We start from the raw sequence: 144,179 nt of genomic DNA, 5'->3' as shown, positions 1-144,179 counted from the left end.
TGTTTGTCTGCAAAGGACCTCTACATCACTACTCTTAAGAGGTAGGGATACTGCAGCTAGAAGAACGACAGAAATCGGCTCTCGGCATATACGAGGTGTGGCTAGAAAAAAACCAGACTAGTACTGGTGAAACAATAAAACGAATGCAATAAGGCTGAAAGTCGCGTGGCCTGTCACGTGACTCTCGCTCCGCCTACTGCTCGAGTTTCATCTGCCTCCTGCACTCAGTCTGCCCTTGGCGTCTGTTTTAAGTAGTTGACGTTTTGTCTGTGCGTCGGAAAATGTTGAGTGCACAGAAAGAACAGTGTGTTAACATCCAATTTTGTTTCAAACTAGGAAAATCTGCAAGTGAAACGTTTGTAATGTTACAACAAGTGTACAGCGATGATTGTTTATCGCAAACACAAGTGTTTGAGTGGTTTAAACGATTTAAAGATGGCCGCGAAGACACCAGTGATGACACTCGCACTGGCAGACCATTGTCAGCAAAAACTGATGCAAACATTGAAAAAATCGGTAAACTTGTTCGACAAGATCGCCGTTTAACAATCAGAGCAGTGTCTAACAGGAGTTGACAAGGAAAGTGTTAGGCAGATTCTTCATGAAAGTTTCAACATGAACAAAGTGTGTTCAAAAATGGTTCCAAAGTGTCTCACCATTGAACAGAAGGAACACCGAAGAATGATTTGTTCTGACATCCTGGAAAACATTGAAAGTGATCCCACCTTCTTACAAAATGTTATTACTTGCGATGAATCGTGGTTTTTTACTTACGATCCCGAAACTAAACGCCAATCGATGCATTGGAAAACTCCTGGTTCTCCACGACAAAAAAAAAGCGCGAATGTCAAAATCGAAATTGATGGCAATGATGATTGTTTTTTTTTACATCAAAGGGATTGTGCACATTGATTGGGTACCAGAGGGGCAAACAGTGAATCAGCATTACTACATTAGCGTCCTGGCTACCCTACGTGAGCGAGTACGGAGAAAACAGAACGATTTGTTGAGAAAAAAGTCATGGATCCTTCACCAAGACAATGCCCCAGCTCACAGTGGGTTGTCAGTGAAGACGTTTTTGGCAAAACACAACATTCCCATCTTAGATCATCCACCCTACTCACCTGATTTGGCCCCCTGTGACTTTTTTCTTTTCCCTAAAGTCAAGTCAGCTTTGAAAGGAACTAGATTTGAGACTGTTGAAGCAGTAAAAGAAAAAGCGACGGAAGTAATGTATGGACTTACCGAAAATGATTTGCAGCATTGCAATGAACAGTGGAAAATTCGTATGGAGCGGTGTAGAGACCGAGGAGGAGAGTACATTGAAGGAGATAACATGAAATTGTAAATAATTGTAAATAAATGTTTTTTCCAGCATCAGTCCGGTTTTTTTTCTAGCCGCACCTCGTATGCTGTCCAGGGAGCAGTCCGATCCGTGAAGGTGTCAGGGCTTGGTTGCACCATCACTTTCTCTCACTGGGGCAGGGAGCCAACTCCAGAGACTCACCGGAACGTCAAACAACAGTGGCCAGCACCAGTGTACCACATTGGTTCAGAACTGTGGTGTCAGTTAATGGGGAATACAGTGTTTGCAGTTTTTCACTGGATTTGCTGTCTCATTTCACTGATGCACCAAATATTCTCAACTCCAAACCTGAACACTTTGTCATTGAAACTTGCCTGCAGCACCAGTGAGGTGCAGGCAGGACCCGGCCTGACGTCACCGCACTGACAGCTGCACCCACCAGCCTACAAAATGCAAGTGGCCGCTCACGCCACGTTAAACCCTGGCCACGTCCTGCCACTGGGACGATCCAGTTTCCGATAAGGCTGTAATTACTCTCATCAGTTTTACACTCGACAATAATAGTAGTGTAAAATCCAGTAGTAGCTGTGGGTAGCTTTCACTATTAGTGTGTAAGCTGAGCTTCACTCCTGTGCAGTCAGTATTGTTATTCCGTGGTGCTATTTTGCCAGTTGCCCACAGTGACACTGTACACAGCGTGAAGAGGCTGTTTCCCGTGTAAGAAGTTAATGTATCTGAAGTTCGCACATTTATGGAGCTATGCAGGCGGGAGTGGCACACGGTCAAGCTGTGTTTCCATGAAAGGCAGCTGACAATCGCTATATATCCGACAAACGTGTCAATGTATGAAAACAAACCGTCGTTAAAATATAGTGAACTAGGAGAAAAAACCAAATCAGTCAAGGCAGCCTGGTAGGGTTCTGGGCGGTGCAACACCGAGACGTTATCACAGATGGTTCCGTTGGACAGAACGATGCAACCCTCGCTTCACTAATAGAATAACGAAACTGGATTGTAACAGTAGGAGGCCGGTGGTTCGATCACAAGTAGGTCCACACGCTGTACATGTCTACAGCTGACCACGATATGTAACCGAGCCACGAAATCCGTGAGTCTCCGTATAGGGGGAGCAATGTGTTTTCTAAACTCAGTGCATATATTTAAGTTACAGCATTTATTTTGCACCTACTTTCCCACTTGAAACTTAGGACACTCCTCTATTCTATTGCGTCTTGCTCCATTCTGCTCTGATCAGTTTCAAATGGCATGCTGAATAGTCGCAATGTTGCTAGTCCTAGTCCTGTGCAGATGTTATTCTGGTACATCAAGCACCTTCTTCAAGTTCAAAAACAGCTATGTCAGTGGAGCCTCAGTGAAGCCATGTTGTAAACCTTTCAGTTGGCTGTAGGGCATACTTTTTTATAAAGCTGACTATGTATGTCCACTGACATCGGTCGCTGATTTCGAACAAGCGAGATGAATATTAGGAAGTTGTTAAGGAAAAAACTGCTCTGCGCTGACTGGAGATGCTGTGCTCGAGAAGCGTGGCAGACCCCACCAGCTGCAGGGCGTGGTTTAAAGTGGGCGGGGTGTGCAGTGCTGCACACGCCTCCACCCTGCCACGCCCACAGCAGAGCTGACCTTGTTTGCCGCCTTTCGTCGACGGGCACCGCAGCCGCCACCCCACCTGAGCCTGCCTTCACCCCTGACTCCAACTTTCATTGTGGCTGATGTTTTCTGTGTTTCTTCATTTCTAAACGTTACTACCAGAGCTTTAATTTGCATTAAGATCATCAATGGCTGCTACGTACGAAAGTTGTTGATGCAGCTCTCCATGCTACTCTATCCTGTGTAAGGTTCTTCGTCTCCCAGTCCCTACTGCAACCTACATCCTCCTCAATCTGCGTAGTGTACTCATCTCTTGGTCTCCCTCTTCGATATTTACCCTCTGCGGTGCCCTCCAGTACTGAACTGGTGATCACTTGAGGCCTCAGAATATGCCCTACAATACGAAAGTATCCATACTGCAAAGTCATCTCAAACAAATTCGAATAATATTTGAGGACAAGCACGAAACAAGCCATATCAACACCCTCTGCTGTTAACAGCCGGTTTTGAGCCCTCTTACTTCTAATTCTGCTTACTCTTACTTTATCACTGTATTTTTTTTCTTTTGGGACTGTGCATACACCTGTATACGCAACGATTCATTAATGCATCCTGTAGGTTACGTGAATGCCGATACACTGAAACCCTGGCTTCACACCCATTTCCTTCACAATTAATTTGTAACACGCATAAAGACCATCGAAAGTGGCAACTACACTCAACACACCGTTAAGCAAGGAAATAATTTTTCCTGGTAACTATAACCTGGGCGCCATCTAACATTACAAAAACTATATGAAATTCGAATTCTTCGTTAGTATAACGTTTGGTTGACACGGCAGTAAGTGTTGGCGTGAGGGTACAAGTCGCGGACTTGCAGCGGCGCCACTCACCGCAGGCGGGAGACGGCGGCGCTGTCGGGCGGCGGGGGAGATCGGCGGGCGGCGGGGGCGGCGGAGTCGGCGGGGGCGGCGGGGTCGACGGGGGCGGCGCGGTCGGCGGTGGTGGTCCGGCTGCTGCCGCTGGGCGGCCGGGCGGCGGGGGCGGCGTGGTCGGCGGGGGCGGCGGGGACGGCGGCAGGGGGCCGGCTGCTGCCGCTGGGCGGCCGGGCGGCGGAGTCGGCGGGGGCGGTGGGGGCGGCGGCGGTGGTCTGGCTGATGCTGCTGGGCGGCCGGGCAGCGGGGGCGGCTGGCGCGCTGGAAAACAAGAGGCGAGGCTGGAGGTGGACACCAAACTGGACACGAGAGCCCGGCCGCAGGGGCCAGCAGCTCTGCCTCACTCACACAACACCTGTCGGGCACAACCTGAGAAGCAGTTCAAGTCGGCTGGTTTGTGAGGTTGGTTGAAACCTAATCTATGGATCTCAATGATTTCACTGAAGACAGAGAGAGAGAGAGAAGGGGGGGGGGGGGAGGAGATAGAAAAGATATAATCTGGTAAGTCGGGGTACCAACTTACATACAAGAGTTGTTTGATATGCTGATATTTTGATGAACAGTGGATAACTACCATGCAATACGTTTGAGGCCTGAGGGAATGAAGAAGGCGATGGCCAGGAACTACAACAGCTATACTGCAAACGTTACAATGAGTAGTTTCAAAATTTGCTTTTCAGTAAAGCAGACAAAATCATACAGGCATGTGATGTCTCTATAATTCGATTTCTTGAAAAGACAGCAAGGGTTATGTGTTTCTGACTCAAACATTATCTTCCGTTTTAAACTGGACAACAGAGACTGAGATTGAGAAGATTACACTACAGGCTGCTGTTACAAGAAAAAGTGGGTCAGGCAGTAGAGGCAACATTGCCTCACAGGCAAAGTTTACAACTTGTCAAGTAATCTGTAGAGTATTGCATACACATTCCAAAAGATTTGAAAAATAAAGGAGACAGCCCTGTATGAAGCATACGTATCTGAGAGACAGAGAGTAACAAATAGGAGTCGGATCTAAGCGTCACATCAGCACTGACATTGTAGAAGATGCTTCAGACTCAAATAGATCCATAGGCGACGTAATCTGGCGTATCCCAGTAGGAGCAAACTGGTGCGTTCCACTGGACGGCCTCCGGCAGCGCCAGAGACGATTACAGACGTGACAGTAGGGCAGAGAATTGTCGCCTGCTCCTCCAGCATCCAGTACTGAGGTAACCAGTACCTGTGTGTTTCCTAGGAGGAAAGGCATGGCACATATTGCGGGTGATGGCTGAACAGAGACGAGAACACAATGTGACTGTAAGGCCCACCACTGTGTGTGACCATGCTGTCGTGCTGACTGGATTGTTCTCTTGTCGTTCACTCACAATGTGCATGAGGAGCCCCTGTGCTCACACCACCTTCTGTACTGGACGGCTGTAAAAAAATTTGTAAATTTTAGGAAAGATGTTACGGGATCCAACTGCTGAGGTCATCCGTCCCTACGCTTACGCACTACTTTAACTTAAACTGACTTACACTAAGGACAACACACACACACCTATGCCGAAGGGAGGACTCGAACCTCCAACAGGAAGGGGGTGAGGGGGGAGCCCCGCAGACCGTGACAATGTGCCTCAGACCGCACTGCTACCCTGCGTGGCGCCTGGACGTATGACTGAGAATCATTACCCTGCTGTTTGGAGCCCGTCGTCTAGAGGTATCGTCGTCCTCGATCCTGGGCTCGAATCCCGCCATCCACATTGTGAATAAAAATAATCAGCATTGGCAGCCGAAGGCTCCCGGCATAAAAGGTCACCCTCATTCAGCCAACAGCCTTGTCAAAGTGGGCGGAGGGGATCAAGGAGGCTCAGGGCTCTGCCTTGCCGTTTAGGTTAGTGGAAGATTCAGCAATCATGAGTGGCATGAGAAGGAAATGGAAACCACTTCATTAAAGGTACGCAAAGAGTACCAACAGAACATGTGGCCTGTAACTGAACACGTATCATGATGATCCTGCCAAGAGCTTCCAGACTAGTGCCCATTCGGATACCTGGGAAGAGACTGCCAAGAGTGACATGACCTGACAAAAAGATTGAATAACCAACCAAGGGATGACATTACACGAGTCCAGACGTGGAACGTGAGGAGTTAGAATGTGGTTGGAAAGCTAGAAAATAATACACTACTCCCCATTAAAATTGCTACACCAAGAAGAAATGCAAATGATAAACGTGTATGCATTGGACAAATATATTATATTAGAAATGAGATGTGATTACATTTTCAAGCAGTTTGAGTGCATAGCTCATGAGAAATCAGTACCCAGAACAAACACCTCTGGCCGTAGTAACAGCCTTGATATGCCTATGCATTGAGTCAAACAGAGCTTGGATGGCGTGTACAGCTTCAACACAATACCACAGTTCATCAGGAGTAGTGACTGGCGTATTGTGACGAGCCAGTTGCTCCGCCACCATTGACCAGACGTTTTCAATTGGTGAGAGATGTGCTGGCCAGGGCAGCAGTCGAACATTTTCTGTATCCAGAAAGGCCCGTACAGGACCTGCAACATGCGGTCGTGCATTATCCTGCTGAAATGTAGGGTTTCGCAAGGATCGAATGAAGGGTAGAGCCACAGGTAGTAACACATCTTAAATGTAACGTCCACTGTTCAAAGCGCCGTCAACGCGAACAAGAGGTGACCGAGATGTGTAACCAATGGCACCCCATACCATAGCGCTGGGTGATACGCCAGTATGGCGATAACGAATACACGCTTCCAATGTGAGTTCACCGTGATGTCGCCATTGACATTTTGCCATTCGTGCAGCCAGTTTTGTCATTCAGTACACCATCGCAGGCGCTCCTGTCTGTGATGCAGCGTCAAGGGTAACCATAGCCACGGTCTTCGAGCTGATAGTCCATGCTGCTGCAAACGTCGTCGAACTGTTCGTACAGATGGTTGTTGTCTTGCAAACGTCCCCATCTGTTGACTCAGGGATCGAGACATGGCTGCACGATCCGTTACAGCCATGTGTATAACATGCCTGTCATCTCGTCTGCTAGTGATACGAGGCCATTGGGATCCAGCACGGCGTTCCGTATTACCCTCCTGAACCCACCGATTCCATATTCTGCTAACAGTCATTGGATCTCGACCAACGCGAGCAGCAATGTCGCGATACGATAAACCGCAATCGCGATAGGCTACAATCCGACCTTTATCAAAGTCGGAACCGTGATGGTACGCATTTCTCCTTCTTACACGAGGCATCACAACAATATTTCACTAGGCAATGCTGGTCAACTGCTGTTTGTGTATGAGAAATCGATTGGAAACTTTCCTCACGTCAGCACATTATAGTTGTCGCCACCGGCGCCAACCTTGTGTGATTACTCTGAAAAACTAATGATTTACATACCACAGCATCTTCTTCCTGTCGGTTAAATTTCGCGTCTGTAGCACGTCATCTTCGTGGTGTAGCAATTTTAATGGCCAGTAGCGGAAAAGGAAAATGTTAACGCTCAATCTGCATACGGTGGTGGTCATTCAGGTGAAATGGAAAGAAGGCAAGGACTTCTGGTCAGATGAGAATAGGGTACTATCAACAGCAGCAGAAAATGGCGCAATAGGGGTCGGATTCATTATGAGTAGTTGGGTAGGGCAGACAGTGAGCTACTGTGAACATTTCAGTGATAGGGTTCTTGCCAACAGAATCGACAGCGAACCAACACCAGCACCGACAATGATAGTTCAGGTATACATGCCGACATCGCAAGTTGAAGATGAAGATATAGAAAAACTATGTGAGGATACTAAACAGGTAATTCAGTATGTAAAGGAAGATGAAAATCTAATAGTCAGCAAGGGAAACAGAAGAAGAAAGAATTACAGGAGAATATAGACTTGGTATCAGGAAAGAGAGAGGAGAAACACTAGTTGAATTGTACAATACTTTGAGCTAGCAATAGCGAATACTTTGTTTCGGAATCACAAGAAGAGGAGGAACATTTGGGAAAGGATGTGAGATGTGGGGAGATTTCAGTTACATAGCATCATCGTCACGTAGAGATACTGGAATTAGATACTGAACTGTAAGGCATACCCAGAAGCAGATACAGATGCAGATCACAATTTAGTAGTGATGAAGAGTAGCCTGAATTTTAAGAGACTAGCAAGGAAGAATTAGTGTGCAAAGAAGTGGGATATAGTAGTACTAAGGAACGAAGAGTGCTTTAAGTTCTCTGAGACTATAGATACTGTGATAATGAACAGGTCAGCAGGTACATGGTTGAACACAACAATCACAGAAGCTAGAACGAAAAACATAGCTACAAAGAAGCTAACTGTAAAGAAGCCATGGGTAACCGAAGAAATGCTTCAGTTGATGAAAGTAGGAAGTACATAAATGTTCAGGGAAATTCAGGAATACAGATGTACTACTCACTTAAGAATGAAATAAATAGGAAGTGTGTAGAAGTTAAGGCCATATAGCTCCAGGAAAAGGTGAAGAAATCAGAAAAGAAATGATTGTTGGAAGTACTGGCTCAGCATAACAGGAAAGTCAGAACAAACTTTGGTGAAATTAAAAGCAAAGGGGGTAACATTAAGAGTGGAACCGGAATTCCACTGTTAAATGCAGAGGAGATAGCAGACAGATGGAAAGAATACACTGAATGCTTGTATGACGTGAAAGACTTGGCTGATGACGTAATAGAAGAAGAAACAGTAGTCGACATGGAAGAGATAGGTGATTCAGTATTAGAATCAGAATTTAAAAGAGCTATGGAAAATTCAGTATCAAATAAGGCAGAAGGGATGAACAACATTGCATCGGAATTTCTAATATCATTGGAGAAGTGGGAACAAAATAACTATTCACGTTCGAATGTGGAATGTACGAGTCTGGTGATACACCATCTGACTATCAGAAAAAGATCAAGACAAGTATCAGAATTATTGCAACATCAGCTTAACAGCACATGCATCCAAGTTACTGACAAGAATAATATACCGGGTGATCAAAAAGTCAATATAAATTTAAAAAACTGAATAAATCACGGAATAATGAAGATAGAGATGTACAAATTGACACACAGGCTTGGAATGACATGGTGTTTTTTAGAACCAAAAATATACAAAAGTTCAGAAAATGTCCGACAGATGACGCTTCATCTGGTCAGAATAGCAATAATTAGCATAAAGTAAGACAAAGCAAAGATGATGTTCTTTACAGGAAATGCCCAATATGTCCACCATCATTCCTCAGCAATACCTCTAGTCAAGGAATAATGTTGTGAACAGCAGTGTAAAGCATTTCCGGAGCTATGGTGAGGCATTGTCGTCGGATGTGGTCTTTCAGTATCCCTAGGGATGTCGGTAGATCATTATACACTTATGACTTCAAGTAACCCCAAAGCCAATAATCGCACGGTCTGAGGTCTGGGGACCTGGAAGGCCAAGCATGACGAAAGTGGTGGTTGAGCACATGATCGTCACCAAACGACATGCGCAAGTGATCTTTCAAGCGTCTTTGTTTTTTTGTTCTAATAAAACACGATGTCATTCCAAGCATGTGTGTCAATTTTTACCTCTCTATCTACATTATTCCGTGGTTTATTAAGTTTTCAAATTTATACTGACTGTTTGACCAGCTGGTACATAAGACTGGAACACGATATTGAAGTTCTGTTAGATGTCGGTTCAGGAAAGTTAAAGGCATCAGAGGGACAATTTTGATATGCTGTTGATAATGGAAGCACGACTGAAGAAAAATCAAGCCACGTTCATAGGATTTGCCGACCTGGAAAAAGCATTCGACAGTGTCAAATTGAGCAAGATGTACGAAACTCTGAGAAAATTAGGGGTAAGCTTTGGGAAAGACAGGAGAGATACAATATTTACAACAACGAAGAGGGAACAATAAGACTGGGAAACGAATAACGAAGTGCTTGGATTAAAATGTGTGTAAAAGAGGGATGTAGTCTTTCTCTCGTACTGTTGAGTCTACACGTCGAGGAAGCAATCAGGATGAAACGGCATTAATGATAAGAACTGCTGATGAGATTGCTTTCCTCAATGACAGTGGGGAAGAATTACAGGGAATGGAATGAAGAAGCGAATGAATACGGAATATGGTTTGAGATGAAATTGAATAAAAACGAAAGTAATGGGAAGTAGCAGAAATGAGAACAGCGAGAAACCTAACATCAGGGTTGATGGTCACAAAGTAATTGAAGTTAAGGAGCTCTGCTAACTAGGCAGCAAAATAACAGATGGAGGAAGGAGAACATCAAAAGCGGAGTAGCACAGGTAAAAATGGGATTTCTGGTTGAGAGAAGTCTACTAGTATCAAAGATGGGCGTTAAAGTGAGGAAGAAATTTGCGAGAATGTACGTTTGAGCACAGCACTGTATAGGAGTGAACATGGGCTGTGGGGAAACTGGAGCAGGAGAGAATGGAAGTATCTGAGATGTTACACTGGGCGTCTCTGATTTCTTTACTTGACGTAACAGCTGACAAAAAAAGTTCAACGTGGAGCTTTAATAAACCAGTCGTGACAAGACAATTATGCCATCGTGAGCTGTCAGCGAATGGTATTCGGTGCACGGGTACTGTACAGCACTGATACATCCGAGGTGAGACGCTGACAAATATTTTAGTCTCAGAAATACTCACACACACACACACACACACACACACACACGTATGTTACTGGTAGACATAGAACAACATCCTGCCCCGTGCTCACCTGGGTTCTGCTGGTGGCTCACCAAGCAGCCGACTGACTTCAATCAGATGCTCAGGGCAGCTACGCATTGCATCTGCCCAGCCCTGCGTCGCCATTACTTTGTGTGTTTGAGACCTTATGAAGTTGATGGCGGCCGCAGTTAGGCTGGGGCACGAGTGCCTCACCGCCAGCACAGCTGCAGCCGCCGCCGTCTCCACCTCCAGCTGCGCCAGCACCTGCTGTTCGCAGGCGGCCTTCAGGGCGGACAGGCCGTATCTGTCGGCAGCCGCCAACAGCTCCGGGGCCGTGCCGGTCAGCTGGGGGGCCTGCAGGGTGTACACGTAAGAAAGGAGTTCCCTCAGCACCGGGCCCTCCACGTCCGCGATTCTGACCTCGCCGCAGCTGGCCTCCAGCGTGTCGTGCTGGAACATGCCTCGGAACACGGGGCTCCTGGCGGCCAGGACCGCGCGGTGCGCCGCCAGCCGCGTCTCTCCCGCCACCAGCGTGACGACCGCGCCCTCGCCCGCGTCCAGCAGGGCGCCCAGGTCCACGGCCGCCGTCCTCTGAACCTCAGCAGCGGCCGACATGGCGGAAGGTCCTGAAACACGGCGCCACCGAGCCCACCTTACACGGCGCCCTCCACACTCGTACGGCGCACGAGCCTACTCGCGCCACGCGTGACGAGCTGCACATCTCCGACAACACGGCTTTCCAGACTTACCGTCTCGCCGCAGCACCCTGATTTTGGACGCGTCCTCAGGAGCGGTGCAGACCTCATTTGCCTAACTTCTTTCTGCAGAAATTGAGACAGTAACCGTCCCAATCTCTCCAGTTATTTACGAAAAGAGTTATATTTGACTCCAGAAATCTGTATTCTTCCGCAGCTAGCAGCTAGTTGCGCACGTCTCTTAGGAGCTCCCTCGCACAGTGCACTGAACTTCTGCTACTAAAGTCGGGGGTGACTTAACGGCGAACACTGCCACGGGGTAACTGTCGGACTCGGACTGCGAATCCTTCCCGACCTTTCGGACGCATTCCGACAAGACGACACCTAACCGAGAATTGGTCAGCTGTGCAGCGACTCACAGAGAATGTGTCTGTCAGTTAGCTGAGACATGAGCTATCGTTTTGTAACTGACGTCACATACTCACAATGTAAATGATGGTATTCGTAACAGCATCGTTTTCATTTATCTTATTTCTCAGTTACACTTTCTGATTCTAGGAGACCAAATATTTAATTGCATTTCAAATTCGGTGTTTATAACCTCTACTTTAGATACTGACACAATTCACCTAAACCAGGGGACAAATAGCTGCCCATTATTTATTGCAGTTACCTTAACACCACGAGTTCTTCCTCTTCCCCCACTCAAATTCGATCGAGTCACAATGTCGACCCATACTCTCATACAGTAAACTAAGCAGCTCATGTCTCACTATTCCCCTTACTAACATCACAGATCAAATCTCGGTAACTTATACGTTGTCACTGATGTATTTAACACTGACTGTCTGCGACTTAAGAGCCTCACTGTCTTATATTGTTAGCCACACATCTTGTGGTTACGCTTTTCCCCTCATGCTATGTCAGTACTAGCGATCATTATTTCTCAACACCTCCTCCTCCTCCTCTTCTTCTTTTTCTTCTTCTTCTTCTTACAGTTACCTAATAGAGGAGAGACACTTGTGGATCCTGTCTATTGACTGTGTACACTTTGTTCTGTGTGTGTGTGTTCGCACTCTCGCTGCTTCTGTACCGTATTTTGTGCAGTGGAAATCGTGAACCGACCCAGCATTAGCGTAAACGAGTGTGGGAAACCGCCTGAAAACCTCACTCAGGCGGGCGGCTGCACCACCCACGGTCTGTAATCCGTTGTGCGGAATTTCCACTTCACCTCCCTGCCGCCAAGCGAGCGCGCTATACGTCACACTACAGGGGTGGGCGATCCTACTTCCTCCACATATGTTCTCATAATCCTTCACAGCCTGTACGGTGTCCTCTGCAGACTCTCTCCCACTTGACAAGTCACACTCCCTACATCACTCACTGCTGTCTGTTCTGAGCATTCACCAGTGACTGGTGTGAAGTAGTGCGCATTCACTTATTCGAAACGGCTGTCGCAGAGTTCAAGACGAAAATAGGTCACTGCACAGTGTCATACTGCTAGAATGACCAGTGCATTACAACTGTACTTGCTCAAGAGCCATAAACATATTTCCTGTTTTATATTCGTGTCTATTTCTGTTATGACTTTACACATACACACACACACACACACACACACACACACACACACACACACACACACTCTGTGAGTACCTTTTTTTTCCTTTTCCGCAGTAATGACCAAATCTCGGCACTCAACACAGACTGCCATAATTCGCTCGAGAATATAATCTCATACCTCTATGACATAACGAAGTGAAAAACAATAATGAAGCTGTAGCAATGTAATACAGCCTCGGAACTACCACATGTTCCTCCCCCGTTCATTTGCCACGAAATGAGTGAAGCTACCAGTCCAGAAAACTCGCTACCGGGGTTGCCTGACACACACGCCTCAGGAATCCCTTAGAAACTGCTTTCATCTTCTAAAAATTTTATCATTCCAAGTCCAAAGATTATTCATTTGTGTCGTGGTAAAAATTGGTAAACCAACAAACTCCTTTTACTTGTAACGTGACATCATTTATATTTAAATCCAGACTGGTGGCACCTTTAACTGAGGGTGATTTTATTCCTCCTTATCGCAAAAGTTCCTTTGATCTGTGAAGCCTGATCAGAAGCAATATACATGTAAAGCAGAAATCAGTTCCATCACTGGATGTCTCAGAGTACACATGACTGAACTGTAAAGGAAGACGCCTCTCCCATTGCACGAAACCTTCACGTTTAATCGACTACTCTACAGAGTTCCAGATATTTTCGTCACAAAAACTTCGCTACATCCACGTCTACATGGATACTCTGCAAATCACATTCAAGTGCCTGGCAGAGGGTTCATCGACCACCTTCAGAATTCTCTATTATTCCAATCTCGTATAGCGTATGAGCTCTGATTTCCCTTATTCTTTCGTGGTAATCGCTTCTCCCTATGTAGGTCGATGTCAACAAAATATTTCCGCATTCGTAGGAGAAAGCTGGTGATTGGAATTTCGTGACAACATTCCGTCGCAACGACAAACGCCTTTCTTTTAATGATGTCCAGCCCAAATCCTGTATCATTTCTGTGACACTCTCTCCCGTATATCGCGATAATACAAAATGTGCTGCCCTTCTTTGAACATTTTCGATGTACTCCGACAGTCCTATCTGATAAAGACCCCACACCGTGCAGCAGTATTATAAGAGAGGACAGACAAGCGTAGTGTAGGCAGTCTCCTTGGTAGATCTGTTACATTTTCTGAGTGTCCTGCCAATAAAACACAGTCTTTGGTAAGCCTTCCCCACAACGTATTCTGTGTGTTCCTTCGAATTTAAGTGCTTCTACATCTGAAGGACTGGTAGGTTAGCATCGGCAAAAACTGAGAAACTGAGTTTTGTTACCAGTTAGCTGCTACTTTCTTCACAGATGTGTCGTGTGAGTTGTCCTACGAAGCGGTTTCAACTGTCTACACAAAACACAGTAAAAAACATCACAGCAATAGTCTGATCTCTGTGTAATATTGAGAGGCTTTTTGGCAACTTGGTCTGACCTTACCTCCCTGGAGACAAAGGCTGTGAATTGATCTGCAACTGAAGGGAACAATGTGTTTGAATTGAAAAGTATACGAATCACATTTCATTTGGAGGAACTGTTCACGTCGATAACTCTACACTGCACAATGTCGTCTCGACATTTGCGACAGTTTATTACAGCGGTGTCTTTCAGCTCCGGCAAAACCATTCTTTTCCCGGTTAGAACACGAAAGACGTGTAACGCTACGGGTGCAGAACACGAAGGCCCAGGGCATCGGGGAGACACGGCCTGACGGTGGCGGCCGCGTGGCCCCTGACTACGGCCCCGCCCTGTGTCCCTTTGCAAATTACAGAGCTGCCGCGCACAGACTCGGCAGGACCTAAAGTGCGGGGAGGGGCTACCGGCTGTCCGAGCAGTGCGGCGCCTGCCGGCAGCGTGGAGCAACTGTGCCAGCCTCTACTCACCTCAGACTCGGGGAGAAGTGACGTCACAAAGTCAGCGCAGCACGCAGAACGCTCCGTCGGTCGCCGGTGCAGCGGTGTCGGCGCGGACAGCCCGCTCCCCGCTTATATGGCTGGCGGCGGGGGCAGAGTCCGCGTGACGTCACTCTGTCCACCTGTTGCCGCGTGCGCGATCGTCAGGTGGCGGCCCCTATCAGGTTATCTCCGATCTAGAGCGCGCCGACCGACCGGGGTTACGTAACCTGTCTGTCGTTGCCGGCTGACACGTCTCACATTCAGAAATTTTAAAATTTCGACACTAGTTCTGTGTCTGACCGAAATGTGGTACTTCTCAAGTGTACACAATCTGTATTCGAATGGGCACAAACAGTTTGTTATCCATTGCCTGCGGAACAGGTGGAGTTGTACTGCTGATGGTCGGAAGTCAGTTCTCTTTCATTCGAGCGAATAGTCTGACGTGAAACAGACAAAGCAGGGCACATTCTCCACAAATAGTATGTATAATTTTTTTTGGACCTTCAGAATATTGGCCACTACAATCGATAGTTCAGAAACTGCTCTGTCGCAGCCCGGCACCGAACCGGAGTGAGCTCGGTCGGCCGCCGCGTGCAGACCCCACCGGTGGTAGCGGCCGGCGAGCAGTGTCTGCGACAGGCTGTCGGCGGCCCGTCACCGGAAGTGTCCGGCGGCTGAGAGACTCGGAGAGTGCGCCAGCCGGGGGAGTAGCCCAGTGCCTTCCGTACTGAGGCAGGCCGGGTGTCGCGTTATCTTGTCGGAGAACTACTCTCGTGGACACCTCGAGGATGGGGTACGACACTGGCCTTAAAACATCAGAAACGTAACACTCGTTCTCGAAATTACCTTATTGACGTTTATTCTGTGCCGTGGTCACAAAACTGAAATTTAAACTTGCAGCAGTTGTAAATCTATTGCTGCATCACTACATCTGCTGAATGAGTTTCGAAGAAAGGTAATCTGTTGTCGATTCAGGGCTAAGAAAGACAGTTTGCTCCTCGAAATTATCACTAACCAGTAAAAAAGAGAATGTCAAATACGAGTCCACTCGCTCCCTGTAGTGGTAATTTTATAGAAATTCGTGATATTTTATAGCAATTCGTGATATTAATGGCTCGAGATGTTTACCCCAAACGTAACTGCCGACTTCCTTCTCTTATTTGTAGTTGCTATTATTGTGTTGATAAGAGTAACTCTGACGGGACCTACCGTATTTTCTTAGCAGTTTCGCTAACGGGAATCACTGTTTGAAAAACTTAACTCTCCCCAGAGCACACAGCGCGGTACATCTGTCAGCCGACTTCACAATTGTTAAATTGCGATAAGGGTCACTTGGTAACCAGCTTATCTCTCCGAGCGCTCACTCCAAAGTGCGATAACGTCAACACAGCCGACGTCTGCAGATAAATCGAGCTTAACTTGAAAGGAGAGTCTGTAAGTGTCTGACACGCTATCGCACCCTTAAGCAAAAGAAAGTACATTTCTTCTTTCATTAAGTTTGATGTTACAAAATTTCTTTTGTTGTCCTCTCTGTATCTACACAGCTACAGAAGATCAGGGACACCTTCCGTTTTCTGGAATGAGAAACACCGTTTGTGTGTGTGTGTGTGTGTATACAGGGTGTATTAAAAAAGGATGGAGAAAACCTACCGAGCTGAAAGTGCACGATAATAGAAGCAAAAGTGTCAAGTAAACATGGGTTCTTAAACGCATACCTTAAGAGCTATGAGGTATTCTTGGTTTTCAATATTGTGAAATAAATCTCTTCTACTGCAAGCTCTTTGCTTCCCATATTTTGGCAAGTGGTAGTATGGATCAAAACAAGAAAAATATGTCCAGTAAACATGTGCTCTAAAATGCATACCTTAACAGCTTATGAACTGCTACCCCTGAAGAAACGTTATTACCGGCCAGTGTTCAACAGAAGATCCCAAAGAGGATGGCAATAGATAATCACTTTAGAGTACAACATCAGTTCTGAGGAAAACAGCACACCACTTCTGAGCTGTGGTTGCCTGACTGACGTATCTGAAGATTCCAGTGAAGATATCAAGAGAAGATACTGACAGGGTATAACACCATAAATTGACGACACCACCCGACTAGCGTATCAAACAGATTTTCAAGGAATATTGTCAATAGGCAATCACAACATAATACAATCTACCTTCTTAGTTGTGGAATCAGTAGAAACGATTAGCGGTGTTGAAATATATTGATGTACAGTTGTTATCTCTCACGAACAATGTCGTAAATCAATCCACAATATGTAAGAAAACTTCTGATTACACTACAGAGAATCTTTAGAGATGGATTTTCTAAACTAATGTATGTTCGTTGGGCCTATACTTTGGTAACAACAACTTCCTTCAGTAATATAACACCACAATGTTGTAATCCCAAGTCGGCAAATCACAAATTCACAAATTACTGCCCTACTTATAACCTCCCCTCAAATAAATGCCAATAGAGATACTAGTGGGACTCTCAGTGCAGAGACGCACAAAATATTACGTACCCGAGTATTGCAATCTGTAAGTCATGTTTGCTTACAATAAAAGAATCCTATGCCTGTGCCCTGTATTTGAAGAGGATTAATATAAAAAGGTATTTCTTTAGATTATAAAAGAAATCGTTATTTCCATCAGATTGATAAAACAACGTTAAAGAAAATTAACGACACAAAAAAGATTATTTGCGTTCAGCTGATCTGATAGACAAATGACTGCTGTTTGCGTATTGTTTGGATGTGATAAAATATATCTTTTCTACCAGAGGCAGGTAACCTCTCTGACAGTTTAAACTTTATATCGTAACTGTCAAAATTCAATCTTATGCTTTTTACTTTAGAGAAAAACGTTACTAAATATTTCTCTTCAGAAGTATTTGTATTATTATTTCTGCATTTAAAATGATCAGAGATACTGACGCAAGAATATAAGTAGTGTTAACTAACTACACAATGAGTTCGGACACCAGTGGAACTTTGATTTTAATTTAACGATGAACGTTAATTTATTGTCCTTGAGGAACGTTACACAATACTTCAGTCTTTTATGTTTCAAAAATTTCAGTTGTTATATAATCTTTTGCTGGAAAAGATTTTAAAAAAAGGCCCGACTTTCAGTATTGAATAGTAAATCGAAAATAAAGAAAATCAAATCAGTAAGCTCCACCGCCACTTTTGTCCCTGTATGAAATAATGTACAAGACTTAACCTCTTCAGGCGCTGGACATTTGCGGTTACTAACCCTTTTTAAAATATCTTTTTCCAGCAATGTAGAATAAGGACTTTTTCTTTAGTATGTCCGGAAATTGTTCATTTTACTTACTATCAGCGTAAGTGCTCGCAGTAATTAAACTCGCAATTGCTTATTTCAGTATGAAATGGGAAGAACAACTATTACAATAGCATAAATTCCTTAGGTGAAATGACCAGGATTTAATCACACAATCGTTTACACTCTCCACAGGGGATAGTAGTCACAACCACAACAAATAGGTACATTTGTGATTTGTGATTTGCCGACTTGGAATTATAACGTTGTGAGTTTTTATTTGTATGCTGAATTGAGGTGGTGATGGACATCTTCGGAAAAGAAAAAAAAAGTATTGATCCAATGAGTCGGTGTCAGATTAATTTTGTTGCATATAACGTACGCGTACAGGTTGCCTACACTTTTCGACACTAACGGCCTAAATAAAACTGTGGTGTTATAATATGAACGAAGTTGTTGTTACCAAAGTATAGGCCCAACGAACATACATTAGTTTAGAGAATCCATCTCTAAAGATTCTCTGTAGTGTACTCAGAAGTTTTCTTATATATTGTGGATTGATTTACGATATTGATCGTGAGAGATAACAACTGTACATCAATATATTTTAACACCGCTAATCGTTTCCACTGACTCCACAACTAAGAAGGTAGATTGTATTATGTTGTGATTGCCTATTGACAATATTCCTTGAAAATCTGTTTGATACAGTAGTCGGGTGATGTCAATTTATGGTGTTATACCCTGTCAGTATCTTCTCTTGATATCTTCACCAGAATCTTCAGATACGTCAGTCAGGCAACCACAGCTCAGAGGTGGTGTGCTGTTTTCCTCAGAACTGATGTTGTACTTTAAAGTGATTATCTATTGCCATCCTCTGTTGAACACTGGCCGGTAATAACGTTTCTTCAGGGGTAGCAGTTCAGAAGCTGTTAAGGTATGCATTTTAGAGCACATGTTTACTGGACGTGTTTTTCTTGTTTTGGTCCACACTACCATTACCACTACATATACCGACACCTATCATCAAAATAAATCAATATACAACAGAGACTTCACTTTCTCATCAATTGATAGGTTCGCGTATTTTACAATGTTGTTGTTGTTGTGGTCTTCAGTCCTGCGACTGGTTTGATGCAGCTCTCTATGCTACTCTATCCTGTGCAAGCTTCTTCATCTCCCAGCACGTACTGCAACCTACATCCTTCTGAATCTGCTTAGTGTATTCATCTCTTGGTCCCCTCTACGATTTTTACCCTCCACGCTGCCCTCCAATGCTAAATTTGAGATCCCTTGATGCCTCAGAACATGTCCTACCAACCGGTCCCTTCTTCTTGTCAAGTTGTGCCACAAACTCCTCTTCTCCCCAATTCTGTTCAATACCTCCTCATTAGTTATGTGATCTACCCATCTAATCTTCAGCATTCTTCTGTAGCACCACATTTCGAAAGCTTCTATCCCTTCTTGTCCAAACTATTTGTCGTCCATGTTTCACTTACGTGCATGGCTACACTCCATACAAGTACTTTCAGAAACGACTTTATGACACTTAAATCTATACTCGATGTTAACAAATTTCTCTTCTTCAGAAACGCTTTCCTTGCCATTGCCAGTCCACATTTTATATCCTCTCTACTTCGACCATCATCAGTTACTTTGCTCCCCAAATAGCAAAACTCCTTTGCTACTTTAAGCGTCTCATTTCCTAATCTAATTCCCTCAGCATCGCCCGACTTAATTCGACTACATTCCATTATAATCGTTTTGCTTTTGTTGATGTTCCTCTTACATCCTCCTTTCAAGACACTGTCCATTCCGTTCAACTGCTCTTCCAAGTCCTTTGCTGTCTCTAACAGAATTGCAATGTCATCGGCGAACCTCAAAGTTTTTATTTCTCCGCCATGGATTTTAATACCTACTCCGAATTTTTCTTTTGTTTTCTTTACTGCTTGCTCAATTTTGTTTCTGTACAAATTGTAAATAGCCTTTCGCTCCCTGTATTTTGCCCCTACCACTTTAAGAAATTGAAAGAGAGTATTCCAGTCAACATTCTCAAAAGCTTTCTCTAAGTCTACAAATGCTAGAAACGTAGGTTTTCCTTTCCTTAATCTTGCTTCTAAGATAAGTCGTAAGGTCAGTGTTGCCTCATGTGTTTTCACTTAAAGTGAGTCAACAACCATATAAAATTCGTTGTATAAAAGCGAATAATTCTCGGTCGGAGATTGTTCTTATGTTGATTGAAATGGGATGTTTTAAAGCTAGATGCTTCCAAATGGTTTACAAAATAAGGACTGAGCTGTTCTAGAAAGTTGAACAGAGGTTCAATGTAGTATCTGAAGTTAATTACAGAATAAATTTTGTTTCGGTTGAAAAGTGACGTAGCTGACTTTGGTTGAACTTTCGTTTTCTTCGGAGTAGTAGTTCTATATTATAAAATGCCCACTACAGTAGTACAAGTTTATATGCCTACTGGCTCTGCAGATGATGAAGAAATTGATGAAATGTATGATGAGATAAAAGAAATTATTCAGGAAGTGAAGGGAGGTGAAAACTTAATAAAAAAATGGCTCTGAACACTATGGGACTTAACATCTAAGGTCATCAGTCCCCTAGACTTAGAACTACTTAAACCTAACTAACCTAAGGACATCACACACAGACATGCCCGAGGCACGATTCGAACCTGCGACCGTAGCAGCAGCGCAGTTCCGGACTGAAGCGAATAGATCCGCTCGGCCACAACGACCGGCGAAAATTTAATAGTCATGGGTGACTGGAATTCAAGAGTAGGAAAAGGGAGAGAAGGAAACAGAGTAGGTGATTATGGATTGGGGGTAAGAAATGAAAGAGGAAGCCATCTGGTAGAATTTTGCACAGAGCGTAACTTAATCATAGCTAACACTTGGTTCAAGAATCATAAAAGAAGTTTGTAGACATGAAAGAATCCTGGAGATACTGACAGGTTTCAGATAGATTACATAATGGTAAGACAGAGAGATTTAGGATCCAGGTTTTAAATTGTAAGACATTTCCAGGGGCAGATGTGGACTCTGACCACAATCTATTGGTTATTAACTGTGGATTAAAACTGAAGAAACTGCAAAAAGGTGGAAATTTAAGGAGATGGGACCTGGATAAACTGACTAAACCAGAGGATGTACAGACTTTCCGGGAGAGCATAAGGGAACAATTGACAGGAATGGGGGAAAGAAATACAATAGAAGAAGAATAGGTAGCTCTGAGGGATGAAGTAGTGAAGGCAGCAGAGACTCAAGTAGGTAAAAAGACGGGGGCTAGTAGAAATCCTTGGGTAACAGAAGAGATACTGAATTTAATTGATGAAAGGAGAAAATATAAAAATGCAGTAAATGAAACAGACAAAAAGGAATACAAACGTCTCAAAAATGAGATGGACAAGAAGTGCAAAATGGCTAAGCAGGGATGGCTAGAGAACAAATGTAGGGCTGTAGAGGCTTATCTCACTAGTGGTAAGATAGATACTGCCTACAGGAAAATTAAAGAGACCTTTGGAGAAAAGAGAGCCACTTGTATGAATATCAAGAGCTCAGATGGAAACCCAGTTCTAAGCAAAGAAGGGAAAGCAGAAAGATGGACAGACATCAGAATTGGAACAAAAAAAGAAAAAATAGAAGTGGACTGTTTAGCTTTTGCAGACGATCTGGCAATAATTACAGAAAACGAAGAAATAGCTCAGAACTACTTGGAGAAACTACAAGAAGTTTCGGCCAGAGCTGGACTGCAGATTTCATTTGAAAAAACCGTGTATATGTCTAATCATAGAAATAACAAGAAAAATCTTATTACTAAATACGGCAATATTAAGAGAGTAGAAAAATTTAAGTATTTAGGTGAAATAATTCAAGTGAATGGTTTAGACAAGAGTGCAAACCAGGCGAGTGCAAGGAAAATGGAATTTGCTTTTCAAGAAACCAAAGACATATATAACAAAAAAAACATTTCGATTCAAGCTAAATTAAGACATTATAAAACTGTCATTAGACCAGAATGCCTGTATGCATCAGAGTGCCTAACTCTTAACAAAAAGGGGGAAATAGAAAACATGGAAAAGAAAGAAAGGAAAATTTTGAGAAAAATATTAGGACCGAGAAAGATTGGAGAAGAGTACAAGCTAAAGAGTAATAAGGAAATATACAAAACTATTGAGGAAGTGAGTGAGGCAATGCGTAAACGCAGACTAACGTTTTATGGTCACCTGTCGAGGATGGATGGAAACAGACTAACAAGAAAAGTGTTTGAACATAGTAACAGGAACGAAAAAACCAACAATAAATGGATACAGATGGTGAAAAAGGATTTGGCCTATTTTAATGTCACCCGTGATTCAATCAGGGACAGGGAAAAGTTTAGACAAATAGTGAACGAAATTAAGTGTTTTCCAGAAGAAACGAAACTAAAGAATAATAACAGGAAATGGTCGGAAGAGCGGAGGAGGAACCACTCGAAAATGATGAGGAAATATTGGGAAGAGAGAAAAAAAGATCAAAAAGCCGGGCAAGTGAATTGTTGAACGTGGTCCAAAGATGGCCGAAATCGAAAGAAGAAGAAGAAGGAGTATATAGAGGGTCTATACAAGGGCGATGTACTTGGGGACAATGTTATGGAAATGGAAGAGGATGTAGATGAAGATGAAATGGGAGATACGATACTGCGTGAAGAGTTTGACAGAGCACTGAAAGACCTGAGTCGAAACAAGGCCCTGGGAGTATACAACATTCCATTAGAACTACTGACGGCCTTGGGAGAGCCAGTCCTGACAAAACTCTACCATCTGGTGAGCAAGATGTATAAGACAGGCGAAATTCCCTCAGACTTCAAGAAGAATATAATAATTCCAATCCCAAAGAAAGCAGGTGTTGACAGATGTGAAAATTACCGAACTATCAGTTTAATAAGTCACAGCTGCAAAATACTAACGGGAATTCTTTACAGACGAATGGACAAGTGCTCCTAACTTTTGAGGTGTGCGTCTCGGGGCCCATGTCTACTCGACATTTGCGCTTCTACTGTCGTGTACTTTCAGCCGTGTAACTCTGCGCCGTCCTTTTTGATACGCCCCGTACACTCGCGTACAAAACAGCCCGTCTGACCACGAGAGGCATTTGGACGACCACCTGTTGGAGGGGTGAGGGAGGAAGATTTCCAGTGTCCGTACAACAGCACCGAAAGCACAGCGAGGGAAACCAAAACACTGCGTAAGCTCTGCGTGAGAAGGGTCGTCGATTTTGTAAGAACGCAGAGTGGAAAACGACGCGTAAAGCTACACGATCGTAGGTTCATCGTCAGACTTCACTCTGTGCCATACGGTAGACTTTTTGCATCGAAATGCAAGCTTAAGTTACAACACGTTTACCAAAAGGCAGGTCACGAACTCACGTATAAATAACGTCTGAAAATGTAATTAGTGTGGTGACCGATACTGGACTCCCGGCGTGCAGAAGGGATGCCGAATGTCGAACAAGTGGCATATTGTGGTTTCAGCACTTCGCTGAAATCCCAACTCCAGTACACCAAAGTTTCAATGGCTGTGCAACACTTTCTTTTGAGCAGAAAAAGTTCGCTGTAATTATTTTAAGTAGAGCGGAGTGTAGCGACAAGCACGGCGATGATACATGCGTGCTTCTGGCGCTAGTGGGTCGATATTTTGTTTCTTCGCGTTCCCAAAGTTCTTCTCTTAGACCTCCGAAAGGTGATCATTCGAATGTGTCTCGTGCCAAGACGTGCTGTTTGGCATGCGAGTGCTTCGTAGCGTAGTTTCTGGGATGAGCGACTTATATTCTAAGCTCATTTTCGTCGAGTTCGAAGCGTTCGAGTTCTCGCACTTACCTTTAAAGACCGCGGGACACTTTCTGAAACATCCTGTAGAATCCCCGAGACAGAGGTGGGTGTTCGGCGGAGGGAGGTGTGGGGCTTGTAGCGATGTTGTCCGCATACCGTCTTATTCTGGCCGTGTGGCATTCGAGGGCCGATGTCTGCCTGCATACCTCGGTCTGCGCCCTGTACTGGCATTTAAGTACTGGCGCCGTAAGGGGGTGAGAATAATGTCGACTACTTCGAGGTGTGTGGCTGGCGGATACTTTTACCAGCAGCACCTAACGCGTCTAACTTGGCACCTCCACAGTCTCTGGCTTCGATTACCACTGTAAGTCTAAACAGGTTGACATACCAACACTCGTTTGAACAGACTGATATTTACCTGTTGTTTCCTGAAGAAGAAGATGCAGGGCCCATCTCTGTGGTAAAGAATGCAGTATAAAACGGTCATAAACAGCGTCGGCGTTTTATCCAGTGACTGCAAGCCACCGTGTATCCTGAAATGAGAGATGAGAGAGTCTGCCTCCCTTTCCAGAAGATGTATTCTGGAGCTTTTAGACAAACACACACACACATTCATATTGTCTGACAACAAGCGATACATCCATCCAGACTCGTGGATTTATAAGCATTCCAGTGTGTACGAGTTACAGTGAACTTATTTTCAATGTTCACATAATTTCCAATGGTTGTCACGTTTCCTTCTTCACTGCAATTTCCGTACAGAGGTCACACAGGTCAGAAATGATTTTAAGCTGGCATCAGTTTGATTCTTTACAGTAGTCTCATCAGTCTTAATTGCTCAATTCTCTCGTATTTTCCCACCGAAATTCGATATTAATGGATCAGACTTGTGGTCAGAGGACACTGTACCAGGCTTTTCTGTAATGAGTAAACATTTGGTGGAAGTTTTGATAGTAATATGTTTATCGCCTGGTTCCATCCTTCAGAGGCGTTGTTAGTGTGATGGGGCCTTCCACCATAACTCCACATACATCTTGGCACATCCTCGTTATCAACCAGCTGGTCCAAAAATAGTCGAATAAGTTATGAAACTCTGAATAGACAGCCAACCATCATGCAGTATTTATAAGGTAACATAGGCTAGAGCTCCACACTCTATTACGTAACTGTGTATTTCTTCGTTTTGCTTAAGACAGGTAAGAAAATCTGCGAAACTGAACTTGTTTCCACAAACGCTGATTAAAACGAAAATTGCAAACTGTAATCTATGGCTCAGGGAAGAAATTTCCAGCTGATTCGACAATAGCAATTTCCAAAGCCATCATGAGAGAACCAGGATTCCATCCAAACACGTTACATCAGATAAACAAAAAACCATATGTTTCACGCTTTATATTGCGTAGAGAAACATACACCAATGAAATTGTGCTTGTTTCCTCCCAAGAACTCGTAAGACTGGTATGTATTATAAAACAACTGTCCAAACTACTTGTTCGAATTTTTCAATGTTCCATCCATAAAGAATGATTCACAGCTTGATGAACACGACTTTTCTTTTCCGCCAACAGACACCAGTGCTGTCATTCAGTCCTCCAAGATCGTCTGTAGATAAAAGTTTGCTTCCATCATTCGGCAGTAAATTATTTTGTTGAAAGAATATTCGTGCAGAATCGGTCGGATGCAGTTTTTCCTAACGCAACACAGTTACTGTTTTGCACTTGTACGTGACGGTAACGTTGTGAGAAAAGTCTTAGCCTCGATTGAAGCACTACTTCTTCAACGTAAACGTTTTTTTTTATTGAAAAATATTTTCACACATCATTTGCTGCTTCATCTGGAATACAAGCGTGGGCGCCATCTCCCAAAACTGCATTATTTTTAATGGTTGGTCTTCAGTTGTTTATTTATAATGTTTACACAATGGCAGTGAGTTACATCCCTTTTTGATGATATAGTCCACCATATACTGATGCCCATTCTTAATCATCCTTGGAATACGAAACACTACTTGCCAGTCAGATATCGACTGCAGTACTGAATCCTGGGACAGAAGCCACACATCACTGCCGCCTGTCAACAGTCTGGAATGTGTACAGGGTTCTCAGTGCAGCGAGTGGCCCTCCCCCACAGTGCGTCACATGCAGCGGGGTTAGGCTGCATCTGAGCACCCCGTTCCAAAGTCAAGTTCCGTACGGATGTCGACACATTCCGTCTCCAAATACGTGACACAAACTGCTGGAGCGCGCAGTGGCGGCTGAACCTGCTGCCAGCTCTGACCCCTCAACTACGCAGTCGCTCGGGCTGTTCGGAGTGACCTTCGGCTGTCTCGAAACGTGCGCGCCGGCACGTCGCCGGTCTGGTGTTCACGAGTGTGGGGAATTCCGATAAGGCGGTCTCGCCTTTCAGCTTATCACGTGTTGTCAGCTCACTGACATTTCCAGATAAATGTATTTTAACCCGGCAGCAGTGACTGATATCAATCCAAGACAATAGGTCAACTTTTTCCCTAAGCAATTTATAATTTTTCCCCTGCCAAGTCCTGTGATGTACAAGTTTACATATGTGTTAGTGCAGCAGTGACAAAGATCACAGCTGACAAACGGCCAAAGTTCGCTTCAGTCTAGCGCACCGTACCTTCTGCGGAGGCTGTAACCTCCCCCTTACTAATCGGCCTATCCTGCTTGCGATATAAGAAATCACCGTGGATCGCGTGTATGCCTAATGGATTTTTACTAACTGGATAAGGCTATCTTTCCCGAAGGAGTAATACCGGCAAGTAGGAGGAAAGTGTACAACTGACTCTTCTGATGGAGAAGTCTACTACAAATAAAACGTAGTTAAACCGCACAGGGGTATAATTTGGAAAAATGAAAGTTACTTTGTGCATTCTCTCAGGAACGACACTGGTCAGAAACGGGGTACCACTGATCATGACTCCAAAAGTTACAATAATGAACGAAAAGGAAATAATTAACGGTCGCCAGCACACTAGGGTAATTTACATCCAAAATCCTCTACAAGATGATGGGAGAGGAAAACATGTATTATTTATTAAACACTGACATGGTAACTGTAGGTTGCCACGTTTTTTGACACAAATCTTAAGTGAGTATGTAATGATAAAGAAAACTGAGAAGTCACTCTTACATTGTTTTTGGCATTAAAGTTTGAGTAAGGCAATCGAGTAATGATTTAAAAATATACAATTAAACTGTATGTTAGTACTGAACTTCGTTATGTGAACAATGACCTTCAGTGACGTCAAAATAACGTCATCAAAGAAATTTAGAGAAAAGGCAAGCACTTTTTACTTTGAAGTTAGTTATTTTGCAAACTGGATTTCATATTATTGTCTGAACAATTGTGCCTTTTTCTTAATGAATTGAACAGAATTAAATACTAGAATACGTACCACACTAAACAGCCACGTGCTCCAAGCTATACGTAAAATAAATAAAACTTCTGTACTCTTAATCTGTGCATTTTCTTTAGATCTGGATTTTTTCCAGCGATAGATTCTCAAACTTGAAAATTGAAACTGCTTTACTTTACTCAATACTGTTGTACTGTTGTACAAGCTCTCCTGCAGACCTTGCAGAACTAGCACTCCTGAAAGAAAGGATATTGCTTCTGTAAAGTTGGGAAGGTGGGAAACGAGGTACTGGCAGAAGTAAGGCTGTGAGGACGGGGCGTGAGTCGTGCTTGGGTAGCTCAGGTGGTAAAGCAAAGGTTCCGAGTTCGAGTCTCGGTCGGGCACACAGTTTTAATCTGCCAGGAAGTTTCAAATCTGTTATAAACCGCTCTGGCTGTTGCCTTTCTTATCGGATAAAACTTGACACACTTAGAAAATGTTTCTAGCACCACTAATATGTACGCGAAATTCACTGGTCTTGAGCAGTAGACCGTAGAGGTCCGTACAAACCAAATCCAGCACATCGTTACGTCTTATGCTCTGCCTAGGGCCACGGTTCGTGCAGTTCCTTACCTTCACCCTCCGGCACTTATCACATGTCCTTATTCTTTGAGCAACTCTTTTCTGCATATTACTAATATTTACAACTCCCGCCAGCTTCTCAGTGCACTTGTATAGTCCGCAGCGACCATACGCTAAGTGATAGTAGTTTATTGACTGTAAATGATAGTAGTCAATCATCTCCGTGACGTACTTGCCTGGCCAACACACTCGCTGTTTATAGCTTTCTTCACCTTTACGTATGTACAAGATATGGTTATATATTTTATAATACTTTCTCAGTTTCTCCCCTTCTCTACTCTTTTCGTCACACTTGTTCTTAACAATTATTAGACAGTCATCCGAGTTTTGCTGACGACGCATGCTTTTACAGATGGTCTCTACTCTTTTACGACCTTCTACATCTTGAAAGCAGTACAATTTCAGTGCGGCTTCAGACTCGTCCCCCACAAGCCGATGGCCGGTTTCAGGCAGACGTGGCTGCGCGTCCGCTATACAGTTGTCCGATCCTCTCACGTGACAAACGTCACAGTAAAACTGCTGCAAGGAAAGAGACCACCGTGTCAGTCTTTCACGCGGGAAACGACGATCCTTTGGATAAGTGAGCGCCTTGTGGCCAGTGTGAATCATCACCTTTCGGTCCCACAAATAACCTTTAAATTTTCTGAAACCCCATACGGTAGCGAGACATTCTTTCTCAGAAATCGTATACTTTCGCTCACATTTCGTCAACGTTCGGCTTGCGAACGCGACTGCTCCGTGTTCTTTATTTCCTCCTTCTCCTACTTCTTGAAACAATTCCACTCCTAAGCCATAATTAGACGAGTCCGTTCCCATATGAAATGGCAACGCAAGATCAGAATGGTACAATATGTTATTCTGCAGTAATTCATTTTTCAGTCTTTCAGATACGGCCTGACACTCGGCAGTCCACACAAAGGGCGTATCTTTTCGCAACAAGTTGTTCAGGTTTGGGTCGTTTAACGCATGCCCCTGCGCCAACTTGCGATAGAATCCTGAGAGCCCTAGGAAGCTCTTTAACTGCTTCCTACTCTTCGGCGAAGGACAGTTACTTATTGCCTCCACTTTCTGAGGCTCTTTAGTGATACCCTCTGTTGACACAACGTGACGAAGAAAATTCAGTTCTTTCTTCACAAACTCACAGTTCCTCAGTTTCAGCGTCATTCCGCCTTTGCATAACGCACTGAAAACTTCATCCAACAATTCCCAATGTTGTTGCCACGACGAATTCACCTTATCCAGGGCCCTGACAAAGACAGAAACAGATGTATTCAGGCCGAACGGCACTACCCTGTACTGGTAACATCGGCCTGCACATAAAAACGTCGTATATTTCCACACTCTTCTTCTAAGGCTATTGGGCAGTACCCAGCTGTGAGGTCAAGGCTAGTCATAGACTGTACACAGTGAAATATTTCCAGTATCTCTTCCATACTCTCTGGTCTATCCGTCTCACGTTGAACGACCTTGCTCAACCTGCGTGTGTCTATCACAATCCTGACACTTCCATCTCTCTTTCCTACAATTATTAAGGGATTGTTATAGGTGCTGGTACTTCTCTTTATAACATTCCATTCTAACATCCGATCTATTATTGGACAGCCTCCTTCTTGGATAGCGGTACCGCACTTGGTCTTACAAAGAATGCTTTATGGGGTATTACATTTAACTTGCTATGATAGCGAGTAACAAGCCCCAGTTTATTTGAAAACACGTTCTTGTTTCTCATAATTACGTCATACAGATCTCGTTTTTGTTCAGGCAGGGCGTTTGGTAGTGTGCCTACAATGTTTTCTATTTCGCCTTCCAAACAATTGTCGAGGTTCATATTGCGGATACCGTAGTATTCCATTTTCCTGCCTAAACCAATCTCATTAGGACAAGTAACAAGATGAACAGGTTTGTATTCACTACTCACATCGTCACTCGTTTCATCAGAACTCACATTTACTTCGGTCTTGTCTTTGCACAATTATTAACTGCAATAATAAGACACTGAATTGCATTTCCAATCTCTTAACAACCAATCTAAACCCACAGTAACATTGGTGGCACAACGACGAATTCCTGTTCGAATGATCCTCCTTGAATCTCAAAACATCCAAATATTTGGTTTGTTGTCGGTTTGCTATTGCTTCCAGTAGCACCGATTATTTTGACTCCCACTACTGGCATTACTACCACTTCTGGTTTATCTTTCAGTAACTCAAAACTTTTTCCCAACATAGCACTTAGGTCTGCACCTGTATCAATTAAAATTTGCATTTGTAGGCCATACATATTAACGGGCACTACAATCTGTCTACACCTTTCATTGTCAATGGTTTGTTCTTCGCACAAGAAATCCTCGTCTATCTGCAGGTCGTCCCAGAAAACTCTGTCCGGTTCCGATGCCGACAGCGGTTTATCCGACGGTTTTCTAATTCTTTGTGTTTCAACGTTTTTGATCTCTATTTCTCTGTCCTGTGGTAGTTGAACTTGTTTTGATCTCGACATCGCAATATTACTATCAATTTCATCGCTTAATGAACTTTGTTTAACCAATAGTTCGCTGATTGTCACTTCAGGTAGGTATTCTTCGCAAAGATGGCTGTCGTCTTCCGAGATTCTTGGAGAAAAGTGCTCTGTTTTGTGTTCTGTGTCACCTGCCGAGCTCACGCAACCGTCGTCCGTCTCCACTGCTTGTGTAACGCCAGGTTTGGCCTCGTAGATACTGCAGTCTACGTGGCTTTCAATTGGTTGTACCTGGTCATTGTCGCCAAATTCATCTTGCCCCTCCTCGTAACATCCGCCTCTGTTTCCAACAGGACTAGCGTCGCTGGGGTTGGCTACTTCAGAAACTTCATTTGGACAAGCCTGCCGTTCAGCTACAGTACTTTTCGTTTCAGAAACGTTAATTTCTTGAGGGCTGAGAAGCGTCAGTTTCTGTCCGCCCTCCCCATTAGCACACCTCCCATACAATCCTCTCTAACTTTTCAGTTCGTCGTACATCCGACCGAACTGACCGACCACGCCTCCTCGCATTCCACATTTCCCTGCTCGATTCCAGAAACTTTATTCGAGGTCGGTTCTATTTCTTCCGCCGGCGACTCGTACTCTGCTGAAACCTGCGTAACCGTTGTTGGGGCCGCCTCCTGCTCCCCTACCGGTGCACTAATATCATCATTACTTTTACGAGCAGTGGCAGCTGCGCCGGCTGCCGCTTACAGCTCAGTTATCACTACTCTAGGTGCGCCGCCCTCTTTACTCTCTCGCACATTCCCCCATCGCTGAGTTACCCTTCCGGATTTGTCACGGCGGCATTGTCTAGGTTCTCGTTTGGGCCGCCGAGGTCTCCCCCCTAACGGGCGCGGCTGGTTGCTTCCCTCACCGATTCCCACAGACCTGTGGCTACCAGACCGCCGTGATGTATCATTCCGCTCCTCTCTACTATCATTCCTCCAAGGACCACGTACCGTACTTACTTGATACCGGCCTCTATCATTTCTGCAGTTGTTGTTATTGTTACTATAACCATTATTGTTATACTGCTGTGGATTGTTATTACCATGGTGGTTGATACCATTATTGCCACGGTGACTATGGTGGTAATTGTTACCATTGCCACGAATTGTAACATTTTCGCGGTTATTCCGCTATTTGTATTCGTCTTCTACTTTCTCTACAAACGCAGCAATCGTTCTCGAACTACTGCCCAAGTATATGTTGGAGTCATCTGGAAGCTTCTGCCACAGCTCCCACATAATCTCCGATTCAGTTTTCCGATCGCGCAAATATTCCAATTTGCGGATCCAGTTTCCACAAAATGCTATCATGGAGCCTCGCGTGTTTACATCGTAGGGCCTCGACATTACGAAATAGTGCCATACACACTCTTGTATCAGCTCTGACCACTACTCTTTCAAGAATACATTTTTGAACTCTTGAAACGTCATGTTTGTTACATCGAGGTTTACACCCCATCGCTTAGCCTCGGCAGCTAACACGTCGATTACTGTACAGGGCTATTAAAAATGATTGAAGCGATTTTGTAGATTCACTGTAGCTCCATTCATTGACGTATGGTCACGACACACTACAGATACGTAGAAAAACTCAAAGTTTTGTTCGGCTGAAACCGCACTTCAGGTTTCTGCCGCCAGAGCGCTCGAGAGCGCAGTGAGACAAAATGGCGACAGGAGCCGAGAAAGCGCATGTCGTGCTTGAAATGCACTCACATCAGTCAGTCATAACAGCGCAACGACACTTCAGGACGAAGTTCAACAAAGATCCGCCAACTGCTAACTCCATTCGGCGATGCTATGCGCAGTTTAAAGCTTCTGGATGCCTCTGTAAGGGGAAATCAACGGGTCGGCCTGCAGTGAGCGAAGAAACGGTTGAACGCGTGCCGGCAAGTTTCACGCGTAGCCCGCGGAAAATTGGCTCATGCCAGAACTAGAGACCGACAGCGCCGACTTGATCTTTCAACAGGATGGTGCTCCACCGCACTTCCATCATGATGTTCGGCATTTCTTAAACAGGAGATTGGAAAACCGATGGATCGGTCGTGGTGGAGATCATGATCAGCAATTCATGTCATGGCCTCCACGCTCTCCCGACTTGATGCGATTTCTTTCTGTGGGGTTATGTGAAAGATTCAGTGTTTAAACCTCCTCTACCAAGAAACGTGCCAGAACTGCGAGCTCGCATCAACGAAGCTTTCGAACTCATTGATGGGGACATGCTGCGCCGAGTGTGGGAGGAACTTGATTATCGGCTTGATGTCTGCCGAATCACTAAAGGGGCACATAAGGGGCACGTATCGAACGTTTGTGAATGCCTAAAAAAACTTTTTGAGTTTCTGTATGTGTGTGCAAAGTATTGTGAAAATATCTCAAATAATAAAGTTATTGTAGAGCTGTGAAATCGCTTCAATCATTTGTAATAACCCTGTATTTATTTTTCCCTTGTCTGGCCATGATTCCGGCAATCCCCTTTCACAATTTTTAATAAAGTCGGTAGCGTGCAGTCCACCCTGCCTTTTGAGGGGATCTAAACGCTCCTCCTTCGCTAATATTTCAGCGCTATGTGCGTGGTATGACACACAGTGCTGATTTTCCCTAATCGTCTCTCTAACTCATTTATCCTTGCAACTCCTTGGCAAGTGGTAACTGATAACGCTTCCACCTCCTGCTTCTTTTCATCACACACAACCAATTGTCTATTCACTATAGCACCTACGTCGGGTACTAAAGTCTGTAAACTCATTATTTTTCCTACACCTTCTTCTCGAGCTACTTTCAATTTTTCAGCTCTCTATTGTGGGACCAACAGCTTCTGTTTGATCTTCCCTACTTCAGTTTCGAAACGACTATTTATGTCTCCCATCTTTATTTGGGATTCCTCCACATCACTCTCCAGATTACCGATTTTTGTTCTCAATTCCACTACCTCTGCTCCAATTTTATGTATCTTTGGCTTAATAATCCCAACATTACCGTTAACAGGTCCAACTGTTTTATTCTGGTCATCTGTTGTTGGTGATTGGGCATCCATTTTACTGATTAACAAACTGAACAAATCTTTTATATTTCCGGAAATCAATGGTTGCACCGTCGGTTACGTCTTAATAAATACCTCGTATGCGTCACCAGTAGGTTCCGTTTTACTTTTTATTCTGTATTCCGTAGCATTTGCGAGTTCGTGGAATTCCGTTTCCGCCATTGTTCGGTTTTCTGCAGCAGCGTCTGTGATGCTAGCCGCCGAACTCTGAACAATGTCTCCCGGTTCCTCATCGTGCATTGTTCGACCGATTGTTCCGCATTTGGTACAATCAAATTACTTGTTTCGCCTAATTTATTCATGTTGCCCAGTTTGCTGATTACTGTGGAATTTAAATGTGCTGCTTATTTCTGCCACTTGCTGTTATTGTATGTTAGCGACTTTGTTTGTAGCAACAAGTTATCATTCGCTGCAAAACTGCACGTTGCAAATTCGTGCCCAGAACAATACCAAACTGATATTGCCGTGTCCCCTGCGACGTGTAACCTCCCTCCTACTAACCTGCCTATCCTGCCTGCGATATGAAATATGACCGTGGATCGCGTGTGTGCCTGCTGGATTTTTACTGGTTGGATAAGGCTATCTTTCCCGAAGAAGTAATACTGACAAGTAGGAGGAAAGTGTACAACCGACGCTTCTGATGGAAAAGTCTACTACAAGTAAAAAGTAATTAAACCGAACAGGGCTATAATTTGGAAAAAATGAATCTTATTTTGTACATTCACTCACGAACAACACTGGGCAGAAAAGGGGTACCACCGATCATGAATCCAAAAATTACAATAATGAACAAAAAGGAAATAATTAACGGCCGCCAGCCCACTAGGGCAGTTTACATCCAAAATCCTCTACAAGATGATGGGAGAGGAAAACACATATTATTAAGCACTGACGTGGCAAGTCAAGGTTGGGACGTTTTTTGACACTAATTGTGAGTATCTAATGATAAACAAACCTGAGAAGTAGCTCTTACGTTATGTTTGGCATTAAATTTTGAAAAAGGCAATCGAGTAATGATTTGAAAATATACAATTAAACTATATGTTGGTACTGAACTTTGTTACGCGAACAATGACTTTCAGTGACGTCAACATAACGTTATCAAAAAAATTTAGAAAAAAGGCAAGCACTTTTTACTTTGAAGTTACTTATTTTGCTAACTGGATTTCGTATTATTGTCTGAACAACTGTGCCTTTTTTTTTCTTACTGACTTGAATAGAATTAAATACTACAATACGTACCAAACCAAACAGCCATGTGTTTCAAGCTATATGTAAAATTCGTAAAACTTCTGCACTCTTAATTTGTGCATTCTCTTTAGATTTGATTTTTTTTCCAGTGATAGATTCTCAAACTTGAAAACTGGAATTGCTTTACTTTACTCAAATACTGAAGACCCTGTTGTACAACACTTAATTGAAAGTAGACTGAGGCTAAAATTCTTAAAAGTGAAATTATTCATTAATAAACTGGCTGTAACTATTCAATTTGTTTCTTTTGTCACTCGGTTAGCATATACGGGGGGGGGGGGGGAAGTAACAAGGATCCTGGTTGGTAACGATGTCTGGGGACAAAGAGGACACAGTCACCCTGAATTTAACTGATTAATATTGAAATAAATTTTATCAATCAGATCACATTCAGCTGCGGTGCTGGGTTAGCCGTTAGTAGAGATGGGGGATCCGCTCTTGAACTAATTCATAGAGTTCAATCTTTCAAAGGAGTGAACAATCAGTGATTCAGAAAAAAAGAACGGTAGCTCCAAACGTTTCCCACGGCAGAGAGAGAGAGAGAGAGAGAGAGAGAGAGAGAGAGAGAGAGAGAGAGATGGAGCATATCAGCAGCGCCTCTGCTGGTCAGAGCACACTGCATGCCACACAACACAGCCAGCGCCAGCCTCTGCCCTGCTTCTACCTTGGCTGCCTGCATTGTGCAGTGCCCCATTGGATTTTGTATTTCACATATGCCGTGGCGTCTCTGTGCGTCGTCTGCCGCGCAGTGTCTGGCGCAGCGTAACTTCGCATCGCACTCTGTCGGCGATCGTTTCAGTCGCACGTCCTGCCCTCTGGGCAGTTGATGCGAGCAACAGGACAAAGAGCCACCTAGCGGATAACATAGGAACTACTTGCAAAAACCCGCTCGCAAGGGAACGAACTATTTGTCTCGGAGCGGATGAGTTCACCGCTACCCCCTCCCTCGGAACTCGCCCGCTCAACGCTCGCCCCACCGTCTCGACTCTAGCCAGAGCGTCGAGCAAAGCGACTCAGGTGTCACTGCGGTCTCTGCGGTCTCAGCTCACGCAGTAATACAGCTCGCGGCTCGACCTGCTCGACTCAGCGCCTCTGCATCGGAGTTCGTCCCCACTGGATATTGTTCTTCGTAGTAATGCCGCTATGTATATTACATTATTATGTTATGTATACATCAATTGTTTTTATTTTATTTTTATTTGTTTAAACTGATTAGATTAGGTTCCTGATGACTCCTCTTACTATAGGATTTTTATTATAGACACTCGAATTTACGCTTTAATTACGAGCGAACCGATAAACGTATCGCAAAATGTGATACACCAATATTTTCCTTGTTTTATTCTGCGTTAGGCTATATGCAGCACTTTCGTTTTACAGTCAAATTTATATTTTTTTTTCTTATTCTGGTACGGATTTTGCAATTTTGGGCGTCTTCGAAAGGAAACGTTCACTTTAAAAATATATGGCTTGCGATGTATTTGTATGAGGTTAATGCAATTTTAATACGTTATAGCCAAATATATTGTTAATGTAAATCTCAAGTTACAACATTTTCCGATCACCCAAAAAACCACGATAGTGCAAAATAAATCAATAATCAAAAACTTTGTCATATCGTGGAAATTTCAATAAACAATACAAAATTCTTACTCATTATCTGTGTTACTTCAAAATAGGCTCAAATAAGATCAAAATACAGGTATAGTACTGGAATAAACCAAGTTTAAAGGGCAACGTGCCTTCCATTTATTTTATATTGTAAATGAGTGGTGAGTCATGAAAAAGAGCTAATTCATTTCAGGGAGTGAACAGTTCTGATCCAATCTCTGAAAAGAACAGTTTTGCCCATCTCTAGCCGTTAGTACTTGAGTGCTGTGCGTGCGACGAAACACGGAGCCGGCGACGAATCTGGTTTGCCGGAACTGCTGTTGTTGTTGTTGTTGAGGGCGGCAGGATGTCGTGGAGGCACGGCTAATTACAGGGGCGGGCAGTCGTAGTCAACACAGGCTGTTCGGCCCGTCCACTGCCCTCCCTGCTGCTGCTGGACGCGTGGCCGGCGCGCGGACACGATGCCGCCGAAACTGGTGCTCTCTGCTGCGAGAGCGTCGACGCCGCACTGCCGCACCCTGCAAGCGCCGGAGCCTCTCTCCCGCTCTACGCCCACTCCGCGCAACAGCTGCCTACCCAAAGGTTCTACAACGCACAAGCACTGCTACTATCGTTGCTCGTCGACGCAAACAATAATTCCTTTGGCTTTTGGCCAGAGCTTATAAGTATCACTCTAAGACACAGGTAAATACAGTGAAATGTCAACAGACTTGTACCTAAATGCAGTGAAGCAAAGTCCTTACTTGTTAAAAGAAAGCATTCAAATGACAAATATTGAGACACCGTTCAGAAGGAAATCAGCAACCGGCAGCGGTCGCCACGCCCCCGCATTTCCGGCTGGCGCCGCCGTGGCACGCTCGTCTCGCCGCCAGGGGGGCGGCCCGGCTCCGCCCCCCGCCGCCCACTGCGGTGCGCCCAACACGCTGCGCACCGAGGCAGACTGTGCCGGGGCGTGGCCGGCACGCAGGCCGCCCTGCCAAAACCCTCGCAACACTGCCGAGTCGCAACAGCCGCGGAAATAGCGGTAGAATAGCCGGTCAGCTGCGAGAAGCTGGTATAAACCTTTGGCACATCAAATACTGATGTCTGGGAATTTGTAAATGCCTGATAAAATTTCTTACTTTGGATCTCTCTGTCCTTTTTTTCTTTTTGTGGTGAGTCGTCTGGCTGGTTCCATGTGGGTCCCCACGAAACTCCCTCCTGTGTCAAGTTCTTCATCTCGGAGTAGCACTTGCGACCAACATCCTCAGGTATTTTTGTCGGATGTATTCCAATCTCTGCCTTTCCCAAAAAGTTTTTTCCCTCTACAGCTCCATCAACTATCGCGGACGTTATTCCTCCACGTCTTAATACGCGCCCCATCACCCTTTCTCTTCTTGCTGTCAATGTTTTCCACTCGTTGCAGTCATCGCCGTTCCTGCGGAGAACCTCGCCGTCTCTTGTGAGTCCCCTCAGTTTTCGGAATCCTTTGACGGCACAAAATCAGAAACGCTCAGACTCTCTTCCTTTCCAGTTGTCTCCACAGTCCGTGAATCACTTCCCCACACATTTATTTCTACAAATGAAGGTCTATGTTTGGCTTCCCGCGTAGCAAAATTCCTTCACTTTGCCTGCTCTGTTGCCGCTCCCCACAATTCTGATATTAAATTTATCACCGCTACACGTTATTTCTTTTGTACGTCTTCAGTTTTCTTCCAACCCACAACGTGTGCTCAGCACCCCCTTCATCCCATTCAACACAGCGTTATTTCATTTCCGTCATTTCCGAATCTTGTCGTCGGCACCCTTCCACCCTGAATTTTAATCCAACTCCTGAATCTCTCTTTCATTTCCGTCATTACTTCAGTCATGCATACCTTGAACAATAGGACTAGGCAATACATCCGTGTCTTGTAACCTTTCTAATCTGACCACTTCATACCTGGTCCCATTCTCTCCCCCTTAGTCCTTATACATACCGTACGTCACGCACCTCTTCCCACAGTTCAGACCCAGTATTCAGTGGTTTTGGCAGACTCCCTGTAGACGGCCGTCGCTCATTTGCTGTTGGTCGTCTTTGTCTCTGGCCTCACTCCCTCTTACTGTGCTGCCATCATCTCAGACACAGCACCTGCAAGTGTCTTGTACGTCAGCCATTACCCACGTATCATTTTGAGGTGGTGCTGGCATCAGGAAAGAGCTAATCGTACCGTGGAGTGCGACCAGTTTGAGCTGTCAAATTGTACTCTACTGTTCCACACGGGAAATGACAGACACGGTGCTCGCTGTGGTGTTAATCGAGAGGCACAGATCGGGTATGCTGAGCGACATCTTTAACACTGCACAGCATCAATCAGGTCGTTCTGGCGACTTCCAGACATGGGGTACCTGCAGCAAGGACAAGAGATGACATACTGGGGAGGGGGCAGGAGGGGGCAGAGGGGGGAGAGGGGGCGAGGGGGGTACAGAGGGGGGGGGGAGTGTTGCCACGATGGTCCTGTAAAAAGTGTGTGGATAACTGTAGTTGTTGAGGCATTACGCACGCCCTCGGGTGGTCAGTTCTGTACAGACACTGACTTTGTCCACACCACTTAGAGCCTGTGCGAGCTCTCAACCCATGGGAGATTACAGTTCTACCAGTGGATACTAAGACGAGGCACAGAAGATAAAAAGTTCGCAACTTGCCTTTTATTCCCAGGTGAGGAGATATTTACGTAGAGATAGACAATGAATTACCACAATAACCAAGTTTGGGCAGATGTAAATCGTCGAGTGCATGTGGAAGCAAAACACCAAGTCTACTTTAGTACATCTGCGGGGTGACAAACCCTTCAGACGGTACACTTTCATACGATCAAATCTGAGAGCAGCCATGTTTTAGCCCTCCCACTAAGGCTTCATTAATTTCGACAATGATTATGGGTATATAATAATACAGTAAGGTATCAGTTCCAAATTATTGGGAACAAAACGATACGAGAAAGTGTACAACTAATCACCAACATGGCCATTTACTGTACTGTCTCAGTCAACACTTAATTAAAATAACTGCAATCAATAAAGTTCATTTTTGATTGCTTACCTGGGAGAATGTTTAACTGCTATTCATAAGCTAAAAGTACGGTTGATTGTAATTTATATTACAAATGGAAAATCAGGTAAAAATACAATACAGTTGGCACTCCTAGGGCACATAATTTGCTTCTGAATCAGTTAATTATAATGAGAATAATTTACACATAAGAATGGGTTCTACTCGCTCTGAAGACCTCATTCAGTAGTTGTGCTGTAATATATTTGTCTTTATGCAAGAGCAAAATTAAATTAGGATCAAATATTGTACCATTAAGTTCGTTTTATTTTATACAGAGATTGATAGACTGATAATCGAATGAATAATGGATGTACACAACATGATGATAATGAATGGTGTGACCTCACTCCTGCGTTAACTGCCAAAAACTCCAATTGACAGTTCTTCTCAACTACCTCAATATCATTAATAACATTCGTTTAATGTTATAATAAAGCGCTTAAATAAACAACAAAGCACTTTTTCAATGCTAGAATCCAGTAGCCAAGAGAACTACACAAAACACCACAAAAATATTCATTTATATTCCTAAATAAAAGAATAAGTTAATGAATTTAACTAGATTATATTCCTTTAAATAGTTCTTGCAAACATTAATCTTAAATTTCAATTATTTGTGCTTTTAATCATCTTTGAAAAAAATAGTTTAATTACTTAGAAATAATCTCAGCTTTAAACCTTACTAAGGTTTAGACTTATTTTTGGACGGTATTAACGTCTTTTGTCAACGATTAAATGTATCATTGGACTCCTAACGCAGGACTATATGCCTTGGACCGGGATGCAGGTAATAATGAGTTGGGAAAATGCGAAGTCCCTGCATCCGCCTTTCCCACAAAATTTGTGTGGCTGAGACGGCTGTGTGGGCGCGGGCAGTCGCTGCTTGCCAGCCGCCACCGCCTGACGGCGCCGACCAGCCGCCTCGGGGACACACAGAGCCGGCTGCCAGCCAGCGGCGGCCGGCCTTCCAGCTGCACCGGGCTTCCCTCACTGCTCTCGCCAGCCCTCGCGACTCTTCCTCAACTCCTCTGCTGCGACATACTGGAGCAACTGCGGTTACCGTGCTGCAGCGAACAGTGACCTCGAATAGACTCTTGTGTTCTCTCAGGGGACGACGAAGTGTGCAGGGTGAGTGTACTTTGCTTCCGTTCCTCCGCCATCAGCGACACACCAGGATCCGACTGGACAGTGCCCCATTCGTAGCTTCCTGTGTAGCTGTTCTCACTCTTCGACGTGTTCCTCAGGTCCGTTACTCAAATATACGTCACCCGTGAATACTGATCAAAAATGACTTTCCGAATTTTTGGAGTGAATACTGAAGTAAACCATATAAATACAGCCAAGTCCTCTTCAGTTACTACAGCCGCATATAATGAAGCGTTTACAAAGTTACTGTTCTCCAACCGTCACGTATGTTCCTCAGCTCCCTTGCTGTCACAAACAATACAAACTGTAGGTGCCAGGCAGGAGGGGACAGTAACCTAGAGTAACCTCCGCTCTTTGTTAACGAATCATTGGAGTGTGTTGCGTTACAACGCAAACCCTCCTTTTGTTTCTGCGACAGTATTTGGACATGATATTCCAGGACGACAACGCATCATTTCCTGCTTACGCTATTATTCAGCTCAACCATCCCATGTGACTATTACCTGCCTTGCAGTTACACACAGGACCATCTCCGGGTTTTGTTGATGACACATTGAAGTAGGCAAAAGGAAAGATGTGCTACAGAACGGCTGGGGTGTGGTCTTCCAGCTGCACAACACCCCCTTCTCTGCGACTTTTCACGCTCACCCTTTCGTCATGTTTCTCAGCTTCCTTGCAGCAACAAACAGGACCTTCTTTGGACATCATTTTACGAGGTACCATTATGTGAAGCTATCTACAGTTTCTGAACCTTCCTGAAAAATTATCAGATCAGGTCTCGTATCCAGACACTCTGCCTCCCGTGCGCCGTCGTTCCACCAGCTTAGCTGTCCACTGTATACCTGTATACCTGGCTTCTTTCAGCCAGCAACTCTTTACCGCTGTCCAGACTTCGGAGAGTTTTTGCTCCAATTCTTAAAGAAAAACTGACGTTAACTGCATGAATAAGCCTCAGGCAGCACCTGTTTCTGTAGCTGTCGTGTCACGTGATTCAGCAGCTCGACAATATTGCATCTCTTACTTGTCCAAATTTCCAGCTCAAACATTTCACATCTTCCTCAGGTTCGCTGGTATCTTCTTATGAGGAACGTGGTCTAAAATGACCTCTTGGTGTGTTGTGGCAATACTGAAGTGGGTACCATCAGTAATTCCCAGTCACCTTCCGTTACCAAAACATCAGTGTGAACTGATCTCCCAGTTGCCTTTAGGTATCAAGATGTGAGGATGTCTAAAATAATTTTTAGTCTTGTTGATCAAATGTGAACCCTTTCAGACCTCAATTTTTTCTCAAAGAAGGAAAATTTTTCTTTATATAGTAATGCTGATATGTGATTTACTAATGACTTTAGATGCAAGATTTGTACAAAAATATCTACCCATTTTCAAAACATATATTCTACACTTGCCTTAAGTTTATGTACTAAAATGACTAGCTACGAAATACTTTCCGTCATAACAAATAGTGAGACGATCATTCAATAAATAACACGCAAAATAACAATAACAGTATTTAATTATGCAGCGGAATACAGGGAACCAACGTGTATTCTGGCTGTCACGAGATGCTGTCCACTGCTGCACCGATCTGCTGATACTTCCATTGTGATGCCCAACAGTTGGCAGCACTTGCGAATGATGAGAAGGTTGAACGTTCACAAATGCGTAGCTGAAGTTCCGATTGGGAAAAATTATTTCCGTTGCAGCTGAGACACGGTAAAAGTTGGTGTGCACAATTGTAGCCAGAGCGTCTGAAAGGGTTAACGTGAGCAAGATGAATGAGGCCTGTTCAGATACAGAATCGTCTTGTCGTTCTCTTCCAACTGAACGAATCGCCGTTCCTTGCTTCTGCTGTTACTCAGCTCAGTCATTTCCTATCTCTCTCAGCTATCCCTGGCAGTCTGATCCGCGACCAGCCTCTGATACTACGTTGTGAGGAATGTGGCCTAATAAAAAAGAGCTCTGGTTGCGCCGAGGAGAAGCTGAACAATGCCAGTCCAGCTTGCGTTGCCAGAACGTCGACCGGAACTGGTCTGCCAGCTGGCCACTCTTCCTCAGTGCTGGGCAAGTTACGGGCGTTCCGAAGTGGGTGCGCGAGTGGCGCCCTTCCAGGCTGCGCTCCTGCATCGTTACCGAGGTGCGGCGCTCCAGTGGCTCAGCGCCACACCACTCGCTGGAGTCCAGACGGCTCGCTCCCTCCCTCCTTCTCCCGAGTTTTCCTCCCAACGGACGAAATTAATAACTGGCACAAAGGTCGTCAGTTACGAATGGGGAGTAAATAGGAAAATGGTGGACACGGTTTATTTGGAACTGTCAGCACACTGTGTGTTCTTCCGCACAGTTAGCGAGTGCAGCCAGACTCAGACGCGTTGGCTGCCGGCAGTGACGACACTGACAGAGACGGCGTCCCCCGCGCCCCTCGACTGACCGCTCTCCAGCACGCTGCCGCCAAGTTTTGTCTGTCTGGAAGGCCTGCAGCGGAATGTAAAGCGACTGAGTCAGCTACTGTTCCATTACACTGCTGGCGATACATCGACGGGGAGAATAAATAGCGTAAAATAGCCAGGAATAACCACCCAGGGAGGAGGGGGTGGTGTGATGACACAAAACATGCTGTAAGGAAAGCAGACGCCTGGCTGCGGTTCAGTGGATAAAATATCGAGGAAACTTAATTCAGCAACGAAACAAGTGGCTTACAAAACATTCGTTAGGCACAGATTTTCCGTTAACTGTTTTAAGTCTACAAGCTGCTTCTAACAACGAAAAAAAAACCGTATAAACTACTGCAATTGACACACATCAGCTGCGAATGCTGGTCAAAACAAGAAAGTTGTCCGCCATGTTTTTGGCAGACGGTGCGTGGGACTTACAATTAAGTGACTTTGCAAGGTGGAAAGCAGTCGCCTATTATGTGCAATGAAAAATGGATTTCACAAGTCCCGCTAAAGGAACACTTACATTGTGTTTTAATAGCGTAAAGCGAACGCCATACCTATATGGCTGCGTATTTAAATAATGTAGTATGAAGCAGTCTTCTCCAAAGCCATGTCTATGAACTACTATCGGCAGAACTAATGAAAGATAATTCACGTACTTCGAGATCCTGGGTGCAACGAAGCTAGGACAGGAAAAAAAGTGTCTTTTGTTTCATTTCAGAGAGACGAGAACGATTTTAGTGTTTCTCCATGCGTATTCACCATTGGAGTTAATCGCAACAAACGTTTTAATATTTTTTTGTTGTACTGGAGGACACCCCGTGGGTTGCGACCCACATGTAAAATAGATAGAAATGAGAGAGAAAAATTTGAAAAACAGTTCACCACGTGGCCATCTATGAATTTTCCCGCTATTTTCGAGCTCAAAACGATCAAAACTACTTCTTGTCATAGTTATTGAGCTCTTCGAGCTCTAGAACTGGACTTTATTATTTTTAAAGCCCAAGGAGGTCGAAATTCAACTAAAATGGCCGTTTTTATGATTTTGAAAGACAATATTTACCGAGAGATTAACTGAATTGTGGCACTCCAAGCTGTTTTTCAGTACAAGAAATAATGTCTCTTCAAAATTGTTGTTCCATCAAGATATCTGAAAGTTAGTTCAAAAAGGTTCTTTTCCGTAAACTTTTTGTAATATCTCCCAAATGAATTAAACGATTTTGACGGCATTCGACGTGCTGTTGTAAGTTCTTGAAATTCCCTCCTTACAAAAATGTCTGTTGGTTAGGAAATCGAAAAGTTATTCTGAAGAAAACATATTTTTGGAAATTTTTGAAAGAGATAACTTTTGGCCGAATCTACCGTTTTTTTTTATACGCGTTATTTGACGTTGCTTGTTGAGACAAAGTGTTGATTAGATTCTGCAGTCAGTCAGTCGAGCCGTTTAAAAGATATTAGAAATAAATTTTGAGAAAATACAAAAATGAAAGTTTAAAAAAAGTATTTCAAATTTTCAAGATATCTAAGGTTAGGTTATACGTGGTCTTGGGGCAGCGTCTTTGATTAGTAACTAAAACGTCCTCGGTTCGAAACCCGCCACCGCTTAGACTTTGATTAATAATCAGCATTGTCAGCCGAAGACTTCTGGCATAAGAAGCCACCCTCACTCTGCCAACGGCCTTGTCAAAGAGGGCGGAGGAGCGGACAGAGGTTCAGGACACTTTCCTGTACTTGGGTTGGGAACTGTCCCCAATGGAGCGTCGTGATCAACCGCATGAGGATGCAGAAGGCAATGGGAACCACTGCATTAAAGATACGTAAAGCGTATTCACAGGACATGTGGCCTGTAATTGAAAAACTGTCATGATGATCCCTGCATTAGCATAGATTCCGGAATAGTCCCCCATTCGGGTGTGGAGGAGAAGAAAAGCTTACGGGAGAATATGTTCCGTGATAAATTTCAGCTAGTAATAGCGAATACTCTGTTCAAGAATCGCAAAAGTAGGAGGTACACTTGGAAAAGACCGGATGATACAGGAAGATTTCCAATTAGATTACATCATAGTCAGACAGAGATTCCGAAATGAGATATCAGATTATAAGGCATACCCGGGAGCAGATACAGACTCAGATCTAAATGTAGTAGTGATGAAGAGTACGCAGAAGTTTAAGAGATTAGTCAGCAAGAATAAAAATGCAAAGAACTGGAATACGGAAGTACTAAGGAATGACGAGATACGCTTGAAGTTCTCTGAGTCTATAGATGCTGCAGTAAGGAATAGCTCAGTAGGCAGTACAGTTGAAGAGGAATGGATATCTCTAAAAAGGGCAAAGTTGGGAAGCAAAACATAGCTACAAAGTACGTAACAACAAAGAAACCATGTGTAACAGAAGAAATACCTCAGTTGATCGATGAAAGAAAAAAGTACAAAAATGTTCAGGGAATTTCCGGAATACAGAAATACGAGCCGCTGAGGAACGAAATAAGTAAGAAGCATAGGAAAGCTAAGACGAAATTGCTGCCTCAAAAATGTAAAGAAATCAAAAAAGACGTCGGAAGGACTGTCTCAGCACATAGAAAAGACAAAACATTCGGTGAATTTAAAAGCAAGGATGGTAACATTAAGAGTGCAATGGGAATTCCACGGTTAATGTAGATAGTGGATAGGTGGAAAGAGAAAACTGAAGGCCACTCTGACGGTGAAGACTTGTCCGATGGCGTGATAAAAGAAGAAACAGGGGATATGTGACCTAGTGCTAGAATCAGAATTTGAAACAGCTTTGGAAAATTTAAGATCAAGTACGGCAGATGGGGTTGGTAGTATTCCATCAGCGTTCCTAAAATCAATGGGCGAAGTGGCAACAAAACGTTGGTGTGTGGAACGTAAGAGTCTGGCGACGCACCACGTGGCTTTCGGAAAAACAAAATCCACACAAATCCGAAGGCTGCAAGAGCCGACAAGTGCGAGAATTACAGGACAATCAGCTTAAAAGCTCACGCATCCAAATTGCTTACAAAATAATATACAGAAGAATGGGAAGGGAAACTGAGGATGTGTTAGTTGACGTCAGGTAAAGGCACCGGAGAGGCAATTCTGACGTTGCGGTTAATAATGGAAGCAGGACTAAAGAAAAATCAAGACACATAGGATCTGTCGACCTGGAAAAACAGCTCGACATTGTTAAAATGGTGAAATATTTTAGAAATTCTGAGAAAAGTAGGGGTAAGGTATAGGGAGAGACAGATAACACACAACATGTACAAGAGCCAAGAGGGAATAATAAGAGTGGAAGACAAAGAAGGAAGTTCTCGGATTAAAAAGGGTGTAAGAAAGGGCCTTTCGCCCTTACTATTCAATCTGAATATCGAAGAAGCAAGGATGGAAATAAAAGAAAGGTTCAGAAGTGGAATTAAATTCAAGCTGAGAAGATATCAGTGATACGATTTGCTAACCTGAGTGAAAGTGAAGGAGAATAACATGATCTGGCGAAAGGAATGAACGGTCTAATGAGTACAGAGTATGGATTGAGAGTAAATCGAAGAAAGAGGAAAGTAATGAAAAGTAGCAGGAACGAGAACAGAGAGAAACGACATCAGGACTGATGGCCACGGAGTAGATGAAGTTAAGGAATTCTGCTGCCTAGGCAGGAAAATAACCCGTGACGGATGGAGTGGGGGGGACATCAAAAGCAGAGTAGCAATGGCTAAAAGGACATTCCTGGACAAGAAAAGTCTACCAGTACCGAACAGAGGCCTTCTTCATTTGAGGAATAAATTTCCGAGCCTGTACGTTTGGAGAACAGCATTCTGGGGTAGTGAAGCATGGACTGTGGGAGAACCGGAACAGAGGAGAATCGAAGCATTTGAGGTGTGTTGCTGAAGACGACTGTTGAATATTAGGTGGACTGATCAGTTTACGAATGACGAGGTACTACTCACAGTCGGAGAGAATAGGAATATGTAGAACCATACAACGTCGAGATCTACTGGAAACTAGATTTTCTAAACTCGGATTACATTCAATAATTATCCCACATTTAAAAATTTTCGTAGCAGTCTACATTAATTATAATTAAACTCTTACTGGGTTGCCATTTTTTTAATAAAAATAGATAATAGGAAATTGTCTATGACATTTATAAATTAACAGATATAGAACGTAACTAATTTATTGAGTTTTATAATAGTGGAGAAACGGAACGCAACTTCAAAGAGCCTTAGCAACGCACGTCGGGAAATTACCTCATTTTGAAGGCGTAGCCCGCTATCTCTCGCTCCCGGCATCGTATTTCATTGTTTATTCCCGCCCGCACCCAAGTTGGTGCAAGTTTATAACATTGCGGGTTTTTGTGATATATTGGTGTTGTTCAAAGTTGTGGAGTCGTGTAGTTGGTTTTAATTCTCGCTACATTTGTTAAGCACAGAGAATACCTACATCATGGACTTTGCGGCTGATCCCGGCGGAGGTTCGAGTCCTCCCTTGGGCATGGGTGTGTGTGTTTTTCCTTAGGATAGTGTAAGTGTAGTAGTATGTGAGCTTAGGGACTGATGACCTTAGCAGTTTAGTCCCACAAGATTTCACACACATTTGAACATTTGAATACCTACATCGTCCATTACAATGAAAAGATAGCTTACATTTTATTTAGTTGACTTCCGAAGAAAATGTTATTAATTCAAGTACACTACTGGCCATTAAAATTGCTACACCACGAATATGACGTGCTACAGACGCGAAATTTAAGCAACAGTAAGAAGCTGCTGTGATATGCAAATCATTCAGAGCATTCACACAAGGTTGGCGCCGGTGGCGACACCTACTACGTGCTGACAGATTTTTCATTCAACAAACAGCAGTTGACCGGCGTTGCCTGGTGAAACGCTGTTGTGATGCCTCGTGTAACGTGGAGAAATGCGTACCATCACGTTTCCGACTTTGATAAAGGTCGGATTGTAGCCTATGACGATTGTGATTTATCGTATCGCGACATTATTGCTCGTGTTGCTCGATATCCAATGACTGTTAGCAGAATACGGAATCGGTGGGTTCAGGAGGGTAATACGGAACGCCGTGCTGGATCCCAACGGCCTCGTATCACTAGCAGTCGAGATGACAGGCATATTATCCGAATGGCTGTAACGGATCGTGCAGATACGTCTCGATCCCTGAGTCAACAGATGGGGACGTTTGCAAGACAACAACCATCTGCACGAACAGTTCGACGAGGTTTGCAGCAGCATGGACAATCAGCTCGGAGACCGTGGCTGCGGTTACCCTTGACGCTGCATCACAGACAGGAGCGCCTGCGATGGTGTACTCGACGACGAACCTGGGTGCACGAATGGCAAAACGTCATTTTTTCGAATGAATCCAGGTTCCGTTTACATCATAATGATGGTCTCATCCGTGTTTGGCGACATCGCGGTGAAGGCAAATTGGAAGCGTGTATTCGTCATCGCCATACTGCCGTATCACCCGGCGTGATGGTATGGGGTGCCATTGGTTACACGCCTCTGTCACCTCTTGTTCGCATTGACGTCAATTTGAACAGTGGACGTTACATTTCAGATGTGTTACGACCCATGGCTCTACCCTTTATTCGATCCCTGCGAAACCCTACATTTCAGCAGGATAATGCACGACCGCTTGTTGCAGGTCCTGTACTGGCCTTTCTGGATACAGAAAAAGTTCGACTGCTGCCCTGACCAGCACATTCTCCAGATCTCTCACCAATTGAAAACGTCTGGTCAATGGTGGCCGAGCAACTGACCCGCCACAATACGCCAGTCACGACTCTTGATGAACTGTGGTATCGTGTTGAAGCTGCATGGGCAGCAGTACCTGTACATGCCATCCAAGATCTGTTTGACTCGATGCCCAGGCGTATCAAGGCCGTTATTACGGCCAGAGGTGGTTGTTCTGGGTATTTATTTCTCAGGATCTATGCACTCAAGCTGCGTGAAAATGTAATCACATGTCAGTTCTAGTATGATATATTTGTCCAATGAATACCCGTTTATCGTCTGCATTTCTTCTTGGTGTAGCAATTTTAATGTCCAGAAGAGTATTAATGTAAATTTAGTAAATATTAACTAGCTGTGTTACTACTAATGACACTTCCCTCTACAGATACGTTAACAACAGTGTAATTATTAGACACAAAGGTTTCAAATTAAGTTGTATTACACACATTCAGCCGCATATAAACACATACCTAGTTCCGAAAAAGGAAAAAATAAAAGGAAGTTCGAATTACAAAGAGCCATTTCGAACTCAAAGGAATTCAAGCTTTCTTTTACTCTAGATCTCAAGAGCATGAAGATTCTCAAAATCGGAACGAAAGGCAGCCAGGTTAATAAATTAGGTTTTTAATACAATTTTCTTTGTGTGATTTAATAATTCCAATTTATAGTTTGCTACCAAACGGTTTACCCTAGATTTCAGTTTTTTATTCCTTTTTATCTTCAAAATTAAAGCGACTGAAATCTGTTAAAATTACGTGTTAGACTAGATTTATGTCATGTTTTACAAATCAGTCATGACACACCACAGGAAGGAAATGCCTGCACTTCTGATCCTACAGAAACAGTTCTCTCGGTCTCTGGCGATACCCGAGCTGGCGCAGACTTACACTGACAGACAACGATTACAGTGGAATTCGGAAACTTTCAGATTTTCCTCTACCACGAAAAAAATGCCACCCATGCACTGAAATTGCATTTTTTGTCTGTCCACCGTATCCAGTGCTCGGCTGATAAAAAACGCTTGCCTTCTGATGCAAAATGAGTTTGCTACCGAAAGTGACTAACCAGAGAATATGTCTCTAATTCTCTGGAATTAAATGAGCTATTCTGGACTACCTGCATGTGTTTTGCGTGTGACGGTACAAGAAAAATGAAGGAGGGAAGAAGTACATTTATTGATGGTGTTGCAACGTAACCTTGCAGTACTGGTGGTGGTAAAAGTCCACCTAAGTAGGCAGATTACCGTCGCTTTGGCATGTCCTACCGCTCCTGCAAAGCTACCGTCTGTAGTAAATGGTTTCTTAAATACGTGTGGTCCACGAAATTACTGGCCCCTGCGAGTTATTGCTGGGTATTGATAATTTCTAGCGGAAGGTTTTAACGAACCGGTAGAAATTTGAACGCAACGGATAACGCATTTATTTTGAACCACTACAGAAGGCACCTATAAATGGCTTAATAGGCATTATTTAGCTTTTGTTTTGCTTTCGTGACCGAGGATTCGACTGTGGTACTGACTGCCACCTATTCTTTATGATGGAAGGAGTAAATAATCAGTCGGGGGTAGAGATTAATTGTCATTTATTCAGTACCGATGGTATTTCAACAACTAGTCGTGTTTCTCTAGCAATGTACATCATCAAAACCGGTCTCTAGTTAACATGGTTTAGTTTCGCCACGTAATTATGGAATGGGACAGAGGAGCGCAGACCTGGCTCCAGTGTAATTCTGTACAACCGCACAGTTATACCTAAACCCTCGGTTATTACGTTCAGTTGCTATACATTATACAGAACGAGTTCCGCAAAGACAATACAAGCAGAACAAGGTCAGGGTGCGAGAGTATTTCGCAAACCTTTATCGAATCAGTGGGCATTAAAATCCGATACTTTTCCTAGTGGCACGAGTATTTTACTTAACGCACAACATCGCCAGCAAATCGAATCGTTACAGGGGGTGCACAAGAAACATCACTTCAATGCTGTTCAACCCACATGGCGAAGTTTCAGTAGCCAACAGAAACCCAGAAAAATATGGACACACACGATTATTCCTTCCCTATTTTACACTCGCTCACTATCGTATGATTATTCATCGTGTACAATATATTTTAAGACCGAAACTACAATTTATCAATGCGGCGGTTGCTCCAACCGACCACGTGGCGCGAAAGCAAGTTCACAAAGAAAACATATGGAAAATAAATGAAAATCCTCAAAATATTACTGTAAATGGAAGAGCAGATAAAAATACATTGAATGAGTGAATTTCCGTTAAGCTCAGAGCAATAACGTGACCGTGAGCTTAAGGCACATGGTGCGTTGCCCGAACAAGGCACTAACGCAAGGTCTACTGACAGTCGAGTAAATTAAGAAAGACAATTCCCTTCATTTCGCGCGTGATTTCAACATCTGGACTTGATTACAGAGCAGATTTCAGACAATCTAATATCTATGTTAACATTACCAAAACGAGAGCTGCGTCTACACGTGTGTCCAGCGCCACGACCCAGCAACAAGAGCTCCTCTGACAGAATTCGCCTGACCGTCCCGCTCACAGACGTGGCGGGTTGCTGCGCGCCGACCTGACGGAGCCGATGCGCGCGCCTCCGTGTCGTCTTTGCCCTGACCTGCAAACTCGGTCTCTGCTAAACTTGTTCACGCTTGGGGGGTTGGTACTACCCTACCCCAGAACGACCATTCATGCAGTGTTACAATCTGTGCCTAAAGTTTTCTGCTAGTTCACACACTCACTCATTTATCCCGTCCAGGCCGCACAAAGAAAAGGAAAATGGGAAACGTGGTACACAACAGAAAAGAAATTCAACAACTTACACTGTTTAGTCCATTCTATCCTTTTGGACACCAGCTGAGGTATTACCTGCAAGAGAAGAAACTCTTGCTAATAATTTCTGCGTGCTAGCAATTTAATAAAACATTGGAACGGTACAACAAGTTCCGTTTCAGTGTCACTCCATTAAAAAAATATTTTTGAATAACTCGTCAAACACGAAGGAAGACACAGTCATCTGTTAGCCGTCGTCGCCTTGCAAACACCAAAAATACGAGGAAATGTTCAACTAAAGCGGAAAAATATGCAAGATATTTCCAATAACCGTCTTGTTCTGAAAATGAATCATCGATATGATAATATTTATATCTAAACAATGTGTGGCTTATCGTTTAAAAAGTGATGCCATGTACTCACTGCCATACATCGCCGACGGCTAAAACCAGAATCACGGAAACACTCTATGTACGCTGTATCTGCTCTTTCCGACATGTCCGAAAGACCAGACACCATTTTGATCCAGCAGCCACTATGAATTAAATCACAGGGGTATTACGTACATCGGCTGCGAGTCGGCACTGATGCAGAAAGTTGAAAACGTGCGCCAGACTGGGATTCGAACCCAGGTCCCGCGCTGAGCAGGCAGGTGCGCCACGCGGACACAGCGGCCGCCGCCCCTGCCCGGACCGCCCCGGCAGACCCTCAGCTCGCCCACACACTGCCGGCGGAGGGAACCTCGGCCGCCATCACCACTACTCGCGCCATTTCCAGTCGACCCCGCCTTGCGGCTTGTCTGGTCTTCCGTACTCGGCAGTATAAGTCTCGTGACTCACTCCTCGGGAACTCTGCGGCTCTCTCCGTAGCCGCAGTCTCGCAGTCTGCTGTCATCTCGATGCGTCGCCGTGGCGGAGAAGATTGTTTCACATTGTAACGACGATGCTATTTTATAAATATTCTTCCTCGGCTCATATTTAGACACTGAGAAGATACACAACCTGGCTCCAAGCAACACAGTTCCATATTATATATTGTTTGAATAGTTTTTAATACGTACTGTGTGGGATTCGTTACTAACGCACTGTTTATTCACTCGCTATACAACGAACTGCCGCGTTATTTAAGATGGCCTGCGTTAACATTCAGTTAAATAATTTTATTATATTAAACTCTCTAGTCTCTACTAATATGCAAGGCCCAGAAATATGATTTAATTATTCAGTAGAAATAGTTCCGGCCAGTTCACGTAAAATTTGACCAGAGATTTTATTATCTGCACCTTATTGAGGTTTAAAGCTGATATACGACTGTCACTGTTAATATCTTCGTGGTTCGTAGTAAACTCTTTACTCTAAAAATTCGGGTTAAAATCACTTTTTTAACTCTCGTCGCGTATTTAGTTAAAAGTCACTTCTTAATGAGTTCTCATTTAATAAACAGTTAATTAATATTTCTCTCTTTCTCTCCGTAGTTTCAAATTTGAAAAGTAACTCTTTCGAATGATGAAATTAGCGCCGAGTTGGCACAAGGTTATCTTTGGTTAAAGGACGTACACTGTTTAAAATAAACTTTGTTGCATTTTCAATACCTTCTTTGCACAGCACAAATAAAGAAACTTTCACTGCAGTGTCAATATACACGTCAGAAATCGTATCAAAAACCGTATATTAGCAACAAGAGCGACGAATAAGTGCAGCAAGCGACATACAGAAGAGAGCTAACAATGTCGTGCAGTAGCTTACATAGACCATAACAGTGTACGACGTAACATGCTTCTATTCCTTCACTTGGTACTCTTACACACCACTTTCACTACTGAACTGAAATATTTCATTTTATTACTAAGAAAATAGTAAAGGCAGATTGAAATACGTCACCGGCAGCTGACGAAAATGCGAGAGTGTCTCCACATGTCGCCGATTCCCGTAAGATTTGCAGCCTGTCGTGCATCCGCCCTGAAGAGGCCGCTGGCCGCCTCCGCCCTCATTATGTGGACGTGTGGCGTCTGCTCTTTCGGGCGATACGTCCCAGTAAGCAGCTACGGCACAAATTTTCGTCTTTCCCCATTGATTTAAATCAATGCCCACTCGCAGCCAATGTCCGTAATTCCTTTGTGACTCTCTAATTTTAGTCGCCCTGTTATCGAAGTATGATTCAGTTCTTAAAACTCACATATTATTGAAAGTAAAAAAAAAGAGTCAATAAAAGGTAAGGGTAGAGACAGTCTTATTACAAGGAATGGCAATATTAATGTGGTAATAGCAAACTGCAGGAGCGTCTATAGAAAGGTCCCAGAATTGCTCTAATCAATAAACGACCATGGAAAGTTGGCTGAAGCCAGATGTAAATAGTAATCAAATCCTAAACTCAGATTGGAATGTATACCGCAGAGACAAGCTGGACAGTGAAGGGGGAGGCGTGCTTATAGCGATAAGTAGTGCAATAGTATCGAAGGAAATTGACGGAAATCCGAAATGTGAAATAATTTGCGTGAAGGTTACGGTTAAAGCAGGCTCAGACATGGTAACTGGATGTCTCTATAGCCCCCTGGCTCAGGAGCTGTCGTGGCTGAGCACCTGAAGGAAAATTTGGAAAATATTTCGAGTAGATTTCTCGACCATGTTATAGTTCTGGGTGTAGATTTTAATTTACCAGATATAGACTGGGAGACTCAAACGTTTATAACGCGTGGCAGGGACAAAGAATCCAATGAAATTTTTTTAAGTGCATTAACTGAAAACTACCTTGAGCTGTTAAAAAGAGAACCCACTCGTGGCAATAACATACTAGACCTTCTGGTGACAAACAGACCCAAATTATTTGAAATAGTTAATGCAGAACAGGGAAACCGGTTACAGCATCGGCGATTTCAGCTGTAAATAGAAATATTAAAAAAGGTAGGAAGATTTTTCTGTTTAGCAAAAGTGACAAAAAGCAGATTTCAGAGTACTTGACGGCTCAACACCAAAGTTTTATCTCAAATACTGATAGTGTTGAGGATCAGTGGACAAAGTTCAAAACCATCGTACAATATGCATTAGGTGAGTATGTGCCAAGAAAGATCGTAAGAGATGAAAAAGAGCCACCTTGGTACAACAACCGTGTTAGAAAACTGCTGCGGAGGCAAAGGGAACCTCACAGCAAAGATAAACATAGCCAAAGCCTTGCAGAGAAACAAAAATTACACGAAACGAAATGCAGTGTGAGTAGAGCTATGCGAGACGCGTTCAAAGAATTAAAACTAAAGTTCTGTGTATTGACTTGTCAGAAAATCCTAAGAAATTCTGGTCTTATGCCAAAGCGGTAGGTGGATCAAAACAAAATGTCCAAACACTCTGTGACCAAAATGGTACTGAAACAGAGGATGACAAGCTAAAGGCCGAAATACGAGATGTCTTTTTCCAAAGCTGTTTCACAGAGGAAGACTGCACTGTAGTTCCTTCTCTAGATTGTCACACAGATGACAAAATCGTAGATATCAAAATAGGTGATAGATGGATAGAAAAACAATTAAAATCGATCAAAAGAGGAAAGGCCGTTGGACCTGATGGGATACCAGTTCGATTTTACACAGAGTACGCGAGGGAGCTTGCCCCCCTCTTGCAGTGGTGTACCGTAGGTCTCTAGAAGAGCACAGCGTTCCAAAGGATTGGAAAAGGGTGGAGGTCATCCCCGTTTTCAAGAAGGGATGTGCAGAACTATAGACTTATATTGCAGAACTTATATCTCTAACGTCGATCAGTTGTAGAATTTTGGAACACGTATTATGTTCGAGTATAATGACTTTTCTGGAGACCAGAAATCTACTCTGTAGGAATCAGCATGGGTTTCGAAAAAGACGATGGTGTGAAACCCAGCTCGCGCTATTCGTCCACGAAACTCAGAGAGCCATAGGCACGGGTTCCCAGGTAGATGCCGTGTTTCTTGACTTCCGCAAGGCGTTTGATACAGATCCTCACAGTCGTTTAATGAACAAAGAAAGAGCATATGGACTATCAGACCAATTGTGTGATTGGATTGAAGAGTTCCTAGATAACAGGACGCAGCATGTCATTCTCAATGGAGAGAAGTCTTCCGAAGTAAGAGAGATTTCAGGTGTGCCGCAGGGGAGTGTCGTAGGACCGTTGCTGTTCACAATATACATAAATGACCTGGTGGATGACATCGGAAGTTCACTGCGGCTTTTTGCAGATGATGCTGTGGTGTATCGAGAGGTTGTAACAATGGAAAATTGTACTGAAATGCAGGAGGATCTGCAGCGAATTGGCGCATAGTGCAGGGAATGGCAATTGACTCTCAATGTAGACAGGTGTTATGTGCTGCGAATACATAGAAAGAAAGATCCCTTATCATTTAGCTACAATATAGCGGGTCAGCAACTGGAAGCAGTTAATTCCATAAATTATCTGGGAGTAGGCATTAGGAGTAATTTAAAATGGAATGACCATATAAAATAAATCGTCGGTAAAGCAGATGCCAGACTGAGATTCATTGGAAGAATCCTAAGGAAATGCAGTCCGAAAACAAAGGAAGTAGGTTACAGTATACTTCTTCGCCCACTGCTCGAATACTGCTCAGATGTGTGGGATCCGTACCAGATAGGGTTGATAGAAGATATAGAGAAGATCCAACGGAGAGCAGCGCGCTTCGTTACAGGATCATTTATTAATCGCGAAAGCGTTACGGAAATGATAGATAAACTCCAGTGGAAGACTCTGCAGATGAGATGCTCAGTAGCTCGGTACGGGCTTTTGTCAAAGTTTCGAGAACATACCTTCACCGAGGAGTCGAGGAGTATATTGCTCCCTCCTACATAAAACTCGCGAAGAGACCATGAGGATAAAATCAGACCGATTAGAGCCCACACAGAGTCATACCGAGAATCTTTCTTTCCACGAACAATACGAGACTGGAATAGAAGGGAGAACCGATAGAGATACTCAAGGTACCCTCCACCACACACCGTCACGTGGCTTGCGGAGTATGGATGTAGATGTCCATGTAGATTACCTTTTTGTTAAAAACCATTATAAATAAGTTAATAAATGTATGTTCACGTCAAGTTAAACAAGAGATCGTCAAAGAAATGCAGGCTGCGAAATCCTTCAGCTTGTAACCTCCCCACAAAAAATATTCAATGAATGAAAATATTAAATGAATTAAATGTAATCTCTCCATAAAGTAATAATTAAATGAATTTTTAATTATTGTAACCTCTGAAGAAAATTGACTCCCATTTATAGTCTGTGCGCAGAAATGCATCCACATTTAATGTTCCCACAAAATTCTTTTCTCATTTAATGTCAAGTTCGAAACAGAAAAATTCCTAAACACCAAAATAATAAAAAAGTTTAGTAAGCTGATAAATTTTATAAGGACAGCAGCGCTGCCCTTTGGCCCTGTATTCTGAATAAAAAAGCAAAAATTCTTACCTCAAAAAAAAAAACTGCAATTGTATCTGCTCTTAAGTTGGAATTTTTCGACACAGCTTCGTGCAATGCTGGCGTATATTTTTTTTTGATTATTGGAAGGAAATATAAGGCATTGGAAATATTCTTTAAATTGAAATGAATGCTTTTCTTTAAAGGAGTTACTTTGTATTATAAAAATTATTATTGGGGCATTTTTTGGAACAAATTAAATTACAATTAACATACATTATTAAATATGCGCAAGGCTGCTTCTTTCCCTTCTACAACAACACTCATCCTCCAGAGTCCTGACCAGAGCAGACTGCCGACACGCGCAGGCACGCGCCGACTACTGCCGACTACTGCTGACTAGCACGGACTGACGGCTACTGCCGACTACTGCTTACTAGCACGGACTGACGGCTACTGTCGACTACTGCTTACTAGCACGGACTGACGGCTACTGTCGACTACTGCTTACTAGCACGGACTGACGGCTACTGTCGACTACTGCTTACTAGCACGGACTGACGGCTACTGTCGACTACTGCTTACTAGCACGGACTGACGGCTACTGTCGACTACTGCTTACTAGCACGGACTGACGGCTACTGTCGACTACTGCTTACTAGCACGGACTGACCGCTACTGTCGACTACTGCTTACTAGCACAGACTGACGGCTACTGTCGTCTACTGCTTACTAGCACGGACTGACGGCTACTGTCGTCTACTGCTTACTAGCACGGACTGACGGCTACTGCCGACTACTGCTTACTAGCACGGACTGACGACTACTGCCGACTACTGCTTACTAGCACGGACTGACGGCTACTGCCGACTACTGCTTACTAGCACGGACTGACGGCTACTGTCGACTACTGCTTACTAGCACGGACTGACGGCTACTGTCGACTACTGCTTACTAGCACGGACTGACGGCTACTGTCGACTACTGCTTACTAGCACGGACTGACCGCTACTGTCGACTACTGCTTACTAGCACAGACTGACGGCTACTGTCGTCTACTGCTTACTAGCACGGACTGACGGCTACTGTCGTCTACTGCTTACTAGCACGGACTGACGGCTACTGTCGACTACTGCTTACTAGCACGGACTGACGACTACTGTCGACTACTGCTTACTAGCACGGACTGACGGCTACTGTCGACTACTGCTTACTAGCACGGACTGACCGCTACTGTCGACTACTGCTTACTAGCACAGACTGACGGCTACTGTCGTCTACTGCTTACTAGCACGGACTGACGGCTACTGTCGTCTACTGCTTACTAGCACGGACTGACGGCTACTGCCGACTACTGCTTACTAGCACGGACTGACGACTACTGCCGACTACTGCTTACTAGCACGGACTGACGGCTACTGCCGACTACTGCTTACTAGCACGGACTGACGGCTACTGTCGACTACTGCTTACTAGCACGGACTGACGGCTACTGTCGACTACTGCTTACTAGCACGGACTGACGGCTACTGCCGACTACTGCTTACTAGCACGGACTGATGGCTACTGTCGACTACTGCTTACTAGCACGGACTGATGGCTACTGTCGACTACTGCTTACTAGCACGGACTGACGGCTACTGTCGACTACTGCTTACTAGCACGGACTGCCGACTACTGCCGACTACTGCTTACTAGCACGGACTGACGGCTACTGTCGACTCGCGCAGACAAGTGCAGACTAGCCACAAGCAACAACTAGCTACAAACTACTCTCTGGTCAGAGATTCTCTCATGCCTCGCCCATTGCCGGCAAAGCATACGTCTTACAAAACTCTCCACTGGGGGGGCAAAAGTTTGGCAACGATGGTGAGTCAATTGCACTTGCCATGAGCAACAAATTTTTCTTAATTAACTAACTTTACAATCACAGAATATATACATATATATAGCTGTAGAACATGAAATAAAATATAGTGCACATGCACTGAGTACAGAACATATCAGGCAATGACAAAATGTATACACAATGAGTACAAAACATATTAACAAATGACGAAAGTGCACACGCACTGTAGTACAGAACATATCTGGGAATCACAAAATGTATACATAATGAGTACAAATGGCATAAAGTGCACACGTACTGTAAATCTCTTTAGCATTTTTACAACAAATAAACATATCAAGGAGTGAAATAAAGTGCACACGCGCTGTATAAGTCTTTAGCATTTTTACATAACATATCATGGAGTGAAATAAAGTGCACTCGCACTGTATAAGTCTTTAGCATTTTTACATAACATATCATGGAGTAAAATAAAGTGCACACCCACTTTAGAAGTTTTTAGCATTCTTACATAACATATCATGGAGTAAAATAAAGTGCACACGCACTGTATAAGTCTTTAGCATATTTAGGACAACTGATCTTGTTAACAAATGAAATGAAATGCACATGCACTGTATATGTCTTTATCATTTTACAAGAATTTAAACGCATTGTATAAGTGTTTACCATTTTACAAGAACTAGGAAAGGAATGGGAAGGATTGCTTCATGGTTGCACGCAGCTGCACTGAAAGTCCATATCTTTCTATAGAAGTACAACACCAAGTGAGACAATCTGAAGTTCTTTTCCTTGAAGTATTAATCAGTGTAGCCAAGACACTGAAATGTCGTAATAATATTCCATGCTATCATTTTGGTAGTACACTAGGTACACCAAGTGGGACCATAATAACATCTCCATCGCTCAAGGTGGTGGACAGCATGTCGTGTCAACACCACGTTCTTGTAAAGTACACCAACGTAGAATTAGTGCAAAAACCAAATATAGTGCTCCATGATCATGAGGATAGACAGGACAAACGGATATTCCAGTAATTTCTGGTAATTAGGTCAGAAGGTGAAGACATTAAGTCACATACTAGTCTTCATTGAGGATTACACTAGTCTAACAACTGATTTGAGTAATTTGTGGCACTCATCGCCCAGTTACTGAACATTTCTGTACCATGTATGTAGTATTACAGAGTAATGTTCATAAATTACCTGTTTACAGAGAACATTGGCACTCATTGGCCAGTTACAAACAATCAGTAGTCATAATTCAAAATGAGTTAATTATTGGCATAGAATTTATACAAAATTCATCTAATTATAATAATCATTGGCATCATAGGTCATCTCATTACAGTAATCAGTAGCATTCATTGGCCAGTTACAAAGCATTTTTTTATGCATTATTCAGAAGTGATCATTCAAAACAAGAGTTAATTATTGGCATAGCATTTATACATAATTCACCTAATTATAGTAATCATTGGCATCATAGGTCATCTCATTACAGTAATCAGTGACATTCACTGGCCAGTTACAAAGCATTTTTTTATGCATTATTCAGAAGTCATCATTCAAAATGTGTTAATTATTGGCATGGCATTTATACATAATTCATCTGATTATAGTAATCATTGGCATCATAGGTCATCTCATTACAGTAATCAGTGACATTCATTGGCCAGTTACAAAACATTTCTTTATGCATTATTCAGAAGTGATCATTCAGAACAAGAGTTAATTATTGGCATAGCATTTATAGAGTATAACAAAATATTATTTACAGAAATTATGCGCATAGTATTTATGCATTATTACAAAGCATCATTCACTATTACTCAGAATTCAAAATTCAAGTGACATACTATTCAAAGTTGATCAGTATTACTCAGAACTCTCTTAAACTGGTATCATTATTTGGGACTGGTAATATATTTTTTTTGTGCTAGCAATGCATTGCGTTGGGATCGATAATTAATTACTGGGGCATAACAATATTTGCTTTTGAGTTATTGCTGTAAATGAAGATGTGTAACGTCATTCATCATGAGTCAGCTGTAGCAAGGTTATGAAACAAGTAGAGTATATGTGAGCACATTCATAAATGACATAGGTTTAATGAACAACTGCTTATAGCACATTAATTTCATGAATAATTTCTCCTGCAAAATATACAAAATGGATTATTAAACTGAAAGAAGAAACGCATATTATGCTGAAAAGTAGTGAACTTCGAATTAACAGGTAGTGAAATGTGTATAAAAAAAATATATGTTCTCTAGCTGTCCTTTCCAAAACCTTCAGTCATCATACCATGCGATATAAGACATACTGTCAAAACGAACTGCAACTTACAATACTTAAATAACTACATAGCATCTCTTAACTAACATTAAATAGATAAACTTCATCATTATCCTCATCTGCAAAGAAAAAACTTCATTATCCATATTATCATAACTCCATTATTATCATCACCTGTAAAGAAAAACTTCATTGACCATAGTAGCATATTCTTCATCACTATACATCATCATTCATTATCATCTGCAAAAATGTCACTCCATTATTCATTATACAACTATTCCTTATTTCTAGCATATTTCATCACTAAAACTAAGATGTGTAGTTCTGTCTGACAGCATGCATCAATCGCCTCGTATTCTGAAAGAAAAAATTAGTTAAGACTGCTATTCTACGATGTGTATAGTATATTCTTGTTAATGCTTGTTAATTCTGATCCATTTACTCTTCGTCACGAGGTATTGCATCTTCTTTCGTTCATTCCGAAGGTGAAATTCCCATTTCTGTTTAATTTATTTCTTTTACACGTTATTTCTTTCTGAAAATGATGAACAAAGATTAATGTCTTGCATTTAATTCATATACCCATTAAATAAAAACTGGTTTATAGTAACATAATTGAGCATACAGCATAGCATGACAGAAAACGTAATTCGTCAAAAAAAAACATAGACAGTGTGCAGGTGCGAAAAATGTACACAGAGTATCACAATGTAGCTGCAAAAAAAAAAAAAAAAAAAATGTAAAATAGTCACGATGTTGAGATATCATAAGGCAAAAATGTCAAAGTCAACTGGTGTTTGTTATATCTTAAATATTTAATAGAGCATACAAACAAAACAGGAAAACAATCATACATACATGAAAAATGGAAAAATATGCATGGTCTGATGTGTAACGACAAGAAAAGCGACCTGCTATCCTTACCTTGCTGGGCACTTGTCAAGAAAAAATACGATAATCATCAGTAAGTGTTCATGTGGATATAATTGCATAAATGGTCATAAAAATTAGGAAATGGCATTGCAGTGTGATAAATCATAAAGTATGTTCATTCAATAAAAGGTTTGATGTTGTAGATGTGGTGGTTCCCTTTGGTTTTTCTGGTTCTCAAAGTTTCGACGTGTACTACATTGGGGTGAGGAATGCTGCGAATCCGATATGGACCTGCGTATAGAAGCTCAAATTTACTGCATCTACACTTTCCTCTGTTGGATAAATAGTGTGTACGTCCAATGTGAAAGTCACGGCGTGTACAAACCTGTTTTTGCTGTCTTCTCCGGCGCTCTGCGACACGTTTGATGTTGTTCAGCGCAATGTCAATTATTTCATGGTGTCGTAGTCGACGAGATGTAGGAAAGGTTACTAATTCTTTAATTTTGTTAGGTGATTCAACATTTTTCAGTATAACAGACGGAGATAGCATAGTAGATTCATTTGGTATGGAATTAATTACATCCTGGAATGAGAGTATGTATGTGTCCCAATCAATATGTTTTTTATGGCAGTATATTCTACACAGTTTACCAATTTCTTTCATTAATTGTTCACAATGGTTCGAAGAAGCATGGTACCTGGATATATAGATCGGAGAAATGTTTCTAGCTCGTAACATACGTGTCCATATAGCAGATCGAAACTGTGGTCCATTGTCGGAAATTACTTTCAACACATCCCCTACTTGAAATAGAAAATGTTTTACAAATGCTTTCGAAACAGTTTTAGCAGTAGCTTTGCGTAACGGAGTTAAGGTAACAAATTTTGATGTGAATTCAACAGCGACAAAGATGTAGCAAAAACCTCTATTAGTTCTGGGAATCAGACCAAAAATGTCTACAGCGGCCATGTGTCTCAATTTAACAGGTACAATGGGATGTAATGGAGGAATATGTGAAGTCGTATCTGACTTGGCTTTCTGGCAGATTTTGCATGACGCTAAAACTCGTCGAATAGGTTTCTCCATGTTGGTAAAATAACAGTTCTGTCTCAGTATAAGAAAACATTTTCTAGCTGCGTAATGTGAGTAACTTAAATGAGTATACCAGATTAATTTGTTAACAAGTTCGTCAGGAATGCATAATAACCGATTGTTGCTGTCAGGGTGAGAGCGGTGAAACAGAATATTATTGCGTACAGTGTAATGGTTTCTAATGGTAACATTATTCCTATCTTGCCAAAGGTGTTTAATTTCTTTCCATACATGTCTTTACTCTGCTCTTGTGCTATGTCTTGTAATGACGACGAAATGAAATTTTCAAATGCAACTTGTTGAATGTACATGACGCTGAAATTTGCTTTGCAGAAGTTGGTTGCGATGTCTTGCTGCTTGTTGCTGAGAGAACGGGATAGTGCGTCTGCTACAATATTTTGTGTGCCGGGAATGTGAACAATTGTAAAATTAAATTCCTGTAAATAAAGTTTCCATCTGCTTAATCTGTCGTGAGTAAATTTAGCCGAATGTAAAAACTGTATCGCTCTATGGTCTGTATAAACGGTCGTATGTCTTCCATAAAGGAAACGCCGAAATCTCGTAAATGCCCATACAACACATAATGTCTCCAGTTCAGTAACAGAATAATTACGTTCAGCAGGTGCAGAATGCGACTCGCAAAGGCGATGTTTTTAATTAGTGTAGAACCATCTTCTTCAATTTCCTGAAAAATGTGTACGCCTAGAGCGGTGTTAGAACTGTCGGTGGCAATGGAAAAATTTCTAGTAAGATCTGGATGTGATAACAGTGGTGCATTCAACAAAGCATGTTTCAGGTTCATAAATTCAGAATGTGCTTGCTTATCCCAGGACCAAATAGTGTTTTTACTTGTCAATTGACATAATCTAGGGGTGTCTAAAGCAGAGTAATGAATAAACTTACGAAAAAAGTTAATTAAACCCAAAAAGCTGCGTACTTGTTTCTTCGTCGTAGGAACAGTAATGTCACGTAAAGCTTGAAGTATTTTCGGGTCAGGCGCAACGCCTTCTGCTGAAATTACATGTCCAAGAAATTTTATAGAAGTTTTGCCAAAGTGCGATTTACTGAGATTAACTGTGAGTCCTTGTGCATGGAAAGTTTGTGACAGTTGTTCAAGAATCAGATTGTGTTCAGACCAGTTAGCTTCTGCAATAAGAATGTCGTCTACGTACGTTGTGATTCTGTCTTTAAGTTCTGTCGGAAGTATTGTATTCAAACCGCGAATAAAAGCTGCTGAAGAAATTGTTAAACCGAACGGTAATTTACAAAATTGATAACAGTCACCAAAACAGAGAATTGCTGTGTACTTTCTGCAGTTCGGATGGAGCTGAATTTGCCAAAATCCCGATTTCAAATGTAACGTGGAATAAATAGCAGTACCATGAAATTTCTGTATAAGTTCTTCTAGTGTCTATGGGCGATCTGTTTCATTAATAATAATGTCGTTGATGTGACGCGAATCAAGTACTAGACGAAGTGAACCATCCTTTTTCTTAACAATATGGAGCGGGTTTATGTACGGACTAACTGCCGGTTCCTTGGTCAAGCATAGCTTGCAATTCTTTCTTAACTTGTTCTCTGTGAACATACGGAATGGGATAATGTTTGGCTTTAAATGTGTCGTGCTGTTTAACTTGAAATTCATAGATAAAACCGGACATTGTACCAGGAACGTTGTCAAAAACTGGAGCTTGTGTAAAAGAATTTTGTGTAGTTGCGTGCGTTCGTCGTCTGTATTTGCACTGCTCCGTTTAACTTTATCAGAAATCATCTGTATAATGTCATAGTCGGTTTCGTCTGGAGTATTACAATTGTGTACGTACGTTTCTGTGAACAATGTGGAATGACAGTCTAAGTTACGTGATGCGGAAATTACCTCTGTACGATTAAGTGTTTGTTCCTCCGCAGATAAAGTGTGCTGAAATTCTAAAGCCAGTTGTACATTTTCATCCTTTAACATTAAATAGGAATTTTGAAAATCAATAATTGCGTCGTGTTGTACCAGAAAATTCGTACCTAAAATAACGTCTGTTGTCAATAAGGGAACAATCCAAAAATTTGAGTGAAACGTATGACCTGTAATACAAAATGATAAATGCGTCTGTAATTTTACATCTACTCCTTTACTCGATACTGCTCCTTTTACTTTCGTTTTGCCTAATGGTAACGTAGGATAGGTATTCTTTTTGTTACACTCGTTGAAAGTTTCTTCATTTATAGCTGACAGGTGATCCAGAATCGATTACTGCTGAAAATTTCGATGATCCAATTTTAACTTCGATGACAGGGTGTGAAATGTTTTTTTGAACAACTGGTCTTTCCTGCAAAAGAGTGTCTCGGATGTCGTCAAAAGTAATAACATTTTCGTGAACAAGATTCTGTGTATCTGAAGTATTGCTTACGTTGCTGGAAGATGCCACCTGTACTGTATCTAGTCAAATTCTATCTGACGTGTTATTATTTTCAGGGGGATGCTGTGGCATTTCCACTATTTGTACTGTTCTGTTATTTCTTCCAGACGTATTACGCTCTGGATGATACCTACTGTCTGGTTCATTCATGGTAATATGTTGTTGCTGATGTTCTTGCTGCTGATAAGATCGACTGTTATTAAATGTACGCTGAAAATTGTGTTCATTACTTTTACGTCTGTCATGATAGTCATTTCTATACGGTGCACTGCGATAGGAATTGAAATAGTGTGTTTTCTGTACGTAGTTATTTCCTTGCTGCTGTGCGCTACTATTTGTTGGAGCTGGTGCTATACGTGCACGCGGCGAAACATTAAAGCTTGGTTGACCTTGTGCATTACATTGTTGGTTAGGTATGCTAACCGGTTGGTTTTGTTGCTGTTGTTGTGAAAAACGTCTATTGTTACCAAAATGTGGTTCCTCTTGCTGATAATTTTGTCGATACTGATAATTAAAATTTTGTCTGTTATTAAAGGTGGTTGTCGTTCCTAAAGCGTCTATTAGCTTTGCTATTGAAACTGCGTGGCTGATCGTAATTGCTGTATGTTTGTTGACCTTGGTTATTATATGAAAAATTTTTGTTTATAAAAGAATAATCCGATTGTTGCTCTTCCAAAAGCTGTAACAGATCTCTGAATGCCGAAATATTTTCTTTCTGCTGACCCGTTAAAAGTGACACTCTTAATGATCGTGGTAATTTAGAAATACATAATTGAATAAGTGCAGATTCACTGTTCATTTAAGTACTGGTTTTGTTGTACCATGTGTTCAAAAAATTGCGTGACACTGGGATAATTTAAGTTCTCATAATTCGGTAAACTAATTAGTTGGTCCTTGATTCCGCGCTGTGTCGTCTTCGACCAATACGCTGACAGAAAAGCATTCTGAAATTCTTCTACCGAGTAGCATTGTCTCGCGGTCGGTCTCATACGAGTTGCCGGTTCGCCTTCCAAAATACTACAAATAAATTCAAGTTTGTGCGTTACAGGCCAAGTCGGTGGAAAAGCAAAGCTAAATTGTTGTATCCAATTCAAGGGGTGAATCTGTGTTCTGTCATTTTTAAATACTTTAAATTTTCTCACTGATAGAAAATGTTTGTAATCAAAATTATCGTCTCTGTATGTCTGAACAGGTTCACGATTGTATGAGAATCTATTTGTCTGTGATTGTTCAGAATCTAACTCACGTATTCTTTGTAAATTACCTAAATTATACACGCTGTGTGAGTCTGACAAATGTTCGCAAAGTGGCGTCTGCTGTGATGTGTTAAACGCTGAAACATTTTTCATCTCTGTTACCTCTTGCTGTAAAGTTGACAATTTTCTACGTAATGTATTATTAGACGAATCTATCTCACTGATTGTCTGCTGTAGATTTTGGAATTCAGCTGTTTGATTAAACGAAATGGGTGAAGTATCGTCTGATTTGCTGTCATTATTACTTTCAATAACGTCAATACGACTGGCCAATTCATCATATTTCTCAGTCAGTATTTTTACCTGATCATCAGCTTTAGTGTCACAAGCATTAAATTGTTTTTGTATTTTACGTGTGGTTTCGCTCAATTTTTTAACGTCTGCTTTGATGACATCGGAATCCTGTATTAGTTCTAACTGTTCGAGTCTGTCGGTCACTGTCTGAAAGTCTACTGTGTGTGTGTCTGTTTTTGTTTTAAGATCGGAAATTTCATCACGCAATTCGGTGTTCAACTGTTTGATAGTATTAATTTCGTCTGATACTGTAGCAATATTGTTGTCTACGTATGTTTTTGCTTTCGTAAACAATTTACGTTTATCTTCCTGTCTCTGTGCAGTAATTGTTTCCATGACTTTACTTTATTCTGTTCCTGTATAAATTTACGATAACGCGTTTCACTGTTTTGCAGATGATGATTAAAACGTTCGTCAATTTGACTATTCTGTTGGTCGAATTTCGCGTCTACTTTCGCATCCAGTGTACAGTGTATGCGAAAGTTCTGCTATCATTAATTTAAACTCGTCGCGTAACTGTGTTGCGTTCTCAGAGCATTGTTTACCGACTGCACTAATTTCGTCTCTAAGTGATTCTGTTGTAGCTGTTTGCATATCCCTTAATTCTTGAGCAACAGATCTAATTTCTTCACTACTTTTCCTAGCACAAGCCTCAATTTCCTCACGTAATTGTTCTTTAGTATCATGACATTACGCGGCAACGGCTGTAATTTGTTCACTAAGCTGTCTGGAATTGTTGTCTAGTTTTTCATTAATTTCATTAATTTGTTGTTTGAGATTTTCATTATTTTCATTAAGTTGTTGTTTGTTCTGTTCACTAAGTTGTTTGAAATTTTCACTAAACTGTTGTTTGAGATTATCGTTTTGTTCCTTCTTAAACTGTAGCAATACTGCCATAATTTGAGCCAAGCCAAAAATAGCTGCTACATTCTCTGTGCTGTGTGATGGTGTATATGCATTTGTCACGTTTTCTGTAACCATTTGGTCATTCTGTAATTTTTGAAAAGGTTTGCCAATCGAATGTGCACTGTTGGTCACTACACTGGAACTAAATAAATCTGTCGTACTCTGATTGCACTGTACATTTTCATTAGAAAAATTTGTCTGTTCATTATGTAAATTTAGCAAACCAGGTGTGTCAAGCTGGGCAGCGTTCATTGTAACAGAACGTGCCGCGTCATCCATTGTCGTTAAATTAACAGAGGACACAATTGAATTTGTTGTTCATCATTAGCATTAAAATCATTACTAGTGATCAATACGCACTGATTGTCTACAATTAGGGGATTATCATCATTACATTGAGTGTCACAAATACTATCGGTCAAATTATTCGAGTCGGCTATTTCACTCATTGTACATCGCGATGTACTGTTAACAGTTTTTCGCGGCATTTTTCACAAATCAGAATTAAGCAAAAATGAAACAAAGACAATGCAAAATGCAACAAACACTATTACAACAAAGAGCAACAAATTGCCGATGGTCTGTGAAAAAAGAGTGACAAATTAGTAAAATGTGTTGCGCCAGATGCAAACTACATTTAAGTAAATAAGAGCAGATATATGACTACTTCTCAGAGATTCACAAAGAAATACGATCCTGGCCGGAACCTCATAACAAAAAATATTAATTAAATGAATTAAATGTAACCTCTCCATAAAATAATAATTAAATGAATTTTTAATTATTGTAACCTCTGAAGAAAATTGGCTCCCATTTATAGTCTGTGCGCAGAAATGCATCCACATTTAATGTTCCCACAAAATTCTTTTCTCATTTAATGTCAAGTTCGAAACAGAAAAATTCCTAAACACCAAAATATTAAAAAAGTTTAGTAAGCTAATAAATTTTATAAGGACAGCAGCGCTGCCCTTCGGCCCTGTATTCTGAATAAAAAAGCAAAAATTCTTACCTCAAAAAAAAACTGCAATTATATCTGCTCTTAAGTTGGAATTTTTCGACACAGCTTCGTGCAATGCTGGCGTATATTTTTTTTTTATTATTGGAAGGAAATATAAGGCATTGGAAATATTCTTTAAATTGAAATGAATGCTTTTCTTTAAAGGAGTTACTTTGTATTATAAAAATTATTATTGGGGCATTTTTTGGAACAAATTAAATTACAATTAACATACATTATTAACCCTTTAATGCATACTGTAGCTGATAAGCTACAGACCTCATTTCTTCGATTTATTCCATATGGAGAAACATTTTCGATCAAATTCGTTATGTAGCTAAGTGTATACACTCCGCTGCAGTTTCTAGTAGTTCTTCATAGCGATCATAGATGGCAGGACGAGCTGAAGCAGTTCGACAGTGAGCTGTGTGGACATACTGCCAAGTGTGTGTTTTGGCGGAAAGTTGAGGTGTGTTTTTGGTGTTTGTGCACTGATTTCTGGGTTTGAAAATTACTTTTTCATTTTGAAAACGTAAGTAGATATGGTGTAAACAGTTAATTCGAGTTTCTTTGCGATAGATTTGAAATGAGGCCTGTTTTTGTGTATGTAGCTTATCAGCTACATTTTTCATTTACTGCATTTCAGGCGCTGACGTAAAAATGTCTCGAAAGAGTCAAGAAGAAATGCTTATGGAATCGTTAGAGATTCCAGTAAGCAGTGATGACGATCTTGAGTGTTTCTCTGACGATTCCATTCAAGATGAGATATATGTTGCTCCAGAACCTGTTGTTGTGATAGTGACAGTAGTGACGAAGAAAGTCAAGTACCAGTAATTAGGACTGAAGATGTTTCTGGAACAAGACAATCTGATGTTATAATGAAGGAATCGACGTCACAGTTGTCTGATAATGCTCTGAAACTGCCATGCAGCAGCAAAAACGTTACCAAAAACAGCAGGAGTGTGGTTTGGAAAGATAAACAGTTGATTATTCCCGAACTGCAGTCAAAATTTCATGGCAATACTTCGTTACCAGAAGAAGTAATAAACTTAAATACTCCATACCAATTCTTCAAACATATATTTCCATCTAAATTGTTTGATCTAATTGTCGAAGAGTCTCATAGATACAGTGTGCAGTGTAATCCTGATAGACCAATAGATTTATCCTGTGATGACATAAAAAAATTTATAGGCATCTGTCTCGTAATGTCAATAGTTCATGTACCTAATACGAGGGATTACTGGGGAAAAGTTACTGGTACTCATCTGATCAAGACAACAATGACAGTGAATCAGTATGAGCAAATACGTAAGTTTCTTCACTTCAATGACAACAGTGCAATGATACCCAGGGGTGAAAAAGGTCATGATAGACTCTTCAAGATAAGACCCATAATAGAATTGATGAGATCTCGGTTTCAAACAATACCTGTTGAGGAGTGTGTTTCTGTTGATGAACAGATATGTTCAACAAAGGCTAGAAGTTATTTGAAACAATACATGCCAAACAAGCCTCATAAATATGGATACAAATTATTTGTTATTAGTGCCATATCTGGTTATGCCTATGATTTTGAGATTTTCACTGGAGATGAAAATGAACCAGAAAAAAGAGTGACTGGGGAGGATGACTTGGGAGCAAGTGCAAATGTTGTAGTTCGACTCAGTAGGATACTACCAAGAAATATGAACCACAAACTGTACTGTGACAATTATTACACAAGTCTGCCACTGCTTGTATGGTTACATAAACAAGGAATTAACTCACTTGGGACAGTCAGAAGAAACAGAGTGCCAGACTGCAAGCTCCCTTCAGAAGCTGAGCTGAAGAAAATGGCACGAGGTGCATCAGTAGAGCGCGTCGCAACAGTGGATGGTGTCGACATATCAAATGTAGTGTGGAAAGATAACAAGAGTGTGATGTTGCTTTCTACACTTGCTGGACAGCAGCCTATTCATGAAGCAGGGAGGTATGACAAAAAAACAAAGTCAAGAATAACAATACCTTGTCCACAAATAATTAAGCTCTACAATAAACATATGGGAGGTGTTGACCTTTTTGACAGCATAATGGGTCGACATAAAATTCTTGTGAAAAGTCGAAAATGGTATATAAGATTGTTTTACCATCTCCTGGACATGGGAGTAGTCAATTCCTGGCTGTTGTATAGGAGAGTAGCAGAAACCAAAGGGATTAGGAGAACTATGAAACTCTCCGAATTTCGAATGGAAATTGCTCACTGTTTGTGTCACTCAGGTCAAACTTCAGCAAAACGTGGAAGGCCAAGTAATGAACTCGAATACCAAATACAAGCTAAGAAGACAAAGGGGCCCACAGCACATGTACCTCCACAAGATGTAAGGCTGGATCAAGTAGGTCACCTGCCTTCATACTTGCAAGTGAGACAGAGGTGCAAAATGCCAGGATGCAAGGGATTTTCCTGGGTTCAGTGTAATAAATGTGCAGTTGCATTGTGTTTGCACAAACAAAAGAACTGTTTTCAAACTTTTCATGTAAAGTGATTATCACATGCTTGGGTACAAACCTGTTGGAACTAGATACCTTATTGTTCATATATAAAAGTGTATAAAATATACAATAAATGCTCAATATTTACAACATTAATGTCCTATTTATTATTTTAGGATTTTTCCCTTCCTATACAAAGTATTTAATCATAATCAACAATTAAATTACGAGAGATTTGGTCAAAATTGAGGGAGCAAAATAAGCACATTTATTGTGGCTCGTAAGGTGTTAACTCAAAATGTAGCTGATCAGCTAAAAAGCGATTTTCAACAATAGTGCTTTGTTAATTTAATTTAAAAAATTTTTCAATATTTTTTTCGAAATGGAGGCACTATAAACTAAACATGGTAATTTTTACAGCTTGAAATAAAAAATCATGCATTTAAGGGTTAAATATGCGCCAGGCTGCTTCTTTCCCTTCTACAACGACACTCATCCTCCAGAGTCCTGACCAGAGCAGACTGCCGACACGCGCAGGCACGCGCCGACTACTGCCGACTACTGCTTACTAGCACGGACTGACGACTACTGTCGACTCGCGCAGACAAGCGCAGGCTAGCCACAAGCAACAACTAACTACAAACTACTCTCTGGTCAGAGATTCTCTCATGCCTCGCCCATCGCCGGCAAAGCATACGTCTTACAAGCTTCAATCCGGATCCTTGACAAGGCTGCGTGGTTGATCAGGCTGTAATTTGCGTATGCTGTTTTAAGAATAAAACCCCACAAGAGTGGGCGAGCAGTACGTTTCCTTTACGGAAATCGACAGGAGAAGGTTATCGAGGTCTTGTAACTCATGAATTTGCCCAGTTAGGCTTAAATTTGAAACGTCTTATTGGCTTATCTTTTGATGGTTCAGGAAGTATGCCAGCAAGTATACTGGTCTTCAAGCGATACAGAAGGAAGAAGTAAAAAAAATTTATATTCACGCGTTGTTACGCTCATGTATTAAATTTAGTGCTAGCAGGCGCGTCGTAAAAGCAAGGAATTCGTTTGGGCTCTTGGAGTCTGCCAGTGTATTTATTCACGGATCATTTAAGCACACATCCTTATGGGTGGACAAAATATCGCTAATAACAGCTGGTCAAGACAAATTGCGATGATTTTATCACATCAGAAAAACGTGGTAATGGGCTAGACAGAGCCTCGACCACTATAATGGAGAAAAATTCAAGTGACATATCTTCGAGCATGGAGTTCGAGCCAAAGGTTTCGTTTCAAGCGAAGGTATTGATGGATTCCTGTTTGAAGTTCGGAACTATGCAAACAACCTTCGCATTCAAGAAAGATGTTTGACCTGTCAACCCTGGTAAGTCAATATCCCCAATGTCTTGCATCGGAGTACCTTAGGCCTTGGCGACTTGTCAAAAGTTTGGAAATACGTTTCGCGAAAGCAGTTAGATAATTTTGACAACGTTTTCAGAGCGGCAACTTTGTTTATATCCCAAGTTCAAGGATTAATGCAAGCCGGAACAACTGTTACGGACATTCGGCCCACGCTGACATTACGAAGAATGTCCAAAAACCCGAAGAAACTCTGTGACTTGTGGCAAGACGAGGCGGCACTTCTGTCTGCGGACCCAAAGAGAGTCTATTCTGTTTCCGTCTACAAAGCCATTATTGACGCAGCTTTAGTTAAAACAGATGCAAAATTCAGTCGCAACGAGCATTTAATGAAGCATATCGCTTGTTTGGACCCGAAAAATTAACAGAAATGGGATTCCTAGTGACACATTAAAGTCTCTCGCAGCAGATGCAAATATCGATCGAGAGTTACTGTCAAAACAATGAGAATTGTCCCAAAATATTTTAATGAGCTGCCCAACAATATTTAGGATGAAGACGTTCCAACCAGGCAACAAGGCTTGAATGGCTCATATTCTCAGAGTGAGGAAGAAGGCGTCGGACATAACTAAGATGTCAGATCAATGTGCAAAGGACGCCATTTGTATTTCCCGAAGCGGTTCAGACGACTGCCAAAGTCGCATACGGTGCGCATGTAAACTTCTGTCACAATGTGTCATGCAGTCAGTACGTTCTCCAACTTATACGTTGCTTAATGTGTAATCTTTAGTGACCTGTGAGAGACGATTTTCTGTGTGCTAAAGCGCGTTAAGACGAGGTTTTGGTTTTTACTAGGGCGATTATCTCAAACAGAGAATCGGATCTAATCAGGGATGGCGGGACCAGAAGCTTTCACGATCAAGTTATTGACAGCTTAGCTGAAACTTCTCCTGTTTTTAAAAATTTTTGGTTGAGTAGCTTAGGATGGTCCATTCATAGTCACGATCAGTGGACCACCCTCTCTCTCTCTCTCTCTCTCTCTCTCTCTCTCTCTCTCTATATATATATATATATATATATATATATATATATATATATACTAGACTGTCGTTAATCCGGCCCTCGGCCCTCAGTAGTCCGGCCTCTCAGTAATCCGGCGCACATCCGGAAACACGTGCGCAATGAATTATTGTGCGCAACAATGCTTAATTGAATAATGTTTTATATACTGTACGAGATGCATTCGAGTTCTAAGGCCTCCGATTTTTTTTCTCCGGACTGGAAAGAGATAGAAACATGCGCATTGTTTTAAAATGAGGCCCCGTTCATTGGCAATAAATCCCAGATATGGCAGCACCGTACGGCAGATGGAATTTTACCGCCAGTGGCGAGAATGAGAACTGTTTTAAATACTTAAAATGGCGACGTTTTCCTTACTTGAACAGCATGCAATAATTCGTTTTCTGAATTTGCGTGGTGTGAAACCAATTGAAATTCATCAACAGTTGAAGGAGACATGTGGTGATGGAGTTATGGATGTGTCGAAAGTGCGTTCATGGGTGCGACAGTTTAATGAAGGCAGAACATCGTATGACAACAAACTGAAACAACCTCGGGCTCGCACAAGCCGGTCTGACGACATGATCGAGAAAGTGGAGAGAATTGTTTTGGGGGATCGCCGAATGACTGTTGGACAGATCGCCCCAGAGTTGGCATTTCTGTGGGTTCTGTGCACACAATCCTGCATGACGACCTGATAATTCGAAAAGTGTCATCCATGTGGGTGCCACGAATGCTGACGGACAACCACACGGCTGCCCGTGTGGCATGTTGCCGAGCAATGTTGACGCGCAACGACAGCACGAATGGGACTTTCTTTTCGTCGGCTGTGACAATGGATGAGACGTGGATGCCATTTTTCAAAAAAATGGCTCTGAGCACTATGGGACTCAACATCTTAGGTCATAAGTCCCCTAGAACTTAGAACTACTTAAACCTAGCTAACCTAAGGACATCACACACACCCATGCCCGAAGCAGGATTCGAACCTGCGACCGTAGCAGTCCCGCGGTTCCGGACTGCAGCGCCAGAACCGCTAGACCACCGCGGCCGGCTGCCATTTTTCAATCCAGAAACAAAGCGCCAGTCAGCTCAATGGAAGCACACAGATTCACCGCCACCAAAAAAATTTTGGATAACCGCCAGTGCTGAAAAAATTATGGTGTCCATGTTCTGGAACAGCGAGGGTGTAATCCTTACCCATTGCGTTCCAAAGGGCACTACGGTAACAGGTGCATTCTACGAAAATGTTTTGAAGAACAAATTCCTTCCTGCACTGCAACAAAAACGTCCGGGAAGGGCTGCGCGTGTGCTGTTTCAACAAGACAACGCACCCGCACATTGAGCTGACATTACGCAACAGTTTCTTCGTGATAACAACTTTGAAGTGATTCCTCATGCTCCCTACTCACCTGACCTGGCTCCTAGTGACTTTTGGCTTTTTCCAACAATGAAAGACACTCTCTGTGGCCGCACATTCACCAGCCGTGCTGCTATTGCCTCAGCGATTTTCCAGTGGTCAAAACAGACTCCTAAAGAAGCCTTCGCCGCTGCCATGGAATCATGGCGTCAGCTTTGTGAAAAATGTGTACGTCTGCAGGGCGATTACGTCGGGAAGTAACGCCAGTTTCATCGATTTCGGGTGAGTAGTTAATTAGAAAAAAAATCGGAGGCCTTAGAACTTGAATGCACCTCGTATTTGAAATTGTAGCTTTTTTTTACAGTTCGGAATCATGTCTTCTAAAAAGGAAACACGTTACGCACGACCTCAAGTAGAAACTCGACATTTTAGATAAGCTAAATCGAAGTTCTTCGCAGAAAGCCATTGCTGCTGAGTTCAATGTTGGACGAGCAACTATCAAAAAGAAAGAAGATGTTACTCGACAGTAATCAAGACAAATGGATGGTGAGCTGGAAAAACGGAAGGTTATGCGAAAGAGTGAGAATGAAGAACTGGACGTAGCTGTTTATGGATGGTTCATGCAACAACGCAGTAAAGGAATTCCAGTCAGTGGCCCGATTATAAAGGAAAAAGCAACTGCATTTAATCAAACAACTTGGCGGTAGTAACTTGTTTGCAACGAGCGAAGGTTGGTTGTCAAACCGGAAAAAACGACATGGCATTCGGCAGCTGAAAGTCCCCGGAGAAAGTCACTCAGCTGATGAGTTTGTAAGCAAGATACGGAAGATATTAGAGGAGGAAGATTTAACTGCTGATGCCTTGTACAATGCTGATGAAACAGGACTCTCTTACAAGATGCTCGCTTCAAAAACATTAGCTGACAAGAACTAGAAGCAACAGAGACAGCGTGGAACATTAACGGCGTGTTGTAATGCATGTGGGAGTCATAAACTACCGCTTGTGGTGACTGGAAAATCCCAACATCCACGTTGTTTACAACACACTGACATAAATACCTGCACTCTACCAGTGCAGTATTGCGCTCAGAAGGAAGCGTGGATGGACAGACAAATATTCTCTCGGTGGTTCCATGAAACGTTTGTACCAGTGGTGAGAAAAGAGCCGAAGAAGAAAAAGCTTCCACTGAAAGCTGTCCTTATATATCTGACAGTGCTCCCAGTCATCCTTCAGATGTTTCTCTGAAGTCCGATGGTACACAAGCACTGTTTCTCCCACCCAATGTGACAGCCCTAATCCAACCCACGGACCAGGGAATTTTAGAATCAATTAAACGTCATTGTCGACATTCACTTCTCGTCTCCTCGCTGAACGAAAGTGAAGAAGACTTTATCGAGACTATGTTGAAGGCGTGGAAAGTGATTAACATACGTGATGATGTTTTCCAAGCAGCAGAAGCGTGGGATAAAGCGGAGAGCGCTACCACAATGAAGAGCTGCAGAAAACTGTGGCCATCCACTGATGCCGAGTTGGATCCAGTAGCGAGTGACAGCGTTGAGCCAGTGAATTCGGAATTATCAATTACCTTGTGCGCTGACATGTTCCACAACCCTCGAGGAGGAGAAGAAATTGGTGGAGATGTTACTAAGTGGCCGAATGAGGAAACCTGGGATACGGACCGAACTTTGGCAGATGAAGAAATAATCAAAGGTGTGAAAGAGAGTAATGATGAAAATAATGGAGAAGATGACACAGGGGGAGAGAGCATGAAGATTTGTCACACTGCTGCCGAGGTCTTCCTGGAGTACATTACGCAACAACCAGACACACGCAGTACCGATGTAACTTGAGAAGCGGTTGCGTGATGAAGCATGCCACCGTCGCGTATCGTCATTGCGACAGTTAAAAATTAGGGACATGTTTCACAGTGAGTGATACTGCTGTATGATTACGTACTGTATATAGCCAAGGACTAAGTTTTCAAATTGTATCCTTCGGTATAATAAAGTACAGTACACTATATCCCCTATATTCCCAAAATAAATACAGAACATAATAAGTAAATAAAATAGATTTCAGACACTCAGTAATCCGACACTCTTGCTAATCCGGCACCCATTTGTGCCAGGAATGGCCAGATTAGCGAGAGTCTAGTGTGTACATGTGAGAAGCTAGTCAGCTTTATACACACACACACACACACATCATTGTTGTTGAAAATTGCATGTGTTCACTGTGGTGTAGCGGTTATGAATGTGAGTTGTGGAGTCTAAAGGAGTAGGTTCACATCTGCAACATACGGTGGAACTTTTTCCCATTAGTGTAATCGAAGTACGTTTTGCAATATTCGATCTCACTTAGATATAAGACCGCTCTTTCTCAGGAATTACTTCTTAAAGATTTTGTGATCAGCCTGATTAAAAAACGGAAGATTAAAGCGGCGCGAGTGAAACGAGGGGCAGTGGCTCTCACTGCCTTACTTGCTGCAAATATTCGCCTCCTTATTTCTGAACCTGCCGTGACCTCCCAGGGCGTGGTTCACACCGACCAGCCGAAGCATTAGCACCACTGCCGACGACAGCCTCAGTGACGTCACTTACCTGAAAATCGCAGTCAAAGTAAGCAGCAATAGTGTACCGTCAAGGCAGGAAAATGTCGTGTGCTTATAGACGCTAATGAGATCACAAGGCGACGTGCCACTCTTCTGTTGGGACAGGAGTCTGGAGGACTTGTCTGTCGCGACTTTAGGTACGGCCTTGTGCGTGCAGGACTCGGCAGCCGCTCAAGCTCCAGTGACAGCTGGTGGCGCGAGGGCGATTGGGGGGGGGGGGGGGGGAGGAGCGTCCCGTTTCAGACCGAAAATCAGACAGCGGCCCGGCAGTTCTGTAGCTGGGCTGCAATTTCACCGCGACTCGATAACGCAGCGTCGTGTCAACAGCTGTTTGGCGCCGACGTACTCTCGCTATCTGGAGCCTCCAGCGATAAGAGCACCCTCCGTCTGGAGAGCCTTTGTAGAGCGACCAGATAGTTAGGTTTGCACACCGCTCTGCGTCCTGCCTAAACGATTACAGATAAAGAGACTTAACTGTAAAACAAATTACTGCGCTTTCACATACTTTTAATATTCTCGGCATTTCGCGGCCCTGTCAGCAACTGTATACATATTAATTTTAAATTAAGAACAGCCTCAGTTGCAATGTTTACCTAGATTTACCCAGGTGTCAGTTGGGATAACCCAACCTTATTCGCAATAAAAGAAACTACGATTTGTCCATAATGGACAAAGTCAAAAACTAAAAGGTATAATATAGTAACACATCGTCATATTGCAATAACGTATGTGGGAAACAGCCTCGGCCGCAGTACGGCAGCAACGGATGTTGTACCGGAACTGGCTACAGCCTCGAGAGCGCATGCGCGATGGTGCGTCACGCGTGCTTGTTAACAATGGTACCAACATGTACTCCTAAACTTACAATTTTGTAAATAACCAGGTGCGGCTAACGAAACTGACGTATACGTTATCCTGCAAGGAACAAACATACATCGGCTGCCTTAACATTTGTGACAATTTGTTGGACGTCAAAAGTGAAGGGAGCAATGCGTTTACTATTTTAAGCCAACCTAGCACATTCAGGCTAACCATCGAACTTCACCACATCAGGATAAATAAGGGTTTGAAATGCCAGATAATCCCAGCTATTCAGAAAACCGGAGTACTAAAAACATGTTGGCAAGGGTATAATAATTACTCCCTAAAATTATAGCGGATGGAATAACGGTTGAAAACCTTCAAAAAATTTTCGTTACGCAGCTGCAGCTGGTCGTTAAGAAGGTTACGATTGTCATATGCTCACAGGGTCCTATACAATATTAGGCAGGTGTACCAGTTTCTTTGGCTATTGTGTGTGTGTGTGTGTGTGTGTGTGTGTGTGTGTGTGTGTGTGTGTACAGGGTGGTCCATTGATCTTGACCGCGCCAAATATCTCACGAAATAAGCGTCAAACGAAGAAACTACAAAGAACGAAACTTGTATAGCTTGAAGGAGGAAACCAGGTGGCGTTATGGTTGGCACGCTAGATGGCGCTGCCATGGGTCAAACAGATATCAACTGGGTTTTTTAAATAGGAACCCCCATGTTTTATTACATATTCATGTAGTATGTAAAGAAATACGAATGTTTTAGTTGGACCACTTTTTTCGCTTTGTGGTAGATGGCACTGTAATAGTCACAAACATATGGTTCACAATTTTAGACGAACAGTAACAGTTGGTATCAGGTAGGTCTTTTAAATTAAAATACAGAACGTACATACGATGAAGATTTCATTTCGGTTGTTCCAATGTGATACATGTACACTTGACAGCAAAAAAAGTGGGTCACTGCCGAATACAACCAACATAACGTAGCTGTGTTGCAGGTCCTCTAAAGACCAAAACCCCGTGGGGTACAGTCGTTTGACTACACACAATGGGTACCGCAAGAGACTACTAAGAGACCAAAGGTCTGTATGGCAGTCAGTCCAAGAGTCAACTAATATCGTCATACAAAACATATTAGAAAACACGTTCTTAGCGATGAGCACCTCATAACACTCATAAACTAACCTTAATTACAACAAGTGACATTCCAAAAGTTCTGAGAAAATGGATTATTTTACATATATCGTAAAGTAATCCTTAGTCAAAATTAAATACTTGAGACAGTATATGGAGTTACAAAGCTGTACAGCAATTGGAAAAAAGTTTTATCTCTCTAAAAGGTTTTCCATCCACGTGCTGAAGGTCGCTCAACGGCGAGTGGCTCTGGAAACTGGATATTGGACGAACCAGTAGAAAAACGCGATTAACGGCAACAAGCACTCTAAGGAAATCTCAACATTAACAGCGAATCACCAATAATATCATTGCTCTCGTAACACGTCAACAGCTACGTGTACACAAATTTGAACTTTAAATGACGTGACCAACGTCGTCGTTCTGGACCTGTATTCAAACCCAGCACCTATAGCCATTGCTAACTAGGCTAAGCTTTGTTTGTGCCTTACTGAGACAGGATCGCTAGGCATAAAGAGACGTGGAGTATAGACGTTTGCACCAGTATCAGTTATCAATTCAGATCCTGAAGCTAAATGACGAAAATGTTTGTACTGAACTGGGAATCCTGTCATAACAGTTACCATCCTGGGAACTCCCCCCAACGACGTTTAATATGGTGTCGTTCACAAGGAACAAGGTATGCTCATGTATAAAACTGAAATGCCATCACATGAAGCTTGTGACAGGGATGTGAACCCAGCACCTAATCGGATTGTTAACGAAGTACAGTCATGCTCAAGCCTTATCACGTGCACACCGGCCTGCTACTGAAAATTAACGTGCATTTTTAATGTATGTTCATATTGCCAACAATTTCTGGACAAACACGCACACATCTTACTGTTGGTGAGTAAGCAATTGATACTTAAGCAATATTCGTCGACAATAAAGAAGAATTATAGGAGTGCGGTTCGATTGTCGCTCAGGCACAAAAATTTGTATCCTTATTTTAGATTCAGACACCTAGCAGCTGGTAAGAAGCACCGATACGTAACATTTGATTTTACTTAGTTAACAATCCGATTACGTCTTGGGTTCGTATCTCCGTTGCAGAACTTCACATCATGCGCTTCATCTTTAAATTGATACACACTTCGTTACTTGTGAATTGAGGTATATCAGACATCTTTCATGGTTAGTTAACAGGGATGAAAGGGTCTTGATAGGAGTCCCGGTTTATTACAAAAACTGTCGTCTTTTATTTTCAAGTTAAGATTTGGTTACTGATATAGGCGAAAATTTCGGTACTTCATGACTCTTCATGGATAGTCAGCAATATGATATGATTAGATTGGATTAGATTAATACTTGTTCCACAGATCATGAATACGACATTTCGTAATGATGTGGAACGAGTCATTTTAATGAAAGATTTCTTTACATACCAGTATTGAATTTCTTTACAACAGTTTTTTACCTTCTCTCTCTCTCTCTCTCTCTCTCTCTCTCTCTCCCTCCCTCCCTCTCTCTCTCTCTCTCTCCCTCTCTCTCTCTCTCTCTCTCTCTCTCTTTCTCTCTCTCTCTCACACACACACACACACACACACACACACACACACATTCTCTTTTTATTCTTATTTGCTTGTTGTGCTCGACTATCGGCGAGGCACGAAAACGTCCGTGAATGAGTTTCTTAGTTTTGAGTACAGTTACAAAAGAAATACAAAAACAACTATGACAGTACTGATTTATGATGCTTAGTAGCAGTCAGTTCTGGGTATTATTAGCAACTAAGCTCCAGTCCCTAAACCTAGTTACAGAAATGCGAATGAGACGCATTACGTATTCCAAGCCGTAGCAGCCGCGTCTTTGAGACGCCAGCCGTGGTCACTTCCCAGCCCGCTGTGGGATCACATCGGTTCCTCTTCTTCCTGCTGGTACTGTAACTGAGATTTGGCAACAACGCAAGGTATGTTTGGCAGCTCTGTGACCGACGAGTTACTTCCTGGTATACACGGAATTAAGCCTCAAAGTTCACTTGATTTCTCGTGTCATTTCCATTGAATAACCTGTTATCGCTTGAGGTGTAACAGGAGATTGTAAATTTACGGTTTTCAGCCCAGCAAAGTCATTGAACGTGCCAATCGGAACTAATCTCGTCCTGTAAATAGCGGTTTACGAGTTCTAGCCACTACTGGCCTCGTAAGAGCAAGGCGCAAACCGTATCTATCCGCCAGCTCTGTGGTGACGTGCTGACCTGTGGAGACGCCACTGTTATGGTTCGCCGTTCCAGCCTCGCTGAATGTAACGTTTTTATCCCTTCTCTGTAAGAGCTGCATGCAGTCAGATCAAACATCGATAAGCAAATCGTAAGAAAATACTTTCAGCTCATAGTGCAATGGTGAAAAACTTACAATGCTGCACAACAGGTAACGCCTCATTCCGCTGCTGACAAGCAAATTTGGGGTTTCTGGGAATATGTAACTTTATTTATGCAATGCCACGTTTGCATACCTGTTGAGTATGACACAGCATACCATTTCAACACAGACCCAATCAAAATCTAAGTGAGTAGTGTTTTACTAATTCGTGCAGATAGAGGCATGCTTGTGTACATATACTCAGTTTTGTTAAAACAGACTTTCGTCGTAAGGTTATCGTGGGTAGTTTTATTTCATTTCTTACAATACAGTGCACAGTTTTCGCAAGGTTTCTTTTAGTGTTGTTAAAACAATACTAAACATGAGAGTGAAATTAATCATCAACGATATATGCGAATTCTCTGATGTTATCTATAACAGTTTGACAATGAACATGCAGTTTATTGATTACATGCATGTAGAAAACTTGTTCTGAGTTAAAGCTGTCAAACAAGGTTTGAAGAAGAATAAAATGCCACTACCAGACGACAGCTAATGTAGAAAATACTTTTCTGACTATTTTGGCACGATGCACTCTCCCCATACATAATACAAAAGCTTCGAGACGTATCTGCTGCCTGGCCGTCTATTAAACCTGAAAGGGACAAAATGACGCAGAAGTTAGGCTTTTTTCCACATGCGACTATTTTGGGTTGAGAAGTGAAGAGAATTATGTTCAAAGTTCCATTAAATTGTTAACTTCAGCAGACAGCAGAATTGCGTTTTAAAAAAATATAGCAGCGAATGTAATAAAACACGCGACGTCTTTATCAACAGTGCGCGACGCTTACCGTTACGCTACTAGCTGTGACGTAGCTGCAGCACCTCTGGAAGTGAACAACAGTTCCTCCAGAACTTTGGCATTCCACAGTACTGTGAGATAATGCATCTAGACTTCTGAGAGACAGACAGTTACAGCATTTCTTTTGCACTGCACGATGGTTTCAACAAACAGATAGCGCAATGGAAATGGAAAGGAACACTTCCTATTTAAATTTCTGCATCCTACACTGTTGGCAGTTCTGTGTAGGTGGCAGTTACTTTATTTTATTTCGGTGATTACGAAATAGAGTCGAATGTATGCACTGGGTAGCCAAGGCAGCTAGTTCATGGCGATTCGGTCAACCAAGTAAATGAATGTACTGAACATCCTGCAAACCACTACAGGGAGCCTGTGTGTCAGAATTCTCATCTTGTGTGCCGCAACGGTGTTATGATAGAGAAATGAGTTATAGAAAAAGGGTTTGGTGGTCTGTTGGACTGATGATAATTTCATATGTTGTTGGTTACGGTTCGATTCCAACTTTTGCCGATGTTTTTTGATAGGGAGAGGCAGCTTCTATTCTCTTCTGGCTACGCCAAGTGAAGAAGGTATAATGGCATTGTGGTCTGAAAATCACATTAAACATATTCCTTCTCTACCAAGTAGACGTTAGGTTGAGCCACAATAAAGTAAGGAGTGGCGACATGTAGAATATCACCAGTAAACTTTCTTATACTAGTTATTTATTTCTAGTGACGAAACAAACTCTGTGTATGGTCACAGGACACTTATTCCATCTTTTATTTGGGCTTCTGTATGTCGATAAAATTGGTTCTGAATTGGGAATGCAACTCAGACCGCCCTTAACGTGGAATTTGATCACTTCGTAGCTGTACGGCTCGACTACAACTTGTTGTTTGTTGAAAACTGCAGATTCCTCAACATCTCCACATATTGCGCATGAATGGGCTGGAATCCTGGCCCAGCACTAAACTTTTCACTATGTACTATCAAGCTCTAGCATGAGAACACCTCTCTGCTCGTGGATAATAATTTTTATTTTTAATGCATTTTCATTCGTTGTCGACACTAATGGTATCTGACGTTTTTGACTCCCAGTGAGACACAGAACTATTTGCGGGATCACTGATTCAAGGATGTTATTCCGAGCTGCTGGTGGAGAAAAATTCGGTAAGTGTCGTCTCTTTGTGTGTAGTCACCAACGATATGCTTGGGGTTCGATTCTCAGTCAGCACTGAACACTTCGTCATATTATTTCTAGTTCAAACATGCTCACATGTCGCTGCTGGTGTAACAAACCCATACTTAACGTTCTTTTTTCTAGAATATAACAGCGATACGTGCCGGGTTGGAGTCCTGGGAAGGAAAAATTAATGTTCCGTCTCGCCACTTCATTTAATACATCTAGCTACTGCCGAGAAAATCCGATATGTCAAAGTTGATTGTGCATCGGTAACAATCCGATTACGTTCTGGGTTCGAATCCCTGTCCAACACAAAGCTTTACGTCACTGCATTTCAAGTAAGTTACTTTTGAAGAAGCAGTATTTAACATCTCTCGTAGTTCGTTAACAGGGAGAATAGATGCTGGGTAGGAATTCGCGACCGTTAAAAATGTTTACGTTATGTAATTTAAAGTTGATATTTGTTAATTGGTACTGTCTAAAATCGAGGTATATCACTCTCTTTATGCCTAGTCGGGAATGACTGTTAATTTCCGTCAGTCACGAAATCTTAGTTTGCATGACCTGGGTTTGAATCCATATGCAGAACGAGGCGGTTCGTCGTGTCACTTGAAGTTCATACATATTCTCAACTAGCTGCTCGTGAATAATGTAAATTTTAATGACATTTTGTGTTAAATAACAAGTATGGTATGTTACTTTGAAGAGGAAATCATGAATACGACGAACTTAATACGTGCATTACCTAAATGGTTCAAATGGCTCTGAGCACTATGGGACTTAACATCTGTGGTCATCAGTCCCCTAGAACTTAGAACTACTTAAACCTAACTAACCTAAGGACATCACACACATCCATGCCCGAGGCAGGATTCGAACCTGCGACCGTAGCAGTCACGCGGTTCCGGACTGAGCGCCTAGAACCGCGAGACCACCGCGGCCGGCTCGTGCATTACCTATCTGACGTAATAATGAGAGTGCTAACCTTTCAGGTATATCATTTATTGCAATAGATGTGAGCTTACAAGCCTTACGGACAGTCTTATCTGTCATGAGGTGTTCCCTGATATTTGTAGTATCGTGGTATTACTTTACATCTTGAGTTATTGCTATACAGAACAGTGTTTTCTAGTGGTGACTTGTTGGAACCATTTTCAATAGTCAAACGACTGTATCAAGGAGCGATTAGAGGACCTGCTAGACAGCTGCGTTATGTGGGTTGCATGGGAATCAGGAGAAATGCAATCCAGGTCGTTCGGATACTTTTGAGCACGATTGTACATAAAATCAGAAGTTAGATATCAAATGTTTTCACCAATAGCGAAATGGTGGAACCTTAATTGACGATAGAATTGTTTTTGCCTGACCGGGATTCGAACCCAGCATCTAGCACCGTCGTTTTCTAGCCAGGAAAAGACGATAAATAGCTATTGTTGGTTCACCAGTAGCGAGATGGGCGCATGTTTAGCTAGACATCAGGCGACGAAAAGTTCTGTGCTGAATGGAATTCAAACCCCGGACACGTGGTCATGAAGAAACTTTTTGAAGTGTTGGCAGAAGAGCCAACACCGTGTTGCTAGAGGAGGCCGAAATGCACGCGTTTAAGCTCACGCAGACTAGCGTGAGGTCTGGAACAGTTAAAGGAGTTGAGTCCAGTAAATAAAGTACGCAGTTGCTTGAATACTTAACTTTATTCCACAATTGGTGAACATCTCTCTTGACTGTACATGCTTCACAAGATAAGTAGCAAAGGATATGGCGCCTTGCTAGGTCGTAGCAATTGACGTAGCTGAAGGCTATGCTAACTACCGTCTCGGCAAATGAGAGCGTAATTTGTCAGTTCCATCTCTAGCAAAGTCGGCTGTACAACTGGGGCGAGTGCTAGGACGTCTCTCTAGGCCTGCCGTGTGGTGGCGCTCGGTCTGCAATCACTGACAGTGGCGACACGCGGGTCCGACGTATACTAACGTACCGCGGCCGATTTAAAGGCTACCACCTAGCAAGTGTGGTGTCTGGCGGTGACACCACACTTTTAACTATCAAATTCTTTTCCAATGATAGCTAGGAGTGTCACGTTTGTACTTTCAATGATGTGATGGAAAATACTCTGCTGGCTAGAAGTTGAATCCACAACATGTGGTCGTTGGTGATCACAACGAACACAACGTCAAGCCCAAATCCGTTTTCACCAGTAGGATGGAGAGGAATGTTTGAACTTGAAAAGATGTAAGGAAACGTTTGATCTTGTAATGTTATCTTTACTGCGGATGCTGAACTACGGAGCTTAATGGCGTTCTGCACTTGGCATTACTAGGGGTGAAGGAGAGCTACTTGTGTGTGTTAAAAATCTACGCCTGACGTGAGATGTGAACCTACAAGTTTTACACATCAGTACAAGATTAATCCACCAGACCACATAACCCCCTGCCAAGCACATAATTATGAATTGCAGAGTATTGATTTAGATGTAGATGCAGACGTCAAGGGACGCGTAACAGGAAGGAGGGCGGGATCTGGGAATGGATAGAAGTGCAGAAGTGCAAAATATAAGCGTGAAATGCTTGCAAAGTATTGCTTACTTAGATGTGTGCCACAGTTCGTTTTATCTTATGACCGAGAGATAAGGAAGGACTGTTCTCAGAACGAAGAATGGGTTATAGAGAAGGGGAGATCAAAGAATACAGTTTCATAGGTGATGAGAGGAATGATAGAGAGTAAAGACAGCTGCAATTAAAAGAGAAAATGTAGCGTCATTGGAAATCGCTAGATTTGTTTACAAAGTTTTGGGTGAGTGTAATCGAAGGGCACTTGCGGCGATAGTGTCAGAGAGAGAGAGAGTGTGTGAGAGAGAATAGAAGAGATATTAACAACGAGTAAACATAAATGTTGAAATGTGTGTGAAATCATATGGGACTTAACTGCTAAGGTCATCAGTCCCTAAGCTTACACGCCACTTAACCTAAATTATCCTAAGGACAAACATACACACCCATGCCCGAGAGAGGTGTCGAACCTCCGCCGGGACCAGCCGCACAGTCCATGACTGCACCGCCCTAGACCGCTCGGCTAATCCCGCGCGGCGAGTAAACGTAATATGAAATCGTTGGTGTATTGTGTGGAGGACGGAGGGTGTATTCATGGATGCAGGGGAAGATAGAGACGTATTTGAATACGATTAGTTTGTAAGTATGTAGACAGGGTATAAACTAAATCAAAATAGAATACTTAACAAACTGTATATTCTAAAGAAACCATTTGAATTAAAAGGGCAACTCAAAGGAAAGCTAACCTATCTTGTATCTTTTCTGTAGCCACGCGATCTTCCACTAGCTGCCAATGAGGAAAAATGACGAAAGAGAAGACATAACAAAACATTTTAAGGACTGTAATATTTTATCCAGAATCCTTCATTATTTTGTACTTCTATCATGCGTCTTGGCATAGAATGTATAAGGCGTCGGATGTAATAGCCTGAAGAAGCAACTTCCTCCCAGGCTTCCAGGATGCAGTCCCAAAGAGCGTCCGCAGTGGTTTCGTGGCCAGTTCACTGTTAACGTTCTGGCGGCCTCAGCCCACATGTTTTCCATGTAGGGTTCATGTCAGGCGCCCGTGGCGGCCAGTCCATGACGTTGACGCCAATCGTGGAGAGCCGCTGCTGAACAAATGCAGACTTGTGAATGGGAGAATGGCTCTCTTCCAATGTGATGTCCCCGTGTGTGTACAGCATTCGCACTGACGGACGCATCACATTTTCCAATATGTGAGCATACTGCGCGCTGTCCAGAGTTGCTGCTATCCTGTGAAGAATTCCCGCCCCTCTCGCAGAAATCCAACCCCAGCAGGTAACAGATAGCCGGCCACTTCTTCTCGTCGTGGTCACATATTCGCGTCGATGGCGAGTCCCTTGCGGCTTGTAAACGATTCGTGGACCGTCGTTATTGGTGGAAAACACCTTCTCGTCAGTGAAAATGACGTTGTCCCACGACGCCCTCAGATGGAGCTCCGCAAATGCTAGCCGGTATAAAACGTTGTCTTCGCTGAGCTCTTGTTTCACGGCGGATCGTCGTGCATGCAGTCCAGTGTCCCTCAGCCTTCGGCGAATCGTGTCACTGGAGCCGGGGAAGTTGGTCTCCCACCGCAACTGCTTCGCGTTCGGAAAGGGATTTTCTCTGCTCCTAGACAGTATGTCTCTGCCTTCCTGCTGTGAGATCACTCTCTTCCTGCCCGAGCCAGGAGCCCTGTTGGTGGTGCCTCTTTCGAGGCAGATCCTCCACCATCTCGTTGCAGTGGCATGTGGTACGCCATACCGTCTGCCAGCTTTTCTGATGGAACATCGTCCTTCCTCAATGAGAGCGACGACTCTACCTCGGCCGGCCGGAGTGGCCGAGCGGTTCCACCAATAACCTGCCTCGGGCATGGATGTGTGTGCTGTCCTTAGGTTAGTTAGGTTTAAGTAGTTCTAAGTTCTAGGGGACTGGTGACCTCAGATGTTAAGTCCCGTAGAGCTCAGAGCCATTTGAACCATTTTTTGACTCTACCTCGAATAGACCTCTCCCAGCGAGCCATTACGGCAGACAGCCTGACGTGTATTTCTGCTTGCCGCTCTCATACTGATGTCGGGAGAGGAGGTAGACATATTTACGTCAAACGGAGCGGCAGAGGCAGAGGCATGCGGCTCGTCCCGGGCTGTTGGCTCCCGAACGCCACCGCCAGCTCGCTCACTTGCGTCTCGCCTCGGCCAGCCTGGCTGGCCCGTAGCTGGCGAGCCGCGGCTGGTGCATACCCGGGCCGCAAGGCCACGATCACCGCTCGAAGGATCAAAAGTGACACCTAACCTACCCAAGTCTGTAGTACAAACTAACGCAGCTACAGCTATTATGCTGCTGGCACACCTACAGTTGACGATTCATTCAAATATTTGACGAACAATACTTTCAAAAATACATTCATTTTAAACATAGCTACCACAAAATATTTCACCTAGCTAGCAATAACATGACGCAGGAAACTATACTTCCTTGTAAGCGCTGTGCATTAGATGTAGCCTTAAGAAAACCTGTATTCAGCCACGACAACTAAGCGGAATGTAAAAGTAAACAGGTTTGGCGGCAGCTTCTCCAAATAATAGTATATTCTGAGTATATAATACACGTTTTGTGCACTTATAACATGAACTCATTGTCTCTGAAACAATACGTGCTGCACGACGGAAATTACTTTCTGCTGAGGAACTTCATTTACTTCTCAATGATACACGACTACTAGAGAACATTGCTCTTTACGGCAGTCAATCCACTTGTAAATTAACATAATGATATCGCAGATATTAGGCAACACGTTACTAGGGATGAGTTAGGCCTTCAGGTTTCCAACTAAACATACTACTCCTAGCTACTACTGAATATGAAGTTGATTATTAACGTGTCTTTATAACCATGTGTGCGGCGTTCGACTCTCAGTCAGCATAGACGTTTTCCTCACCTTATTTCTAGTTAAACGTGTGCACATCTCGCTGATGGTGTACCAACATTGGACATTTCTCGTCTGTTCCTGGTTAGACAACGACGGCTGTAGGCGCCTAGTTTGAATCCCGGTCAGGCAATACAACTTCAGTCGTCATTTAAGGTTCCAACCCCACTACTAGTGACAAACTGTGATATCTACATTCTGATTTTACGTACTTATTCAACAATCCGATTAGGTGCTGGGTTCGCATCCTTGTCCCCAGCATTACATGATGGCATTTCAATTTTAAACATGTGCATCCTTTATTCCTTGACAATGCAACACTATACAACGTCTTTCGAGGTTAATTAACAAGAGAGTATTTGTCACGTTAGGGTTCCTGCTTTCGTACAAACATTATCGTCATTTACGTTCAAGTTGAGAACTGATAACCGATACTGGTGCAAACGTCAATATTTGACGTCTCTTTCTGCCTAGTGATCGAGTCTCTATAAGGCACAAAGCTTTGCTTGATTAACAATGCCTTTACGTTCTGGGTTTACATCCGGATCCAGAACGAAGACGTTGGTCATGTCATTTAAAGTACAACTTTGTGTACAAGTAACTGTTGATGAGTAATGTGAACAATGATATTACTTGTGATTCGCTGTTAATGTTGGGATTTCCGTAGAGTGGTTGCCGCCGTTAATCACGTTTCCTTTTAACTGCTTAGTATTACATAAAGTTGATGCGAAACCACTCCCAGTTGAACGTTGAACGGCGTTCAGCATGTGTTGGGTAAACCTTTTAGACAGCAAAGAACTTGTTTCCAATTGCCATACAACTTTATAAATCCATATACTGTCTCAAATATTTAATTGTGCCTAAGGATTACTGAACGATTTATGTGACAAAACTAGTTGTCATTTGAAATGTCACTTATTGTAATTAAGTTTAGTTTACAAACGTTAAGGACTGTCTGATCTCTTCTGTACTATTGTGGTGTTACTTTACATCTGGACGGACTGTCATAAAGACCGGTGTTCTCTAGTAGTCTCTAGCGGTACCCATTGTGTATCTTACAACGACTGTACTGTGGAGGGTTGCGACTTTTATGTGGAACACAGATATGCTATGTTGGTTGCATACATTCAGGTGCAGCCTAGACGTTGGAATTCAGGGGTGACCCACTTTTATTGTTCGAGTGTACCTTTGTGAACTTATTATTTCTGAGAACGCATGCTGCTACAGCGTGATTACCTGTAAATACCACATTAATGCAATAAATGCTTAAAATAATGTCCGTCAACCTCAATGCATTTGGCAATACGTGTAATGATATTCCTCTCAACAGCGAGTAGTTCGCCTTCCGTAATGTTCGCACATGCATTGACAATGCGCTGACGCATGTTGTCAGGCGTTGTCGGTGGATCACGATGGCAAATATCCTTCATCTTTCCCCCAGAAAGAAATCCGGGGACGTCAGATCCGGTGAACGTGCGGGCCATGGTATGGTGCTTCGACGACCAATCCAACTGTCATGAAATATGCTATTCATTACCACTTCAACCACACGTGAGCTATGAGCCGGACATCAATCATGTTGGAAGTACGTCGCCATTCTCTCATGCAGTGAAACATCTTGTAGTGACATCGGTAGCACATTACGTAGCAAATCAGCATACATTGCACCATTTAGATTGCCATCCATAAAGTGGGGGCCAATTATCCTTCCTCCGTTGGGCATTTTGATCATAATAGCCATACATCAACACGATATCGACCTTTTCCGCAATTGGTGAACGCTCCATTTTAACAAGGATAACGTGTAACGAAGCAAGTACCGTCCGCATTGGAAGAATGTTACCACGCACTTATACACTTGTGACTATTACAGCGCCATCTATCACAAAGCGAAAAAAGTGGTCCAACTAAAACATTCATATTTCTTTACGTACTACACTAATATGTAATAAAAATGGGGATTCCTATTTAAAAAAACGCAGTTGATATCCGTTTGACCTATGGCAGCGCCATCTAGCGGGAAACCAGAGCGCCATCTGATTTCCCCCTTCAAGCTAGACGAGTTTCGTTCTTTGTAGTTTTTTTGTTTGATGCTTATTTCGTGAGATATTTGGCCCGGTCACTATCAATGGCCCATCCTGTACATGATTATTATTATTATTATTGGTGTTTTGTCCTTACAGAGCGCAGTTAGATTAAACTACATGGCCAATTACTTTCGCTGCCTTCCTTGATGCCCAAACTTCCCTCATTCGCTCGCTGTGTTTCTGTTTCCGGTCCTCTGTCCATGCTTCATGCCGGCTTCAAAAATGGCTCTGAGCACTATGCGACTTAACTTCTGAGGTCATCAGTCGCCTAGAACTTAGAACTAATTAAACCTAACTAACCTAAGGACATCACACACATCCATGCCCGAGGCAGGATTTGAAACTGCGACCGTAGCGGTCACGCGGTTCCAGACTGAAGCGCCTTTAACCGCACGGCCACATCGGCCGGCATGCCGGCTTCGTGTCTTCGGCTTCATATTGGTTGCCTTTCTGGTTGCCCATATTTCTTTCATCTTCCGGCTGTGATCTTGCTTGCGTTCTTCGGTCCATTTTACGCCTGTTCGTTTGTCATAGTGTGTCTCATGTAGTTTACTTTTCTTAATGATGTTTCTCAATCTTATTCTGTCGTTTATTGTGTCTGGTGTGATGTTGAGTTGGTTCAGCTCGTTTTTCAGCTCTGCCACCCATTTGTTGTTTCTAGTGATTAGCCAGTCAAAGATCTGTTTGGTCAGTCTGTGTGATGGCTTTCTGTGTAACTGTCCATAGAACTGTAGTCTCCGTTTTCTAATCTTTTCTGTGATTCAAATGTTTTTCATTCCAGTCTTTGATCACAATATGAATTCTTTAGACGATGACCGGTTTAAGTCCGTAATGACCATCCTCAGATCTTTTTCACACCATGACCTGTGATTGTCTCCGTATGTTTGTATAGTTCCGCTGAAGGTTTCTTGATCCATATTCCACTGTTGTTGGTTGTGCCAAGTATTTTCCTAAGCATCTTCCGTTCTACTTTCTCTAGTTGTCTGATACGTGTATGCCCTAGGATTAGTGTGGTCTCTGCTGCATACAGTGCCTCGGGGAGCACCACCGTGTCGTAGTGGCGTAATTTGGCTTTTTGTGAGACAGACTTCTTGTTGTAATGATTCCAGACTACTTTGTGTGCCTTGTCCAGTTTAGTTTTTCTTTCTTCGTTTCGGTCTCTGTTACGACTGCTCATTTGTAGCGTTTCACCGAGGTATTGCAAGTTTGCCGTTTTGTAAATCGTGCCGTACTTTGTGTTCAGAGATGGGAGTTTCTTTGTGCTCATAGACTGTGTCTTTTCGTAAGAGATCTATAGTCCAGTTTTGGAAGCGATATCGTGTAGTTTTTCAATAGCTTCTCTTGTTTCAGTGAGAGGCCATCGCCTTGTCGGACACCTGTGTGAATTTCAAAGGTCTCCGACGGTTGCCGACAAAACTCTGCTTTGGAGGTCGTGTTGGTCAAGGTTTGCTCTGCGATAGTCCGTGTTCTGATGTCTACTTTGTATTCAGCTAGAATTTTGAAGAGAGCTTTCCGGTCGATGTAGTCGTACGGCTTTTTGAAGTCGACAGAGGAAATGGTCAGGTTCTGTTTGTGTTGTAAAACCATTTTCAGGTTCCAAATCTTTTCTGCACAAGACCGCCCTTTACGGCTGCTTCGTATTCTCCAATCAAGTGGTCAGTCTGGTATTCTAGTCTGTTTAGTAAAGCTTGCCTTCGCATCCAACAAAAAGCGTTTCTTGCAGTTTAGTCCAACAGACTTGACAACGAAGATTGTACTCCAGTAGACTCTCATCCAGCACATGGTGGCGACGAAGACACTCTGTCGCTCTGTTGTCGAGGCAGTTCTTGCAGGAACCGAGGAGAAATGAACATTTACTGTAGGGCGGCCGTGTGAGCAGCAGTCTCGCTACCGCAGCGAGCCGCGACCCCTGTAGCTGAAGGCCCGACTGCGTTTCAGTCTTATCTCGTCTCTCCGCTACTAAAAGGTAACAGGCAAGGTCCAAGGTCAAAGTGTTAATCGATATGGATCTTCGTGCCGATCGATTTTATATCTTGTTTACATGTTTAATCTTGACAAGTGTAGCAGAAATATGACATACTATGTGATCAAAAGTATCGGGACACCGGGCTGAAAATTACTTACAAATTGGTGGCGCCCTCCATCGGTAATGCTGGAATTCAGTATGGTGCTGGCCCACCCTTAGCCTTGATGACAGCTTCCACTCTCGCAGGCATGCGTTCAGTCGAGTGCTGGAAGGTTTCTTGGGGAATGGCAGCCCATTCTTCACGGAATGCTGCACTGAGGCCTGACACAAATTCGGCGTTCCAAAACATCCCGAGAGGTGTTCTGCAGGATTCAGGTCAGCACTCTGGGCAGGTGAGTCCATTACAAAGACGTTACCGTCGTGCAGCCACCCCGCCACAGGCGGAGCAGCTGGTTCATCGCGTTGAAATCTCGTTTTGCCATCCCCGAATTGTTCTTCAACAGTGGGAAGCAGGAAGGTGCTTAAAACATCGATGTAGGCCTGTGCTGAGATAGTGCCACGAAAAACAACAAGGGGTGCAAGCCCCCTTACGGTCGCAGGTTCGAATCCTGACTCGGGCATGGATGTGTATGATGTCCTTAGATTAGGTTTAAGTAGTTCTAAGTTCTAGGGGACTAATGACCTCAGATGTTAAGTCCCATAGTGCTCAGAGCCATCTGAAACATCTGCAAGCCTCGTCCATGAAAAACACGACCACACCATAACACCGCCGCCTCCGAATTTTACTGTCTGCACTACACGCGTTGGCAGATGACGTTCACCGGTCATTCGCCATACCCACACCCTGCCATCGGATCACCACATTGTGTACCGTGATTCGTCACTCCACACAACGTTTTTCCACTGTTCAATCGTCCAATTTTTACGCTGATTACAGCAAGCGAGGTGCCGTTTGGCAATTGCCGGCTTGATTTGGGGCTTATGAGCGGCCGCTCGACCATGAAATCCAAGTTTTCGCACCTGCCGCCTAACTGTCATAATACTTGCAGTGGCTCCTGATGCAGTTTGGAACTCCTGTGTGACGGTCTGGACTGACGTCTGCCTATTACACACTACGACCCTCTTCAACTGTCGGCGGTCTCCGTCAGCCTGCCGCGCGGGGTAGCCGCCCGGTCTTAGGCGTGTTGTCACGGTTGCGCTGCTGCTCCCATTGGAGGTTCGAGTCCTCCTTCAGTGTGTGTGTGTGTGTGTGTGTGTGTGTGTGTGTGTGTGTGTGTGTGTGTGTGTGTGTGTGTGTGCGTGTCTGTGTGTTGCCCATAGTTAGTTTACGTTAGAATAAGTTGTGTGTAAGCTTAGGGACCAAAAGATCTTACCACAAATTTACAATTTTTTTTTCTCTGTCAGTCAACAGACGTGGTCGGCCTGTACACTTTTGCGTCCCTTCACGTTTCCACTTCACTACCACGTCGGAAATAGTGGACATAGGGATGTTTAGGAATGTGGAAATCTCACATACAGATGTGCGACACCGAATCACCTGAGCATGTTCAAAGTCCGTGAGTTCTGCGCAGCGCCCCATTCTGTTCTCTCACGATGTCTAATGACTACTGAGGTCGCTGATATGGAGCACCTGGCAATAGGTGGCAGTACAATGTATGTTCCCCATATGGAAAGCGTATGTTTTTGGGGGTGTCCGGATACTTTTGATCACATAGTGTATCTTGCCACAAAGCGTAGTGCAGAACGATGATGTGGATGCGAGGTGTGGCTCAAATTGTTCGAATGGTTCTGAGCACTATGGGACTTAACTTCTGAGGTCATCAGCCCCCTCGCAAGGTGTGGCCGCTTCCCAAGCGATCTGGCGGGGACAGACTTCTGAATCACGAAGACACTGTGTAGAAGACGTAACCCAACACCCCAGAGGGACTAGTACAGTAGAGGTGGTCCAGTGGTGAGCGAGGAAATGCTGCGTCCCTCTACGCTGCCAAATGTAGTACCGCTTATCGCTTTTACCGTCAATAGAGGTGGATAAGGTACTGAAGGTATCCCAGTAAAGAACGAATAATTGAGAAAGTGCCATGATGGTATCTGTGTTGACAAATGGTTCCGGATTAGTCCTACATTTGGACCTCTGAGAGGGGCTGCCAAGGGGCTGCTAACCATAAGAACGAGAGTGTACAGTTCCCTACCACATGATTATATCGGCACTGTAGATCGTTGAAGTTCATCTGGGATTTTGGAGCTATGCGACGCAGTAATGAGTTCAGGTGCATTGTTCTGCTGGAAGATCACGTCCCACTGAACTCCTTGGAAGTGCTGCACGAAGGTCTGTGTTTATTCTCCACACTTCCGCATCCGTTCATCAAGCACTGGACGTTTCCACAGCTTACGCTTCGCCAAAACATGGTGCCCGAAGCTGGCGATGCTCGCCACTGCCCTGGAGAACGGGGACGTACGTAGGAGCGTGGCGCCGTGTAGCCCAGCCAGTGAGTAAACGGGCGTTGTCCACACGCCGAGTGTTGGAGACCTCGAAAGAAGTGGATGTACTTTACACTTCCCCGAATGCAGTAACGCCAAGGCCTAATCTTTAACTGGCTGCTGCCACTGCTCTCCGAGCCGATCAACGGCTGGGCACTGCGTGCTGTTTAACGAGAAAGCTGAATAAAGGAGCTCCCTCCGTCCTGCTGGGAAACACGCACCCGACTCGTACAATTACAGTCGGTGCTGACTTCAGGTCACCCCCAATGTGTTGACGAATGTACGTGTTAAAATCGGGCGGTAAGCGTAAGACATCACCCGAAATTGTGCTAATCGCATTCTCTGAAAATTATTTCGAGGAACTAGTTCATGAGCCCACTCGAGTGGTAAACAGTTGTGAAACCACCTTTGACCTCTTAGCAACAAATAATCCCGAGCTAATGACGAGCATCGAATCGGATACAGGGATTAGTCAACATACCACTGTCGCAGCGAGACTGAATATAGCAACTCCCAAATCCTCCAAAAATGAACGAGAAATTTATCTGTTCGAAAAAGCAGATAAAAATTCGCTCGGATCCTTCCTGAGAGACAATCTGCACTCCTTCGAAATTAAGAATGTAAATAGACCAGATGTGGCTTCAACACAAAGAAATGGCGTCGACAGCAGTTGCGAGATTTATACCAAATAAATTAACAAAACACGGAGCAGGGATCCCCCAATGTACACAAAAAAGGTCAGAGCAGTGTTGCAGAAACAACGAGAAAAGTACGCCGAATTCAGACGCTCGGAAAATCCCCAAGTTTGTCAATCTTCTACGGAAGGTCGGACTTGAGTGAGAGATCTAAAGGCCGTAAATTCAAATAAATACCTAGGAATTACACTTAAGAACCTCTTAAACTGGAAATAACACATGAAACATGTTGTGGGGAAGGTGAATCAGAGACTGCGTTTTACTGGCAGAACACTTAGAAGATTCGGGAGTCCTACTAACTTGTCCGTTCTCTTTTGGAGTACTGCTGCGTGGTGGGGGATGCTTAGCAGTTAGGATAAACGGAGTATATAGAGAAAGTTCAAAGAAGAGCAGCACGTCTTGTATTATCGAGAAATAGGGGACAGAGAGTGATAGACGCGGTACGGGATTTGGAATGGGCATCATTAAAACAAAAGCATTTTTCGTTGCTGCGAGATCTTTTCACGAAATTTTAGTCACCAACTTTCCCCGCCAAATACGAAAATATTTTGTTGACGCCGAGGGGAGAAACGATCATCGTAACGTACTGAAAGATATGCAGGGTGTTACAAAAGGTACGGCCAAACTTTCTGGAAACATTCCTCACACACAAAGAAAGAAAATACGTTATGTGGACATGTGTCCGGAAACGCTTACTTTTCATGTTACAGCTCATTTTATTACTTCTCTTCAAATCACATTAATCATGGAATGGAAACACACAGCAACAGAACGTACCAGCGTGACTTCAGACACTTTGTAACAGGAAATGTTCAAAATGTCCTCCGTTAGCGAGGATACATGCATCCACCCTCCGTCGCACGGAATCCCTGATGCGCTGATGCAGCCCTGGAGAATGGCGTATTGTATCACAGCCGTCCGCAATACGAGCACGAAGAGTCTCTACATTTGGTACCGGGGTTGCGTAGACAAGAGCTTTCAAATGACTCCATAAATTAAAGAGGGTTGAGGTCAGGAGAGCGTGGAGGCCCCGGAATTGATCCGCCTCTACCAATCCATCGGTCACCGAATCTGTTGTCGAGAAGCGTACGAACACTTCGACTGAAATGTGCTGGTGCTCCATCGTGCATGAACCACATGTTGTGTCGTACTTGTAAAGGCACACGTTCTAGCAGCACAGGTACAGTATCATGTATGAAATCATGATAACGTGCTCCATTGAGAGTAGGTGGACGACGAAAGTAAAATGAGCTCTAACACGGAAACTAAGCGTTTCCTGACACATGTCCACATAACATCTTTTATTTCTTTGTGTGTGAGGAATGTTTCCTGAAAGTTTGGCCGTACCTTTTTGTAACACCCTGTAGGTGTCCGTTTATTCGGCGCGTTGTTGGAGAGCGGAACAATAGAGAATTACTGTGAACGTGGTTCGATATACTTGTGCCAGACAGTTTCCTGAAGGATTATCTAGCATGTTTGATTGCTCCATTTCGAAACTGCTGAGGTTATGCTGGGTTGGAGTTTGACACGACACGATACTCGAATATAACCCTGTGTGGCATGGCCAGCTGAGACGAGGTACTCAATGCAGTTTGGGGAGTGCGTGTTCTTGCTGGCGCGTAACAGAGACACTAGAAGACAGACAGGGTCGGTAGATCCACCACTCTTCAGTTTATCCTCAACAGACCCAAATTATCATTTAAAGTCGTAAACGTCCAAAACACGAGACACAAAATGGGTAACGTGTGCAGCTGACGACAAAGCCTGGTCACGCGTGGAGGGCTGGAGCTGCGTAACACTCGTGGTGAGTGACGGAACTCTGCCTCAGTGTGCAGTCGATCAGCCCTCATGCCGTACGTGTCGGGCGAACCCTGGTCACCGCTACCTTAACTCGGTTAACCCGAAGGATTTAATTACATTACGGTGAACCCGCGTCCGGCCCTCCAGATTTAGGTTTTCCGTGAATTCCCTAAACGCTGGGATGATTCCTGTGACAGGGCACTGCTGCCCTCCTCCCCCACCCTTTCCTGACCCTACGGCACCAGAGACCTCGCTGTTTTGGTTCCTTCACTCGAATCGAGCACAGCCACCACCGTGCGAAGTGTGCAGCACGTTTCTTGGAGCCACCAGTCTGCCATCGACGCCCTCTCGACGCACGCCGTTTAAAATCGGCGAACAAGAGTCTCGGTCGCGACCTGTTTCGGCCTGGGCTTATGCCATCTTCGGACAGCATCGTCAGCTGCTTACCTCGCGTTTCGGTTCCCCAGCAGAGCACAGTGGAAGCTGCTCCACTGCGCCACTGCAAAAGGGGCGGAGCAACACGCGTGAGAGTGCAGCGTAACGGCGCAGCAACAGAGCAAAGCGGCGTTGTCCTGCTGGAAGATGCGTGCCGCCAACAGCAGCAGAACGGCTTGGCCGTATCTCGCACAATCTTACTTCCATCCGAGAAAAATTATGGATTACTTCTTCTGTGCTTCCCCATAACGTGGTAAAGAAATATCTTGGTGTTGTGCACCACAAGCATAAGAGCAGAGCGATTTCTTTGAGAGTGGTATGAAACAGTTATTGTTAAGTACTGTCCATTTGAAAGATCATATCACAAACACGTACGAACGACAGAAGAATGAGCAGTACGTATGCAGTAATTCAGTGCTTTTTCGAATTAAACAGGTCGCTGATTGAGTTTACTGTACGGACCCAGAAGGGGAGCTATTCAGGATAGACACCGTGAGAGCATTCCTTACAGGGTCCTTCGGATTACAAACTGCAGATTTTACTGTCCAGAAGAGGAATGGGCTCGCCCAGGTAAGCTTCTGGAACTGTAAGCCATTCACGGGACAAATTCAGGGAGTAAAATCAGCAGTTAGTCGTTAACCGAAAGATTATGTTTTGTTTAGGAGTAGTAGGTGAATTAGTGCGAATCGAACCAAGGTTATGGTACTTCTATAGTAAACTGTAATTAAGTAAATGAAAAAAAAGTCGCCAGCCTAAGCAGGGAAAGTGGAACCAAGTGATTGTACTGTACGTGACGTTACTTGGGGCTAACACCTGTTTTGCAAACAGGACACGAAACAGTAGCACAGTCTAGCAAGCCTCGGAACAGAGGTTTGTCCCGAGCAACACGTATGGAATCTGATAATATTTTGGCAACAACATGGCTCCTAGTAACACTCACCGTCCGTATTTAAGCGAGAACACTAACGTTCACTAATTAAAATCAGGTACTAATGGATGGGAACATCAAATATGAACATGAGGAGCTTTAACTGATTGTTTAGAAAGACCGATACAGCGATGATCTATAAACTGTTTTGTTTACTATACGTTTCTACTCGTAGCATTTGCGTTAAACAGAGAACCAATAGAACAAGGGATCCCTGAATCTGTTACAGTATGAACAGATGTAGCCACTCAATGTTGAAACACATAAGAGCTATCGAAATGATTGCTACTCTTTGTAAGTACGTTCAGTGTTACAATGACTGCAATACTGCCTCAACTTTCGGCATGGCGGCCCAGAAACTCTTCAATCGGTTGACTAAGATCAGAACTGAACACTTGTTGCAAGACGTAATATCAAAACACTTATAAACAGAAATAGGATAATGTTAACACTTTTACAAACCTGTGCAGCAACTATTCACAACGCTGACCCTTAGACTGCAACGAACAATAACCACTCATTGTTAACAGTGCTCTGTTGAGTTGTATTTAACACTGAATTAAGCTTTTGTCAAGACAGATACTGCAGCGAAGTAGTTAGTTCTTTTCCATATATTTACACTTTTGCAGAAATTGAACTATTCACCTACTCAGGTTTACGTCGAGTATTTCAGAAACAACACTATCTGAACGCTAAAGAAAATCTACTCCACAAACGTTAATGAGCACTATTCAAGGAATGAAAGTATGCAGTTCCATAAAATATGATACGCGCACATGGCGCATCACCAGGGAAACGATCCTCTCAACTTAACACGAGGAAGGAGTAATCCAAGGTTTTCGATACAAAGTTGAACTTGAAACAAGTACTATTTGTTAATGAAGCAAAAAGCAGGTCAACACCAGTACATCTGTTACTTGACATACGGGTGGTGGCATTAAAGATGACAATGATTAATAAAGTATTCCTGGCTATCGTGTCGCGGTCGAAAAAATTTCCACCTTAAACCCGACGTTTCGTCCCCATCTGCAGAGGACATTTTCAGGCGGAGTCGCAGCTTTGTTGCCTGTCCGATCCACACGCTGGCTGCAGCAAAACTCCGCTTGCGCGCAGTGGCGTGACGTCACGAGTTCCGAATACGCGAGCGCAACTGGCCGGCGTGCGCTGCTGCTGCCACGCCACGCTGGAAGACTGCCGGCCGTCTCCTCCAGCACCGGACTCCAGGCGTCGTTCCATTTCACGCCCTGCTCCTTCCTACTGAAGTTCCTGGGGCGTTTCACAATCTCCGTGGCCTCTCCGTGTAGCCTTTCGTGATGTCTGCTTGTAGCTGCCACTACTTGAGTCCTATCGAAATGAATGTTCGGTAACAGCTGATCTCTTCTGCAACTGCCCTCGTGATCTTCGAGTCGTTTTTTGACAGTTCTTTTTGTGGTACCCACGTACACCTCCCGACGACTACGAGGAATCCTATAAATTCCAGCTTTTTCGTGCGGTTGGCCAGCTCCTAGGCCGATTTTAGGTGATCTTGTATCTTTAATATATTAAGAGTGGAATATGAACGTGTGGATAATATTCATTCAGTTATGTAATTATTTCTTAAAAAGACGATAATTATGTAAAACAGAGACAATATTTGTCTCACATTCTTTGTTAATCTATGTCATTCATTTCTTTTGTTTCGTACCCTTTTGTCGTCTTCTTCTGATGTACATCGCCGACGCAAGACGCGAATCGATTTGAGGTCTATTAAATGAAAAACATTTAATGTAAAGTTATTGTACTTTTATGTTCATTTGCTAGTAAAAACAAATAGAGCCAAATGCGTTAAAACCATTTACGATTAATTATTGAAAATTCACTTCCTCATTTAATTGTAATTTTGTATTAATTGTTTTATCATAGCTGCAAGAAGCGCAGCCATTGTTAGTTGCGATTATATAGCAACTTCGTCTGTAATTCTAGTTGAAAATAGCATGGGTTTGTGTTAAACTAATTTGCAAAACAATCTAATAATTTTTTTATTGGTGACGTCAATTTAAATGATTAACTATTTATTGGGAAAAGGAAAATCTTAATTAAAAAAGAAATCCTCTATCTTTTGTTGGCCGCCATCTTAACTTTTATTACAGCGGCAAATTTAAATTACTTTAAACTGCAAACAACATTCCGATGTGTAAGAAATAAATGTTGCACCGGTGGTACTGAACTCTACTTATAAAAGAAAAAAATAATCGAATCAGACTGCATTTTCTAAGAACAGTGCAGATGGTATTTATTGTTGAACAAGGTTTCATTGCTCGTGTATGAGGCAAAAATTAAACTACGGACGAATCACGGAGAAAAATATTTTTTGGTAGCATACGTCAGTGTTGTGTGCGGGTGGTATTCTGTGGTTGCCTTTCATGATCAATTTGCTAAGAATAATTAAATCCATCGAAGACAAAAGAAATTATAAAAGCTCTGATGTACCATCTGTAATTTTAGTGATGTGAACACAGCTTACAGTCAACATTATTACACTACGTCAGGTGGAATTCTTGTGCAATTTGAAGAAAATAATTATCCGGGAGAAGTTGTAGTTTGAATAATGCACTATACATGTGTATAATACTGTCAGTATCATTTACAAAATCAAATGAATGCAACTGCTAAAAAATAAAAAAATATAAAACAAAAATAAAGAAACAGAGTGAATTCAAACTGCAGAATACCATACAGTATCGTATCATCCATATTCATTGCACTTGTCCATGTTGATGATACACAAAAATCGCCACAATGACTACGCGGAGTCCTATAAATTCCAGCTTTTTCCTGCGGTTGGCGAGCTCCTTGGCCGATTTTAGATGACCTTGCATCTTCCGTGTGGGTGTGTAAATTACCGCGACGATCCGCTTTTTCAAGATTTTTCTCTGCTGTCAGTCACATCCTTAATGAATGGCAGCAAAACTTCTGATTTCACCGGCGCTCGAGCGTCACTATGACTTCTACGCTGTGGTATTGTCGCCCTGGGCCGCGCGGGGTAGCCGCGTGGTCTCAGGCGCCTTGCCACGGTTCGCGAGGACCCTCCGTCCGAGGTTCGAGTCCTCCCTAGGACATGGGTGTATGTGTGTGTTGTCCATAGCGTAACCTAGTTTAAGTTAGATTTAGTAGTGTGTAAGCTTAGGGACCGATGACCTCACCAGTTTGGTCTCGTAGGAACGTACGACAAATTTCCAAAATTTCTTCACGCTCTCTTCACCTCAGCGAACGAATAAACACACTTCAGCAATGCGTTGGCGAGATGTTTCAATTCTGCTTCAAGCAGCTCTGGTTGGCAGGTGGTCCTTGTTCTGTCCGCCAACGTTTTTATGATGCCTCGCTTTTGTTGTGGGTGGTGGTTCGAATCCCGGTGTAGGTCTGTGTGCGTGGGTTTTCGGTGAGCCGTGTGGCCCAAGCTACCACCTTCTTTCTTGAAAACTAGCGCGTCAGGGAAATTTAATCTTCCTCCTCCTCGGTAAACTGAATCTTCGGGTTGATTCCGTTCACATGTTTGTGAAAAGGATCCAGTTCCTCCCTGCCATGCCACCACAACACAAACGTATCATCCACGTAACCGATCCAGATATTCGGTTTCTTGTTCGCAGTTTCCAATGCCTGCTCCTCGAATTTTTCCACAGAGAAGTTCGCTATAACCGAGGTTAAGGGGCTCCCCATAACGACGCGACCCGTCTGTTCATAGGACTCTTCGTTCCATTTGAAGTACTTGGTTCTGAGGCAATATTTGATCTGTTCTGCGACATCGTGAGGAAAAATTGGATTCAGCGTTTGCAACACTTCATCGAGTGGAATCATAGTTTCCTATATGCCTGTGGATCTAATAAGTCTTTAATCGTAATAGTCGGTGACATTCAAAACTAGCTCTGCATTTCCCTTGTCAGCGGCGAGAATGACAACACTATCGTCCTCATTCAGGCGTTTTACGGCTTTCCTCTCACCCACACTTAAATTACTTTTCGGTGGCCTTGCGCGAGACCGTAGCTACTCTTACAGCTTCTGTACGGATTTCTTCATCCGTGACCTTCTCCACACTACGAACGCCTGCTTCTACACTGGCTATTATTTCTTCCATGGATACAACTTGCATGCTAATGGTAAAAAACTATTTAAAAGTTATTTGAACATTACATGTAGAGATTAATTACAGTGCGATAAATTTACATAAAATATGAATAAATATGATGAAGGTAGATGTAGAAGATGAATAGATTACTGTAATAAAGACAATGTACAGAGGACACAACTGTAGAATTAGAACACCATTGGGGAACTCTGAATACTTCGAAATAAGACAAGGACTTAAGCAAGGAAGTATCTCTAGCACTTTTTAATGTTGTGATAAAGAGAATGAATAGGGCAGTTATAGATATAGTAAAATAAAAAGACAAAAATATGATTTTTTGCAGATGATATGGTAATATGGGGTGAAAAAGAGGTAGATGTGCAGTTACAACTTGACACGTGGAAGGAAATAATGAAAAGGTATGGATTAAAAATAAATAGAGTAAGAGTGAAGTAATGGTATTTGGAAGAGAGAAAGGGAGCAATGGAAATATTACCTTGAATGGAGAACCCCTCAAAGTGGTAGAAAGTTTCACTTATTTAGGGAATGAAATATCTAGGGATGGAAGAATAACTAACGAAATTAATAGGAGGTTACAGAAAGGAGGCAATTTCTTCCAAACAATAAAACACCTGATTTGGAATAAGGAAGTTTGAGAGAAAGCAAAACTCCTTATGTATAAGAATTATTACTTCCCTATTGTCACCTATGGTGGAGAAACGTGGACAATGACTGAAAGGGACTGGAGCAGACTGCAAGCAGGTGAAATGAAATTTCTCACAGCAGTTAAGGGAGAAACAAGAATGGACAGAGTAAGGAATGTAGAGATTAGAAAGGACCTTAAACAAGAAAGTATGAGAGAAGAAACTGAAAAAAAGAGATTAAGATGGTATGGGCATGTTAAGAGGATGCATGGGCAGAGACTCCCCAAAATTATGGGAGAACTAAAGATGGATGGGAAAAGACCTAGAGGGCGCCCAAGAACACGGTGGAAAATGGGAGTGAGAATATCTGTGGAAAGGAGATGTGAGACCTGGCAGCAAGTGGAGGAAGAAAAGTGGTGGGGGGACCGAGCCAAATGTAGAGGACTCGTCAGCACCCAGACCTGGCACTAGCTGGAGCGGGATCCGGAAATAGATAGACAGATCGAAGAATAAATATTTAAATAGATGCTTAACCAATGAACCAGCTGGTACAGAGGGCACGGTAAGAGTAAGAAGACAAAGACATTACATGATAAAGTTGTTAGCGATATTGTACTAAAGTGTTGCGAGCGCACCTCGTTCTCTGCACAAAGACCGCAGTGAAATGCACTGCAACATTACAGGAGTATATTAAAAGTTAAAAAATAAATTAATTTTTTTTAAAACACCAATGAACTTACCACACTGTATGGTTCTGGAGGTCACTCCCAGCGAAGCATGGAGCTGCAGTTTGTAAGGAGTGTGGTGAGAAGCGGGGAGTTGTCCTACGGGAACATAACGTCTCATTCATGTTCTGGAAACAGCAACTAACTATTAACGATGCTGCAGTGGTTACTCTGGGTTATGACACACCGGCAGATGACAACAGCATTGGTATAAAATATTGTGGTGAGATGAGGTAAGGAACGCCTTGGAGACTAATTCCGTATAATGGAGTAAGTGCATGAGGGGAGTAGTCCTGTTGAAATAACTGGGTGTTCTTTAAAGTGTTATGAGATTTGTTTTAGGTAGACATTCCGTGACACATACCACCTGCTGTGGGCCCTGTACGTCCATGCTGGAGGCACTTGAGATCGTTTGGAGCTTCTGAGGTGGATAGTGAGTTATGAATGTTGGTCCTGCTGGAAATCAGAGTCCTGTTCGTATTGCTGGAACAACAGTGCAACAGTTTACATACATGCTACACACTGGTGTCTACTGTAAAGTATTGCAGCAGGATTCTAGGTGACGGTTCACGGCAACACGGTAACGTAATTTCGTCCATTTCAGTACTACAAGGCGAGCTGAAGAATGGCGCGGAGAACAAACCTGAATAGTGCGTGGTCGTGTTGAAAGTGGACGTTGTAACGTTCTTTTACAAAATGTAACGTTCTGTTAAGAAGTTATTGTCAATGTTCGTGTAGCACAAGAAATAATTAAGATGACTTGTTCTCAATATCAGTGGTGAATGCAGTTGTAAGTGCAGAATACTCAGTTCTACTAACACCTAAAGATGTTCTCTGATAGCCGGCCGGAGTGGCCGTGCGGTTCTAGGCGCTACAGTCTGGAGCCGCGTGACCCCTACGGTCGCAGGTTCGAATCCGGCCTCGGGCATGGATGTGTGTGCTGTCCTTAGGTTAGTTAGGTTTAAGTAGCTCTAAGTTCTAGGGGACTGATGACCACAGCAGTTAAGTCCCATTGTGCTCAGAGCCATTTGAACCATTTTGTTCTCTGATATGAAAGGTTGCAAATTAGAAAGTGCAACACCATTAAAGCCACCTTAATGGAGCTTTGCTATTTTCAATGAAAACGAATGTACTTTTCTCCGGCACCTTCGCCCCACACACTTTAGTTTCCTGGAGGCCTGTCGCTATTAGAATGTTGTGTTTCCCGTACCTCTCGTCGTTTGTAGTCGCGCAGAGCCGCTGTGCAACACGAGGCTGAAATGCGGTGATGAAGTGCTCCAAAATCTTGACGGTTACGTGAAAGGCTTTGATTGTTGTGCGAGTAATGTTAATTTCTTTTCAGCTGCGAGTTTAAGCAGTCTAGGACGTTTGTGTTTAACGTATTAGACATGAAATGTAGCAAAGCTAAATGCCGCGCACATTTAAATCTGACCAGCTTCATTGTTCATAAAGTTTATATTCAAAAACAAAATGGTAACACATTTCGTGCGCCACCTTGTATATACTTAGTGCCCCCCCCCGAGCCATCAGGAGAGAGGGCCTGTCACATCCTCGGAGTTTATCCGAATTGAACCTGATAGTACCTAAAGAAACTTTGGAGATAAAGTACTTCGTTTGCCACGTTGGCCTTTTGACATGTAACACACATTCTGCGTATTCAGAAAGTAGCAATACTTTGCCAGTTTCCTGGCACACTTTTGAACACCAAGGTGGCGCCAGGTATTGTGTGTATACCAGATGGCATTTCGTACTCGATCCTCCGGTATGCACACTCTCCACCTGCCTTTCTACTCGTCTGTACGGTGAAACAGTATGCACCCTTGAAGGAGAAAATGTTTACTTTACTGTCTCTGCGGATCATCCTTTAGCTTATCCCGTATATTTTTCCACATATCATCTTCCTCCTGTATTCTCACCATGTGCTTGCTCATCTTTGTAAACCTAATTTCACGTGTCTCATCTTTCAACAGTAGTATTCTGAATTCTGTCGACTGTTCATCAAGTTCAGCAAACTAACGGCAAACGTGATAGTGCGCCCGCAATCGAGTTGTGATTTCCCTTCAAATACCTAATTTCAAAATCGTACTCTTGCAACAACAATGCCCGTCGAGCCAATCTCGCATGAAGCAGCTTATACGTTAATAAACAGCTCAATGCCTGGTGGTCGCAGAAAACTTTTACTTGTCTGCCAAACACACAGTAATGGAGGCTCACACTGCCAATGCCTCACGTTCTGTCACTGAGTATGTTCACAATCAGACAGGACCCTACTTGCAAATCCAATGACCCTGATTTCGAATTGTGACCCCTGATTGTCGACTTGGAACAAGCAAGGCCCCAATCCCGAAACCGAGGCGTCAGTTGCAAGGCAGAAATCCTCTTTCATGTTTGGTTGGTGCAATGGAGATGCATTAAGCAAATCCTCCCGTATCCTGTCAAATGCTCCCTTAAACTCCTTTGTAAAGTGCCAGACTACTAATCCAGAACTATTTGATAGTAGGTTAGGCACAAAACGCCTAAAAAATGAGGCCAGCTCCAAAAACGCCTCTAACTGTTTCCGAGTTGTTGGATAAGGACGCACTTTAATTACCTGTAACTATTTTTCCATCCGGCACAATCCCTTGAGGTGAGATAATGTGACCCAAGAACTTAATCTCTTCTCTACCCAACTTTTACCTCTTTAAATTCGCCGTTTCACCTGCTTGTTTGAAGCTCTGTATGATTCTTTGCATTAACTGAAACTGTTCTTCCCATGTGCTAGTGGTGATTAGCAAATCGTCGACATAGAGTAAGTAAGTCTGGTTTCAACGCAGTGTCAAGTGCAGCAATAAAAACGCGTGCACTGACATTCAGGCCAAAAGGCAATACTCTAAACGGATAGCTTCGTCCTGCAAGAATGACAGCTGTGAATTGTCTAGATCTTTCCAATAATAACACCTACCAGTAGGACGATCGAAGGTCGATCGTGGAAAGAAATTTCACTCCTTGAAATTTTTCTATTTGCTCCTCTAAGCCCTCTGGACAAGTACGTACACAATATAATTTTATTAATATCCCAGGCATCCAGTACTAATCTTAAGCTGCCGTCAGCCTTCTGAACCGGAAGCAAGGCGCTGTTATAAGGTGACAGTGAGGTTTCCATCACCCCCCCATTCTAACATCTTTTTTAGTTGTTTCCAGACACCTTCTTTCTTTGAGTGAGCAACGGAAAATGTGGCGCGACGAAACGTTTTGTGCTCCTTCACCTGCATATTGTAGACGTCACCTTTTATGATGCCGGGATTCGGCGAAAATACAGGTGCATATTGTGTTAGTGTGTGTTTCAACTGCTGCTGTTGATTCGAGTTCAAACATTCTGACTCGTCAACTTTCAACTTCTCGTACGATGTCTTTTAATTCTTCACGAGTGTCCTCAATGTATGTGGGGTGACCAACAAACGGTTCTCCTCCCTTTAAAAACATAATTTGCAGCTCCTCATGGGTTATGGCGAGACTCCCATATTACATCCCATCACCGACCCCGTTTTCAGCAACGTCCAGAGTTATTTGCCTTCCGTCACTGACGAAAGTTAGGGAAGCTCGGGCCAAGTCTATAATCGCGTACCTGTCTCGTACAAAATCCAGACCCAGGCTACATGTGACTGAGAGGTGCTTTACGGCCAGGAACAAGCATTTTATGACTTCATTTCCCACGGTTACCTCCGCCTGTACCTGAAACTTTATACTTTCGTTTTTACCTTTCATCGCCCCGTAGATTCGACAATTCTGCACCAAAGACGTGGCAATTCTTTTCACCGCACCAATATATCGATGCAGTCGGTCACTCATGACCGACATCGACGCACCAGTATCGATAATCACATTTACCGGTACATTGTTAATCGTCGCCCGAATCGCGGCTTGTACACACCTTACTTTTGACGAGTTGCCTCTCCGGTTCCCTTGAGAGTTCGTTGTACGGTTGCCTGTTCCCTGATTCCGCCCCCACTTAACTTCCTGTCCACCAAGCACGGGGGAGTCACGCTGGTCGCTGAGCGTTTAACGGCCGTGTGCTCTTGCTGTTGCTCCGTCACGTGCTCCACTGTACGTACATTACCACTTGGCGCCGGCATGAAGTTTTGGCGCGTTCACCGCCCAAGCTGTTCCCGACGAAGTACTCGGTACATTCATGATGTTGACCGGTACGCCTCCCTGCTTGCGGTTATGCCACTGATAATGCTGTGTTTTCATATTTTTCGCCTGTAGTTATATCCAAAGCTACCATCATTATGGCGCTTCCTAGAATAATCTTGTTCGTCGCCTTTAAAATACTGTTTATCACCGTTTACACATTGAGCCTGATTGCCACTATTCTGTGGACTATGAAAATTACTACCCTTGTTTTAGTTCCCATTTTTATAATTATTTCCGTTATTTGGTTCCCCATTCTTCCGTGGCCTTCCGAAACCTTTATCACTCTTGCTATTATTGTTGCCTGGAGGCACTATTCGTTTCTCCGACTGCTTGTCTAGCGCCTTCCTGAATCAAATCCAGGCAATCAATCACTCACATAAGTGTTTCAAGGTCAGTACCCGGTACATTGATTAATTTTTTCCGGATAGCAATAGGCAACTTTGCCTTTAAGATTCGCAAGGCGTCTCGTGTAGAGACCGGTTCAGTCCAGCACCTTGTCATACTCAGGTACCTTTCGGAACATTTACGTAATGAACCTTCCTTAACGGCATACAGCGCTGCATTATAAACCTGTTTTCTTAGTCTTTCTTGAGTACTCAAGGACCAGAATTTATTAAGAAATTGCTTCCCGAATTCCTCAAAGGTGTCGCACATTTCTGCAGCCTCCGTAGTCCGGAGAGCAGTATCTCGTGTAATGTACGCTGCTACTAATTGTGTCTTTTGTCTTTCTGGCCAGTAGCTCGGCATTACGTTAATAAAGTTTTTTACAAACACCACAGATTGTGTCGTTTTCTTGTCTTCATGAAAGGTTGGGAATTGTCAGTGTGTTAACATCGACTCATCTAATTTCATGCTCGCAACCTCGCTGCTGCATCACCATCTCCTTCGTTTCTTTCGCAAAAATTGCTATTTTGCTGCGGGGTAGGATTATGGTTGCCCTGCACGTTAACGATCGCTGCATTACCGTATCGAGACGTGTTGTCAGGCTGCTCGCTGGAGCAACTATTCTCGCAGCTACACCTCGCTTCAGCTCGTGATAACTTCTCGACATTTATTTCTTGCTTTGTGGAGGTGTGCACATTTTAGAGCTTCACGTTCCTTTTTTTTTATTCCAGTTTCCTGAGAAATTCACACACGAGGTTTACAATGGAATTCATTTGTGTTCGAATTTTACTAACAGTTCCGGTTTCCGATAAATCTGTGTTTCCGTCTTTCACAACTATATTCTCGATACGCCCATCAGCTTCCCTAGAACGGACTTGCGCATCGGGTTCCCTACTTGTGGACTGGATATCTGACTCCTCATTGACAGTTGAGCATCGCTTTGCTGTGGTACATGTTCCAGTCCCTGTTCCTCCACACCATGCTCCGTGTCCTCTACGGCTTCACTCTCTGACATTACTACCTTCTTCGGTCGACCCATAGTAATCGTTAAATGGCTCTGAGCAATATGGGACTTCAGGTCATCAGTCCCCTAGAACTTAGAGCTACTCAAACCTAACTAACCTAAGGACATCGCACACATCCATGCCCGAGGCAGGATTCGAACCTGCGACCGTAGCGGTCGCGCGGTTCCAGACTGAAGCGCCTAGAACCTCTCGGCTACCATCGCCCGGCAGTTATTGTTAAACTAGATGACTTCTCTTACATACTATGCAATCACAGATATCGTCACACGGTACATATTCACTTTCCCCTTCAGTCTATTAACCACTGGGTTCCCTTCCAAAAGGTTACACAAAGTAAAAAATGGAAAAAATGTCACTGAAGGTGCTACTCAAACTGCTTTCAAGCACACTAGTGTAATTTACATGTAAATGTTACTTAGCGTAGGTTACAGTTAATCAAAATTTTCATAAAGTTCGTGCCCCAGAGGAATATACTAGTCACTATATCAGCAAGCTGGAGTACTGAGACAAATGTCCTTACCTTGGAAATGTTTCTGCCACTGGTCAGCTTATGGTCCAAGCTCAGTTTCTATTTCACCAACTCAAACGTCTCTGTTCTCCTTCAGTTGACTCATACCAATACAGTTCTCGTGCAGTCCATGGAAAAGAATCGTCTAAAGTGTTAAATATACGTACACATACACAAGTTATACAGTTTAATCACTATGTACTCTAAAGTTCACTCAAGTTTTCTATATTCGTTAAATAATCTTGGCACTCTATAACAACGATTTGGCCCCACGTTATGAGTGCCATTTGTACTAATATCCGACTGTATCGTGTTATTGTCAATATTCGCAGGCTGCAGAAATAATTAAGATGACTTATTCTCAGTATCAATAGAAAATGTAGTTGTAATTGCAGAATACCCAGTTCTACTAACACCTAATGATGTTCTCTGATATGAAAGGTTGCAAATTAGAAAGTGCAACACCATTAAAGCCACCTTAATGGAGCTTTGCTATTTTCAGTAAAATGAAATGTGCTTTTCTCAGGCACCTTCGCCCCAAACACTTTAGTTTCCTGGAGGCCTGTCATTATTAGAATATAATGTCTCGTCGTTTGCAGTCGCGCAGAGCCGCTCTGCAACAAGAGGCTGAAATGCTGTGATGAAGTGCGTCAAAATCTTGACGGTTACGTGAAAGGCTTTGATTGTTGTGCGAGTAATGTCAATTTCTTTTCAACTGCGACTTTAAGCTGTCTAGCATGTTTTTGTTTAACGTGTTAGACATGAAATGCAGCAAAGCTAAATGTCGCGCACATTAAAATCCGACCAGCTTCATTGTTCTGTTAATGAGAAGAGAGACAGGGCTTTCTGTGAGGTTCGCATTGAAATCTTGTTATAGAACTGGTTAACATTCTTTGAAAGCTGTTTTCTGTTTACATCTGAATTACAATTAGTTTTTGTGTTAGCCTGGACCAGTCAACACCGATCAGGTCTGACACGATTCACTACATAAAAAATGTTTCTGCAATGAAATATTAATTCCCTTTGAAGCGAAACACTTAAGCAAATAATTCTCGTCGAGTGAGTTCCTATTTTTAAACCGTGTGGCGTAATGAAAAGCTTAAAATTATGTGCTCGCCCGTAATGGCGTCTTTGAAACGAAATCAGCTCTGTATTTGACAACTGCAAATTATTATAATTATAGGATGCCTTTCCCTACACTACTGAAAGGAAAACACAAGTTTACACATTTATTGAATTAATTATTATTATCATAAGAATGGCTTTTCTTGCAGTATTAGTAACAAACACACGAATCATCAATGGCGTCCTTCTACAATCAAGAACAAAACGAAGAGTAGTTAGTTTTTTCTCTTTCTTCCTCCTTAGAGGACTGTCTATTCCTTTTCATCTTTGTTGACTGATTATCCTTGAAATACATAGTTTTCGTATTAATACTAATTTTCATTGTTCTTTTTCTATATTATTTTACAATATTTCACTGCAATAATCACAACATATAGTCTTTATGGCTCTTATCAATATTTTCGTTGTTACGATTGTTTTTATATCGTCACACTAGTTTCGTAAATTTTGAGAGTAATGTCATGAGGATAGCACATCATGTTGTATGAGTAACAGTGCAACAGTTTACATATATGCTACGCACTGGTGTCTTCTGTAAAGTATTGCAGAAGAATTCTAGGCGACGGTACACAGCAACACGCTAACGTAATTTCGTCCATTTCAGTACTGCACGACGAGCTAAAGAATGGTGTGGATAACAGAGCTGAATAGTGGAGTGAGTAAGCGAGGGGCAACGTCATGTTGAAAGTGGACGTTGTAACGTTCTTTTACAAAATGTAAGGTTCTTGTAAAAAGTTTAGTGATTTTGTTTGCAAATGAATATGAAATCGGTAATATTTGTGTCATGCAAATTTACTGTGTAATGTGTTGTTGAACAAAAGACTTAATCTCCAAAACCAATACGCAGTTTTCATAATGAAATCAGTCCCTCTGAAATTAACTTAGTATCGTGAGCACCGAGTTCTGATAAAATTGGGTATGCAAATAAAGAATCAAGTGAATTTTCTTTAGCTCTTGAGTCACAACGGATGTAATCTTGGTATTCTGTTCTCTCCACAGTAGGCATAGAAAATATTCCATAGGATAGAGCCATACAGATAATAATAGTAGATTAGCCGATAAATGAGTACCCTTGCGAATGTTCAGTGAAGACACTGGATATTGGCTCTGCACTGTGCAATGGTGCCCGCATTGAAACTGTTACAGACATCGATACTTTTGTGATCCTGGCACACTGATATTTTTCTGATTCTGATTGAAACAGGATTTCTTTGTTTGAACCCAATCAATATTTTTTTAAACACGGCATGAAAGAGGATGAGCTACTGATAAGGTGATATCTTACGACCGAATGCTTTGAAAATTGTATGCAAAATAAATTTTCTCCTTCACAAAATCTGATATGAAACATTTTACATAACTTCAAAATCAGTGAAGTTTGTCAACTGCTCTACAGCTCTCACTTACTGACATAATCAAAAAACAGTTCGACTGTTACATGCCAAAGAATCTGATATCATTTGATAAAATCGATTCCGGAATTTAAGTTCTCTATATCAGGATTACAAAACACACAAAATCTTACAAACTGGGTGTACCTAATCACCCTATACATTAAATCTGATGGAAAAATACTTGGTTCCTACATTCAAGGGTCACTACTTAAAAGTTCAGGGAAATCCACAAATTGTGTTGCTTCCTACTTAAAACGAAATATACAAATTACATTACGTTATCAATTTGTTCGAGTTGCTTTACCTCTTAGCTTCAGTATTATTCATCACTTCATTTTTTTTAAAATGGTGTATTATGCTTTGTCCACAGACCAAAAACTAAAGTGTCATGGGTAGCCACCAGCTTTAAGCCTCTCACCCTCCCTAGGACGGAGTGCGACTGCAACTGTGCTCCACGTGCCCCTACTTACGATCGATTCTGCCGCTCAGGCAACATCTTTGGTTCAGCAGTGTCAAAAATGCAATCTCTTCTACATATGTCAATCGTTTCAGGTCATTTTTCATTAATTATATTACAAAATCGGGCTCCATGCACAAGTGGACCCCTCACAACATCTCACTGAAAGTGTGTGACTGGCAGCCATGCAGGCACATTGTCTACACAACAATAGGGTACTTTGCTTCACTACAAAACCTAGAAATTATTTTAGATTGAAATTCCTTGTAACATATTAACTAGTACGGGGCCTGTACACCGTAGCTAACGAAAATTAGGATAGTTTGTGAGAGTTGAGCCTGTAGCGTAGTGTTGCCTTGCTGGAACATTGTGTCCCATTCACGTCGTGGTAAAAGCAGCAGAAAGGTCTGGCATTCAGTCAGTTTCTTTTGTTTTTCAGTCGAGTGAACCAAATGGATTGAACTAGTCCCTGCACCCAGGTTTCTTTTGTTTTTCAGTCGAGTGAACCAAATGGATTGAACTAGTCCCTGCACCCAGGTCAGTGATAAGAACGTTTTTCAGCTCACTCTTTGCATCTGAGTGGCTTCACTTAATGTGAGACAGTGGACTGACACGTCTCTGATATTTGTTGTGTCTCTGGTACGAATCTTTGCACTGGTTCTCTCTCTCTCCTGACATTTTTTTTCCAGCAAGGGGGCGGGGCGACGTCCTCGGAGCAGCCAGGACTGCAGCCGGTGCCAGGAGGTGTGGCTGGGCTCCCGGCTGGTGAGGGGGCGGGCGGGCAGGCCAGCTGGGGGGCGCGGTCTGGGGGGCCGGCTGCCTCCAGGAGGGGCTCGCCTGGGTTCTCTGACTAGCGGACATCGCCACACCATTTCAGTACAACAGTGGCTAAAATCTCGAAACCTGTCAGTAGCCTCGAAATAACGGGTAAGCTGATAGGCGAGTTAGCGTCATTGGAACGCCACACTTGTTGAATCGGTCCAAAATTTTTCCATTTTGCATGATTTTGGGGCATCTAAGGATTACTCTGCGAGCAGGTCACCTTTGGAGGAAACGCTAAAAATCTCATAGCAACACATTTAGAAAGTCTACAGAACCAACCTCGAGTCATGAATCTAGCAATATATCAAAACCCCATACGTATTTCTCTCACAGAGATCACAAAGAACACTCCAGGCTAATTACTGCAGGCACAAAGACCCTTAACCAATCACTCTTCACGTGTTGCCCCGCATGAATGAAAATGGAGGAATTCCTAATAACTGGTAAGATGGATGTACCCTCTTCTGTGCAGTTCACCGTGGTTTGCAAAGTGTAGATTTACGTTTAAATGAGTGAGAGTCGGTTTGGGAGGAGCAAGAATCACACTGAGAGGAGTGGGGTCGTTTTGAGAGGAGTAAAGGTAACTTATACAGAACTGAGTGTCGCTATGGGAAGTGTGAGGGTCACTTTGGGAGCAGAGAGGGGTCATTTTTGCAGTTCTAATGGTTACTTTGAAGGAGCGAGCCACTTTTAGAGGAGTGAGGGTAACTTTGGGAGGCATGAGGGTCGCATCAGACGTTATTTTACACTATTATTCCATGTACTGCAATACTCAGAGATTGTCTGCCACTGCAAGGGCTCTGAGACACGTTAGGATAGAGTGAGGTGAATAACAGGCAAAGTAAGAAGTGGGACATTCTCCAGATGGAGGATAACATCTCAGAAATGTTTAATAAATGGAAACACAATGGGTTCGGTTAGGGTCTGGTCCGGAGAAGTGAAGGTTGGTGGGAGGAGTGGGGGAAACGTTCAGAGGACTGAGGGTCAGTCTCAGAGGAGTGAGGGTCACTTTTGGAGGATTGGGGTCTCTTTCGGAGGAGTGACTGTCACTTTGAGGGAAGTGAGGGTAGCTCTAGAACGAGTGAAGGTCACCTCAGACGTTATTTTGGTGGCTATTATTGCAAACAACAGGATACTCAAAGTTATTTTTGTAAAGAACTGAGGTGAATAACAGCCTAACAAAGGAATGGGGAATCGTGCAGCTGGAAGGTTGCAGGTAACTGTTGCTGTAGAGGTGGAAGCAGAACAGCCTTGTTCAATCTCAGGACTCTGACGTTTCCTCTGCAAGAGATGCGGTGATTTTAGGCCAGTCTTTGTCACAATGTGCCAATGGCACTGCCGCAGTGACACCACCGGTTCCCGTCAGATGGTGACAGTTAAAGATTGCCGTGCCGGCCTAGCAAGTGGGTGGTCTCCATCCCGGCTGCCGAGTTCTGCTGGCAAGCGGGGTGCGCTCAGGGCTTGTGATGCCAATTGAGGATCTGCTCGATTGAGAAGTAGCGACACTGGTCACCAAATAGACAGCAGCTTGTGAGCCGTGGTAAAAATTGCTGTTTTGAAGACCGTGCCGCAACGCGTAGTGTGAAGCAGTCGCCCTCCGTTTCTGGCGGTGGCGCCGCTGTGGCAGTCGCAGCTTTGGTGTCTCCCTCTGGTGGGAAAGGGGAAAGGTTGCCTGTTCACGTGCATTTAAGGGGCGCTATGAGCTCGCCAGTCAGCCTGTCTGGGTCAGTCTCTCGTCCCCAGCTTGCTAGTCTGTTTCTCGTCCGCATTTGTTGGGCAGTTAGCGTCTGTCTGTCGTTCAGAGTGCTAGTATGTCTGTCGTTCGGATCAACCATTAAAGCCGGCAAAATGAGAGTCTTTCCACTCCGCCAGTAAGAGAACTCGGCGAGTGGTCGCCCGGTCGGGGCTGAGTTCCAGCATCTAAGTCTGCGTGTTAGGCCGCCAGTCTGCTCGAGTTTGCTCAGGCAACGGTCGTTGGTGCTCGGATCGATCGGTTGGTCGGTCGCGCACTGAGACACGAGATGACTTGTCCGCCTTGAGCGTCGGCGCGTGTGAGGTCGCCACGTGAGTCCAGTGGGCCGCAGCGTATAGCGAGGGGTAGTGGCTTCACAGTTGACACGAGAGCAGCAGGAGTCAAACCACGACATCGGCCTGGCCGGTGCGAGCTGCGACGCCGTGAGACGGGAGATCGGCGCGCCTTCCTGCGTCCGCTGAAGCGGCTGGCAGCGGACGGTTCGGGAGAGCGATTTGGGGGGTGCTGCGCGAGGTCTTCTCGAGTTTAATAGAAGTGATTGGTGATATGTTGTTTGATTTACTCTTGTTAAATTCTACTTGTTTTCTTGGTGAGGTCACCAGCCGTTTTCCTTTGGGGTCATCCCACCTTGCTTCTCCGTTCGTCCACCGGCGGGAAGGTGACTGTTTATAAATTGGGTGGTCTGTTTTTCCCTTGTGGAGTAGGGACGGTTAGAGCAACCTGCGGTTCGGATTGTTCGGTAATCTCCCTATCAATCTTCCATACGTTAGTAGCTGCCTCTGTCATGTTTGTCGGATTTTGTGTGTTAACGAATTTATTGCTTGGAGTGCAACAGCCTAATACCTGAAATATGTTTTGATCTTTGGAAACTTTGATATTATTGCCTACGATCTTGAGAGGCGGTGTCTGTGTACTGTGGAGCATCTTAACTATTGTTTGGCGAACCTTGTTGAATTTTATATAAGATTGCATTTCATGGGCTTTTATTTAAATGATCATTTTAGTATATAAAGTTGCCACCCTTTCACTGTAAGTTGCTCCTTCAGTGGCAAGGTTAATATTTTAATTGTTAATGTTCTGTATCATTTCCTTCTCTCCCACGGGGGGTGCATAGTTTGTGGGCTTGTGTAAATTGCTAAAACTCTTAGTTTAAGGTAATCTGGTGTGTAGCAGATTTGCGCCAGTGTAGTCTTTCAGAGGCTGTTGTGAGCGGTCGAAACTACGGCCGTGTCAAAAGGGAGTGGCACGGTTCTGTACCCGAAAGCTCGTACAGTCAAAACTCGCTTCTTTCTGCCTCTGAATAAATTGTAACTTTGATATTTAGAGGGTGCTTTCTGATTATAATTTTAAATCTGTTTCTTTTAATAAATGCTTTTAGGCATTATTAAAGTGAATAAAATTCGCATTTGTTAAAAGGAATTTGGTTATGATTTCATCAGTTACTCCCTGGCAACTACTTCCATGCTTACATAGTGTGCTTAAATGTGTTAATGTTCTTGATGAATCGCTAGTAAATAAAGTAAATTCTTAACAATATTCTTTGATAATAAATCACGGTTCAGCTTGGAGAGCAGTGTGCTGACCACATGCCGATTCGTGTCCGCATCCGGTGACGTGTAAGAGCCTGAGGATGACACGGCGGCCGGTCGGAGCCGTTGGGCCTTCGAGGCCTGTTTCGATAGTCTTCCTGTTTGTTTGCTTCTCACAGTGTTGTACCCAAATGCCTTTTTGTGTGCCACCATTACAAAGCTGAGATGAATTTCAGTGTAAGAAAGGAATGGGGCAGTGTTCAGCTGGAAGCTGGTGTCTGAGTAATGCTGTTGGAACGGAACAGGGCTGGCCACGATGCGCGCCGCCCACTTCGACGTGTCCTGGACAAACTGTGTGTCTGTCTTCTGCAGCCTTCTCCTCCGGCACTATACCCAAATGAGGAACGGTTTGTCGCGGTAAGCAAACTGAGGAAGACGAGAAATTACTGAGCTTCACCGCAGTGTAGGTAAGGAACGTGGTGGGTTGTCGAGCTGGATGATCACGTAAGTTGTCGATGCGGAGGCAGAGTGGGTTTGGCTGATGGTGCTGATTTCGATGTTCCCTCAACGCAGAGAATATTTTACGTCACCGTTCCCCCAGAACATAGTCAAATACGTCATCGTGTATCACCGTAAAGACGCACAAATTGTAGGGCAGGAATTAGCTTCAGTGCCAGTCTAATTAACAACTCGGATAATGTCCAACTAGGAGATCATATCTCACTCACAATGCAGAAACGGAAGCAGAACAGGATTACTTTATTCTCCTCACTATAATATTTCTGCAACAAACATATAGATTACTTTGTGTCAGTTTTCCATACAATATCATACCCGAATGTGGTACTGTGTGTCGCTTTGTGAAAGCTGGGGACCATAAGGCGAACCTGAGCTCAATTACAGTGTAAGTAAGGGTTTTGGCATTTTTCAGTTTCAAGGGCATCTCCAGCACATGTTTTATGATCCAAAACCGAATGGCATTGGTTTATTTCGTTCGTTTCAATGCTCCCTCAACAAACACAGAGAGTACTTTATGCTACAACTTTATACAGAAATGCGCCACTGACTGACACTGTAGTGGAGGTGTACGGCTGAAAGGCCGTATCTCAAGCTGCAGGGACGGAATCAGAATAAACTTGTTTTATGCGCTCAAATCAATGTTTCTGCAGCAAACATAAACGTCGTTTTATTCCACTGTCACCGACAACATTATACCAAAGTTGGGTACTGCGTCTCACCGCAAGGAACCTGAGGAACACACAGAAATATGGAGCTCAGTTTTAAAGTATGTAGAGAATGTGTGACTGCCGAGCTACAATATCGTGACCCACGTCACGAAATCGGAGATCATAGTGCGCATCGTTTCTGATACTCACCACAGTATATTTTCGGCAGTCGTATAAGGTACGTCACACACCACAGGGCACCCAGACGTCACTGTCATTAAGCAGAGGAACAAAAGGAAGGAGCGAGGTGTATTACGCCGTGAGTAAAGATTGGGGCATTACCCAACTGGTCCATCGTGTCCAAATAATGTTCTGGAAAGTGTGGTGTCTCAATTTTGAAACTTATTTTTGTTTTTGTAATTAAATGCTTTTCTGTGAGTAAATGCAAGTATTCTTTGGAAATCAGCTCGTAAAATATTGCACGAGTTCTGAGCTTATCACTTTCGTTTCCGGCGTAAATTACAGGACAGTTGTTAGCCACATTTACTTTAAAAGTCGTGAATTGAGCCTTGCATGTAATTATTGTGACAGTGTGACGTGAATAGAATACTGTTGTAAGCAAAGACCAAGAGAAAAAAAAGAACAACTGAGTGCCGCTAAGCGTCCGTAGCCACGCCCACGTGGAGTGCCTACTGCGGCAGCTCGCAGCCACCTGCGCCAGTGTGAGTGGCTGTCGTTGCATACATTGCTCACTATAGTGGTTTAGCAGTGCGAAGTCCCACACACTTCCCTTGTAACACGACTCGAAATTACGTCTTTGATTGTTGGTTCGTAGCCGATACAGCTGAAGAATCAATCACTTATTGTACACCTAATTCTTCCGATATATATGATGTGAAGAGGCTTCACAAATAAAAGAAGCGAAATGCATGTGACAATAAACAAACTGCCTTCAATCAGTTACATAGACGGAACAAATCTCCACGAATCCGAAAAATTGCTTAAGAGAGTGTCAAAGAATAAGAAGATGCATAGAATGTGGTTGAACCTCGCTCCTAGAGATCCAAATGATGACGTAGCCTACTTCCCTATATGACGCATCAACGATTTGGTTCATACAAACAAAATTTAAAAAAACACCTTTTCGAGATGGTGTGGCGGGTGCAGCTTGAGAAGTTCGTTATAGTTTGTTACATGCATCTGATGAATCAAAACGTTTCGTATATGGTGATATAGCATGAAAATATTGTGACAGGAATCTTTCACCTCTGTCTACTGTCGTTAAGGATTCACTCGCAGATATTTTGGCATGATGTGGTATGCCAGCCTACGACCTTCGAAGCAGCAGTTCGCTGCCTTACCAGCTTTGCTATTGCAACTCGCATTACTATTCGTGGAAAAAGGATGTGAAGTCACTAGTAACTTCAGCTAACAATCATGTGATGCACGCTTCGAAATTTAATGACTTCTTATACTCTTAATTACGTAAAAATGACAGATACTTTGTGAGAATATTGTCCCAAAATGTTTTTTACGTTATAATCATTCACATTAACAACAATACAATCCATATTTCTAACACACGAAAATAGTCTATTACGAACTCCCATCCGTATGCGTCCTGAAGATTCTTGAGTAACACAGTCACTACATCCGAAGCTAAAACCGCTCAGTATGTTTAAAATAACGAATTCGCTGTGCAAATAAACCACACCAAACCGAACGGGAGGTCCATACAGAAATCCAAAACGTCTTGGTACAATTGTCGAAAAATCGGCAGGAGGACCGATCGGTTACAGGTCTCATAAACTTACTGGATAGGAGCTTGGGATAAAGAACCGAAAATGACGTCACTAGCGAGGTTAACCTATTGTAGCGATTTGTGTGACGGGTACAGAATAGGACCCCAGGTCAGCTGCAAAGGTACACCACTGGCCATTAAAATTGCTACACCACGAAGATGACGTGCTACAGACGCGATATTTAACCGACAGGGAGAAGATGCTGTGATATGCAAATGATTAGCTTTTCAGAGTATTTACACAAGGTTCCCGCCAGTGGCGACACCTACAACGTGCTGACTGATTTCTCACACGACAAAGAGCAGTTGACCGGCGTTGCCTAGTGAAACTTTGTTGTGATGCCTCGTGTGAGGAGGAGAAATGCGTACCATCACGTTTCCGACTTTAATAAAGGTCGGATTGTAGCCTATCGCGATTGCAGTTTATCGTATGGCGACATTGCTGCTCGCGTTGGTCGCGATCCAATGACTGTTAGCAGAATATGGAATCGGTGGGTTCGGGAGGGTAATACGGAACGCCGTGCTGGATCCCATCGGCCTCGTATCACTAGCAGTCGAGATGACAGGCATCTTATCCGCACGGCTGTAACGGATCGTGCAGCCACGTCTCGATCCCTGAGTCAACAGATCGGGACGTTCGCAAGACAACAACCATCTGCACGAACATTTCGACAACGTTTGCAGCAGCAAAGACTATCAGCTCGGATATCGTGGCTGCGGTTACCCTTGACGCTGCACAGACAGAAGCTCCTGTACTCAACGACGAGCCTGGGTGCACGAATGGCAAAACGTCATTTTTTTTTTCGGGTGAATCCAGGTTCTGTTTACAGCATCACGATGGTCGCATCCGTGTTTGGCGACATCGCGGTGAACGCACATTGGAAGCCAGTATTCGTCATCTCCATACTGGCGTATCACCCGGCGTGATAGTATGGGGTGGCATTGGTTACACGTCTCGGTCACCTCTTGTTCCCACTGACGTCAGTTTGAACAGTGGACGTTACATTTCAGATGTGTTACGACCCGTGGCTCTACCCTTCATTCGATCCCTGCGAAACCCTACATTTCAGCAGGATAATGCACGACCGCATGTTGCAGGTCCTGTACGGGCCTTTCTGGATACAGAAAACGTTCGACTGCTGCCCTGGCCAGCACATTCTCCAGATCTCTCACCAATTGAAAACGTCTGGTCAAAGGTGGTCGAGCAACTGGCTCGTCACAATACGCCAGTCCCTGCTCTTAATGAACTGTGGTATCGTGTTGAAGCTGCATGGGCAGCTGTACCTGTACACGCCATCCAAGCTCTGACTCAAATCCCAGGCGTATCAAGGCCGTTATTACGGCCAGAGGTGGTTGTTCTGGGTATTGATTTCTCAGGATCTATGCACCGAAATTGCGTGAAAATGTAATCACATGTCAGTTCTAGTATAATATATTTGTCCAATGAATACCCGTTTATCATCTGCATTTCTTCTTGGTGTATCAATTTTAATGTCCAGGGCACATGTCAGTTCTAGTATGATATATTTGTCCAATGAATACCTATCATCTGCATTTCTTCTTGGTGTAGCAATTTTAATGGCCAGTAGTGTAGATCTCACAGTTCAGAGCCAGCCACAGTGCAGAAGGCCCTTCGCACAGAAAGAGCCACAGGCCAGAGCGTCCGGTTCTCGGCACTTCTGGCTCTGCCTCTGCGTCGAAACCACCTGAGGGACAGGGGAGGAAGTAACGCTGTTCCTGCCAAGCTGCAGAAGACCTGGAGCCTCACGGTGCTTCAGGAGCCGCCCAGAAACTGCGTAGTTGCCTCTGAGTCAGATTCCTTATCTGTCCTCAGGTGACTTGTACAATCAGCAAACAAACGAGTCGACAGTGACGCTGCAAATATCTGAAGTACTGGCAAGGTGCAATATTTACGGAATGTTGCGCAAGTGGCAAACAGATTTGGTGCACAAAAACTTAACCGCAGCTTTTGCGCAGTTAAAACCCCATTTTTTTCTGAAAGAATAATTGACTGGAAGTTTTTGTCTCTAGTAAATGCGGTTGAAAAAGCTACATGGGGCGCAATGTTATAGCAAATAAAAATAAAATGAAATGGAACAATCGTTAATGTCAGGAAAAAAGAAAATTTAGTGTCGGAAGAGCCAGTGTGAGATATTTGATTTCAATATGTACATAGTGTCTGTTTGAACTTGACGCAGCTAAATATCACAGAAACGATGCACGGTACAAAAAATAATCTTTTGGGCGACACGCTGACATTAGTAAAGTGGTGTCTGCCTGTGCTGCCAGTGGCCAGCCCCTTACCGCCCTCTGGGTGGGCGGGCAGTGTCGACGTTGTGTCTTCCAATGGCAACTTCACCCCAGCCCCATTTTTATTTCCTATTCGGAATCCACACCAAAGAGTACGTACAGTTTAGCCGAACAATTATTTTCGAGTCGTCGTAGATGGCGCTGTAATCGACATATATTGACTCCGCCAGTTTTCGCAAATATCGACGGACGCATTCGATTCCACACAGTGCTTCACGATGTTTCGGGAATTTCGAATCTGAATAACGCGCGCTAAAGACGACACACAGCGGCCGTGGCGCCGCCTGCCAGCGGTACCAAGTGCCAAGTGCCAAGTGCCAAGTGCCAAGTGCCAACTTCCACCCCGCGTGCAGGCCAGCAGTTCCGGCGACGCGGCAGAGTTCCCCGGCCCTCACGCCTTCCACCAGCACATCTCACCCGCCAGCTGGGTTCCATCCAGAAGGCGAAACATGCCACACACCCAACAAGGTGTCGCAAGTTCTCCGCGAAGCGTTCCGTCAATACAAAATTTACAAAGGCGCTTCTTCCGAGTGGCCGATTCACGCTCCCCCATCTCAGTGTGCCACACCGTGGAGTTATTTGAAGGCGAGATGGTAACAGTTAAATGATCGAAGTCACGATGAAAATTCCAGAATTCCTCAAGCAATTGTTATGTACGAAAAAGAAATATTTTTTTACAATAATTGCCATGACTATGGTAGGAGAAGTTAGAAAAAACTTAAAAATCAGATGGCTGACTGACAGAAGTTATCTTTATAAGAGAACATATTATTAAAAAATTATTGAAAAATATTTACATATGAGTTTATATAGCAATAGTACAAGATCAGTCGTAGCAATTAAGATATGCACATGGCAATAAATAACAAAGTTTTGCTTTTACCTTATACTACATCGCTCAGGCACCGCCATCGTTCTCCACGACCAGCCTTGGTAATACCATAACTCTACTGGTCTTCTCGAGCTACAAAACACCACTACTGGACTACGGTGTCCGAACTCCAGGACACGTGTGCTCTCTCTGAGCTATACAACTCGACAACTGCTCTCTACGAGCGATCTGACCCAACCGCCGGACCGCGAGCTACTACTACTACTACTACTACTACTACTACTACTGCCGACATTGCTCTCTGGTCTGCGATTCTATTGTAGCTTACATATCGCAGGCAGCGCGTGGGCAATACACCGAAGTTACGTCTGCTCGAGTGCGCTAGCAATAAATTCCCTATTAGGGGGCCTATTACATAACCATCCACTGGGGGGCAAAAATTTGGCAGCGATGGTGAGTCAATTGGACTTGCCATGAGCACCAAATTTTTCTGTAACCTATTTAGTTTACTAATCTACAGTCACAGAGAATATGTAAACGTTATTGATGAATAATACAAGTACAGAACATAGTAAGAAATGAAATAGAGTGCATATGCATTATATCAGTCTTTGCCAATTTTACAAGAATTAAGAAAGGAATGGGAAGGATAGCATCATGGTTTGTGCAAAGTGGGTTGCACATCGCTGCACAAAAATCCATATCAATTCACAGAAGCACAGTTCTCTTCCCTGAAGTACTTATCAGTCTAGCCAAGACACTGAAATGTAGTAGTAAGACTGCATGTTGTCCTTTTGGTAGTACAGTGGGTACACCAAACAGTAGGACCACAACGACACCTCCGTCGGTCAGAGTGGTGGACAGCTTCATACGTCAACACCACATTCTTGTAGAATCCATAATCTTACATCAATGTAGCATTTGTTCAAAAACCAAAAGTAGTGCTCCATCATCATGAGGATGGACAGGACATACGGATATCGCAGTAATTTGTGGTAATTAGGTCAAAAGGTGAGGATACATTGACTCGTATGCTAGTCATCATTCAGAACTACACTAGCGTATCATTAGATTTGAGTTATTATTGGCACTCATTGGCCAGTTACAAAGCATTTATGTAGTATTACAGAACATTATTATGCATTATTCAGAAGTCATGATTGAAAACATGAATTATTGCGTGTAGCAACAAGCTGCCAGTGAGTATATTTGATATCATGCAAGTGACATAAGTCATATTTAAAATGTAAGTCATTGGACCTAGTACTCAATGCATTTAGTCCAATAATACATAGACAGAATGGAATCAATACATCAGAAAAATTTGCAATATATTTAGGACTAGCAACATATCTTAAACTGGTACCATTATTTACTTGTATACTGGTAATAGTTGGGACTCGTAATAATTTTTTGTTTGTTAGCAATGCATTGCGTTGCGTTGGGATTGATAGTCAATTGCTGGGGCAAGAAAATATTTGCTTTGACTTATTGCTGGAAATTCGTCATGAGTCAGCTGTAGCAAAGTTGTCAAACAGGTAGAGTATATGTGATCACATTCATGAATAATAGAGACAACTGGGTAAAAAAAGTCATGTACTAGAACAGGTTTAATAGTTAAGTGCTTGTAGCATATAACATAACGACATATTTCAGAAATCATTTTAATGTCATGAAAAGCTTCTCCTGGAAAAAAATCCAAAGTGGATTATTAATCTGAAAGAAGAAATGTATGTTATGCTGAATAGTGGTAAACTTCTAAATAACTGGTAATGACATATCTGCTTAACATGCATGTCTGTTTCCAAAACATTCAATCATTATACTACGCGATATGCGACATACTGTCAAATAGAACTACAACAAATACTTAAATAACTACATAAACTTCATCATTATCCTCATCTGCAAAAGAGAGAAAAAAGCTTCAATATTCATTACCATTTTCATCATTTATTATCCCCTGCAAAAATAGTTCATTATCCATTATCTTATTTATCAGCATCATTCATCAGAGTCATCATTTCATATATTACTAAGTTTCTTAATTCTAGCATACTTCATCACTAAAATTAAGATTCACAGCTCTGCTCGACTGTCTGCTGCAATTGCATCTGAAAGAAAAGTAATTAGTCAAGGTTGCTGTCATACGGTGCATATACTATATTTTGGTAATCTTTGTTAATTCTAATCCATTTACTCTTCATGACAAGGTACTGCATTTTCTTTCGTTCATTCCAATGGTGAAATTTCTATTTCATAGTAAACCACTGTGGTTGTTTAATTTATATCTTTTACACGGTATTGTTTTCTGAAAATGTTGAATATGGATTAATATCATGCATTTCAATCATACACCCATTAAATGATAACTTCTTTCTAGTGATGTGACTAAGCATACAGCATAGCATGACAGAAAACGTATTAGGTCAAAACCGTAGACAATTTTCAAATGCAGATTTGTATACGCAATCTCATAATGTAGTAGCAAAAAAATGTAGAACAGTCAAGATATTGGGATAACATGAGGCAAAATGTCAAAGTCTACTGGTGTTTGTTATATATTACAGATTTCATAGTGCATACAGAGAAAATTCTACTTTCGATAGGAAAACCATCATATATACATAAAAAATGGAAAAATGTGCACGGTCTGATATATAACGACAAGAAAAGCGACCTACTAACCTTACCTTGCCAGGCACTTGCCAAGAAAAAATATGATCGTCATCAGTAAGTAGTCACCTAAATATAAATGCATAAGTGGTCACATAACGTGTAAGTTTATCTGGAAAAATATGCACGGTCTGAGGTATAACGACAAGAAAAGCGACCTGCTAACCTTACCTTGCAGGGCACTTCCCAAGAAAAAATATTATCATCATCAGTATGTATTCATATAAGTATCAGGAAATGGCACTACAGTGCGATAAATCATAACGTATGTTTATTCGAAAAAGGGTTTAATATTGGAAATATGGTGACATGTACCACACTAGGGTGAGGAATGCTGCGAATTCCATATGGACCAGGGTATAGAGGCTCAAATTTACTGCATCTACTCTTTGTTGGATAAATAGTGTGTGCGTGCTAATATCTTTTGTCCTGTGTGAAAGTCATGGCGTGTACAAACCGGTTTTTGCTGTCTTCTCCGGCGCTCTGCGGCACGTTTGATGTTGTTGAGCGCAATGTCAATTATTTCATGGTGGCTTAGTCGACGAGATATAGGAAAAGATACTAATTCTTTAATTTTGTTGGGTGATTCAACATTTTTCAATATAACAGTCGGAGATAGCATAGTTGATTCATTTGGTATGGAGTTAACTACATCCTGAAATGATAGTATGTGTGTGTCCCAATCAAAATGTCTTTTATGGCAGCACATTCTACATAGTTTACCAATTTCTTTCATCAATCGTTCAGGTTTCGAAGAAGCGTGATACCTGGATATATAGATCGGAGAAATGTTTCTAGCTCGCAACATACATCTCCATATCGCAGATAGAAATTGATGTCCATTGTCGGAAATTACTTTCAATACATGCTCTACATGAAACAGAAAATGTTTTACAAATGCATTCGAAATAGATTTAGCAGTAGCTTTGCGTAACGCAGTGAAGGTAACAAATTGTGAAGTGAGTTCAACAGCGATAAAGATGTAACGAAAACCTCTATTAGATCTGGGAATCGGTCCAAGAATGTCTACAGCGGCCATATGTCTCAATTTAATGGGTACAATGGGATGTAACGGAGGAATATGCGAAATCGTGTCCGATTTAGCTTTCTGGCAGATTTTACATGACGCTAAAACTCGTTGAGTACGTTTCTCCATGTTGGCAAAATAACAGTTCTCTCTCAGTGTAAGAAAACATTTTCTGGGTCCATGATGTGCGTAACTTAAATGAGTATACCAAATTAATTTGTTAACAAGGTCGTCAGGAATGCATAATAACCAGTTGATGCTGACAGGGTGAGAGCGGCGAAACAGTATAATTGTTTCTAATGGTAACGTTATTCCTATCTTGCCAAAGGTGTTTAATTCCTTTCCGTACGTTGTCTTTGCTCTGCTCTTCCACTATGTCTCGTGATAACGACGAAATGAAATTTTCAAATGCAACTTGTTGAATATACATGTGGCTAAAATTTGCTTGGCAGAACTCGGTTGCGATGTCTTGCTGATTGTTGCTGAGAGAAGGGGATAGTGCGTCTGCTTCAGTATTTTGTGTACCGGGAATGTGAACAATCGTAAAATTAAATTCCAGTAAATAAAGCTTCCATCTGCTTAACCTGTAATGTGTAAATTTAGTGGAAAGTAAAAACTGTATAGCTCTATGATCTGCATAAACGGGTAATATATCTTCTATAAAGAAAATGCCTAAATCTGGTAAATGCCCATACAACACGTAATGTTTCAAGCTCTGTAACAGAATAATTGCATTCAGCAGGTGACAGAATGCGACTTGCAAAGGCGATGTTTTTAATTAGTCTCGTACCGTCTTCTTCAATTTCCTGAAAATTATACACGCCTAAAGCGGTGTTAGAACTGTCGGTGGCAATGGAAAAATTTCTGGTGGTATCTGGGTGTGATAAAAGTGGTGCGTTCACGAAGGCATGTTTCAGATTAACAAACTCAGACTGTGCTTGGCTATCCCAGGACCAAATAGCGTTTTTACCCGTCAGCTGGCACAATGTAGGGGTGTCTAAAGCAGAGTAATGAATAAACCTAAGGAAAAATTGATTAACCCCAGAAAGCTGCGTAGTTGTTTCTTGGTCGTTGGAACAATAATGTCACGTAAAGCTTGAAGTTTTTCCGGCTCAGGCGCAATGCCTTCTGCTGAAATTACATGTCCAAGAAATTTTATATAAGTTTTGCCAAAGTGTGATTTGCTAAGATTAACTGTGAGTCCTTGCGCACGAAAAGTTTGCAACAGTTGTTCAAGAATCAAACTATGTTCAGACCAGTTAATTTCTGCGATAAGGATATCGTCTACATACGTTGTGATTCTATGTTCTGTCGGAAGTATAGTATTCAACCGCGAATAAATGCTGATGAAGAAATTGTTAGACCGAACGGTAATTTGGTAAATTGATAACAGTCACCAAAGCCGAGAAATGCTGTGTACCTTCTGCAGTTCGGATGGAGCTGGATTTGCCAAAATCCGGATTTTAAATCTAATGTGGAATAAATAGCAGTAGCTCGAAATTTCTGTAGGAGTTCTTCTAGTGTCTGTGGACGATCTGTTTCATCAATAATAATGTCGCTGACATGACGCGAATCAAGTACGTGGCGAAGTGAGCCTTCCTTTTTCTTAACAATATGGAACGTGTTTATGTACGGACTAACTGCCGGTTCAATAATTCCTTGGTCAAGCATAGCTTACAATTCTTTCTTGACTTGTTCTTTGTGGATGTATGGAATGGGATAAGGTGTCATGCTGTTTAACTTGAAATTCATACATAAAACCGGACATAGTACCAGGGATGTTGTCAATAACTGGAGCTTGCTGTAAAAGAATATTGCGTAGTTGAGTACGTTAGTTATCTGTATTTGCACTGCTCTGTTTTACCTTCTCAGAAATCATTTGCATAACGTCATAGTCGGCTTCGTCTGGTGTATTGTAGCTGTGTACACACGTATCTGTGAACAATGTGGAATGACAGTCTATGTTACGCGATGTAGAAATGACCTCTGTCCGATTAATCGCCTGTTCTTCTGCTGATAAAGCGTGCTGAAATTCTAATGCCAGTTGTAATTTTTCATCCTTTAACATTACATAGGAGCTTCGAAAGTCAATAATTGCGTCGTGCTGTACCAAAAAATTCGTACCTAAAATAACGTATGTTGTAAATAAGGGAACAATCCAAAAAATTGAGTGGAACGTATGACGTGCAATACAAAATGGTAAGTGTGTCTGTAATTTTACATCTACTTCTTTACCAGATACTGCTCCCTTTACTTTTGTTTTGCCTAGTGGTAACGTAGGGTAGGTGTTCTCTTTGTCACATTCATTGAAAGTTTCTTCATTTATAACTGACATAGGTGATCCAGAATCGATTACTGCTGAAAATGTGAATGATCCAATTTTTACTTCAATAATAGGGTGGGAAATGGTTTTTTGTATAACTGTTTTTTCAGGTAAAAGTGTGTCTCGAATGTCGTCAAAAGTAATAACATTTTCGTGAACAAGATGCTGTGTATCGAAAGTATAACTTACGTTGCTGGAAGATGCAGCCTTTACTGTATCTAGTCAGATTCTTTCTGACGTGTTGTTATTTGCGGGAAGATTTTGTGGCGTTTCAATTATGTGTACTGTTCTGTTACTTCGTCCTGACATATTAGGTTGGGGATGATATCGACCGTCTGGTTCATCCATGATAATCTGTTGTTGTGGATGGTTTTGCTGCTGACAAAACCTGCTGTTATTAAATGTGCGCTGAAAACTGTGCTCATTTCTTTTACGCCTGTCATGATAGTCATTACCATACGGCGCGTTGCGATAGGAGTTGAAATGATGTGTCTTCTGTACGTAGTGATTTCCTTGTTGCTGTGCGTTACTATTTGGCAGAGCCGACGCTATACGTCTAGGCTGTGAAACATTAAAGCTTGGTTGCACTTGCACATTACATTGTTGGTTAGGTATGCTAACCCTTGGTTTTGTTGTTGTTGTGGGGAAAACCCTCTATTGTTGCCAAAACGTGTTCGCTGTTGCTGATAATTTTGACGGTACTAATAAAAGAATTGGTCTGGTATTAAAGTTTTGGTTGTTTCATTTCTGGAGCGTCTATCACCTTTGCTATTAAAATAGCATGACTGATCGTAATTACTGTATGCTTGTTGGCCTTGGTTATGTTGTGAAAAATTTTTGTTTATGAAGGAATAATCTGATAGCTGAACTTCCAAAAGCTGTAGCAGCCTTCTAAATGCCAAATATTTTCTTTCTGCTGTCCTGTTAAAAGTGACACTCTTAACGATCGTGGTTATTTGAAATACATAATTGGATTAGTGCTGACTCACTGTATGGCTCACATAAATATTGGTTTTGCTGTACCATGTGTTCAAAAAATTGCGTGACAGTGGGAAAATTTGAGTTGTCATAACTCGGTAAGCTAATTAGCTGATCCTTGACTCCGCGCTGTGTCGTCTTCGACCAATACGCTGACAGAAGGGCATTCTGAAATTCTTCTGCCGAATAACACTGCCTGGCGATCGGTCTCATACGAGTTGCCGGTTCGCCTTCCAAAAAACTGCAGATAAATTCAAGTTTGTGTGTTACGGGCCAAGGTGGTGGAAAAGCAAAATTACATTGTTGTATCCAATCTAACGGGTGAATCTGTGTTCTATCATTTTTTAATTCGTTAAATTTCCTAACGGATAGAAAGTGCCTGTAATCAAAATTATCATCTCTGAATGTCTGACCAGGTTCAGGATTGTATGGGAATCTGTTTGTCTGTGTCTGTTCGGAATCTAAGTCACGTACTCTCTGTAAATTACCTAAGTTATACTGGCTGTGTGAGTGTGACAAATGTTCAGAATGTGGCGTATGCTGTGACGTGTTAGAGGCTGGAACATTTTTCATTTCTGTCACTTCTTGCTGTAAAGATGACAATTTTCTACGTAATGTATTATTTGACGTACCTATCTCGCTGATTGCCTGCTGTGTGTTTTGGAATTCAGGTGTTTGATTGAACGAAACTGGTGACGTATCGTCTGATTTGGTGTCATTGTTATTTTCGGTATATACGACTGGCCAATTCATCAAATTTTTCAGTCAGTGCTTTTACCTGATCTCCATTTTTAGTGTCACAGGCATCAATTTGTTATTCCATTTTACATGTGGTTTTGTTTCATTTCTTAACGTCTGCTTTAATGGCATCGCGATCCTGTATTAATTCCGATTGTTCAAGTCTGTTGGTCACTGTCTGAAAGTCTACTGTGTGTTTATTTTTCAAAGCCTGAATATTAGTGTCTGTCATGTTTATTATTAGAGTACATGGATGGTGTCTTTTCCATCCCATCCCTGCATTGGTTAGCAGATAATGATTGACTGATATGGCTCGTTTGAGTTGGGGAAACAGTTTTCGTGGGTGCATGGCAGCTCCTGGGGGTTGCTGGCAGCAAAACAGTGATCGCGTACATGAGTGCAGTGTGAGGAGTGAGTCAAAAGTGTGAGAGACGAGTCTCAATGTATAGGCCGTCGTTCGCTTTCGGACATCAGTTTGGAGACCTACGCCAACGCCGTAAAAGTATTCTACTTTCGTTACGCTGCAAGTGGGTTTTTATTTAAAATAAGTAGATGTGCGGCGTGTTATGGTAGTTGCAGTAACAAAATGATTTACACAGCGCGATGTCTAGTTTTCTGTGAGCGGCCGTGTATCAGGTCGTCTTGTTAGTTTAGAACACGAGACAGGCGTGGAACTCGTGGCCGAAAAACGAAATGTTTGGCGTCGTACAAAAGCGTGTCAGAAAACAGTGTTTGAGGCAACTAAACAGGACCAGAGGGACCGTGTCATACGATAATTCGGCCAGAGTAGAGGTGATCAACCTTTAAAGTGGCCTCGGCGGTGTCTGTATACTTAATACAGGGTGGCGCAGGGGAACGGGAAATTTTGAACGTTACAGTTGGCAGCTCTGTAGCGCCGGCAGATGTTCGAAACTTTGCCCAATTGATGCGAACGCATTGCCATTTAGCAATCGTGGAGAACTGGACTGGTGCGGATCGTGCAGTAGCTGTGAGGGCGCTTTACAAAAATGGTGACAGTGCGACTGCCGCGCAGAGGACATTTCGACAGCGTTACCAGCTTGGACGTCGTGGACGTGTCCCATCTGCGCATGCGATTACAACGTGGATGCGTATTTTTGAAGAAACAGGATCTGCCTTGAAAAAGAAAGCTCCAGGTGGCATTCCAACGGTACGTACCCCAGAGAACACTGCAGCTGCTAGAGCTCCAATCAGAGAAGTCCTCGCCGCTCCGTTCGACAGCATGCATCTTCGCTAGGGATCAAGCGACGAAGCTTACAAACAATACTGCACGAATCAGACTTCCATCCCTATCAGTTGCAGATTGTGCAACACTTACATGAAGTAGACCCAGCGTCACGTGTGGAGTTTAGTAGCCAGATATTGGCTAAAATCAACGAGGACGCGAATTTCCTTGGTAACTTATGGATATCAGACGAAGCCCATTTCCACCTGAACGGATTCGTGAACAAACAGAATTTTCGTTATTTGGCACAGGACAATCCTTGTGAGTTTCACCAGCGACCACTACATAGCGCCAAGGTCACAATACGGTGTGCTGTATCACGTCACGGTGTTATCGGCCCTTATTTTTTTGAACGTGAGGATGGTAGTGCAGTGACAGTAACATCCGCTCGATATGTTGAAATGCTTCAAACATTCTTTACACCGAGACTGTACGAGCTTAATCTTAACGTCGAAAACATGTGGTTTGAGCAGGACGGAGCCACGTCACACACTGCTCGACAGTCGATGGCAGCAGTTCGTCAATTGTTTGGAAGACGCATTGTTTCACGTAACGGAGACATTGCGTGGCCTGCGAGATCCCCTGATCTCAGTGTGTGCGACGTCTTCCTGTGGGGATATCTTAAAGGCAAGGTGTACCGTACACGTCCTGCAACAATCCATTAACTGAAGGAGAACATTGGAAACGAAATCACTGCCGTTCCCCAAGATTTGCTACACCGCGCATTCCAGAGTTTTCATAACAGGCTGTTACAGTGTGGACGCCGAGTGGGAGCACATCTTTCCGATGTCATCTTTAAAAAGTAAAGACGCACTTTTGGACATTTCGATTGTAAAGACATACTGAATGATGGCATACTGAATACATTCACTTTCGTTAATAAATTACTAGTTTTATGAATTTATTCAAGGAAATGACGTTATTTCGAAATTTCCCGTTTCCCTGCGCCACCCTGTAGAATCGTGTCGTACATACAGCAGCAGCAGGAGCAGCAGTCTGAGGGGACAGCCGGTGAGGGGGCGGCTGTACGTCTAGGAGTGCGTGGGTGGCTGCACGCCGCGCTGCTGCGGGAAGTATTGTGGAACCTGTCTGCCCGCGCTGGGGGCCGACCGCAGCTGTGCGTCACTGCACCCACGTCGGTGCCTCGGTGACTTCTGATTCGTAGGAGCTTTTGTAGTTCGTAATTTTTATCTGATGGGCCGATTGATTTGAATGGACGTGGATCTGTAGTACTTGCATCTAGTTTGGGGACGTACGAAATTGCGTGCATTTCCACCGAATGGTCAAAACACGGTTCTGTTGCAGTAATACAGGTCGTTCTGTTTCTACAGAGGTTACTGAAGGTGGTGGATATTTCTTTCTCCGACTTGTGCTCAGTTCAGACTTAAATTGGACCGATCACTTGCGCGAAGCTGTAGAAATGGGATGAGTTGCACGACGTGTAGGGGGTGACTAAAGCCACGTTGGAAGTTTACTGTAGAAGCTAGGTTCAGGAAAGGTGACTCGTTTTGAGATATGAGAGTGCGTGAAATATGTTTGACTTGTGGGTGTGAGCCTATGCAAGTATGTGTTTGAATGGACGTAATTTCTAACATACAGCGTAAGGCTAGAGATGTGATGAGTTAGTGTATATTTTTGTTCTTACAACCTCAATCAGCACATCATCTACTACTACTGTCTGTCATCGCCTATAACTCGGTGGATATATCGAGGAACCTCTGATACGGTCTCGAGACAGAATGCGTTGCAAAAATTAATGAATTATCTAGTTGGGTGCTGTGTGATGGAGTCGCAAATACCGCGTACACACCACGTTCCTTAGCAGAATCACTTTCAAAGTTCAGTGATTTTATCCCGAGGTTGCATCGTTGGCTGCCAATACACACATTCCTACGATCACCGTCACGGTATTTGTGCGGAAAAGACCACCTCATTCAGAGCTAATGTCGTACTTCGATTCGTAAAGCGGGGTACAGCTTTTAACATGCATACTTGGATGTGCCTGTAGATCCAATAGCGCTTGTGAGAGTGGTTGTTGGGGGTCGGGATTTCTTCTTTAACATCTGCTCTCTTACGTCTATGACAGGGTGGTAGGACTGGAAAGAAGAACTTAAGAGTCATGCTCACCATGGTTTATTTTCGGTCAGTATTATGTGGTATCGTATGCACCCAGTTATTGACTAGGTAATATTATACTTAGTGCTGGGTGCTTGTAGGGAGCGCATGGATTTGACTTGGAGTAGTGTGATAGCGAAGGGAAGAGTATCTCCAGTCGTAAGGCAGGTACAGGTATTTCAATTTCCAGAGCAACCGCCTTCGGTAGGGTGTATTTACAATACTTAGATCATAGTCGAATGACGTTCAATTGAGATCGCGATCTTAACATGTGAGGCTTTCGTGAACAAGTGTAAATTTGAGAAGATTGTGTGTGGAGGTGGGTTTGCGCTGGACCGTTATTCCCTCCCACGTAAATTGTTCGGTTGACTGCTTCTCAACATTTAGCAAGTTTGTTTAGTTGAGACAAGATCGAATGTGTTGTGTGGAAGATGACTTTGCCTGTTGTCTAGACGTGGGAAAGACCTTAGTTGGCTTGTAACTCATAGGGACGAATTGGAATTTGTTAGATGGGCGAGATCGGTATTCACGGGTGGAGATATCGTTTTTGATGTGTCTGTTTCTAGTTACTCACTGGTATAGTGCACGCTCGACCCACCTATATGCAAAGAGTATTTATGGATTTAATTTTTTTTTCCTCCACGTGCTGTTTAAGGGTTGTGAGCGTTAGAGACGAAATATAGTTTGACGATTTAGTAGATGTTTTGGTTGTTACTGCATCCAGAACTGTAATATTCAAGCTCATGTCCTCGGTGAGAATGCAGTGTAATTGAGTAACACTGTTTAAGTAATTGACGATATGTATGGCAACTGGCCATGTTTAGTTGCCGGTGCAATATAGCGATCAGTGCAAAATAGTTGTTTGCTGTTGAAAGTCAGGTGTGCAGAAAAAAAGACAGAGCTTGCTTCCACATGAGATGGATGAGTAATTAGATAAGAGCAAATGATAATGCTTGATTGATGCTTTGTGTTCGGATATAGGAGTCTCTAAACGGCGGCGCGAACGAAAGCGTATGTTGAAGAAATGAAATGTAATGCGAGATGGAAACAGTGCTGCATTAGAACGTCGAGGAGGAGCGAATTGACGTTTTCCTTGTTGTTCTCTCGATTGTGACGATGTGACGATGTGAACTCAGCCAGCCGGGCTGTGGAGCTCGTGCTGGACGCATCGGGTGCAGCCGTCTCGAGTGACGGTACTCGCGTCGTCAGCTGACGGCAGCAGAGCACCCTCTGTTGCCACCGATATGAACTAAGACAGTTCGAGTCCAGACCCGGTGGAGAACACACCTGCTCGAAATTGGTTAAATAATAAAGATAAGTCCTTTTTCCCGCCATTTACTTAGGTTTGATGCATTATCATATTGGAATTTGAATTCTGGCCGGAAAGTGCCACGCCCCCCTTGCCCAGAAAAATGGCGCGAAGTTCAATCTTCCCACCCAAAACCTGCCGTCTCGATTGGCGTCATAGCAGGCATCTAGGATGACATCATAGCCGCCATCTTGGATAACGGTACTTTGGGGTGGTACTGGCATAGCCCTAATACTCATGTGGGTTCAAACATTATGAATTACTTCGAAGAAAACGGTCTATTGACACACAGTCAACACGGATTTAGAAAACATCGTTCTTGTAGAAACACAACAAGCTCTTTACTCGCATAAAGTGCTGAGTGCTATCGACAAGGGATTTCAAATGCATTCCGTATTTCTGGATTTCCAAAAGGCTTTTGGCACTGTATCGAACAAGCGACTCGTACTGAAATTTGGCGCTTGTGGAATATCGTCTGTTATGTGACTGCATTCGGGATTTCCTGCCAGAGGTTGTAATTGACGGAAAGTCATCGCGTAAAACAGAACCGATTTCTGATCTTCCCCAAGGTAGTGTTATAGGTCCTTAGCTATTCGATATATAAACGATTTGTGAGACAATCCGAGCAGCCGTCTTACGTTGTTTGCAGATGACGCTGTCGTTTGTCGACTAATAAAGTCATCAGAAGATGGAAACAAATTGCAAAACGATTTAGAAAAGATATCTGTATGGTGCGAAAATTGGCAATGGACCGTAAATAACGGAAAGTATGAGGTCATCCACATGAGTGCTAAAAGGAGTTCGTCAGACTTCGGTTACACGATAAATCAGTCATATCTAAAGGCCGTAAATTCAAGTAAATAGCGAAGAAGTAGAATTACTAACAAGTGAAACTGTTGTGAGGGAGGCAAATCTACTAAGGTGACTGCCTACACTACGCTTGTCCGTCGTCTTTTAGAATACTGCTTCGCGGTGTGGGATTCTTACTACATGGGACTGACGGAGTACATCGGGAAAGTTCAAAGAAGGGCAGCACGTTTTGCATTATCGCGAAAGAGGGGAGAGAGTGTCACTGAAATGATAAAGGATTTAGGGTGACATCATTAAAAAAAAGGTGTTTTTCGTTGCGGAGGTATATTCTCACGAAATTCCAATCACCAGCTTTCTCCTCTGAATGCGTAAATATTTTGTTGACGTCCACCTACATGGGGAGAAACGATCACCACGATAAAATAAGTTAAGTCAGAACTCGTACGGAAAGATATAGCGTTCTTTCCGTGCGCTATGCGAAATTGGAGTAACAGAGAATTGTGAAGGTCGTTCGATGAACACACTGCTACGCAGTTAAACGTGGTTTGCAGAGTATCCATGTAGATGTAGATGTAGATGTAGATGTAGATGCAGATGACGCGAAGTATGGAAGGAGCGAGGTTAGCGGCGTCGCCCCGGGTGCGGACATCGACGTGAATCGTACTGCAGCGTCGCTTAAGTGTGTCGTTCTGTTTGAGTAACTCGGCGACGAAGCTTCAGTTCAGCCTTTTACACTCTGGTCACTGAGAACCACATTAAGAACCGACACCTCGCTTCAGGAAGATACTGCTCGTTTAAATTTAATTTAAATAGTTTACAGTCACCGCGTGCGACGCTAACCAACTGTTTACTACACACGCTACGGAACGGGCTGCGCCGAAATAATTATCTGGCCTGTACCACTGATTCTGACTTTTAGTTAGTCTTCCAGATTTTATTGTCCTTTGTGTTTTTTTTTTCTTTAGATAGGCCAATAAAGATTCATTAACACGTTATCAAAATGTTCCAGCTGGCCCACAGTCTTCTGTCCTACCAGAGATTCTAGCACTCTGCAGCGATTTCGATCAAGGAGGTATATAAACTAGATAGAGTGGCTATCTGTGAGGTAACAGCGCTCCCAGCGGCAGCAAAAAGCAACACCGGCCGCCATTTTTTGAAACGTCTACATGTCAGCATATTTACATTTGGTGTATGGTACTGCCGTTAGAAAATCAATGTTTTCCGGTTGTAATTTGGTTTAGAAGTCTTATTGACCTATCGCGAATCATGCCCAGTGTATGTGCAGCGTACAATTGCGCTAATAGAAGTGATAAAACAACTGAAATATCATATTTCAGGTGAGTATCCAAATGCGTGTTGTACTTAGCGTTTTGTGCATCATTCTCTTGTTTAAGCTGTATACAAAATGTAAATAAGCTACTGTATACACGTCTCTTTATTTTTAGATTTCCTCTGAAAAAGAAAGAGCTGTTAAGTCGGTGGGTAGCCAATACGAGATAAGTGGCAGCCAACTCGATATAGCTACATATGCTCGTTTCACTTTGAAGATAGATACATGCATAGTACAAACGAGAAAAGGCGACTTCTGGCAAACGCAGTACCGACAATATTTACGTTTCCTGACCATCTGCAGAAAACAACTATAGTATAGAGACAACCAAGGAAACGGCCTGTCAGTGAAGAATCAGCTTCCTTATCAAATGAACTAGGTAAAATAGTTTTCCTGTTATTTATTTGCTATATGGGTTATGTGTGAATTTTACTATTAATCAATGTATGTTTAAAGAAAAATAAAGCTTAATGATAATAATTCATTTTTGTAGGTGAAAGAGTGAATCAGAATGATCATATAGATCATTCTTATTGTTTGCCTAGCCCCAAAAAATTGAAATAGAATTATGAGACACTACAGAAAAGGACTGAGAAACTGAGGAAGCAAGCGAAACATGCAAAGTGTTTCAAGAAAGAAGAAACAAATTGTGACATATAAAACATTGGTTGTAGGCCTAAATAAGAGACTTCAAGACTGTGCTTCTGAAGTGATAAGATGCGACAAAAATAGTGATATTCAAAAGCACTTTTTGCAATGCAAAACAAATGTTCAGTTCCTGAATAGCCTAAAGAAATAAGACAGTTTGCCCTTACACTCAATTTTTGCTCCTTCAAAGCTTATAATTATTTGAGGAAGTCTGTTAAATTACCCCATCCTCGAACACTCAGCAGGTGGGCAACTACAGTAAATGGCAGTCCTGGATCTACAGAAGAAAGCTTAAAAAAATTAGGAGATGAGGATCAACGTAGTTCAGGACCTACTTTAGCTGCACTTATGTTCGATGAGGTGGATCTTAACAAAGACTTAATATGGGATGGTAATAAGATCTGGGGTTATGTTGACTTAGGGCAAGGATGTGAGGAAAGTGATGATAGCCAAATAGCAAAAGAGGCACTAGTGTTCATGGTCACTGGGGTTAATAAGAGTTGGAAAATTCCTGTTGGCTATTGTTTTCTTAATGGTTTAACAGCAAGTGTGAAACTTAATTTACTGCAGCAGTACCTCCGTAAATTGCAGGTTTCATTGCAATAAAATGCATTAAAAATAGTTTTTATACTGCTCCAAAGGGTGTATTCAAATTGTTAACAGTGGCAGAAAGGGTTTTCAGGGACTGTCAAACCTTAATATGGAAGAACTTCCTTCTGTAGATGTGTGTGGAATTGTTCAGAATGTTGGGTGACAGGCCGAATTTATTTACTCGATTTTGACCATCTAATGGCGCCAGCTGAATTTGTAAGAGAGTCACATTACTCTTTTCTAGTCAGTATGCTGTTAAAATAGTATTTTAATTGTAGGTTACAACATTTGTGCAAAAACCAGGCCAATGGAAGAAAGAGGAAAACACATTTAGCAAATATATACAAACTTATACCGTTTAAGGAACAATGAAAGGTCCTGCGCTGTCAGTTGATCGTTTTTGGACCTACTGAACTATTTAAAATTGTTTTTGACCTAATCTATAGGGTATTGCAGGGAAGTGAACTGCAACATTTCGTAATAAACTTTTCAATTAATCGATGTCAGAAGTGTGTTTCATTTCTTTTAGCCTTCGTCACTATATGTTTTACAGTAGAGAAATCAGATTGTCAATGCAGACTGGCTTTTTTTTTACGGCGTGCGTAGTAAACAATAACAACATTCAGTATTGGCAGACGACGTGTAGGCTGCACCTTGACCTTACAAGACATGGCGGCTCGGTTTTCAAGTTGCTTCAAAGATGGGGGCGCCATAGCCAGTCTATGTTGTTTATATAGGTCGTTGATTTCGATATTGTTAACTTTTACAAATACTCCGTATAAAATGCAGTTAATTTCAGATTTTACTTTTCACTTGACAGATCCATGTAACGTCAAATATCACAAATCTTCAGCTCTAATCAGTAAAGAGTCTATCTTTCTCACTCTTTAAATAAATTCGAAACTATATCCTTTGATCATAGAAATTACGCCGACTTTCCGCAGTTAATACTTTTGTAAAATGATTGGTATACTTTTTAAAATAACTTTATCCATTTTCAGTACCTCGCTCTACATGGCACGCAATATTAGCAATCGTAACAAGAGTAACAACAGCAATCATAAGACCGGAATCGGAACAGAAATAGGAATAGTAATCAGAATACTGAGCTACCAATGATGATTACGTTCATATACAACCGAAAACAAACTACGGTATTACAGATTTGTTCTGTTATAACTTTACGTTCCTAGTAATTTTACTTCCTTTGAATTAAAAGTTTTACTCAAATATTCCAAGTAATTAGTAGTAAGAAAGGAAGAATTAGTGAAATATTTCGCTGACATTGACGGCAGTGCGACAGTGGTTAAACTGTGCAGTGCGAAATTTTGTTAACTGACTGTCAGGGGGCTAACAGCCAGCGACTTGCCTGTCTATCCTCTAAAGAAATCCTTTAGTCGGTACGAGCCCACATTCACGAACCAAATGTCTTCCGCTAGAATTCTTGTGTAACCTTCGCGCCTCTGCACTGAACCTTCCTACGGCACTGGAGAGAGAATCTACAGTTTGTTTTAAAGCGAGTTCCAACACTGGTTAAACATTGTGAGAAATTCGTTCTAAGCGGCTGTACGAATATTTATTACGACCACGTCCGGCTACTGAACACCATTACTTAATCTGCGCAAATAAATAGACCAGTGAAGTTATGTACGTCGACGATAATGCATCTAACAAAGACCTTTCGCTTCCATCTCTGTAATTTAGAATTTCTCTTTCTTTGCGCAGATGTCGTCATTCTCAGCGATGAAAGAATTTACTCACAACAAAGTCAGTACCCGTGCAGCTGGGTAGTACGAACTTCGTTAAAACCTCACTTAGGTGAAGACCCGTGATTGCGCAAGGGTGCTGAATTTTATGCAGTATAAGAGACGCTCTGCCTGTTGGGAACAGACGGCCCTTCCTGCTGAAGGAGCCACGAAAGGGATTCTCGCGCTCACGGGCACAAGTGGTTGTGCTTCTTGCCTTGAAACCACCGAAGAGAGAGGCGAGAAAACGAAAATCTCTGTGCCAGAGTGAGCAACATTTTGAATCACGCAGATTTTAAAGAGCCGCAAAGAAAGCACACAGCTGTCCTTATCAGTTAATGGTGCTCAAGTCGAGTTGGCGCCCATTATCTTTATCGGATCACGCGACAAGTATCTCAAGTGCGACCGACGTGCAATCTCCTCTTTCTGGAACATTCCCTTCTGACAAATAAACAGTTGGTATTTGCGATACACGCACTTGGGAAATGCGCTTGCTCACGTATGAGATTTTCTCGATATACTCTTCGAAATAGTGCTACAACCCCCTTCTTTACTATTATGGGGTTCCATATTTAGCGCTTCATGTCTCAATCTTTCCTGCACAGAATTCGGTCAAAATTTGTCAAGGTTCAAAAAATGGGTCTGAGCACTGTGGGACTTAACATCTATGGTCATCAGCCCCCTATAACTTAGTGTGGTGTCACCGCCAGACACCACACTTGCTAGGTGGTAGCTTTTAAATCGGCCGCGGTCCGCTAGTATACGACGGACCCGCGTGTCGCCACTGTCAGTGATGGCAGACCAAGCGCCGCCACACGGCAGGTCTAGTGAGACGTACTAGCACTCGCCCCAGTTGTACAGCCGACGTTGCTAGCCATGGTTCACTGAGAATTACGCTCTCATTTGCCGAGACGATAGTTAGCATAGCCTTCAGCTACAGTTGCTACGACCTAGCAAGGCGCCGTATTCAAGTGATATTGAGATTCTATTAAGTATCATCAAGAGCAATGTTCTACAAATGTGGATTAAAGTTAAGTATTCCAGAAGCTACGTACTTTTCTTAATAGGATTCATTACGTATCCTGTTTCAGACCTCACGCCAGCCGGCGTGAGTTTATGCGCGTGCTTTCCGGCTTCCTCTCATTGTGTCTAGGCTGTCTCGTCTAGACACAACACTTAGAACTACTTAAACCTAGCTAACCTAAAGACATCACACAACACCTAGTCATCACGAGGCAGATAAAATCCCTGACCCCGACGGTAATCGAACCCGGGAACCCGGGCGTGGGAAGCGAGAACGCTACCGCACGACCACGAGCTGCGGACATTTGTCAAGAAAAGCTTGCTCGAATTGAGTGTACGTTTGACGTATTTCAGCTACAGTATATCCGATGTCCATGTCAAGGTACCGCCTTGAAAGAAACCTACCACATGGTGTATCTTGTGGCTCTCAGTGGCACATTTCGAAAAGCTTTTATAAGTAGCATCGGGTGCTATTTCTCTTATTCCGCGCGAAAACACTTGGAACTGACGGTGTTTTAACAAGCTTTCACGCAGCAGTGCGGATGAAAGTGATAATCCTACAGCGGGGGTTGGTCAGAGGCGTAGCTGCCCAGTAACGCATTCGCCTGTCAGTTGAAGCTGGCAGCCGACTGCCCGCACCGTAGCCTGTGTGCACGGCGTGCGCGGGCAGAGCAGAAGCCGCGCTCCGACGCCCGGCAGGCAGAGAGCCCCGGCCTCTGTCCCCGTATTCGGCTGCATTCGCGTCCAGCCTGACCCCGCACTCACCCCCTCCACACCTGCCGCGCTGCGGCTTCGACGCCCCCGCCTGCCTGCAGAACAGTTTCGGTCTCTTTGCCCGAATTGGCTTCTCCGTTTCTCGTAAACAAGTCCGACCTCCGCGTGCTACTTTGTGTGCCAGGGTGGGGTCCGCTACGGAGTGCGTTCTGCCTCTGCACGCTCGTGTATTTCTCTCACGCCGGCGTTTACTCGGCTCCGCCCTCACTTGATGAGACCCAGTTCCTCAGGCAGGTGTTCCACTCGGTCTGCAACTTCACTGCGGGTCGCCTGCGAGTCCAGTACCTGCCTCTGAACAGAAGACACTGGCGAGGCATCTTGCA

At 42.9% G+C, this 144,179-nt stretch overlaps 2 protein-coding genes across 2 annotated transcripts; one reads left to right on the top strand and one right to left on the bottom strand.

The window, feature by feature from the left end:
* Positions 1-10,579: 10,579 nt before the first annotated feature.
* On the bottom strand, positions 10,580-14,769 carry LOC126108367 (speckle-type POZ protein-like). The gene is made up of 2 exons (XM_049913581.1): positions 14,710-14,769; positions 10,580-11,160 (listed from the first exon to the last, which is right to left on the bottom strand). Exon 2 carries the CDS (start codon positions 11,147-11,149, stop codon positions 10,580-10,582), a length of 570 nt encoding a protein of 189 aa, XP_049769538.1. The 5' UTR covers positions 11,150-11,160; positions 14,710-14,769.
* Positions 14,770-69,965: 55,196 nt separating this feature from the next.
* LOC126108366 (piggyBac transposable element-derived protein 4-like) lies at positions 69,966-134,662 on the top strand. Its single transcript, XM_049913580.1, has 2 exons — positions 69,966-70,729; positions 134,470-134,662. Exons 1-2 carry the CDS (start codon positions 69,966-69,968, stop codon positions 134,660-134,662), a joined length of 957 nt encoding a protein of 318 aa, XP_049769537.1.
* The last annotated feature ends 9,517 nt before the right edge of the window (positions 134,663-144,179 follow it).

Source organism: Schistocerca cancellata, chromosome 11 (assembly GCF_023864275.1).
Source record: "Schistocerca cancellata isolate TAMUIC-IGC-003103 chromosome 11, iqSchCanc2.1, whole genome shotgun sequence".
In the NCBI taxonomy this organism is placed as follows: domain Eukaryota; kingdom Metazoa; phylum Arthropoda; class Insecta; order Orthoptera; family Acrididae; genus Schistocerca; species Schistocerca cancellata.
This window is presented reverse-complemented; position numbering and strand designations above follow the sequence as displayed.

Bases quoted from the DNA above. Each gene is read 5' to 3' on its own strand.
- LOC126108366 (XM_049913580.1), top strand. From the start codon at position 69,966: ATGTCAATAGTTCATGTACCTAATACGAGGGATTACTGGGGAAAAGTT. The intron at 70,730-134,469 runs GTATGACAAAAA...GCCACCCTGTAG, and splicing joins CCTATTCATGAAGCAGGGAG to AATCGTGTCGTACATACAGC.
- LOC126108367 (XM_049913581.1), bottom strand. From the start codon at position 11,149: ATGTCGGCCGCTGCTGAGGTTCAGAGGACGGCGGCCGTGGACCTGGGC.